Here is a 142,659-nt window from a genome sequence, read left to right on the forward strand (position 1 = left end):
CCTAGCACCGATTCGAAGTGATTCGTTGGCGCCCTTCGCTCCGATGGAAGGCCGCGGGAAACGTCGACTGGTGAAGCATTCGGTATGCGAGCTCCCGTCCACCGATCGAATCGCTCAAACATTCCTGATTCCGTCACTGAGTTCCTCCCTGGGCCTGAACGCGGGATTGTCCAGGGGAGTTCGCATTCAGAATGATTACCCTGATAATCTCTCTTTCAGCGAGATACAGATGAGGATATCTACAATCGCCACATGTCGACGCCTGAACTCCGGGGCTGTCGGATATGGGCTGTGAGTCTGCGGTGCCCCCAAGTCTTGACTTGGATTCGAACCTGGAAGGAGAGAAAGCATATTTCAGAACTGGAATATACACGATCATCATTTTTCCCGACGCGCCCGTTTCCCTCGATATGCTCCCCGTTACGAACATCCATCCTGACAGGAGGTCAATTATGAGGAAAACTATTATAGAAGCAGTTGTTGAAATGCGTTGCTCTCGAAACAACAGCTGGACTAGTTTACGCATGAAGGTCTCGACGGTATCCTCCGACAAGGTAAGTTAGGGGCTTCAAAGACCACCTTTCGTAATCGAATCGTATCTTGACAGAGGATCCGGCTCCGAGTTTCTCAGCCATCGACGAGCAACGATATATTCATCATAAATCTTGCCGAATGCTTAACCTCCGGAGCCAAGGACCGAAATTCTTGTGCAAATTTCACGACCGAGGTTGGGAAGGGTAAGGAAGAATTCACGTATGGAATCCCTGGGACGACGCGTCACCAGCCTCCAGGAGACATCGACGCAAGTCACACGGCACTCGAACCAGCTGCTCGTCTGTCGAAGTTAACAGCCGGTTCGGGTACCTTCTCTGATCATCGTCGTCGTCGCCGCCGCGGATCAACTCGCAGTATCTGTTCCGAGTATCTTCGGCACAGCGGGCCGTCGGAGTGGTAGTCAGTTGGTCGGACGGTCGGTCGGTTGCTTGGTTGGTCGGTCGGTCGGTTGTGGAACGATCGGAACAAAAATAGGGACGGAGCAAGAGTTGTCACTTTCGGAATCGTAAATGTTTTGCCTAAAAGGCACTTTGGTGCAGACTTTCCAAAGCTTGCTCGATTTGGATTTCAAAGCCGCAAGCAGCTCCACTCCGGAGTAGATGAGCGAGATCCGGCTTGCTGGAGGGAAACAAAGAGCGCTCCGAGTGAACCAGATCGAGAGGCGACGGTTTCCGCAGGGAAATACTTCGTTTCATCGATCAACCGCGGTTTCCAGGGGTCATCGACGACGAGTCGAGATCGTCGCTCGAGTCAAGCCCGTCGCTCACCAAGAAGTGGTATCACATCAATCGATCGGTCGGACCCTGAATAAATTAAACAGGGAAACCGCCAATCGATAACTTAGGCTCGTCGAGTCGAAGTGCCGATGACCGAAAGCTCACTTCCAATAAAACCTTTCCGAGTATCTCCCCTAATAACGTCGATCGGACCAGACGACAAGCCCGATCGGGTTGGGATCGGAATAAATTGCCTCGTTGAACATATCAACTGGAATCATTGCGCTACATGAATCTAGCTAATGAATTCCAACAGATGTTTATGTTTCTGGAAGAGACGGCCACAGCCACCGTGGAGGCATATTGCATATCACCAACAGCGAGAAGATGGTCCGAACAACGATCGACGAGAGGACAAGAATTAATAGTAGTCGTCCGAGGCCACTCCGCTCCGTTCGGAAACAATCGAAAGAAGCCGTATGGATCCGGTGGATTGAGCGGATTTCAGATTCCAGATCGATTGGAGTTGTCTGCGCCTCGGCAGAATCTCGGACGCTCCATAAAATTCAAAACCCCGCGGATGGGGATCCGCAGGACATCCGACCAACTCTATTCTCCCGAGCCGATTCGATAATATCGATGCCTATTCTCCCGAGTTAGGTTGTCCGCCCGGTCGTTCGGTCGATGCTCGCTTGGTTAGCCGCTAGGAACGTCCATTCGTTCTCTCGCTTACTCGTTCATCCATCCATCCATCGCACTAAGTCGAGTCGAGTGTTTCATTCCGTGGAAAAGCGAATACATCTATCTCGAGGCGAAACCCAAGAACTCCGTAGGTTTCCTTGGAGCGCTGGGTCACGTCCCGTTAGTCTTAATTCACAATCGATATTCCACGCTATGACGATAGAAAGAGCAGGTCTCTCGTTTCCAAGCAAACATCGCGTCGCTAAGAGCCTCGAGTGTTCCCTAGCCGATATATCCTCCACATATTTCACATGACAAATCAACTTCACCGGAGCTCGCAGCGTTGACTGCCCTCGCCGCTTCCTCAGTCTTGACGTTTCTCCGCCGTCGCCTCTGAAGCTCGATCTCTGTTCCACGAGGAGATTCTCCGCTCAGTCTACGGGAGAAACTTGAGCGGAAGTCAGTTTTTTCTCGCTCTGTCGAGCGTCTCCATACGCACCGTTCGTAGCGGACAAGAACAATTGTTTCCCTCGCTTTTCCGAAAGCACCACCTGACAAGCACAGAGTAGGATAAGTGCGCCGGATGCTCGGAGAGGAAACATTCCGACTCGCTGGCCGCTCCTGAACTCGGCATCATCCGTCGAAGTTGGGAGGAGACTTTCGCTCCCTGGAGACCGAGTTGGAAAATCACGCCAACGACGAACCGAGATGACGATGATAATAATTGAACGAGATGAACGTTTTCACGGAGCCAGAAAGGGAGTCACTCATTCAGTCAGTCGATCGGTTGGACAGATTTTTGACGGCGACGATGACAATCACAGCAATGAGGGATTTCAGCGAAGAAACTCCAGCCGCTTAAACAAATGTTCGTCCAGACGAGCGTACAAACAAACACACACCGTCACTCTCATCGATAGATTGACACGCTCGTAACGACCGACGATGATGGTGAGCCGAAACTTCGTTCCAAGGGCACAGGACTTACGAAAGCGCCGGAAGCCGCCAATGGAACGAGAGGAAGCCGCGACGAGGTCCTTCCAGTCCATCCCGAGGTCATCGACGCAAGCGTCACGACACAAACCTCAGAATCCAGGGGGCTCCGTCGCCTGCCGTCGACATATTCCGTCCTGGGTTCCCCCCGTTCAATTCCGGAGTGGATTTTTCTCTCTTAAGACCGAAACACTTCCGTTGTCAGAGTCAGTCAGGCTCGGGAATCTCCAGTCCTGGACTTCTTTCTCCTCGTCCGAGATCCGCGATCTCGGAGCGTAACTTCGATTCCAAACATCATCACGTCACGGAATTTGAGCTCGAGCGAGTTGAGGATGAGCACCGCATTCCCCGAGTCGGCGGCGGCGAAGGAAAGCAGCATCAATCGATTTCGACCTGAGCACTCCTATGTTCGCTGAACGAGAATGTGAGCAGATGCAAGCTAAGACAGACGGGGATGGAACGGCGAGGATTGCCCGCAGAACGTCGAGAAACAACTCCGCTTAGAAGCAGAAACGGCGGCTCGCCTGAACTCAACGTAGTCAGACAACGTCGTCGTCGCCGCCGACGTAGGAGCGCGGCATTCTTTCCAATTTCTAGTAGGTAGCCGCTTGCCGGCGGACTGGATGGCTGCTTGCTTGGCTGTTTGGCTAGATGGATGGATAGGTTCTTTGGTAGTTCTCTATGTGCCTGCCTGCCCGTCCGCCCGCCTGCCTGCCTGGCCGACTGCTTGACTGCGTGGATGTGCGCCCGCCCGCCCGATCGCCCGCTTGCTTCCATTCCGCTCTCGTCTTCCCGGCATGGAACTACTAGTCGTAGTTGAAGCGGCGGTGGTGATGGCGGCGCTGGTCGTGCTTCCGATGGGAATCGACGTATGAGCAACCTAGGGAACAGGATCTTCTTCATCGACGAACAAAACGAGGGGCTTCCGCGCTTTGGGGATATCCATCTCCGATTAATCTTCATTCCACTCGAGATAGACGACTTATTATCCACGAGCGTCGACCGGTCTTCAACGGTCCGAAAAATTCTCCGCGAAGGACTTCCCGAGGTCAAACTGGAAACTTTTCTTCAGATCCACCGCCGTCGTGGTCGTCTCTGCGGATCGCCATTGCAGCATTCCCAACTGCTCGATATCTTTGATCTAGGCTCACTGATCCTGTCCGATGATCCGTCAGGTGACTCCGATGAGAATTCATCTTTTTTGAAGAAGAATGGCAGATCCGAGCAGGGAGACTCGAGCACCCCGGGAATCGATTCTCTTGAGTGCCGGCGCGGACTGCTCTTCGCTGCAGTCGATCCTAGACCGCATCTCGATTTGAGGTTCCCATGGTTCGACGCTGCGAGCGGCTCTTCGGAAAATTCGGTAGAGAGAGATAGAGCATCGAATTTCCTTCTTCTGCGCATGTTCGAGAAAACGGAGCGTCAAGAAATGATGGCGTGAGAAATCAATTTCGGCGGAACACCATGTATTCTCCGGTCCGCCTCTCTCTCAAAGGCAAACAGTATCGAGAGTGGACATCTCTACCAGGTACCTAGAAGCGTCGCTCCAACATTGGAGACAATTCCCGTGTGCGGGAAACCCCCGGCACAAGGGCGAAAAACGCAGTCGGAATGGCCCTCGACGAGGGATGCGAGCATACATGTTGCTAATGATATTGCAAAATAAGTTCTGAGTAAAAAGTTTGATGACGTACTTTGGCGCTCCCGGGAGACGTATCCGCAAACTTCGTCCGCGTCCGCAGTTGCCGTCCTCCTGTCGCGGAGAAGACGAGACGCTGCCAAGCGTGAGGTCGTCACTTTTTTCCAATAGGTTGCCTGGATGAGCCGCTCGCGTCCTCTTCTTCGAAGGCTCAGTTCCAGTTCCGCTCGTATCTAAGTCCGGATGTTCCACCACGCTTATTCTCGTCCGTTCCGTTGGCGAGAACAGCCGAAAAGGAAAGAAGCATAGAGACCCGAGCTCGTCTTCTTCACGTTGAACTTGAGTCGAGGTGCAGTGTGCGGTTCTCCTTCCTGGATAGAATAGAAGTGCGTTGTACCAGTGTTGTCTCCATGTAGCCTTGGCAACAACTGCCCGCCCCCACTTTCGACCCCGGAACCCCGAGGAGACGAGAAACGGACCGAAGCGCTTGCTTTTCGCGGACACTCCACCGCTGACCAATCCATAGGTCCCTCTTGTACTATTTCTCCTCTCCGTCCGTCGGTGCGTCCGTCGAATGAGACGGTTCTCCAGCCTGAAAGCTCCGCCGAGCTTCGGCCGTGGCTCGATCCGAAGTCATGCGTTTCGGAATCTCGCCGGTGGGATCGTCCGCTTCATCCTTATCCTGCTGATGGGCTTTTGTCAGCTTCTTTACACAGGTCTAATCGAGGATTTCGTGGGCTGTTACTCGTCCGGTGAAGGAAAGAGATATTGATTTCGGCTCAATGGATGCGCGTGCGTATCGATTGGCCACGGCTAAGGGAACACTTGGAAACAGTCATGACAACAGCAGACTAGACAGACATCGCCGCAGCGAGATATTTGGACGTAAGCCTTCGCTCCAGTCTTCGATTGATCCAAGCGAGCACGGATAATTTTTCCCGGGACATGCATGCTCCGTCCTTGTCGGACGGCCACGACCTAGTTCGTTTTTCTTTTCTTCGTTTTGAGGTAGGGGAGAAACAGATGGGAGAAAGGGGAGAGTCCGAGGGAGGAAAAATCGAATATGAGCTGGAAGTTCATCGATCGTCTCGGATCGCCTCCCGGGAGGGCAGTGGTGGTTTCCTAATGGATCGTTCCACTCGGTCGGGGACAGCGCAATCTCGGCGTGTTTACTCAGCTCAGCGGTACCCGAGCTTCGAGTCGACTCCGTGGTCCTCGGAGGATTCTCAGCCGGAACCATAACCTCTGGTCGACAAGTGCCCCAGAAGCCAACGTTGGTAGTCGCTGAAAACTGATGCCAATCAAGTTCGTTCCGCTCGAGCGATCCAGAATCTGCTCCGTTGCCGCTCACCCACTCGATAATTTCGAAGCTCCCATCTTCCACACGGAGACGAGTTACGACGCTGTCAACACGATGTTGGATTAGCACCACTCGTTCGTATCTTGTTTATCGAGATGAGATTATCGTCGGCGGGCGACTTCTCGGCATCCTTCGTGGAGAGTAGGTACATACATTCGGAAATATCATCAGAATGACCGCCGCTGACGAAGCGAGTCGCGTTGGTTTCCCTCCAGGAGACGAAGCGAGTTCATTTGGACTAATGCTCTGAGTGCAAATATTCAGCGGAATCAGATACCCGCAAGCTCGTCATGATGACACAAGGGTTCGGAGCTACGAGTCCCAAACATGTGTCGACCGCGGGCATGGCCAAATGTGAACGAAGATGACATTTCTTTGAGGCGGTGTGGTTTATTCGGGGCGACCGCATTTTCGCCTCCAATGATCAATTGAGAGATCCCTACGCGTATTGGGAACAGACAGAAACGAGACGAAACACGTACAAATACACAAATAGCTCTCGTTTTATGGTCTGCATTTCTCAGCATGGTGGATTTCTACTAACCCTCGAACACCACAACCATCATCCGTCGACACGATCGCCCGAACAATCCAGGCTGGAATATTTTTTCTCGACCGACGAGAAGCCCTCCTCTAGAGTACCCTTGACACGTAACCGCAATGTGATATCCGGTATGGATATAGGATCCCACGGGAATCCTCAAGAGGGAGAACAAATTTAATGCTTCTCCAATTATTCTCCCGATTGAATTATCCTTCGCTCTTCGTTCAACAATCGCGGTACTCAGGTGAGATCGCGGGCGTATCGACCACCATTTGCGATGGATACGGCGAAACTTTCACTAAACATCACACCTGTGACGCTCCCCAATTCATTCATTCGAGGACCACGCAGCCCATCTCAGTCTACGCACGAAGCTATCTTGGGAATAATCCAAACTCACCGATCAGTGAATTCACAGTCAGTGTTCACGGGTGCACAAGGGGGGGGGGGAATGATTCCCTCAAGGAGCTCGACATTCAAGGGATCGACCGCTGGAAATCGACAACTGCAGACTCAGGGTGGTCCTTCTCGGCATTGATTGGGTATTCTCGAGGCTTGCCTGTAATCGAGAAGATCATGTTCAGATTCCATCGCAAAGAGCCCGTTCTGCCTATGAGATTCGCACGCGTAGCTGACTCCAATAGGTTCATCCACATCAAATTCAACAACTTAGGATGACTTCGTAGTGAGGCAAAGGGCATGAAGTTCGAGACCACTTAACAAGTCTGAGGTTTCGACGGTCGATTTTTCACGAAGTTTCCTCGCGTCCTCACACTGCATGGAATCGAAGAGCACTATATCGCACTGGAAGCTAGAGAACTAACACATATCTGGCTAGCAGGCAGAGAATCTGGCATTGAGTCGTGGGCTGAAGCCGAAAATCGATGAATGTCTCCTGATCAATTGCGAGGAAGGAAAAAAGAAATCCAAATCTTTGAGTGAGGGCAGGAACGAAACCAACGGGAAAGATGAATTTCAAGAAGCCGCAGGGTGGAGCCGACGCTCATCATAAGTGGAATAGACCGACTGTTTCCAGCACGTATTCTCCTTATTCTTCTTATTTCAAGAAGGTTTTTTTTTTGTTTTTTGCCGGTCGAGTTTCTCGCTTTTTTTTCGCGCCGACCGCATCGCCCGCTTAAGCCGAATAGCGAGTGCGCTAACTTTCTGCTGAATCTACACCTGGTAAGCGAAGCTGGTGCTTAGGCAGGTGGGCGGGCTTCCGCGGGTTCGGTCGCTAGCTCGCGCAGATGGCCTGGACGAGCGATCTTCTTCGATTCGAACTATCATCTTCTCCGACCAAACTAGTAGCAAATAACTGTCCTTACAAGCGTCTTCGCGAAGCCACTGATCATTGTAGAGAATCCGACGAGCGGACGTTTTTGAATGGCCACTCATCGAACGCCTCCATTCCAACAACGCGAACTTCGCAAACTTTCAAATGCGCAGAAAGTCCGTTGACGCTCTTGGTAAAACTACCGAAGTAAAAAACACAAACACATCCCGGTTATCACAAGCTTGTTTTGGGAAATTTCGCTTATTGGTGTGCTAGTGCTGGTGGTTCAATAATTTCTTCAACGATTCCTTGCGTGGCGGGAGAAAAAATCGGAGATCTTGTGGGCAATCGTCTAGAAGTATTTTTCGTTTGTAAGTTGCATGCCGGCTCGAGACTTGGACAGACAATTTTCTGTTTTTTTGAGGGCGATGGGCAGCTTTTGAGTTTTTCAATTTCTCTCTTCCCCCTACTTCTGGTCGATGTACTCCATTAAGATGGAACGAGATTCCTGTATCAATGGCCCTGATTAGAAATTCTCTCTAGACAATCGATCCGCTATAGAAAATAGAGGGTCTCCTCCTTCCGCATCGCTCGCAGCCCCGTGCCACTTGTTGCCTGTCGGATCGCCGGTTTTCGACTGCAGGAGCTTCCTCGAGAACTGATGATGGCGCCTCTGATGGAACTTCCTTTCCGTAGACTTACGGACCGAGAGGAAAGCTCCGATAGCAATAGCCCAACAGCTTAGTCCTTGGATCAGCGGCTATTATTGAGTGAGTCATCCCAAATTTCTCATGCACCGGGGCTCGGGCTTCGTCCGTTCGAGCTAGAGAATCTCCCGGGATATTCAACAGTGTTTCCGCGAAATCTTTGCCATGCAAATCGACAAGGGTCTCGTGAGTCTCGTGAGCTTACTTGTTATCGGAATCGACATCCAAAGGAAGCCTCGAACCACATACGACAATCATGTCAGTCGAGCAGTCGATGAGGTAGACGAAGGTGGGAGATGGGCAGCGACATCGCGGAAGCGTTCGCACGCCCGACGACATATTCCTGAATTCCTCGACAGTTGCCGTCATCGAGGAAGAGTGGCCAAACCAGGAAAACCCGAGTCTAGCGCTCGCGATGAAAATGTGATGGGAACGGAGTACCTCTTTCTCCAAAGAGAAAGACGCTGGCGGTAAAGGAAGGAAGGAAGGAAGAACGAACAATCGGAAGAAAGAAGGAGGGAAGGAAAAGACGAGGGAGAAAGGAAGGAAGGCAAGCGTTCAGCCTGTCCTGTATCCAACGTTTGCTACAGCCGACACGCAGACGGCGAGGCGGTCAGACGGAGGGACTCACAGACCGACGCGGGTTCCCTGCGACTACCTCTGAGGGCACAGAGGAAAGATCGCGGAGGGGCGCAAGGGGACAAGGCGAGCTTCCGGGGCATAGGGGTGGGGTAGAGGAGGGAAAGAAGAGGACAGGAGAAGAGGATGGACACTGCCAGACGGAGAAGAAAAGACTTGTCGGGAAAAGGAAAAAGTACAGAGAACGAAGAGAAGGAACGAGGCGGAGGGCGGGGGTTCGAGAAGATAACGAAGAAGGGGGAGGAAGGGCGACCGAGGGGCGGGGGCAAAAGAAATAGCAAAGAACGAGGGAGGATGGAGGAAAGGACTGAGGCGAGTTGAAGGGACGAAGTGGGAGGGAGTGAGAAGCACCACATGAAGAGAGGAGAACGACGAGGGAGGGTCAGAGAAGAACGCGGTAGTCTTTTCTCATTTCCTTCTTTCCTTTCTTCCTTGCTTGGTCCGTTCGTTGCCGGACGATGAATGGAGAGTTTGTACCCTACGAGTCTTTCCCAACCTTTCTCTCTGCCGTGCCGAACCTTTTTATGCCAGACCATATACGCGCCTTCCAAGACATACAAGCGCCACTCCCCCTCACTCCTCACCCCGACCCCCTTTTCGTTCTCTCCTCTCTGCCTGCTTTTCCTTTCAGCTGCCTCCCCGCAAACACAACCTCTGTTTGTTCCGCGGGTCGATTCATGTCCGCAACACCGACCGACAGACGGACAGGCCGGCTCGCGTGTCTCCGCTTGTCAGATGGAATTCTCTTCAGCTTGCATCAGCCCTCCATATTCTCTCATCCATCTCCCTCCCCTCTCTCATCATTTTCCTTCCATTCCCCATATTCCCGTGATCCCGTTCTCTTCCATGCTGCCCTTCACCGAGGCTTCCTTCCACTCTCTCCAGCCGTGCCCGCTGTACCCCCATGTAGGCCGTAAGCGGTGAAGTTCCTCCTTCCCCTCATCCCCCGCCCTCTATCCGTTCAGCTGATTCTTCTGCTTTCTCTGCGACGGCCGTTTGGCCGCCGGGCAACCTGGCGCCCGCTCTCCCTCGACTCCTCGAGCAGTCAGTCTGACGCCGACGTCTAGTCGCTTGCCTTTTCTTCGCCTTTCTTTAGTACCAGTCAGCTGCTTCCCCAGCCGAAATATCCCGAAATATATTCTCCCCAGGGCTTCCTTCTGCTCTTCTCTCCTCTGCCTCTGATTCTTGGACTCCAAATACACCTACGAAGATCTACCGAGCCAGCGACGGCGACGTGGAAATTATGTAAGGGACGGGACGGTCGCTCAGAGGAAAGCCGAGCCCCAGAGTCAGCTCGGAAGTCGAAGGAGAGGAAGCGTCGATACTGGAGGAAGTTTCCGCGATGAGCCACCCTGACCCTTCAATACCCTGGTCCTGCTGCTCTTATCACAGCCTTGGCTCGTCTCCCCCTCTCCCGTATTTTCCGGGAACGTGGTACGTCAGATTGTTTTCTGCCTAATCCTGCCCTCGTCTGCCCCGCTCGGCGGCGGAAGCGCAGGCGTGCCATGGAGTCTCTCGTTTCGCCCTACCGGAGGTTGGTCCGAAGCTGCCCGTGAATCTCGAGAAGGCTTTTTTCCAACCCTCCAAATTCGTGGATAGGACAAGTACCATGGGGATCAGAATTATGACGTTTCACTCCCTTTTGATGAAATCGTTTTTTCTCTCCATCCTTTGTCTCGCTCGCCTCTCAGTGCGGCCCGTCTCTTGAATCATTTGAGCTAATGGTGCCGAAGGCAGATAGAGCGGCTCATTGTTCAAAAGAGCATGCAACTGGACTTCCTTCGACAAGTTATTTCTTTGCGCTTTGTTTTCTTCATGCGGTTCTATCATTCTTCCATTCGCACTCACTTGCGTCCAGGTTATTTGAGTCTATAATATGGGGAGGGTGCGAGGGGAAGACGCGTCTGAAATTGATAATCTGGTTCTCGTTGACATCATGACTCGAGCCTCGAAACTTGAACCAGAGAAATCCACACGCCGATTCGTTTCGCGGTGGAAGGAGTCCATCGTGAGGATGACCGTCGAGCATGGATCAAATTATGGGCTCACCATTCAAAACATCGGGAAAATCTAGGAATCATTATTCATAATCTATTGATCCCGTAGGACAAGGATAACCTCATTCCTCGATTCATTACATTTCCTCTTTTCACTCATAATGATCCATGGACCCGCATAATATCTTGGGAAAAAGAACGTGCAGGGACTTCCGCGGAACACATTTCTGAATTTCTAATATTGCGATTTTCTCTATATTCGTTGCGGAGTCTTTGTTTCGTCCGATACGAGAACAGATGTTTTTTTTTCCTTTCATTGTTCCTCCCGAGAAAAGCGGCTGCGATTTCGGACAGAAGAAACTGCCGACCAGAAGAATCATTGGAAGATTTCCCGGTGCTTAATGACAACACAGAACGCTAGCTAGAAGAATGAAAAACAATTTTTCCTCATCCCGACCCTAGTTGTTTTCGAAGAAATAATCATCAGATCGACGGATTGGGACGCGGAATTTTTTTCCTTCCTGCTCTTTTAGAAGAACAATCCTTCCTTTATCCCGCAACGAGGTACGAGACGGCATAATTCCTCCGGGAGGAATGATCGAAGTTCCACCGGAATACCGGAAACTAAGGGGGAGGCTCACGGATTTTCTATGTAGATATTTCCTCAAGTAAGAGTTAGGCACATAAAAGAATATCTTGGTATCCCCAAACCGAGATTTTAAAAGCTACAACGCTCCTTAATCAATCATATTAACAGCGAGAAGAAATAAGTCGACAGCATCGCTCCTCGAAATCATAGCTGCATACGCACTACGCACTCGTGTGGAATAATATCTCTTCCGAGAGACTCCAGGCGATTACTCCAAAGTATAACCAGGAATGGTCTCATACGAAATCATCTCGCACCTGGCTCGCTCAGATCGGAGCGAGAGCCAATTTATGGACCGAGGAGCGATCCGTATCCCTCAGTACTCGATTCGCATAGGAAAGGGCTTCTTTCACCGAAACTATCGAGAGTCAGATTCGTAGCGATAGTCACATAACTCTGAGAGCGTCCTGATCACAGGCCGAACGTCCTTGAGAGACTTCTTTCAGACTCCCTCTGTGGTGAGTGGCAGACTCGCAACGAGGGATGCTAAAGATAATGGGAAGATGTAAGGAGGAAGATGTAAGCCAATGATTGTCTTTTCTTTTCTCTTCTATTCAGTTTTCTGTCCTCGCTCCGGTGATTTTCTGTGCTTGCTTGCTTGCTCGCTCGCGCGCTTGCTCGTCTGCGTGCCCGTCTCCTTTTCTGCCTGCCTGCCCACCTGCCCAACCGACCGCCCGCCTGGCTTCTCCGATTCGCGTCTTTCTCCTTTTCTTGTTGCTGAGCTCTTTCATCTTTCCAGTTGTTCGTCTCCTAGTTCCCTCACTTTCCTCCATGTATTCTTCGCCGTCGACGTTTTCGTCTTCAACTTCTCTGCTGCTTCTCCTTCCTATGGAAGTTATTGTTGTCTTTTCGAATGCCGCCGCAAACAGACGGGCGGGCGGGTGTGCGGATGCGATGCTGCCGCTGCTACCGCATGACAGAAGAAATGTTTCTAAGCACTTTTCTCGGATTCTTCCTTTCATTCTTCCTGTCCCATCTTTCTCTTGCGGACTCCGCCCAACGCTCCGCTCGACCGGAAACTTCAACTGCCGAGGTCCGGTTCAGATTGCCGAGAGGCGACGTTTCCTCCTGGCATTCACTCACTCTTTCAGTTAGTAACTTATTCATTCATTCATCCTTCCATCCATTCATTCAGTGGATCTTGCAGTCAGTCGGATTTCCACTCCGCCAGCCCAGCTCGGTCTCGCGATTAGCCCAGGGGTACGCTCCCCGTGACGATCCGGGTGTTCGAACTCTCGCCAGGACACTGGCCGATCATCGATCTGCGAATCTATGAATCCGTCGCGAGAGGTCTCCCAATACTCGAGACGCCGCGCCGTTTCTCCCTTTCTCGAGGCTCGGTACACTGCACGCGAATCCAAATGTCATGCGAAGGGAGGGACGACGGGCGCCGTGACCAGAGGCTTCCGAGTGCCCAAGGACGCGGTCACATCCTCTCAATCGGTAGACGGAATGAGACTCGAGTTGGTATTCGCTCAGACTGCGCAAATGGCCCGCTCTGTGGCTGCACCCCATCGCAAGAGGGCCGATCTGCTTCTAAGATGCTCCCGAAATAGTTTACGGTAAGCCAGGGATGCCGCTCCGCTCGCCCGCTGCTTTTCGAGCCGGTAAGACAGTCGAGCAAGAAACTGCAAACGAACAACTGGTAACTTGGTTCGCTGTCATATCTGGGATCGCCTCCAGCCGCGTGACTTCTCCACACGTGAGGGGCTTCCGCCGACGAACACCTCATTTAAGATTTCGCCTCCGGAATCGATCTCGATCGTATCAACGCTCCTGCTGATTTCAAGCTACTTCACTCGAGATTATATTTCTGTTGTTATGATCCCTCCGGGACCCGAGGGCCTCCAGATCCCTCGGATCAGAATTTCGATCACTCGTATTCCGAAAATCACGCCCCTCATCCGAGCCTTCGACATGATTCTCGCGCGCTCTCGATGACTCTTCCTCCGCCCTGAGGATCCTCATGTCACCCGGACATTAACCTCGAGCTTCGCAGGACCCGAGCAGCGGCGCAGCTGCGATTTCACCTTGACATTTCTGGCGGTTTCATCGTGGAAGCGGTGATTTTTCAATTTACGATAGGGATCCCGCATTATAGATGCCATCAGAGCTCGAAGTTCAGTGTCTCCGTGAGGGAGCGATGCCCAAGAATGAGGAGCCATGAGCACGCGAAACCGCTGCTCACGCCGTGGGATCACCGCGGATACTAACGCGGAAAAGCGCATCGAACCAGATCAATCTCATCAGTCACTACGCCTGACACATGATAAATATTCCTCTGCTGCCCACCGATTGATATTACTCGATTCGGACATAGTACTCATTCCCAATGAATTATCGAAGTCAGTTCAAAACTTCGAATATCTCAGACGGACGTCTCATTGGGTATATTCCAGGAGATAGGGAACTGGAGCAATAGAATAAAGTTCCTTGCAACAAACGGGAATCTCACCGGCCGACTTACCGGTCTGGGAAGAGTCAAGAAACCAGCCCGTCGGCGTAGAAGCAAATTAAAGGCTATTGTTTCTCACCGCTCCGGCCAAGGCTTAGCTCACTTATTCAAATTCGATTTCCGTAAGCCAGCCGAAAGTGACAGCGTCCAAGGCTATGAGGTTTTAAGAGGGTTTGAGCCAACTTCCCAATAAGTTGAATTCATTTCCTGCGACTAGCTGCGCTGGTGCTCGAGTCGCTACCAGGATCGGCCTCTGGTCAATCTCTCCCTCGAGATCATCGACCACCTGGGTCAGAACGAGAACGCTTCGGGTTCTCCTGCAACCTCTCGGGGAATGGAGATCGCAGCTCTGGGATTTCCATCTCCAGGATCTTCTGGGCGCCCACAGGTCTTCAACCTCCTCCTGGGTGAGGTGAGCTTCGATGTGGGCCGAGGAGAGCTGAACCGACCAGGCTCGATCTAACTCGACGTAACCGCAGCCCAGTTAGGGAGCGGAACGAAACATGCCTGTGGTCATACGTGTGTTGGAGCACTCAGCATCGTGTCGCGATCCATTTGAGGAACAATAATTGGCCCACAAAAACGAACCTAGTGAGCAAAGCAGGACAGAGACAACATAAATTTCGATTGTGCAGCAACGATGCGCGACCGCCGACGATGAGGAATACAGCCGGCAGTCGACGTTCTATGCGTCGCCGCTCTATTCTCCGAGCGTTGGTGGGTGATGCTGCCGTAGGATCGAAGGCATATTGTTAATAAATACTCGCCATGCAACGTTGAACCATAGACAAAAGGCTCTTACTGAAAACCTATTGCGGCTAGAGCTGCCAAGGACTGACAACAACGCGGCCGAAGGTTAGATAGACGAAACGACACCTATGCATAAAACCTAGTGGAAGGTAGTCGAACTCGACGGTGGAACAGGCGGCCGTCGACGTCAGTGAAGACGACGACGACCACCACCACCAAACAAGGATGAATGTCAAACATCGACCCGAGCACGATTGGAAACGGTGAAGCGTTCGGAGCCGCAACCTACATCCGTAGCATCCCTGACGCCTCCCGGATGACAGGTTTCCCTCGCTCGAGAACGCATGGAATCGAAACATTTCCCGTTCCTCATTCGCCGCCCGGTTTCCTCCGTACGGACGGACCCGCTGTCTCTCCGACGAATTATTCTCGCAAGAGCGCCGGGGGTTAGACAGAAAAACCGACGGATCGAGTTTCGTGAACTCCCACGGCTTTCTAGGAAATTTTCGTGCGAATAATTCGCAAAGCAGATGATAGAGCACATAGGGAACTGCATTCGTCCGATGTTTGCGTGGAATGATTAGGTTTCCAGCTGTAAGAAACGCGGAAAAGTACGCTTCCAGACTCGCGCGGATGAGCATAGCTCGTTCGATTCCTAGCACATGTAGATATTGCGAGAAGTTTCCGAACTGACGCCCTGCATCGAATTACGGATCTCGGAATTCCGGCTTTCCCCAGCTAATCTTCCCATCACGGGCGCGAAAATGCGTTTCGGCCCTCGAAACATTCGCCGCACCCTCGGTGGGGGAGAGGTATGCCGACATCTAGACCGAGATCCCCGCGCATGAGATGTCGCTCGGAGAGTCCCGGAGTCAATCACATTCAGACCGCTCGACGGTATTCATAGCCTCGAAGAATTCGTGCCTGATGACGAATAGGGATCCAGAGAGCAGGTCTCGCATCTCTGGAGGCGCGCGGTGGCTCTCCCGAACGGATGGCGAATTCTTGCCAGGCGACTGACGGGTGAATGAACAATCTTTCGAGACGCTGGATCGGAACCATTGACCAACCACTTGTTGCTTCGATCCCTTCGTCCCGCAAAGAGACCTTAGACCGGCCGCTCGTGAGCGTATTCGAGCGTTCCCGAAAGTTTGGTCTGTAGCACCGTGAAGCGGCACGTGATATGTCTCGCGACGGTAAGAAGGAAAGGAAAATTTCAATCTTCCGTGATATTCCGAGATCTCGGCAGAAGTTTCACCCCCCCCCCTTCGCGCCCCCTCCTGACAAGGTCAAAGCGACGAATTCGTCGGACGGAGTCCGTCGAGTTGATCTCCAGTAATTGTGTTTTTTTTCTCCTCTCGCAGCTCGGAACTCTTCTCCTGAAAAGCGCTCGCTGACTCCTATATTAGAGCGAGGCTTTCGACCTTAGTACCTGTTCGCCGATCCTGCGGAATCGTACCGGAGAAAAATTCGTTCCTTCGAAGGAGAAACTGGGGAGCGCTCTTTCTCGCAGGCGCCTATATTTTCGGCCCCAATGAAATCGGATCGAGACAGAGATATCAAGACGAAGTTCATTCAAAAGCGGTTGGAGTCGATTCGGACAGCGGCGTGTATCGATAAGTTGTGAGCGCTATCCCCGGCAAAGACCGACAAGTACCTACGCGGGTGAAAAAAACGTGATCCCATAATTGGAACATCTGAACTAAGGCCTCCTTGATATTGTTCGATTCAGCATTCCTGAACTCTCCCCCTCTTTTCTAGGCCACGAGAGAATCGAGGCCAATGTTCCGCGGCATAGACAGGTGTTGCTGTATATGTTTTGAATCTCCAAGGAGACGATTCTGATTGTTGCATGACACGAACAGCGAGTGCTAGTTGAGCAGATACGAATGTCATGAACCAGCTGCAAAGCTACCGCTGCTCGTGCCAAACGGGAGCAAAGATGTTCACACGTATCCGCCGGACGTAAATTTACTTCTAATTGTGAGGTTTCCACGTGACACGTGACTCATTTTGATTCATGGAATGCTCGCTGGGACGAGATTCTACGACAGAAGGGAGGTTGGATTGAAGCGCTCCCTCGTGTTCCGGGCTACCCAATCAGTCATATTCGCGCAACGAGGTCTTCGATGCGAGCGGATAGATGAAGCTTTGTGTGAATCCACAGTCCATTTCATCCCGTTCAAAATCGGCGCGAGATGAATCGCTGGTGAAGCGTGCCTCATCGACGCGCGTGATAGCGGATCTTAGCGCTCACGCGCGGTGCGAATTCTTTTTCATGCCTATTAAGCGGTTCGGGTCAGGTAGTGGTATCAGCGAAGAGAACATTCCATGCATCGTCGTCGCAAGCAGGAGGACGTTCGCTAGGAGAGGCGTTGAACTCTGCTCCTCTGAGCCTCTGAGCTATTCTAGCTGAGTGAGAGTAATGTGGGTTCATTACTTTGTTTTCCTTTCTGAAGGGAAAAGCCGCAGCCCAAACTGAGATACCCGGCGACAAAAGCGTACACTCTCGGAAAAGACGGTGGACACGCTCGAAACGCTTTCGAGACTCGAAGAAGATCTCGAGGCCACCTATAGATGAGACCTCAGACAGTGGCGCGAAGCTCGCTGTGCTCTCGAATTCTTTTTTCTCGAATCGAGATATCAGAGAATACTCGAGATTCCAAATCACTCCTCAGTCACGAATTTCCGGGGAGCTCGATGTCTTATCCTCAGGACGTCAACCATTCCTCGACGAGACATTCCGATTTTTTCGCATGATTGAAACGTTCCTTCTGAAACGAGTCCGGACTCGGCGCCGCCTCACATTCCTCACTCGTTACCCGATTGGTCACGTGACCGTTATGCGGTCACTTCCGAATCATGCGACCGTACCGGAGGAGTGTCCCGTGACGACTCGCGACTTTTCAGAGGCCGGTATGCACCTGCTCCACACATCATTTCGAGGGTGATTGGTGATGGCTAATCAGGAATGACCTTCCGTCGGTTCTCGGGAACGAAACGCAGAAGAAACGGCGTGTTATCTCTGTCGACTTGTCTCCGAACCTTTTTTGCTCGACTTCCCTCATCGGGTCGCCCCGTGCTAGGTCCGACAAAATAGACAAGGAGGGGAAAGCGTTTTTCTTAGATGTGAGGTACGCGACTCGTGCCGTTTTGGTGATCTTGAAGCGGACTTCTTGGCAGGCAAGCGCTCACGTTCTCTCACACTCTCACTTACACACTGAGTACACTGATGTGATCTCTTTCTTATGGGACATGGAAAGGCCGACCGGTGGCCAGATAGGCACGCCAGTGGCAGCGAGAGCAGAGCGACCAACCAGCCGGACCTTACATATGAACCACCACTACCACCCTGAGACTCGGCCCGGTCGACTGCATGAAGCGTTTTCATGCGAGACCGCTTTTCTCCGTCTTGCCTGTCCTGAATTTACTCATAACGACTTCTAATATACTCTGAGGAACGGCCATTCTCACACTGACGAGCGTTGCCGCATATACGTCCGTCCTTGTTTGTGAGGCTAATTCATTCGAATGTGGAAACAGATGCTAAAGTTTTTTTTTTGCTCTTTCTCCGATGAGGTAGCAGCGGCGGCGCTCCGATTGGCGAATGCAATTATCGTTCGATCCGACAGCAGGTTTTACTTTCGAATGTTTACAGCTGCGAGCTCTTCGCGTTTTACAAGAGACCGGGACCATGGAGACGATTGTCTCAGACGGAATTCATCGGAAGAAATGAATACCAAATAGAAGATCGTTGTTCAGAAATTCAATCTACGCGCTTCCACTTTCCGGATCCATACCTTCGCTAAGTAAGAGAGCGCTCTCTATGCCTCAGAGAGTTTCGAGCTCCGTCCGCTTGACTCGATCAGAGCCGATGATATCAAGAGAGCTGAACTCGCTCGGAAAAAGTATATCCATAATGATATCTACAACGTCAAGCAATGAAGTACTTCGGTTTCTTCCGATTGTCGACCAAGGATCCGGGAGTCTCCACGCGCTTCAAAGATTTCGCGACGAAATTCTTGAGTGTGATGATGAAATGTGTCTGAGGAGTCAATATCTAAAGTCGATGATCATTCCATCGGGAGATGGAAGTAGACGAGGGCGTGAAAACAAATAAGGATTATGGGTGTCCGATGATCAAAGAAAATAGCGCGCGGCCCGACAGCATTATTTGATTGAAACCCGATCAACGGGTTTCGAGTTTCAAAAGGATTTCGTCATCAGCATATAAACGTCAAATGATTCCCAATATGTCAGATGTAACATTATTTGTCATTCTATGAAGAATAATCCTCAATCGCGATCGCGATATCTTCTGACGAGACATCGACTTCTTCTGGGGAGTCGATATAAAGCATAAAGCTTGTGAAAAGTTGTGTTTCAGAACATGTGGCATCCTCTGAGGTGGATGTTTTCAGGTCGTCAAGCATGTTGCAGGGACCATATTTCCTGTCGTCGGTCGGGTCTGTTGGTCCGATGAGCGGTACTCCAAAAAAACAGCGACATCAACAACGTCAAACTGCGTGTGTTACGCAACATGATTATTTGTATGACGGATTCGTCGCGGGCGACCGAAGCGGGGATCGCCTCCCCTCCCTGTGATCCTGCATGCCCTAATGGATGCGAAACTCGACCAATTCAGGAGGACTGTGTCTATTTTCAATGCTTGACGGCTTCAAGTCTCCCTTCGTGAGCCCGTGCGATAGTCGGAGGGAGAATGCTCGGGTACCTACATATATATTTTTCTCTCTCGGGTGGGAATGATGCGATCATAACTTTCCCAACTGACGGGTAGGTGAACTTATTCGTTCCCCGTCAATCAATGAGATCTCTCAATTTTCTCCCGTCACCGAGAAAAATTGAAGCGATGACAAGTTTGGCGAATGGCTCGCGACCTTTGGCGACTATTTTTAGAGAGAAGATTTTTCCTGCTTTCGTCGGAATAAGTTCATCTCGCTCGACAAAATGCACCATTGATCACCCCTGTCGGTAAACTCAAGCAAAGAGATCGGGAAAGTCTAGCTCGAACATCAAGCCGTTCAAAAGAGTTTCAACTTCGTGAGATTTCTTCGCAAATTCTTCGCCGAGCAGAGCGCAGTGTGAGCGGGCAGCAGGCTGGAAGCCTAGTTCACCTGCCCGCCAGTTCGCTCGCTCGTCAAGCCCCTGACCAAACAGGTTGCTTTGGTCGTGCGGCGGCACTAAGATGCATGCATGCAGCATGCAGCACGCGCGATTCTTCTTTCTCCTTCCCAGAGGCCACGACTCGGCGCCGACCTCGAGTCAGAACGAAAATAGCTTTTCTGAAACGCTTCCTCGGAGAGCCAAGAACGGCGAGGCTTCCTCTCGCCAATCATTTCAACTGCATAATTCGGCCGGTCGCTCGTTCGTATGAGTACAGGTGTATCTGCCAACTCGAACACCGAAATATTAAACAATTAGCTTTGGAAAACTTCGTGGCATACCAGCCCGACAGCAGCGCGCGAAGGCGAAGACTGCGCTTTGAGGGAACCATACCAAGGAGAATCTTTGGCGATCGTTCGAGCCAAATTGCGGACAGTGAAATCAGGGGAAATTTTCCGATCTCAGATGTTCGCTGCCGAATTCGGGAACAAACTGTCGAAGACACATGCTCTCAGAGAGCATGTTCCGTCCTCTCGCGAAAGCTTCCTCCACTTCGGCGATACGCGTTTTCGAGCGTTGCGTAGCCAAACGAACAGCAATCGAATCATGTTGAATAATATCGGAGTGAAATTTCATCGAAAACAATTCATGACGCACGCCTCCTTGAAAACGTCCCGGACAAGTTCTGGCCGAGCCACCGATCAGAGCGCGTTGCGCTATCCGAACCGTCTTTAGAGAACGGAGCTTTACGGATGCGTTTCTTCCGACTACTACAACGAGCAGTACCATGTCAGCGGCGGCAATATTCCATTCGAAAGTCCAGGTGTTTCTTGAGCTCGTCTAGCGGCTTTTATTTTTACAGTCGGAGCGGTTTTGAAAAGTTCTTGCTCTTGGCCATCCTGACGTGCACTATCCGACGATCTGCGGAGAGTTTTCAGAAAAACAGTTCTTTGTGGCATAGAGCTTCCGTAGCGATGGTCGTCGAGCTGTTCGTTCGGGCTGCTCCTTTAGGAGCTCGATAGGGAATTTCTGGCTGAATTCAACTCTGTAACTGCGCCGCTCTCGAACTCACTCGATCGTGGCTGATATTTTTCATTCTAGTGTTCTCCCAGTACGATGGAATCAATTATGAAATGCGCGGCGCTATCATGGCGGAATGAATCAGATTCTAATTCGATTGAATTCAAGGTTGATAATCTCAGGTTGGAATGCTTCCGGCACAGTATTCTAAGCGCAATTCGGATTAATATTAACTTCATGGAAGTACCTATATCTGGATTTTCTCCGTCTCGGTTCAGATGGGAACAGACGCGATTCGCTTTAGGATCTAGGAAATCTAACCTAATGGAATTCTCCCATGTTCTCAACAGAGATTTCAGAAAGATGTTCGAGACACCCATCGGGATTCGGAGTCCTAAATGACCTAACTATACTCATCTTGACATAGGTTTTTATCCCTGACTCGGGACATTGAGGTCGAGGCTTTCTATTCAGCTGCAACCTTCGCAAGGAGAAATCCTCCCTTGTCGAAGCTCACGGGGGTTCGCAACTAACAAATACCATTAATTGCGAGTCGTGAGCGCGGCTCGCTGGTTGGGGCTGCGATTGCTCGGAGCATCATACATTGAGGATTAGGAATCGTCCATACTTCTTACAGAAGGGGAACCGCAGATTGAGGGTCATATATGATACATCAGGGACGGGACCGCAACCCTGAGCAGGCTCGGGACTTTGTATATGATTCCCGGAGTAAGTCCCGAAAAATTATCCGTGGGTATCCGCCGGCCTCTCGGCCCAATCGCCCGATCACGAGTGAGCTATCAGCGAATTCCTCGAGATTCAAAAATTTTCCGATCTCTGCAACGCTCCCGAGGTAGCGGCATCGTCTTCGTTAGTGAAGTGTAGTCCATCCACATGGCTGCTTTTAGCTAGACAGATTTCCGAGCTCGATTCGTCCGATTTGATTCTCGCCGTCTTTCGCTTCGTCGTCGTGATTTCTTTCTCGTGAAGAATAATTTTCTATGCTAGAGTCATCGAATCCAAGTCTAATCGCCCACAATGGAGACTGGAATGCGAAACTATTTGCTAATCATTCTAGAGAATAGTTGTTCGGAGTCGTCATCGGCTTCCTTCCCAGCTCACGGGTTCTTTCCTTGTTTCACGAATCTTTCTTGTTTTCTTTCAGCCTCCTCTTCGAAAGCAAACGAACTCTCTCACCGGACACTAACCACGGTCACACTCGCTCGCTCGCTCACCCGCTCAAAGATCGCACATCTCACAATGAAGGGGAAATTCTTTTCGCACAAAATAATTCTCGCGGAATTTTCCTAGCAAGCACCGCCATTCCCATCAAGGACTCACGTTCAGCGATGGCTGCAGTCACTCCACAATCTTCTCTGGTCGTTGCAACGCTCTCGCTTCTCCCCCACAAGAATCCACCGGAGAGACAGCACGAAAAGACACCGGTCCGTCGAATCATTGAAATCCATATTGGCAAGAATCGCTCACTTGCATTATGCAACTTGCAAATGCAAACGAGGCGTCGGTCCTTGCAGATGGCACTTGTTGCTGAGAAGCAGTCCAGTCCGCGGCTTCATCAACAGGCACGGGAGCATTGCATACGATGAGCACGAAATTGAAGCCACAAATCAAGAAGTTCTCACAATCCGATCGGTCGGCGCGAGAGACACCCCTGCTTCGAATAACAGCTGATCGCTCTGAACGTCAGCTGGGTACTGGTCGTTCCACTTGTCAGTGAGTGAAAGAGTGAGTAGTGTCTGTCAGTGTGTGTGTGTGCGTGTGTGTGTGAGTGTACATAGATGGAGGCAGTCGTCGCAAGTACAACAGGTGCTACCCCACGGAACGGCGGGACGATTCCCACCGAGCCGTTCGCGGCCGCCTAGCCGAAAAAGAACACTTGGCCAACCACCTGCGGCTAAAGCGGAGCTCTCACAGAGCAGATTGTGAGGGTCCGCCGGCCACTGTAGTTTTGAGCGGAGAAGCACACAAACGGCAAGCAACACACACGACCGCCCCAGAACAAAACAGAGTCTGCTCGGCCATGATCGTCGCCATCTTGGTTTGGATGGCAAATGTAGGCCGAATCGAGAAAGGGTCGTGGGTAAGGAGGGCAGCAGCAGCAGCTTACCACGGGAGAAGCCGCAGCACCGCCACCGCCCGCTGCTTGCGACTAATGTCTTTCAGTGTCCTTCCATGAGATCGGGCTATTAGCTCCCAATGTGATCGTACAGCGCCGAGGAGAGTTCTTGAGCCAGCAGCCCAGGACCGGGAAAAGGCCGACCAGGGGAAAACCGCGGCAAGACCGCGGAATCGGTTCCCGCGCACCGGCGAGCCGCTATCCGCGCGCGTGGGGCCGCTCAATCCGAGAGTGACACCGACCGGAGACACAATGTAGAAAAAAAATCAAAATTTCAAAGAGAACGTCCCGAGCTCTTTCATGTCCCGAAAATGATTCTGATATATGTATATTCCAATGCCATTTGAGAATACCTGAATAGTTGTTCAGAGGACCGCGTCGCAAACTAATGCATTGGACGGAATGCACCTTGGCAGAGCGGCAGATAAGGCCCCGCTGGATTTATGGTCTTGCTCCTGAAGGGCTGAACACTCGCGGACAGCTTAGCGGTTTCCGGAGCGCCTTTCCTTCTTCGGTTTTCTCTCGTGCTCCTCGGTCGTCGGTAAGAAATACTACATCAAGTGGGAATGAAACGAACTAGCGCTGTCTGGGCTGTCGCCGCCGCCGCCGCCACCGTAACCACCACGACCACCGCTATAGACGGCAGCAGCGTAGTCGGTTGACTGCAGCCACTACGCTGCTGAAAAGGAAACACGGAAAGAGAGCTGGAACTATAGTTTAACGTTAGCCAGGCTCGCTGGCGAGCTAGTCCGTCGGCGGAGCTGCCGTTACAGCTCGAAGATGAAACAGCCACTTCATGGAGCTTCAGCCCAAACTATATCTAGAAAACGACAGCAGCCCCGACAACGCCAACAACAACATTATTTTCCTCCAGCGCGGCGGCAAGAAAGTTTCACTTCAATCCAGTCTACTTTCTAGCCGCTCGCTATGAGGGGGAATGCGCGGGGCCGAAAGTTCGGCAGCTGTCAGATTCCCAAGCCAAGCCGCCGCGGAGGAATGAACGAAAGAGAAGGTATGCGGATAGCCGGTATTCATTGATTAAACATATAGTGGGAGTTGATTCATATCGAAGCGACGCAGCACAGCGAAGAAGCCGGCGGAGCATCATTTTTGGGAAAAATGGCATACGGGAGGAATGGACAACGATGAGATCGTAACACACTACGAGGCTAAAGCCTCGCCCAAGTTGGTCATCGATGACGAGAGTGAGAACTCTTCATTCAACTGTGAGTCATCCTCCCGAGTCCTCTTGACAACAAGGCCGATTGGGTCGTCTGTCTAGACAGAACTTATCCTCGGATTCGAGTGGTATAATTCTCGCTTCCACTCCTCGTGACTTGGTGATTCCATGTACTTACTCCTGAAGGCAACAGAATCCATAGAGTGAAACATCATAGGAAGTAACACGCCGCGGGGAGTTCGGCTAGTTCCGTAAACGATATGGTGAATAGATCTCTGAGCCGACCCATATAAGTGCGACCTAATTGAAACTACGTACGACAGAAAAGTTAGTCAAGCGCTCCTTGGAACACATTCTAATCGTTTCCGACAGATGAGAGTCGGACTATTCGCTTGCTCTCTGAGATTCGAACATATTTTCCCTGATTAGAGTGAGCCTTATTGAGAGATATGTAGTTGCTAGGCAACCGATCGTCAGCGTCTCCCATGGAGCGTCCGCCGATACTAATTCTGTCGGAGTCTCGACGAGGAAACGCCTCATGTGGGCTCGCGCAAGCAGCGGTCCGAGCTAGCCAGGAATCGCGCGCTCAATGTCGCATGGGTGCGGGAAGAATCCTAGATAACGGATTCGTGTGAGTCAGGAACGACCCACGGCTCGGCTCGAATATCGCCTGGGATCCAATGAATTCGCTCCCCCCTGATGGACATTCCCTCAAACGTTGAGCCTCTTTTGCGATCACAAGCCGACCGGAGGAACTTCAACGTCACCCTCTGACATTCAAATCCAAACTTCTTCCGTTCTGCCGATGGTCGGGTTTCAGTCATTGTGGTTCCGCCAATCTGTATTAAGATGCGCTCACGACGTGCACTGGGGAGCTCTTCCGATTCGCGGCTAACCAGCAAAGCGCTCCCAGAAACTCGGCATCACAGATTCTGACAGTGTCGAAATTCTGTCGCTTCGGGGAAGCGGTCCGCAATATCCCGCCTAAGTCTGAATGCTACAGAATCTGTCGCTCAATCATGTAGCGATGAAATCGGATCGCGCAGCTCCTCACGATGACCCTCGGAGAGAGGTGACCCCCGTGAGGACTAACTCATCTTAGAGCCGAGGAGTCTTTCTGGCAAACTACCCTACCGCGCAGAGAATACGGCACACTAGGTTTCCAGCTTCGCACGGGCCCATGGAATTTATCCGTGACGTCCTCGAGAAGGTTCAGATCGGCAAGGATGGAGCAACCTTAATCAAAAGACTTCCGTCACCTGAATTTTCCCCTGAAGGGATTGAAAATTTCAAATGGCTCCGAATGGTTATTCAGAAGGCGGTCGTTAAATTTACACCTCGAGGTGATCCGTCAAGGCCTTGTTAGGAAGCATCGAACGTTCGGCAGATTCACGAAGATAAAGTAGTCGCGTGAAACTTCCTTCGATGTGCTGCTGGCCCAACTGACTGACTTCATCATCTCTTTCTTCTTTTCCAACAACGGCATAGCGGCAACAACAAAAGATTAGAACGTCCGGAAAGAGCGCCACGAGCCGATCAGCTAGTGTAGTCTACCGGCAGCGTCGGCTAAACTATTCTCAGGGTCGCATAACTGACTGAAAGGTTCACGGCGTCGGAGACGAAATGACGCTGAAAACAGGCGGTTTATAACAGCGTTTCGTTCGTGACATTCGACGAGCTGATGACATTTGCCGAACTGGATCCTCTCGGCAATCTAGTTGGTCGATTATCTGCATCATCATCGCCCAGGTACAACCGAAAGGAAACGCGCCTAATATCATGAAACGTCACAAGCCATCGATGTTTCTAATCAAAGGTGAAGAAAATACTTCGACGCAGGAAACTTTTCGGGACAGTGGAATTATTCCCGGCGACGAGCCCTGCCGTGGGCACCGATGCGGATGCTTTCGGTGATTTCCGATAAAACACCCTATATATGGAGCAACTCCCCTGGAGTTTTTTCTTTGATCAATCGCCTAGGTGAGTCGCACAGCGATGCCACGCCTCTTCGGAACTCGTGCTGACGTCTTGATATGCACTCGGCTTCGATCACTAGATGAATGTATTGGACGCAAAGCTTCGGGAGAGCTCATCCAAGAGATCCGGAATTTTCTTTTCCTTCTTCTGACATGCTCCGTCGAGGAAAAAGCATCGGCCTTCGTTGGTCTGCCTTCTCTTCAGTCACATAGATTTTTATTATGGATATGAATCCAATTAGGAGGAAAGCCACCGGGATTCAGATGATTTCTCGTAAAAAAAACACAAACCAATTCCTTCAGCGCTCACGATTTTTCCTGCTGGTTCTAGGTCAGCGGGTTCGAGCTGTAAGAAGCTTTCCTCGGATAGTTAGGATGGATGTTGACGGATGCTCGTGCCTGCGTCTCTAGAGGTTCACAAATTCGCTAAAACCTGTCCGAGCTGGGGCTTCCATCGGAGCGATAAATCCCGTGCCGTGCCTACGGTTTCTCTCCGATATATTCGGGAGAGAGACTCAGAACCCCAGAAGTTCACCGGAGACGTTCTCAGGAGCTCCGGAAAATGGTTCCCCAGAAGAAAGTCAAGGAACAAGTGCCGATCGAACCGAAATGAGAGGCGAGCACCCAGATGAGAACATAAAAGGGAGCAAGCTAAAATCGGATGATTTTCAGATTCGGTCGATCGCATTCGACTGAGGTCCTTGGCTGGGGAATTCATGTGCGGCAGATTCCACAGTGTTCCGTTTCGCTTCTTCGAGCATACCCATATTTTTCAAGAGAGGATTCCCTTAGACACTTTTGGGAAGTCTGACCGGTGGGAATTGAGTCATTTCAATGAAGTCTGGGTAACTTTACTCAGGTGCTTGTTTTTTTGATGATCTCTCAGGGAACATGATTCTCTATTAACGCTGAACAAACTCGGATCGGATTGAGTCCCGCGCTTTTCAATTTTTTGCCCAATTTCAAACTCGGAAGAATCGTGAGAGAACTTTCGGATTAAGATGTCCAAGCTTCGCTTAAGTTGTCGATGAAATTCGGCTCCTGGACAGAGCAGTCATCGCCGGACTATAGCCTGATTCAACTTTTGGTTTTTCAATTGTTTAGGAGCGCAAGAAGATTGGATTCGAATGACCACCTTCTGCAACGCGAATAAGCGATTCTATTTTTCAAGAGTTTTATGTCAAATCACGACAGCGACGCAACGTTTCGTCGACGATTGAATCGCACGATTCTCTCACCTCGCCCGTGATTTCTCGACGACAGCGGATCGTGGAAAAGATTCGAAACTCCAAGCACGTCTGATGATAGCCATATCAGGTCTCGAGGTCTCCAATTCTCCATTTCTCGTTGACCTCCCTTCAACCCAGCCCAAATTTCACTCCTTCTCTTTCGCCGTCGGATCAAAATGTACTCGGTGCTGTCTTGCCGATCTTTGTTCGCTTGCTCGCCATGGAATCCGAGTATTGGAGAACCGATGGTTTTCTCCGCATTCATTCAGCGATCCGCTCGAGCTCCGTCGAGAAACTCGAGTGTCGTCTTCGGGCTAGAACTAACCGGATGGGCACCGGAATCGAGTTCAATGTCGAGGACGGTAACTAGCAGATTGCAAAGGTGAGAGACGATCCTTCACTTGAAGACGATCAGTATTTGCGGTCGATTCGCTGCGGAAAAGCCCCGTGGAGTCGGCGATACCGAAATTCGAGGACCGTCCCGTCCGGAGAGGGATCGGAAACGCAAGATGAGGAGGCTAAAGGCCACCTCGGAATGCTCTCGCTATCCTGAGAATGACGGCACGACGGCTAACATACACCCGATTCGAGACTGAGCTCTGAGCGAAGCGATAGATATCACCCGCGCATCGTAACAGGATCACGTAATTGATAAATGCTCCGAATGCAGCTGGAATTTGTGGAACGCTTCGTCTGGTCTCAACATACCTCTTACTTAGAAGAGCGTCCCGCCCTGAACAGCGTTGCCACGATGTGCCTTTCTTCTTGATGAGAGTGGCATCATGAGGGGAACGAGTCGATTCTCCAATCCACTCGTACGGTGCAGGGAAATGGTCCTTCAGTACTCGTCAAGCTTGCCGGGTAGTGGAGACTTAATCTCCAGCAAAACGAAGAGCACTGACCTTTTAATGAAGGATTCAGATAGTACGACTGGTTTGACTGACCGTCGGAAGCTCAAAAAGATTTAAATCGAGCTTTCTTCTTTCAGATATTTCTCACACGGATACGCCTCGTCCGTCGGCCGGCAATCATGGCATAAGGAAAACGAGTTTGGAAATTCACAGAAATGTGAACCTCTCTCAAGAGCTGTGTTTATCCTAAAAAAGCAAAAGTTCAAGTTTTCCTCGAAGATCTGGTCGCCAACGACGAATATCCCACACAGGAAAGCTTCACTGAATCAGCAAATTAATCCGAGAAATCAGTTACATCAATAGATCTCCTTAGAAAAAAGGTTGTGTGATGGAAATTATATATCCATTTGCTACTCCCGGTGTTTGCTAGAACATACACGAAAACATCATTCGAGACATAACGTCGCGTAGCCCAATAACAGTGAATAATTATGCGAGTTCCGAGGTCCGAGGCGAGTTTGATGAAAAGCGTCTCTCGAACTTAAGCGTAATATGCTCCCGCGCGAGAGGGGCCGATCAACATTGGAAAACAGTGCATTTGGAGTGAAGACGCACGCGTGAGGGAGAGAGGGAGTGTTTATCTGGAACGAATACGTATGAAAGATGCGATCGTTCATCATTAGCGTTTATTGGAACACTATGCGTTCACATGCACCGACTTTGATGCACCCGATCGGAGCTCTAACATATTACCTTTCCGAGGCCTCTGCTTGACCACAAAACGAGATTTGCACGATCAGCAGTGCTGTGGTGCTACGAGGATGCTTTTCGGCCGCTGACTTCCGATGGAGCTCGCGGTCAGTGCTCGTGTCGCTGGTGAATTAGCATCTCTCCGAGAGGGTTTGACTCGCGATGGGCTTCTGCAAGACGATCCTGGACGATTCCTTCAATTAGGGCTACCCGTCATATCAAATAAAAGCGCTTGTTCCGTGAAGGTTCGCCCCAGGTTCCGCTCCCTCACACAGTTGCGAGCTCCGCTCATTCCACCTCGACTTATGCGCGGCCACCGACAGATGTGATCAATGATTATTGATGACAACAGGAATCGAAACGTCCGCAGCAGTAGTGGTGAGCTTCTCCAACGACGGTGAGTTTCTCTAGCGTACTCGGCGGACTTAATCTCCAGCACTTCTCCCCTATCTGGAAACAATGAAATCCTGCCTGGCTGATCCTAGAAACAGTCTCCCGCTTTGAATCGAAGAGAGCGAATCTTAGAGTGCCGTGTTTTTTGTGCTTCCTGAACTCGATGATGTCGTTTCTGTCAAGGGTGAGTTCGCGCCTCTGGGTGGGGCCCGAGATCGTGGAGCGCGAATTCCTTTCTCCCGGCCGTGTGTTGTCCATGGGCCGAGATCGCTCGAGAAGAGATCGGAGCTCCAGGGATCGGCGGAGACCCCTAGGGACTAGACACAATAACCGGGGAAAGCTACAGACGGGAAACCCTACATGCGGAAGCATTGCGCGAAGGACTCGTGGTGCTTTGTGTCTGAGGCCTCCACCGCTCGCTTCCGAGCGAAGCTGAGCAAATAGCTGACCGTGCTCGTGAGGAGTCTCAGGTTGATCCAATCTGGGCTTGCCTCGAAAAGCGACGCGTTCGAAATCTTCTCTGTTCGGTGTGCGTTTCCCGAGCTTGTACTGTTGCTTGCACTCGGTATGACGGCCGCTATCTTACGTGCTTAGTCATCATCGGCAGTCATCCTCGGTCTCAGTGAGCTTGTTCGACTATGCTCCCAGATTACACTGCAGTGGCTAATCCATTTTTGAATATACCAAGCTCTGTCGAGCGGAACGAGCTCGTATTCATCCCCCATCCAACGCAGAAAGATTCAGAAACTCAGGTGGCTCGCTGCGCAAAGCTTCTGCGGGATGACATCTTCAATCTCCCTAATGATAATCGGCATTGAATTTATTTCAGCACGGCTCCGTTCGGAAGTCGAAAAGCAGCTCATCGACGCCATCGTCGACCGCACCCAGTGAGACTTCAATCTCTGCGCCGCGCCCCGCCTACGTAGCAGCGCCGAAGGCGGCAAACCGCCCCTCATCCTCTTCTTCAAGTCCGATAGTTCAACGAAACTTCAACACGGCTCTTTCAGCCGCGGGCTCTGATGAGTTGGTCAAAGTGAATCTTCTCCCCATCTGCTTTCAGAGGAATTCCGAATGCGACGACGGAGGCTCCCCGCAGACCTCAATCGGTGGACGATTGTAACGCTCGATAATTTTAGGTGGTTGTCAGGGATTTCCCCGGCTGGTCTCACGATCAACTCCTATCGATCAGAGGAGTTCCACTCGCAGCAAGATGCTCATCATGTGCTTGTGTGGCAGGAATGCTGATGCGAGCGCCGTGCGGCTGCTCGTACTGCGAGGTCTGCATGAGACGAGTTGAGCCAACCTCAGTGATGAAGTGCCGACCTCACGGTGCCAAGACGACTCGCTCAGAGGTGAAACGGCTAGGATCGATCTATCGTTCTCAATCTAAATCACTCAAGCTTTCCTGGCAATCGACCGCGTCTCTGATATTTCGTATTTTGGGAGCAGTTCGTCGAAGATCCTTACGTCTACACATTCTGCATGGACCTCGGAGCGATGTGCCTTTGGAACACCGACGGATGCAATTTCGAGGGACCGCTGAGCACAATCCAGGTATTGAGACTCCCGTCTCTGAGAAACGCTCTAGCAACATGGGGAACTGAAATCCTTTGGGAGTGGTGTGCCGTACTCGTCGGGAACCTCCGGTCATGATTCCTACGAATCGGAATGACCTCCTTGTTCGAGCCATGATGTGTATTGCTGATGATTCGGACCTTTCTCCTCGTTTCAGGACCATAGCTCGCGCTGCGTGTTCCGGGCGGAGAATTGTACTGATTGTGAAAAACGAGTCTCGTACAGAGCGATGGCCTCGCATCGGAATACAACGTGCGAACAACGGAAGGTACGCTCTCCAACACGAGATATGCTCTAGCACAGGAAGAAGGCTGGCCCGAAGACAGAGTGTGATCTCAGCTCTACTATCGATTTCAGGTCGCCTGCGAGGTTTGCGGGGCTCTGGTCCTGGCTTCAGCTCTAGAGGTCAATCAAGCCTTACTACTAGGAGCCTAAACATCGCTTTTTGACAAATAATTCCTTTTGACACTGTCTTTCGATTAACCCGTTCCCGTCTCGGGATTCTCAACAATCATTTCCGCATTGCAGCGCCACATCAGCGTTTGTCCGGAAGTCGAGATAAATTGTATGATTTGTGGCCGAAGAGACATCAAACGAGGTCAAAGTGAAGCTCATCGGGTGGAGTGTACCTCTTTGGAAAGACCATGCAAAATGAGCGTCGTCGGATGCACTATAAAAGTTAAGATCTTTCCAATGAAGGTCTCGGAGAGGAAGAAGAGACTCGAATATCCTGTATCACGCTCTACAAAAACATTATTTTCTTCAAAGGCTACCAATGCAGAGCTCCGCGAGCACGAGACAATGGATACGCACATTGATCTCTTCTCGAAATTCGCGCAGAATCAGGCGGAGCGCATCCGTGTTCTCGAGGAGGCTCTTCAGAAGAGTTCTCATGCCAACGAGCATAGTGATCTGGCAAAGGTGACTTGCTTCCTCAGTTGAATTGTATCACCAATCACCACCGATATCGTCAAAGTCCCTTCATTCGGATGAGTCGAAGCTTATCTGACTTCTTGATACTTCGGAAATTTCAGACAGTCGAAGTGCTCCGTTCCCAGGTTTTACAGCTTTCTAATCGGCTCATGCTGATTAGTACAGCTCTTGTTGAGGACCCCTTTTACTGGAATCTTTGCCCGTACAAGGCAATTCTAGAGGTGGACAGCGATGGCGCTCAGGTACAGAAGCGATTCGTTTCCCGAAAGGCAACGGCCTATTGCCACAGAGACGAGAAATATTTCTCTTTTCTTCCAGGTACTTTACAGTGATAGCTTCTACACGCCATCCATTCCTGGCTACAAGGTGATCCGATATACTCATGAAACTATTTTTGGTCATCTCTGTGTACTTTGCCGAATTCCCTCTAATCCGTCTCGCTCGGTCGGCAGATGAGGCTTCGCCTACTCGTAGATCACAGAGCGAAACTCCTACACATGACGCCACAGCTGCTACCTGGTCAATTCAACAACATCATTCCCTGGCCATTCCCTGCGCAGGTGAGGTTTTCAGAAAGGCTCCCACGATTCCATAACTCACCTCAGAGACGGAAAGTGATCTGGATGAGCTCTCGCTCCTCTCTCAACCTATCCGCAATGATTCCCTTCTTTCTCGCAGTATTTACTCAGACTCGTCGACCAGAGTGGGCAAGGACAGCACAAAGACCTGGCTGTCACTCTCGGAGCGACAGCGAACCTGGAGAAACCCACTGAATGTGGTCGCGTCTTACGGTCGCCGAACCTTCAGGTGAAATCTCGAGACCACTAGGCTGCCGGCTGTCGCCCTCTCGAAGCTTCGGAAATCGGAGCATTCGTTGAGGGAATAGCTTTTCCGCCTCGTAAAAAAATTCCCCTCCAATATAGATCAAATTTGAGACGCTGGATTCGACACGGTCCGGAGTTCCTCAATTCAGCAAGAACGATTGCATCGTCTTCATGTTCAAAATCAACATCCCTGCGGATTTCGTTGAGCGGATATGAGGAAGGGCGCTTCTGGGGAATGCCATCCCTTCATTTCACTGCACAAATCTCATGAAACGATCAAGGTATAAAGATCTGATCATGTTCATCGTCGTGATAGGATGCATGACGACTATTCATCTCCGAAGAAAACCCATTGGTTCCTGCCCATCCTGGATTGTTCCTATCGATATAATTCGGGGCATATCTCTCCTCCGATAGTCTGGTATCCGACTCTCGGCGCGGGTTCCTAGATCGATGTTTCTCATGAGACTCCACAAACCGCGGCAGAGAGCCAGATTCAGAGGTCAGCCTAAGGGTATCTGTACCGTCCGACTTTGATCGGTCCGGTTATGCCCATTCGCCTATCATTTGTCCGAGGGCCCTCGAAGAGGAACCCGGAGGGAAAAGTCCCCGCATGGATGGCTGGCTTTTCCTTGTCCCACCACGTGAAGTGAACTGGTCGCTAGGATGATATGCTTGGGTCCCTGCATGCTCCGCTAGTATTTATGGAAATATCGATCTGTATCCTGAAGGCGGAGTTGAGCAAGCTCCAGCATGAGAACCACAGGCACAGCTTCAGGAATACTCTCAGTTTCGGAGGTTATTTTGCTTTTCACTCAATGCGTATCCGCATAAATACCGTTCGATCGTTTTTCAATAAAGCTCATGCATATGACTGCGAGGTGAGGTCTCATTTTTATTCCGCGGGCTTCGTACGGAGGAAGTCCCGCTTATATAAGAGCTACGTTCTTTCATCCTGAGAGGGTTCATCGGAGACTAGAAGGTATGTACAGGTCGTGCGCTCCGCGAGAAACTGGAGCGCGCGAGAATTCGGGACGACTAATCTTCACCTTGAATCTGTGAATGCCGCCGGGGACGAATTTTCAGCGGACTGCTCGGCTCGAACTCCTCGGAATCCGAGCACCGCGGAAATCTCTTCCCGTTTTTATTCACACTGTACAAGCAGACACAGCTCTCGATGAGATTCCGAGTTGATCGACGAGATCTGTGAGAAGAGGTGGAGATTTGCCCAAATTATTCTCTGCTTATCGCCCAAACCCGATTTGAAATACTGAGCTGTCTATCAATCCAAAGAATCTATCCATTCGAGGGGAACTCGATGATGCCTAACCTAATGATTGGATAACATCGCTACTCGGCGACACGTTGTACGGTGTTTTTCTAGCTTCTCTCGGTGAGGTAAGCTGATTGAGTTCTTCCGTGGGATCTGTGCGTTTCAGATACGTCTCGAAACGTATTTCCGTATCCCATGATCAGACATGCGGTCGCCGAAAACAACTTGCAGCCGGAGCTCACAAATGAAGTAGTCCTGCACCGATAAGCTCGATAGCAGCACCTCCGTCGACCGTCGTCGGAAACACTCTTTAATGAACTGATATGAACTCGCGAACTATCTGTGACTCAATTATGTTACTGATTGCAGAACATCACAGAGGATTCTTTCTATAGGGACAGGTCCTATCGTAGATCTGAAGTAGACGTCCTCGAGAACCGAGGTCCTGGCGGACCGGAGGATGCCGAGGAGGAGTATCAACCGGTTCGAACGACTTGAAGACTTCGACTCCTGCGCCACCTGGTGCTGCTCCAGAGCTTCGAGACTTTGTTCTTGAACACGTTCAATGTGACTAGGGTCGAAAAGTCCGGGCAGCTCTGTCGACGAAAGAGGCATATCGGTGATCGATTTCTACCGACACTGGAGCAAGGCTGCGAGGATAATCTCATAGACTTACCGGGTCGGAACAGAGCTAGAGCTTTCAAATAGGAGTATTCGGTGTTGTCGACATTCAAGGCCATGAGTTCTTGTAGAGCTCGACGGAGGATGTGAAGATGCTTTCGACTGAACGTGCTCGCTGGCTCATTGAAGATACCTGACCAATGGGAATCAAAACGACTCAGCAAGATCATTGGGAGAGGCCCAAGTACCTACATGCTTGTTGAGAAAAAAGGGGACGAGGCATAGACTCTATTCTTGCCATGATCGTTTTGGGATGGATATTCTGGAGCGCAGTGCGCGTCAGCTAACCTTCTGTGGGCAATGCGAAGCGTGATTGAGCAGCTGTACAGAGAAAAATATCACTCCATGAGTACTCCACGAGAATCATCTGGTCGGCACAGGTCAGCTGCTGGAAAGCCGGGGTGGAACGAATCCACCGCATGCTGCAGAAGAGCAGCTTTGCTGCGGTTTCCTGGGGTATTTGAAATTTCAGCTCGAGAGAATTTACGTTACAATTACGCTTAATTATTTTTTTTATCTGAATACGTTGACCCTCCACGGAGAGTCGACGCATCGACGGTAGGGATACGCGTACTCCTCTCACCTGCGGATTTTCCTCCGGGTTCGGAAGCGAAATGAAGGGATTCGGCGCCAGAGGGAATGCCGTGGAGTGTTTCATATCTGGACTCGATATCTCGATGTCGGAGCGTTCTGTAGCAGGACGCGGGGGTGAAAGGTCCAGCTCGTGCTTGGTCTCAGCGTTGTTCTCGCTCAACATGAGCTTGGACGGTGATCCCGCTTCCCGTGACAGGGTATCGGGAGACCAGAGCGACGAAAGCGGAGTGCTCTCCACGAATTCGGGAGGAGGTCGGTTCAGCAGCTGGTAGGCGGCGTACACGGCGGGCGAAGGTATTGCTAGTTCCGTCGGTGCCGATAATGAGAAAGTTAGTCCGGATATCGAGTCGAGGAGTCTCCTTCTGGGACCGGTCCGCGGCGCTCGCTCGTGCTGAACGGCTGCAAGAAGCAGTCCAATCGGTGAAAATCTCGGAAACCGACTTTGGAGAATCCCCCGAAGTGGCCCTTGATCGAGGAAAAAATGTATGTGTTACGATTCTCGGAACAGCCTCCACGACAAGGGGCGAGTTTCTACTGAGTTGGAGAAGAGCCGGCTGCGAGCGCACCGGAAGCCCTCGAACGGGTCTGAGCTCTGTGTTTGGACAGCCAAAAATTCGCTCTCCACTGCACTCAGAGTTTCTGCTTCCGCTTCCATATGTCAGAAACACTACTTTCAAGAAGAAGGCAAGAGCACCTTTATTTGTCCCGCGAGCTGGAAGAAAAGGCGGCGACCTGATCGCAGACGATCCCGATCGTCGGAGCGAAACCGCAAGGTTTCGCCCGACAGGCTCGCTCCACGGGCGTCGATGTTCCTGTCGGACTTCGTGCCCCCGACTTGGTGCAAGGTCGGAAGATCCGAATACAATTATATTTCGAGACAATGCGAATCGAAGTTTGAATGAGGGACTTCAATTATTCGAGTTTGAGGTCCATCGCAGATCACGAATCGAGAGGAGCACGGTATCACCGGTGTTATCCAGAGCGATTGCGATTTAATTAGGAGGCGTTCAGAAATCTTCCTTACCCTCACGCCGCATGTTGACAGCGAGGCATTTTTTGAGTCGACATGCCTGGCACTGATTTCTTCGAGCCACATCCACGACACACGTTCCTCCCTCCTTGCAGGAGAAGCGTAGGTCGCGACGAACGCTCCGCTTGAAAAATCCACGGCAGCCATCGCAAGAAGCCACCCCATAATGACGACCCGAAGCGCGGTCGCCGCAGACCCTGCATAATGGCTCGCGATCTGAAAATCAAGTTCCATTCAAGCTCGGATTGTTGCTCTCTCATGCAGGATCGCCGAGCTTTTTGTGCGCCTAATTGTGAAAGCCAGAAAGATCCCTTCGAATCTTGCATCTTCAAAGTGGTTTTCTTTGCGCAATCGAATACGGACAGCTTGCCTCCTGGGCGGGAGAGAGGGGGCGTTCATACGGAGGTTTAACACCGATAGCAGCCTGCTCCTCGCCGGCTGAGTGACTGATGGCTTCACTTCGGGCTTACTTGGAAGAGCTATGAAAGTCCCGGAACGGACCCGAATATCGACTGCTAGTTGTGGTCTGTTATCCAGGAATGGTGGGGAGACTCAGAGGGGACAGGTTCAGATTTTCTACTCGTGTTTGCGTCCACCAGGGAAGGCGTATGTAAGAACCGGGGGCCAGGTATGCATAGAATAATGACGCACAATATCTCGTCGGACTGCTGAGAGAAATGCCGCTGAATTCCCGGAGGAGTCAGCGTCACCACCACCGATTTCTTCGCCACGAATGGAATAATTGTCGCAGAAACACGATCCGCACCCGTCCGACAAAATGTTTCTCTCACAATGATATTGATCGTGTGTGTTTGATTCGAGATCAGATATTCTCAGATGTCTCCCTTCTAGAGAGATTCGTACCTCCGATATCTCCTGGCAGAACCGGCGGCGGGTCATGAATTAGGAACCACATGAACGATTTTTTCGATCTGGAGATCTCGAAGTCAGCTTTCTGCTCCTTTGGCTGATTCAATGCTATCTTCTTTTGACGAGATTTCGCGGATGATTTTTCTCTTTTCTTTCATGGACTCAAGATTTCCGATACTACTAGCGCGTCATTGAAGGTTGGGGATTCGCTTGAATTCGGTGTATGAAGGTCGCGGCCCGAATGCCTTAGCGGGCTCCTCGGGGACGAGCTTCCTCCTGTTGCGCGGGAGGGAAATGTCGCCCGACACGAAACAATTATTGTTGCTCAAGAGTAGAATACTCAGGCAAATATTTATATCGGAGATGGTCATTGGTCCCCTGAGTGGGAAGTGACCCCTTGTCACCGAGCACGGAGACTCTGAGACTTGTCAAGGAAAATATGGAATCCCGACAGAATGGATCCCGCGAACCGATTTTCTCTTTTGGGAACCAGCTCCGTGGCACAAATTGAAGCGACGGACCTCGGCGATTTCTGTTTCCTTCACGATTTTATACGGTTTCTGTCCGATACCGAAGAGCAGGCCATGAGGAAGGATGTCTCTCTCCAGTCAAGCGCCATGCACTCGTTCAAATTGAGACGATGTGTTGCCCAATGGCTTCTCAATGAGCAGTCAAGCTCTGATATAGCGCATCAGGGATCCGTATATAGCCTTCCGTCCATATAGCAGCCGAGAAAGAACAAGAGCGTGTTTTTTGCATCCGCGGATCGGGTTTCAAAGAGTCTCCGCATCTTCGCCATTGGAACATATCTTGATGAAGAGGGATATCGAGCACCTCGAGCGCGCAAGGAGCATGCTCCTTGGGAAATCCATCTTTCGACACAATTCCCGCTCCTCGAGAATAAGCCCCTTGTTCGGAAGCACTCCCCCCGGGGAGTGTGCCGGGTCGGTAAGCTATGCTCGCCCTGTCGGAGAGACTCTAGTTTCGAAGAGCGTTCGACTGATCTTATGGTTGTTTCCCTCTGATAATGAGAGCTGAACGTCATTTCAGTTACGTGGAGGGCCATTTCGACTTAGTGAACTCCCTCTATTCTGACTCGTAGCGTCTAATCGGATCTGACCGAAAAATCGATGCTTCCGGCGTCAAGAGTGAGGAATGAAAATCCACTGGGAAATCGAATGACATCTATGCTGATCGAAGAGGGCTTCGGATCGTCCACTGCTCCCAGAATATTGCTGAGTGGAGCGCTGAGTTCCTTAGCTCCGTCAAAGCTTCCCCGATTTGGATGAACTGGACAAATGCATAGCCATTGGCACACCTCGCGATCCAGGCAGAGACTGACTGAGAGATAACCCCGCACCTGGATGACGGCACGGAATTATCCGGGCGCATCCGATTCTCGGAGGGAAATCTACTCTGGTAAACGCCTAATTCTAGTATCCCGGACGCGTCAGAGGGACTTGGAGGCGAGACTTCCGTAAAGTCTTCTCAATTCTCGTATCTCTCCCCCCCAAGCTTCAGGTGATGTACCCGCATGCGAGGCGATGGCAGGGAATGAATATATCTCCGAGCTGAATTGACGGTGGAAATATTTCCGATGCCACAAATGGGTATGAGATAGAGAATCGATTTCGATTGATACAGCGAACAGAGCTTCTGCCTCTTCCAGAGAATGTCGAAGGAAGTCCGGAACACCGACGACGAGAAGTCTCTGCAATCCCCGAGATCGAACTTGGACGGGCAGACCAAACCTCGATTCGGAGACGTGAGTTCCAAGGGTTCCCCCACAAGATTGCCCGCGTTCGTATGATGGAAGTCTTTGAAGGCTCCGATTATTTTCCACCATGGAACTGTTCCATGTGGAACTGTCGATAGGTTCGAAATCTATTCAGATGATCGGCGAAGAAATTGCGGAGGAATGCTGAATTTCGGATCTTCCATCCCGGCTGGGGACCGAGGCTTTCAGGAGACTCCCCGCGGGAAAACTAGAGATGCTTATCTCGAGAAATGCGTCAGCCTCCCCGTAATGGTAAGAACCCTCGCATATCACTCAGAGAGCGGATCAGACCACAAAATATTTCAACGCACTCGGCTTATCTATAACGGTATTGCGTCCTGAAAATCAAAACTCACCCTTATGTAGCTGAGTGACCGGGATGCTTGGGGAAATCCGACTGACTGGCAACATTGCGGGAAACCTCCGCTGACGTGAGCCCACCGAATGAACTCAGACGGTCGCAACTCGGCGAAAAAGTGTTGGAGTCCCTTGTGGTACTGTTAGAAGAGAGAATGAGGTGGCGAATGTTCGCTGGTCGCCGGGAGCACAATGGCCTGGTCGTGCTTCACTCGATCCGGGCCTTCGGAGACCAACTAGGATCAGGAGTCGACGCAAGGCGCCGCATAATGTTCAGGAGTCGCACTTCATAGGCCCATCTTCTAGTAGGCGGGGTTTGGCTTCTCGCGCGGCCGCGATTGGCTCGCTATCGAACCGCCGACCAACCGCTGCGAGTGAACGAACAAACGAACGACGAGTGCCATCGACGATCTGAGCCGACGAGCGACCCGTCGAAGCCCGGTGGGCAGACCGACCGACCGACGAACCGACAGACAGTCGGCCGAACCCACGGTGGGATCCTGCAGATGGTTGAGGCCGGGGTTGAAAGCCAAATGCACAGATCATGTTCTGTGTTCTAATATCCTTTTCTCCTTATCGAGCAGCACTTTGCAAGCTGCGCATATCCTCATGTCCCCTCCCGATTTTGTTGTTTTCTTTCTTTGAACATCGATACCGTCGCGAACGTGCTCCATGCTTTGCCGCGAATTCCCCGATAAAGCGGCTGAATCGGCAACGAGGAAAATGAGGGGAAATATAGCTTTGGGAGGCGGAATGTGGAGAAATCAGTCGACCCCGATTTCCAGAGGCATCTTCGAACGATTTGTCAGGAGGAGACAGCCGCTCGTCCCGTTCCTCAGTCATCCCAGTATTCTATCTCGATTTCAACTAGGCTTTGGCTTACTTGGACGTGTGAGATAGGGGGGAAAACGCATCGCGGAAGTTCTACGGGAAAGCTGGGAGATCCTGACTTAGGATCTGAGTCCTGGGGGATCTCACGTCCAGCGACGCAAATGACCGAGACCTCCTCGGAACTACCGCTGAGGGAAACGGAGGAGTGTCTCATCCGCTGGTGACAGAAACTACGAATCACGTCTCGATGGAGTGCGATCCCCTTTTCGAGCCGGTGGATGAATGGACTTATACCCGGCAAGTCCCTGATCATTTGACCATCCATGCCTTAATAGGGACTCCCGCCAATCACTCCGAATATGTATGAGGCGCATGGTTTATTCTGACCCAGATTGAGGGGTATTTTCCGGAATCGTCGATGAGCCTTCTCTTAATCTAGCCCGGATTCCGGCAGGATCGGATGGCGTTCTCAACCTTGTACGCTGGATGTTCCCGCGAACATTTTGAGAATCCGGAGCGAAGTGAAATTCTTGTGCGATCGTTTTGAAGTATGACATCCTATGTCGTCTCGCCGAAGCGCGATTGACCGTCCAAAGTCACTCGAATGTCTGCTTCCGAACGTTGAGATATTGACGCGCTACAGTTCACCACAATTGTTCCGCGCCTCTATAGCGAGCACGATCGACCGGCAAAAGGCTTCACGCCTCGGAGGGAACCATGTCGTTTCCCATCGGAGGCCAAGAGCCGATTTCACCTGCGGGCGGGAATTGTCAGCCAGAGATGGGGTCGAAGCCGGGGGTCTTCGGGGCTAGAGGAGAGAGTTGAAGTGTCACCCACGATATCGAACCACAAGGAGCGATGGATGCTTCAATGACGTGACGCGGTTCATAAGCAAACATCAACCTCGCAGACCATCAGAACCGCGGCTTCTAAAAAAGGAGATAGACGGAAGACTTGGCTCGCTCCGAGATGAGCGGGTGCAGATAGAGAACCTGGTCCAGAGACGCCCTTGGGAGCACTGTGGGATCGCCTGATATCGCTGGAACCTCAATGGAAGTCTGGTTGGATTTCGGTCCCGGATCGTCTCCTCATTCTATCTGGTCATGTACTTAGGATACCATCGTCGAGATAACGGGGACATGTTGGAACTTTCGAGATCGCACTCTAGAGAACGAGCTTTAGGATGGTGGAGGGCAGATCGAACATCTCTGAATCGGCGATCATCTCTGTATTTGTACAGCTATTCCATCTGCATATTCAAAGCGATAATCTCCGAGATACTTGTGGGAGACACGAAATGGCTCTAGGCTCGATGTGGTTTCGCTAACTCACTCTCCCATTCTCTCGGTCAGCCGCCGTTCGAACGACCAAGCAACCGACCGACTGACTGAGTGGCGCCCGCCGCCCGCATAGCTTTTGGATCGAAGCCCCGCACCTGTGAACGTTATTTGACACACTCCACACCTCGGCCGAGAGCTTCTCTATGACTCTCATTCGATGGCTCGCCGTTCGCGGATCTATTGCTCTCGTCCCCCTCACCGGGAGAAGCATTCAAACAATATGAGCCCTCCCCCGGCTCTCCGGGGTCAGACTTCACAGGCGTCGACCGATCGAACGAACTCCACGAGGAAATATGTATGGTCACGATTGATTGATCGATTGCTTGATAGATAGGTGGTGGTTGTTCCAGTGTCAGTGTCTTTCGCGACGTTCAGGCGCTACCATTTTCGTGATCGCTTGAGCTTCACACAGATGGAAGCGTAGGATAAATTTCAATTTCTGGTGTGCCTTCCCTTTGACAAAAATACTCGCAAGCCCAATGCAGAGAGGTGTTCATCGGCATCACTAAACCCGAGGCGCGCTTTCTTAGGATTTTTTCGTGGCCGTGCCGAGTCGATATGAATTCGGTATGCCGGGGAAGAACGCGCATTTTTAACGAGGGTCTCCAACGAGCAACGCGAACTCCGAGGGAGCGATTCTCAAGGGAAAGAAAATGCATGATTCTCAAACCGACACTCGAAGCTGTTTTGAAACTTTGTCGCTTCTTGTCGTCGAGACCAATTCTCAGTTTTCCGTCCGGCGACACATACAAGCGAATTCGATACCATGATACATACACACTATTTAGGCAGGAAAGACTTAAGTTCTCCCATCGGGGATTCCCGAGGAATCCACATCAGGGAGCGGAGCGAGCTTTCGCGTCTTCAGGTTTTGTCAGCGTCCCCCGAACCAGATCCACAAGACGCTTGCCGTCAAGGGTGCTCGAGATATCTCGCCTTCAGGACCTACAGATTTTCGAGAAGGTATGCATAAAGAGATGGATCGTTTTCCCAATGCTGCGCTCTATTCTCTTCAAATATATCCTGTTGTTGGACAACCCCGGAGACCTATCATCGTGAGAGATACAGTTTAATATCACGGAGGCAATCGGCGAATGTACGCGGAGAGCTACGCCCGCGAGTCTCGATACGACGCTCAAACCAGTCCTCTCGGAGCTTGCGACGTCCGTCTTCCCGAGCCAACCGATGCGATTCGCTCAAGTTAACGCTTCAACTGAAAGAGATGCGGACTCCTCGGAGATGGTTTTTGGATTTTTCCGATTTCCTCTACCAGGGCAACAGACGAAAGTATTTTCCAGTCGACGAAACCGAGGCTCGCGAGAGGGAGAGAGCGACCGACCGACTGTCCGGTCGCTGGCCCAGTTAGTCAGCCAGCAAGCTAGCGTTTAAAGTGCTTAAGGGCTCGGATTTATCCGTGCACTCTGCTTCGAAGAGGTCCTTCAACGCATCTTGGGAGCCAGCCGTCTGCCGAACACAGGTGCGGGCTTTCCCTACACTTAAATCTATTATAGCGTAGCCTCCTTTAGCCTTCTTGGCTCTGCTGAACTCCTCTCCCTGGTCGGAGGAGGGGGAGAAGACACTCGAAAGTGACACTCCTGACAGCTTCCTGAAACAGCGAGAGATAAAGACATATCGAAAGAGACCCCGTGAAACCGAGGGAAAAATGGACCGTGACGAAATGTTCAATGTTCAGGAGCTTATCATGACCGGGATAATGGTGACGAGGCTCCTGAACCCATTGGCTCGAGTTCTTTGTGAGCAATTCATGTCCCCGTCGATCGTCTAACCCGTGAGTGGGCTGGAAAGTTTGTGGGAGCATTCAATGAATTACGAAGGACGATCGTGATCATCACTATCCGAAGATATTCCTAAATCGCAAATAGATCACTGGTCGCAATTCGCTCCCCGATACGACGCGACGCCTAGGACGGAAATGCGTTCCAAGCACTACTCGATCGATCCGGCCCTCATCTCGAAACGTTTGATGGACGAGTGGACTCGCCCCGGAGATCCGGGGCAGCTTCACACTTAACTACGCCAGCGATTTCGAGTCAATACCTCATCAAGACCGCCTCGATCGGTCAGTGCCGGAGTCGTCCTGCCCCGATATCGATGTGAGCGGTGGTGATAGGCAGATGCGTATTATTCGTGCCCCCGCTGGCGCAGGCTCAACTGGACTGGGGTATCCATCTGACTGACTGAGTCGGGGAATCTCCGTGGCGAAGGGCAAAGAAAGGTTCCCTCGAAAGCCTACTCTCGCGTCGGCCTCGTCCCGGGCACCATTACGCTCGAGTAATTCCCGTAAATGAATGAATATTTTGCCCACTCTCGGAGTTTATGCTCTTCCGCTCTCTCTCGGAAGGGACGACAATCAGCTGAATATCCCACTTGAATCCTATTTATTTCAGGCATTCGAAATTCCAATTTTTTTCATCGAGGCGTGGGCTGAGAAACAACAAACTCCGTGACGATTACTTGCCGATTACAACTGCGCCTGTACCTCTTCCCGATGAAATCGCGCTTGTCATTCCGAGTGAGCCCAGGCCGGTTGATCCTCTGGTCAGCATCGAAGTACCTCCTATGCCAACAGGCACGACGCCGCCGCTCGTCATTCCAGTCGTGATACCGGCGCTCGCGGCTGGAACCATCTGGTAACCTGCCACCCTTCTCTGACCAACCGGGGCGGCCATCTGCCCTTGAACCATCCCTCCACTTTGTCTCCTCACAGCCATTCCTCCGCCCGACGGGGGTACCTTCGCGGATTCAGGGCGGAAAATGATCAATCAAGAGACGCGCGTTCTTACTTTCGATCTATTGAAAATACTCCTTGCTCCTGAACTCGAGTCAAGGGAAGAGGTCTTCCCGGAATCCGTACTGTGTAGATGACTCACCTTTTTCTTCACCATGTAGCCGCCGGAACCGCCTCCACCCATCGAGGAACCCGAATTCCACGAGTATCCACCGCTGCCGCCGCCACCGTGTGAACCTCCGCCCGAACCCCAATTATTTTGAATTACCGTTTCGGTGACTATCTCAGTCCAGGTGAAAGTTTGTCCACCATTTCCTTCGTGACTCGAATAACTCCACGAATTATATGATCCTCCGCCATGATCCTCCTGTGATCGCGCCGGAAAAATTACCGCCGCGAAGAGGACTAGAGATCTTAGGGTCCACATGACTTGTGCGTTGATTCGGTCTAAAAAAACTGCGGGCACTCTGTCCGTCTCGATCAGCGTGTCCCCATCTTTCCAGTCACGGAAAGTACAAGGAAGCTTTGGAAGACGGAGCTAAGTGTTGATTCAGGCGATGCAAGTCATGGAGATTCTTTGAGCTCGGATCACATGCGGTGCGGCACGGAAGGATACACATCTCGCTGGACTATGAGCGAAAAACAGAAATTACGCGGTTTTAGGGTCTCGGATTTTTTTTTTTTAGGGTCTCCAAATTTTTAAATTTAGGGTCCCGTTCCCATGTTCGAGACAACTTAAAATGACCCCTCTGGGGATCCGAATAGATCGGAGCTTGCCCGAGGAGCGGAAGCCTCGGAGGCAAGCCGAATCCTTGTATTTCTTACGGGACGATGGGGCACCTGGTTTCGCTTGTCGGAGGCACGTCGCTCTCGGATTCACCGCGAAGCGTCAATCAACGGAAGCATTCAGACGTGTTGGGCGAGTCAGTGACAACATTCTCCGCCTCATCAAGGTGCGTATTGTGGTTCGACCACCCGCATTAGTCGTAATACGATCGTAACTTTCGAAAGGAGTCTCGACATCCAAACGAAAAAAGGAGCGGGACACGAGGAGCGTCTTCCTGTCCTCCTGCTCGCCTGTTGGTCCTGCTGTTCTCCTACTGGCTCGCTCGGCAACAGACTGCGTACAGAGTTAACAAGGGTGTCGGGATCTGGGTGCGAACTCGCGCGCCTGCCCGCCCGCTCGCTTGCTCACTCAAATCAAATAGACACTTGAATGGGGCGTTTTCTCGGAGCAACGCTGCCGTCGCACTGACATATGGCACTGAACTAGTAGCAATCAGCAGCCCATACAATTGTCCACGGAGCGCTGCGGAACGAAGATGAACTCGAAACTTGACACTACACGAGAGGTGTGTAATTCGAGGAGTGTGAGGTGCAGAATCAATCTTGACGAATCCACAACAAAAGTCGACACTCCGTCCCCCCTTGGGTCCCGATGAGCAATGAGATTCGACAAGTGCTTTGCTCGCTTACCAGTTTAGGAAGCGAAATCTCCCTCGGTCTCCCGGAGTACCCTGGATGTATCTTGCAGATGACTTCAGATCACATTTCGTGGTAAAAGTTCACCTGACGGCTTCCGACCCTAGAAACCTCAAATTCACCATGATGTGGACTGGTCTGAACAATTTTGTTTCGCGCCCGCAGAGAGAGCGAGGATTCGCGAAAATTCGATCTGGCCACATTTTTCGCCTAGTGCAACAATATCGGCAAATACCGAATCGGCGTTCTTTGGCGCTAAAAAACTGATCTCGGCCCACGGCATTGTTTACGGGATCCGCGGATTGTCCGTCGAGGAGACCAGAGTTCTCGGTCACTACCGTATAGATATCGCCGATCGGTCTGAGAGCCCACGGTGTTGGATCGTCGATGGTGATGGTGACCACGATAAACAGTTTAGTCCAAATCAATCAAGTTCACGGCCGCCTCCAGTCTGAGCTATCGGCAGAGATGTAACTCAGAACGAATTTACAATAAGTCGGAGAGACCGCGGCTCTTGAGTGACTAGGTCATTCACATTCGTGACAAAACTTTATAAGTCTCTGCGCATTCTGCAGTGAATGAGAAGACAGGACTTTTCGCAGGAAAGAATCTTATGATGTTTCCTTAGAGCCCGATCAATGATTCTGGAAATCCTCGGGAGTTCCAAAATCTCGGTGGGAACTTCTATGTGATCCCGAACTCGCCCACAGAGTAGCGCGATGTAGCCGCGTAGTTGAACACAGCGCTGTGAAAATTGATTTCTCTCAATACTCTTGTATACATTCCCGCTCCATTCCGCCTTGGCTATGCCGCTCGTCTGATCGCACGGTGTGTCCCTTGCGTTTCTAGTTCGAGGCTCAATCGCTCTGCTCCCGCCATCGCTCTTGCCAATATAAAAATGCATGCAATGCTAGGGACCGGATACCGTCCAGGATAGTTTTCATCTGTCTGCTCAAAGGAATATGCCAGCTCTAAGCGTAAGCAACGATAGAGATCACCATGTTGGTACTTGACTCAGAAAAATAAGAACCTGACCTCCCGGAACGGATCGTTGGTGATTGGTGAATCATTGAAAACGCGGGAAATCGCGATTGTCGATGCTGGCTTTCCACCATCGCTTTCCTCGAACAGGACATCTTCCAATGGAGGAGGGCAGGTGGGGTACTGGTCGATGCTCGAGAAAACTCGTCCTACACGGTCCCAATAAATCGAGGAGTCGATAAGGAAGGAATCATGCGGTGACAACAGAGTGGGGGGGCTCTCCACGCTCTTGGGACTGATCGAGCTCGATTGGCCGTGACGATTCTCGGATACGTTGTACATTATACGACACATCACACTTGCCCAATGACCGCTTCGACTCGCTCGACATCCTCGTCCTCGGATTCATGAAGCCCCTGGAGTCGTGATCGAAGCAGAATATCCTGCAGAATCGATCCTCGCGGAGAAGCGGGCGGGGAATCGAACGGTGACCATAGACCACGATATCTCGGTAACGGATGGAGACACGACTTCGCGGCTCGTGTTGCCCAATAGGGCGAGCGATTCTGCGTGGAAAACATGGTTTATGATAGCTTGTCATGCAGGCGGGATCCAAGAGAATCAAGATGCTGCCAAGTGTGTCCCAGAGTACGGCTTGATTCAGGCTTGATCTTCCACGATCCGGATGTAATGTTCCTCCGGCGGGATCTTAACTCGGTGCGGTTCAACGACCATGTCGCCAAAAGATCGGAAAACGACAACCGAGGGGAGGACCGCCTGTCCAGGCTCACGACAAAGATCATCAGCATCATCGTATACGCTCTCCCGTCAACCGATTTCGTTTTCGTGGAAGTTTTCCCCGCCTCCTACCTTAGGGTTCTCGATCGAGAGCGTAACGGACACACAATTATACGCTGTACCGAGAGCAGTGGGCAGCGCGTAGGAGACGCTATACAATCGTACGGCCGTACATGAAGGCTTCCACGTCTGCTAGTGTGTCGGTCATCATCGGCGGTGGGTGCGTTGTTGATATTTTGTCGTGTATGCCGACGACGAGTCGAGACCACACTGTGTCTCTTCTGTCTACGACGAGAGCCTCTGGTACGGCGAACGACAATCAAACCCAGGGGACGTTTTTCTCGCTCTGCTTGTGTTCGGACATTCAGTCCGTTCCTTCGATCACGCGGACCGGAACTTTGTGACGGCTTGTTGTTTCTCCTCTGTGGAATCCGCCGACACTGTTCGTCGAGACATAGTGATTAAGCCGCAGGGAACCTGTTTCAAGGCTCCTCGGAAAGAGGCCAGTCGTCCTAGAGGCTCAGCCTAGGAGCACCTAAAATGCTCCTGAGCTCCCGCTCAAGTGATCACAACGCACAATGAATCGACCAGGTGAGTGAATGGACCACTTTCACCGACGGTTTTCACTCTATTAGGGTTTCCCTTATACGTCCACATTTAGAGCTAGGAACGAGAGTGAGGTTACCGTGCTGTTTGTTGCGGCGACCTAATCGCTCTAACGCGACTACCATTCGACATTCGAAGAGCTTCTCCTTTGAGCCGCCTGCGCCTCTTCCTGAATACTTCCTGCTCTCGAGTGACTCCGGGATCTTCACTCGGAATCTCGCGCTCGAAATCCGAGGCTGAGAAGGCCGTGAGAGGTCTTTGACACCGGCAGCGGAGCAGGAGAGCTCGGTGAAAAGTCAGAGTGGAGAAAGCTTAACCCTTTCGAAAGGAATCGCCCGGCGGCTCTTTTATCTACTACTAGTGAATAATGTCGAGTGGAAGACCTGTTCGAATATCTCCAGGTTAGGTCAACGAACTCGGAGCGGCGTTCCTCCTTTGTGGAATTATCAGCGGGTATCGAGAGCGATCCGACCCGAAACCAGAGCGATCAGTCTCAGTGCGAGGTTCTATGGAACGACCGACGGTGCGCTGGGGGAGGAGCTCGTGTATCTGAGGACGATCCTCGAACGATTCGGAAATGAGACATGACGATGTCGAATCGGCTTGTGACCGGAATCTCTCGCTGCGTTGCGTCAAAAGTCCTGGTCCTGGACATCAACTCCTGACCGCAATTTTCCGACCCGAGCTTTCGGCGAATTCATGGCGTAATGAATTCATGTAATGAGCAAGTCATCGAGGTCAGACGGCAGGTTCGAAAACATCCGACTCCACCGTTTCCGCAGCTCCCTCGGCGACGGCCTCTCGTCATGAGACTCTGATGCAGGAGTCAAGGTCATGTCCGTTTTGAATTTCTTCGCATGGTAGAATCTCCAAGCTGATCGAACTGGGAAAAAGCACGTTCCGGTACCGAAATTCGCGGGAGAAGCAAGGAATCGCGAAGAAAAATCGAATCTGTCGTCGCGTAGTCTCCATCCCCCTGTATCTCTCCACAGAGTGGCTTTTGTTCTTCGCGTCAACATCGATTCGAGTGTCCACACATTATTGACGCTCTTGTCCTTCTCCATCTTTGTGATTAAAGATCACCTACTACGTGTTTATGCCGTATATTCCCTCTCCCGAGCTCCAGTATCTACTTGATCTGTTTACTTCCTATAAAACTCGGGTTTGATATCTCTCGGCTCTCGGCAAGTCTTTGAGAGCTTGTTGATAAACATCCTGCGAGGCATTCCTTTTCCGAGGTTGATCGCAGGGAATTATGCCTTCAGAATCGGTGGACGGAACTCGTGATTATTTTAACGCGTGTTACTGTGGTCTTGTCGGGGAGCCCACGTCCAGATACACTGGTCGTCGAGGGCTCGATCAGCATCTCTGGGGCAATAGCGGAGCTCCCAACTCGAACCCTGACTCTCGCTGGAGACACTGTCGACGGGCATGAATCGAATAATCCTTCGAGCAGGAGGCGCAAATCACGGCGCTGATAGAAAGAGATATGTGGCGAGTGATTAGGAACGACGAAACAAACAATCTGTGCAGCTCGCTTGGCCGATAAGGTGGAAAAATGAGAGTTCTCGAGTTTGATTCGCATTCACCTGATCGAGTTTGAACTCATCCGTGTGGATCGGGATTGAGGGAATCCGCTGCTAACTCAATCGACTTACAGTAGGGGCTCGATTATATCAATTTCCCGGGAAACCTCGATTCTAGCAACGAATATAGCAGCCCCAGAGGCAGAATTTATAGTGGATGATCAAACCTTATTTCAGGAAAGAAGAGGAATGCGGTCCCGAAGTTCTCAATTCCGGACGCGCAACCGCCGCCCACGCAAGATATGTAAGTTTCCGTCGGATCGCCAGCTTACGAAACGTATATCTCACGAACAGTCGAAACGAGAGGCTTTGAGCAAGAGCTCCCCGATTCCGTGAGCGTAATCCTGAATTCGTCTTCACAGAGCACCGGCGAATCTCGAGTCGTCAGCTCTGATTGTCCTCGAAGGCCAGCAATTCACAGTAGGGGCCGATGAGCTTGAAACACTCGAAGAGCTGGGACGAGGGGCCTATGGAATCGTAGAGCGAATGCGGCACAAACCAACTGGGACCTTGATGGCCGTCAAACGGATCACATTCACATTGAATGAAAATGAGAAGCGTACCGCGCTCATGGAATTGAACGTCAGCATGAAAGCCTCGTGTGAATATACAGTACGCTTCTACGGCGCGTTCTTCCGGGAGGGCGACATCTGGATTTGTATGGAGGTCATGGATACTTCATTGGACAAGTTCTACAAGGCCGCTTTTGCACAGTGCGGCGAGATTCCCGAGAACGTTCTGGGACGGATTAGTTTCAGCATCGTGACGGCCTTAGACTACCTTAAAGAAAGACACAACATAATGCACAGGTTAGCGTGATATCCTGCTCGCTTTTCACGATTTACGATACGACCTTGAAACGCCGTCCGAGATCGATGCGACAGGTCTTCATCCCTTCTCTGTTGCAGGGATGTCAAACCATCGAACGTCCTCATTAACGCTCAGGGAGCTGTCAAGCTATGCGATTTCGGGATATCGGGCCACATGGTGGATTCAGTTGCCAAAAGCAATCTCGGCTGCAAACCATACATGCCGGTGAGAAATAGTGCTCGTATTGATTCGTCTCCCGTGCGGTGCCTTCTTTTATGGGCAAGGGTAGAAAAATGATGGACGAAATACATCGCCGGCACTTCTGATATTTTCGAGAGTCTTCGTGATCAATATCGCCCCTTGTCGTTTTTCCAGCCCGAGCGCATCGAAGTTGAAGTGATAGTACCGTACGATGTTCGTTCTGATGTGTGGAGCTTGGGAATAACGATGGTGAGCCGATCTGGATCTATGATAGATGAAGCTAAACTGAGTTGGATAATGTTTTAAGCTAAACTAAATCTGATGATGGAAAAGCCGGATCAAATAACTCAAGTCACAAATAAGTCGAGTCCGCAAACGACGTCCTTCCAGGTCGAGCTCTCGATTGGACGATTCCCGTATCCGACAATAAGGAATGTGTTCGAGCAACTTAAACAGGTTGTGCAGAGCGAACCACCTCGACTCCCTCCGGGGAAGTTCTCAAAGGAATACGAAGTTTTCATCGAGCTCTGGTGAGTTGTCTCATTGGAGTCGCTATTTTCTTTCTTGGAATGTTGTTAATCCGATTCACCTGGGATAATTCCCCTAGAATGCTCCGTGTCCCGATTGAGTTTTGACCCCCTCGCTTCTAGTTTGCAGAAGAACCGCGAGAACCGAGCGAAGTACCGTCAGCTTCTAGACACCGAGTTCCTGAAGAAGAACAAGGACAATGATATTGCAGATTTTGCGAGAACGGTGATCAGTCAAATGGATGTAGAATGAAGACGAGCGTCGGATACGAAGCGCGATTAAGTCATTGTGGTCGGTGCCGGGGGGAAACGCGAGGAATAAGTTGGAGAGATTCCCTAAGCTCAAATCTCGGAATTGGAGAGATTCGTTGCTCGGCTCGGAGGATGCTCCAGAACTCTTCCTGGAACTTTTGTACAAGCCTCTTTTCTTTGTCAAGGTGTCCTACTAGTGCAATGGGGTAGCAACGATTCACCTTGATACAGAGTTTATATTATGAAACGTTTGATAAGAGAAATGACGCGAAAGAAATTAATCAATCTCGTGGATGGAGTGTCAATTGAGAAGACCATGCGTGTGAGAAGCCTTCACGTGGTCTTGTGAAGACCATGCCGCCAATCGAATCATCGAGTGTTGGAAATAGGACAAATAGCTTATACGAGACAGTTCTGTTTGGAGAGTCAATATACAATACCTGTTTACGGAAAACTTCCGCTAAAGTTACCTGATGAGGTGCAGTCCTCGACATGGAAAACAATGGTACCCTATACATACATATATACAAACATGGCAAATATATACGGAGTTTCATGCATACGTGTGGTCTTATATCTGCATCCGATCTCGACGCTCCGATATGCGAAGAAGTCGATGATAAAGTTGAAGGACTCCTGTATGAAAAAGTGATCTTAATCGATCAGGGACAAGTTGAGGGATTTCTCCAAGGGGAGAGGTCTTCGTGGGTTTTCTTCGGAGAGCGAAAGGGGTTCGTCGGTCCTTATGCGGCGCTCAATGATGGGACTTCCGAAGACGATGATAAAAACATTGAACAGGCCTGTCCGGCCTTCCCCTGGGTCTGTCGCCGTCGGTGATGACAACAATTCGCACGTCACCCGACATAGACGAAGGAGGAGGCCGACCCGGCTTGCGAGGACGTGCACGGAAGGTTGGACCTGGGTTCAGCGAGCCCTTCGACCATGTGGCGAATAACTCGTCCCCAGGATTCCCCGATGGGACAGGTCTCAGCCTGAGACGGGTGAGGTCCCGAAGTCAAAGGATTTCGTGGTCTCCCGTGGGCTGGTGATGCTTGTCAGTACATTTTGTTTCGGGGAAGGTCAAATGAACCCCACTTTCGCCTTTCTCGAAACTGTAAATCCGACTGCAGCGACCCGGCTTTCATAAGTCTTGCGAGCGGAACGGCATGCGCCCATCTATAGCCGTCATTCCTGACACACGTTCATCTTCCGGAACGAATGAATGCCCTTTCGCATTTGGTACGGGATTCCATAAGTCGAAGCTGCCTTCTTCTACGTAGAGTAGTTCCCCGTCCGTTCTCCTTGAATTTGTTTAGCGGGTTTTGAGAAATGTAAGGCTTTTCCTCCTTCCGATGCTGCCTGGAAAGGTAGTGATTCCTCTTCGGAACGGCTATATCCAGCTCAGAGGGCGAACATCAATTCAATCAGTGGAAGCCTGGGTCGTTAGTCAGTTCGCGTTTATCGCAGTCGATCTGTGTTAGTCTGCAGATCACGCCATTCTCGGTGTCACGGCCGAGACTTTCTGTCCTGTCCTCGATCCTGTCACGGGCCGTCTGGAACTCAAACGATCAGATGAGACAGACCCGGTCTCATTATTTCGCTGATATATTTGAGTGTTGCATGCATGATGTTGAGATGTCCCTCGCTGTCCGGTGTACATTGCCGGCTCCATTGAACCATGGAGGCGAGCACCACGACCCCTCCCTCTCTCCATGGCGACTCCGGAGCGACAATCTGGACGTGGTCCTCGCATGCGTGATCGGCGGGCGTACATGCATTGATCCCGCATTGCCCGTTCATCTACCCATGCGTATAGCGTATACCGCCCCGGTCAAATTCTGAATCGATCATTCAAACGTGTCTGGACTCGAGTTCTCCGAGTCTTCGTGGAAATATGTCAACTCCGCATGACCCGACTTATCTTCTTCTCCGCGGCGTAGTGACTCAGTTCTGTTTTACATTCCATGCTGCCAGCGACAATTCTCCGGTCTATTGACGTGCTGTGTCCTCACCGTCGCGCTCCACTTCGTCGAAGCAAGGGCGGAATATCTGGCACTCTCCATCGTCGAGCAGTGTCTTTGAGTCTCGCTCTCGCGGCTCTGCAGGGGAAAGAATCTCTGGCAGAATTTTCTCTGAAGGACTGGCTTTTAGTCTCTCCAGACCCGTTTAGTCCCTGGGGTTGACGGAAGATTCCGCGGCTTAAGCTCTTTGCCCTGTGAGACGCTTTGACTCTGAGAAGCAGGGTGAGCGCTGGGAGGTGCGAATCCACCGCGATATCACGGTCAGGCGGAGGGGGCAGGGCATCGAACGTGTTTCTCGGGGGCTGCTACGCACCGGCCTGAAGCCTTTTCGGTACAAATTCACGATCCTCTTCTAGTCTCGGAATCATCGCGGCACCCGCCAACAGGTCTCGGAATTTCTGCTCTTCGAAGTGCTCGAGGGACAGCAAGGGTGGTATCACGATAGCACAGAGGAGGATACGCCCCTGATTCTAGGTTGGGATCTGGTATCAGGAATCTGTGTAGTCCTCGTACAGCTGAATATAGCTGAATCATTGGTGGAGCCGTCTGAATCTGAGAGATCGACGCCTGGCTATCGGGAGGGCTTCCAAGCAGGCCACATGGGACATTTCATCATTAGCCGGTTGTTTCCGCTGATCCAAAAAGAATCGGAGTAATCAAGAGCTTCGGAAAGCGATTGCGGGCTTGCAACCTTCGGTCGACTCGCTCTCGCTATATGTAGATCCGAGCTTCCGTGACCACTGCATGACGAATTGTGTCGACTTTTGAGAGGGCTCAGAAGGGGAGGACTGCGCCATTGGTGGTACTATTTCTGAATCCGTCGGATTCTTCCATGATAATCACCTCGGATGCGCGGTGATGAGTTCCTCCGCTGCGAACAGCCTCCGCAAAGTAAGTAGGCGAGTATTCAAGTAACTGCTCCTTACCAAATGTTTATTCACACATACTCATGTCATTTCTACGTGTGGGTAGAATCCTAGAGAAACTTATACATGGGTATAAAAAAATATTTTCCTTGAATCGTGTCGTCTCTGCCCTCTCGTTCCTCGTTCCTCTCCGTGATTCCGAGAACGGAATACTGCTGTGGTGCAGCATCGGCGTGATTACTCGTCGTATAAACGCAAGAAGAATGCTGGCACATATATTCATGGACAAGCGCAAAGCCTGCCATACCCAAGAAATTGACTGAACGATGACGGGCGGTGAGGAAAAAGAGGGAGCATTAGTCGCCCGGGCGAACACCGGGGTTTCGAGCAATGCGATGGCATGGGGGCAGGTTCGAGGAGGGTAGGGAATATGCGAGAAGAGGGGAGGCGGCATTCGCCGATCGTTGCCGGGGTGATTCCACAGACTTTTCATGTGGGGAACGTCGACGTTTGGAGGAGGCTGACTGAAAGCAGAGGTTTTCAGTCGACGGCTTCTCTTCATTTTCTCGAATGCCTCCGAGCTAACCCACGGTTCACCTTAGCGAGAAGCGATGGCAGAGACTAATATAGATTGAGCAACGAGGGGAGCGGATAGAGCTAGTTTCTTTCGACGACGCCAGTAGGAGGGAATCTAGCTACGGAGATGCTGGTGGGCTCAAAAGCGAGAGCGGACATAGCCGAAACCTCTGTTAGGAAAACCCTTATCCCTCCTGGAATTTTCCCGTGGCCGCATGTGCTATACACCCGCTCGACAATGTTCTGCCATCCCGTCGCAGGCAAACGCTCCACGGAATCGACGAATGGACCCATTCACCATTTCTTCCCCTTCATGAGCAGTGTCGTTGAGACCAGACGTTTGACCTTGCTGCGTAGAAAAGATAGACAGTTTTCCCAAGAGAATCATCAATCGAGCGTGGACCTGGTGAGCTATTTCCCTGGCTAGACTGCGGTGAATTACGCTACCTCGCACTTACAGGGAGCTCTACGCTCACTTCAAATCAACGTATCGATCGCTTGGGATCCGGGATTCGAAATTGCAGCTATCATCTAGCCACGCATCATGAATTCGCCCGCCGCCCATCCGCAGGAACGAGTTCTGGAAGTTGATGGGCGATGATAGGAGTCTAATGAGAGCGCCGATGACAGAGTTCTTTGCTCCGTGACCGCTTCCAATGACGTCTGTGAGCCTGGGGATAAAGTTGCACAAGACGAAGCAACTCTAGTGCATTCCGACATTCGAGAGCGGAGCAACGCAAGAATGATCGGACTGGAGTTTCACAGGGAGTCTTTATCGACAGGGGAGGCTGAAGACCCCTATAGCTCAATGAACAAGGACTCTCTCTTCAGTTTCACTTCCCGACTATATTTGGCGCATGCCGAAATCGGATTCCCGCTTGTCCCCTCCAATCTCGAGTGAAGAACAAAGTGGAGTTGCTTCGCTCGTCCGTCGGGCATGCTGGCGAGATGTTGGCATTTTTTCCGCTTGCTTTCGTCTTCGGCTTGTATTTCCCAGAAGTGATGCTCGCTCACGAAGATTGCATCCTACCGTGCGGAGAGATAAAGTCTCTGGTGTCGAAGATGCGGGCTGACCTGGACAAACATGGTCTCGCGGAGACGAAGAAGCGACACGGAGTTTGGTTTGCTGACGAATTCACCTCCAAATTCCAACCCGGAGGGAAGATGGATCTCGAACCAGATCATGACAAAGAAATCAAACAGCTTATGAAAGTTCTCGTCAAACGGGTGGCTTTGACTCACGCGAAGCTGCTCAGCCACGACCATAGCAAGCATTCGTTGCACAATCACACGATTCCATTGATGAAGTATGTTGCTGCGATCGGTCCCGACCCTGAAAGTCTCTTGGAGGACATGGAGATTCCTGAGCCAGGGAGATTATTGGGAAATAAATAATTTGTTCCTTCTTGAGACGTGCCTCCTTATTTGAGAAACCAATCACGCTCCTCAAGCGGTCGCTTTCTCACCGATTCCTGAGTCTCCGAGCGCTCCGAGCAAAACTGATAGGCCGATTCACGGGGCTGGTCCCTCACGTCTCATGTGCAAAACAAGGGGTAAGAATTAAAGCTTGGGATAATCCAATCCTAGGCCCTCGCGCAGGCATGCATCGGATCGAGAGGCTCCACTTTCGTAAACAGCGCTGTGATCGCGATAGAGCTGCTACTACGCATCATGCACTCACCGGATCGAGTCGCGCACTCGCTCCGCTGCTCAACTGAAATGAGAGGAAGTCGGAATATCTCACGGACAGCTGAAGTCCGTGGCCGTGTCAGACTGCGAACGGGGCGTAGAAATGCGGAAGATCGAAGCGAATGGGAGCCCGTTCAAGTCATCGATTTCCCAGGTGGAAGGGCCGTGGAGGCCGAGAACCCTGGAAGCATTCACCCTGAAAGCGGACAAGGACTCCGAGGAGCAAGAACGGCACTCGGTACTTCGGGAAGCGTTGACCTCATATCCTCCGAGTCCACATCGAAACGTAGCGTCGTTCTGAACCTCTTTCTTTCATCTGGCTCGGATCATTGAGCCGCCCCAACGAGGTCGTTCGAGGAGGGAACACGATGACGGACTCGATGTCTTCGCGGGAGGATGAAACATCGCCCCGGGAGATCTCTCTCAGCTTATGGCTCCACGAGTCGGAGGGCCGGAGTAAGGTTCTGAATATAAGACTGGTGACTGGAACTCTACATCGATCTCGAAGGTCGAAAAATTCCTTGTCTTCAGATTCTAGACTCCAAACAGTAGATAGACCTACACTTACCCCTAATTTATTTTCGAAAACCCATTGAGAGCGGGGCTCATGCGCTCTGGCCTTCTTGGCGAAAGGAGCGTGATTCCAAACAGAGCCGCGAATAGGTGCTACGGGTTTAAAGGCTATAGCTTCCCCCGAACGGGAGACAAGGTGCTTCTGCCTTCCATCGTTGATTCTAGAGGAGTTCCCAGGGTTGTGGGTACGCATTCATATATACATGTTCATCTCACTGCTCCCAGATCCTATCATTACTCCGGAGTCTTGATTGTTTTCGTTCTTCTTCCCCTTGAAGGCAATAGACCCCACCTTGTAGTTAGTGAATTCGAGACCGGAGTCCCTCATAATTTTTTCTGGCACAGCGACAGTCCGTCTCCAACGATCGCTGACAGTCAGGGTGAATGGTGCCGCATGGTCTCGAGGCCCTCCCTGTGGGATGATCAAGAGCCTCTTGGCTTTCCCGTTAAAACTCGATCCTCGCTCCCTCATTTTCCTATCCCCTTCATTTTTCCAACACATCCCGGGAATCAGCTCTCACTCCATGATCGTAGTTCAACGTCTCGGTGGCCTGACTGAGAAGAGAGTCGGATAGGAGACGTGAACTTATCGGCTCGGATGGTTTCTCCTTCGCCAGGCTTCCTGCGGACGGAAAAGTCTCCGCGTGCCCTCTCAATACTCGCGTGCCTGGAACCCTTCGAGAGAAATTGCTGATACTTCCGCAACTCGACTGCTTCCGGACCTCAATCGAGGGCGAATGTGTCGATCCAGCTTGGATGAAAACACTGTTGCGAATCTCTTCCGCACGAGATCAGATAAGAAACTTCCTCTCAGATGTCACATCCTTCTCTCACCGATCTCATATCATCCTCCCTTTGCCGACCTTCACAGGTCCTGTGCATCGGCACGAGGGCCACTCTTGTTTCGCCTTTCAGATTTACTGATCCGAGGGAGACCTGATGTTTTCACTCCCGTCCATTCTTTCTCTCTGCGCTCCCGCCTGCCCCGACCTGGAAATCCTCGCCTATAAGAGGTGGACACTGTGCACCGCGGCTGAGCTTAGACGTATCGCCTCCGGCGAAGCCGTGTTTCGGAGATCGAATCCCGACTTTATTTTGGTGCCAAGTTGAGGACAACTCAGGCAAGGATTCGCCGCGCGAGTTTCGTGTATCCGCTCTCCCCTCTGCGCTCTTCTTTCCGGTCAGCAGCGCTCCGAAGCAACTCCGATCCCCGTTCCCGGAAAGCAGCTCAATCCCCCGAAAACTCCACCTCACATGACTCCTAGCGGCTCCATCCTGCTCGACGTCCAGGATGCATCTCGGCCGGTAGGGCGGATTGCTGTGGATCTTTGGAAGGCTCAATGATATAAAGAAGTAGAGGTCAGAGTTTGAAAACACAGAGCGTTGTTTATTTAATAATGTATAGATATATTTTTGTATATTTGTCTCCGTCTTACAATCTTTTTTTTCGGCTTTTATCATTATCTCCTCCATTGTCTCCATAACGAAATATTACAATTCCGTTCCTGTAGTTGTTGATGTTTTTGATGTCATTTTTATTCATATTTGTTGTTGATGATGTTAACTCAGAGATATTTGGTCCACGGGCGCGCCCTCTGGCGCTCATTTCATTTCACATTATTATTATCATTTATCATTATCATCGTCACCTACAACGGGCAGTCCGCAGAGCTTTCGAACATGTGGGCCGGAATGATCGGATCGAGTTTGGGTCCGAGAAGGAGGAGAAACTTGCCGGTAGCCTCTTCTTTCTCGCTCGTCGATCACTCTGACCTTGAACAACGAACGAGCTTGCAGTTCGAAGATCAGAATTCATCGTCTGGTCCATTACAATAGTCATTAAAGTAATCATGATCGTCATCCTTGTCGCTTCCGTGAAAATCGGAGCGATCCTGACGAGAGCTTTTGGTTGGTGTTCCTTTTCGTCGTCCTCAACTACGTCAAACCTACGATCATTTCACTGACGGTCACCATTTTCCAAACTACGGGCTATTCTTGCTGGGTTCCTGGGGCGAATCTGTGATTCACCCGCGTATACTTATCCACGCGCACAGGCACGCACGGACGCGCATCCTTGCAGTCACACACGCATCGGTCCCGTTCACAAGTTAGGATAAATGAATAATCCCTCTCGCTAGCGAATTCGTTTCCAAGAAATCTTTACCAAAGTCGGATTCATGGAAAGAAGCTCTAGATACGGGATTGGAGAAAGAATATATTCGGGTAGACTTCCAATACCCCGCCGTGATATGAGCAGAATCGAGATCCGCGATTCCCCCGCTGCGGAGAACTCGCGAAGAGCTTGGGAGGAGCCAACCCCCTATGAGAGAGTTCTGATAAAAGAAGAGGTAATTCAAAGTTTTTCATTGAATGACGTTGCGTTGGTTTAGATCTCATGACCGGTCACCTGCTGATCTCGCCCGTGCGCTCAGAGTGTCAGAGTTTCAAGTCCGCCCTAGAGCCTTTCTTGAACCATTGAACCAGTTAACGTTGGTCGCGTTTCTATTACTCCCGTATTCTATTTCTCGCATCATTCCAGAGTTATCGGTCGCTTGCCTGATTTCTCCTTAACTCCATCATCATGATGATCATCGTTTTTTCGGTTGTATGTCGTCTGTGTGCGCTATAAGAAATCTCTGCCGCCGTTAACGTTGACGCCTTCAGCACCTTAAATTTCGCGCGGATTTGTTCTAGCGGATTGAAGTCGCGAATGATTTTTTTTTCGTTCCCTTGATCTGCGTTCCTCTCGTCGGAGTTTGAACTTTTTATCGTGCTCTAATGTCGTTTATGTCTCGAGGACACATTTCGACGAGAATGGATGTCGGCCCAAGCCGGCGGCGATGTCACGCCGCCCGTCGCCGTCTCATTTTTCGAGCAGGCATCATACAAGCTCTACGAGGCCTCGTGCTCGTTCTACCGCCGAATGAAATTCTTAGAATGTCGCCGTGATGAAGTCGTTGGCTGCTTTAAACCAGTGGTGCTGCTGCCGTTGTTCTTGGTGAAGACGTTCTATCTAACGAGTTCAGAGATCCCGCTGCAGTTTTCGCTTTGTACATACGTTACTACAACATGTCCGTCGGTCCTTCCAAGTATCGTTCGATCAATCGATCAATCAACGGCTCAATGGATCGCTCCATCGGTCGATCAATCGCTCGACGTTTTTCTACCGTATATGTCAATCTACAAAAATCGCCGTAGCTCGATTGCACGTCGAGTGCCAGCGTGCCGACGGGCTGACGTTCCTGCAAGGTCAATCAGTGGATGGCTAAGCACATACACACCGCACGTTGACCGTGAACCACGTAAAGAAGGCCGCTTTTCGAGCTCCGGCGTTCAAACAATGTCTCCATCAGGATTGCAATGACAGCATGATGGGACCGGGAAGGACAAAGAGAAGACAAACTCCGTCATGTTCGAAGTGCATCGCCACGAGTTCTCATGGTCTGAGCTAAGATCGTGCACAAGGATTACCTCTTGGATGGTCGTGCTGTTAGCCTCCGACTTCGCCCGAATGAGGGCACAGGGCTGATAGAAATCGGAGGGAAGAGAATTGGGCTCCCGGGCTGACTTACAGTCGAATACAGAGGAAATCGGAATGTATCATATCAGCGTTTCAGATCCGTTTTTACGCACGGGGCATACGAAGAACACGCCGATGGAATGTTGAGAAGCCTGTCCTGGAGTTCTCGGGACTTAAGTGCACTCAGTATATGTTATACTCAACAGCTCCGAGAGCCCGTAATCAGTGAATATTATTTGAGCACGGGAAGTCAGACGGTTTCTACTTGATTTCCTAATTTCACGTTTTCTTCTCGTTCCTCGGTTCTCGTCACGCTGCTCATTGCTCTGAGTCAATACTGACTTGCCGATCTGCTTACTGGTCCTTAATATATTTCCATATGATTATATCTGAAACGGGCAGCGCTGGGTCTGAAACGACCCCGCTCAACGACGTCTTCTTTGTGTAAAGCAAACGTTGGTTTCAATCATTAGTCGCCGGCGATCACGAATACCGGCCGGATTGATATGATACAATAAATAATTGTGTTTTTTAAATACTGGTTATCGTAATAAATAATCGTATCAATCGTAATAATCGGAATGATGAATGGAAAAAGGAACAGACTCTCTGATACGAGGGTTGCTGCTAGAATCATCATCATCAGGATGAAGGTAAAATGATATCAAATACTGTCGTCGATAATGTCGCTGGTGTAGATCGGTCGGGAGATCTGTTTCAAGCTGATGAGTCACCGATTATTTATCAAAGAGAGTTGACGGAGCAGTTGACAAACACAGTCATATCTCCGACGTTATCTCCGGCCATTTTCGACCACTATGCTCCGGCTAATAATCCCGTGGTTTAAAATCATATCACAGAGTCGGCGATATTCTGAACGGGCCATAGATTCTTGCATCAAAGGCTTGCATCAAAGGTCGCCCAAACGACATGGGTAACCGCGCCAGCTGCGGACGAACACGCCACCGGTACTGCGGGCCTCAACCCGAGAGATCTTCGACTCGCACTGTAGCTATCATCATCGTCATCGAAACTCGAGCTCTTCAGTCTACGTCGTTACAAATTCATTTACCCTTTTCGCTGCCAACCAGAGGATATGTACGTGAGTTCGCCACCAATGATCGCAAAGGGTTTTCAGGCTTGCGGGCCGCTCGGGAGGCGCGGGACGCTCTCTAATCAAGGGCTGTTTGGTCCACAGATATCAACATGTAGATCGGCCATCACCGAACCTTTGAAAGTGAAGTCCGAGAATTATTGCGTCGAATAACTCCCATTCATGGTAATGAACGTGGTCTCGCCCATCATCAGTAATTGTAGGTTCGCTGATAATGCCACATAGGTACAGTGATATTATTCAGAGGAATATGGTCAATGATGATGAGATCCCAACTCGTATTAATTTATCTACAGGTGACAGCGAGCGAAAATCGGGAAATCAATGCGGAGACCTCTTCAATAGAGATTTAAAGTCCCGGCTCTCAGAGGCTGCGGTAGTCCAGACTTTCATCTTTCCAAGTCGCGCTTGTGATCCATTGAAGCGGGTTCTTTCGGAGGAGTGAAAACTCGCTGTCCGAATCGTATTCCAGAGAGGTTTTGGTAGAGTGCGGCAGAAAGGAACGCACAAATTGTACACGGCCTCCCGGCCGAAGAGGTCTTCCCCGAAATTAATGAGTTTCAAAGTTCTTTCTCTAGGTTATTGCCAACAAGAATGATTTAGGTATCGATGAGACATGTCGATGAATTTCCGTCCATACAACCAGCCGCGGTTTTCTCCCTAGAGATGCTATCACCGCTACTAATGCAACGCAACCTGCATGGGCACCGAGCATTGGTTGAATGTACATACATATTTATATATATGATGACAGAATGTGTGTTTCGTAAATGTTCGTATGCATGTATATGTCCATGTATGCATGTCAACTGTACGACACACTGTCCAGATCATCTCGTTCGATGAGCCGTTCATATAAGGTATACTGTATAATCACGTCGACGCGTTGCATCACGCGACGCAGCTCGGCGCCCGCAGGCGTTGTGGGTTCTCATCCGTGAATTGGTCAGTAGCTTGAGAGTAGGTCATTACGATTTAGACGATCGATAAATGAATAGTTAGCTTGAAAGGTCGACATCCGTCAGGTCGTTTTGATGAGGAGCATCCGCTCGCGGGATTCGGGGAAATAATCCACCCCCACCCAGTCAGTCAGACAGCGCCTTCGGGAGGTCCGCGTCGATGCTATCTGTTCGCATTTGATAATGCTCCGGAGGAAAGTCCGAGCGAGCGTATGATGCTGCTCCCACAGGTGCATCGGATGTCGATTCAGTAAAACGACGCTTATGCTTCATAGAAATGGAACACAACAGCAAATTCAACTTCTGTCGTCGTTCGCATCCATTGGTCCAAAACTCGCGACGGCGGCGCGGTGGTGATGCTCGACGAGTCGACGCGGAATCCATTCGACGAATGACCGCGGAACAACGAGCTTGCCGACTCGAAATCGAGCAAACCGACCGCTTGCCACTCTTTCCTAATCGTCCGCCCATTCGCTCACTCGCCTGCCTTACTGTCAGAGATTTAACGCGATTTATATGTTGCTAGCGTTTGGAGGCTCGCGTCTTGACTCTTGAACCACTGAGAGTAAGGCTCAGATATATCGCGCTTGATTGTATCAAATACTGATTGATTGATTGATTGATTGTTTGTTTGATTGGTCTCCCTCTTGTTCAACACCACAATAGAGCTAAGATAATAATGGTCTTCGCCGCAACGCAGGATTTACATTCACAGCTCCGATGACGAGTAGCCTTCTTGTTAGGCTGATTACGAATCGCCGGCAATCACCCGGCGGCCTCTCACCCTTCGAGACGCGATTGACACCTTCCAACTGCGTCTCGACTCGGTTCGAAAGAATGCTCTGATATTTTTTCGCTCAGTATCGATGTCTACCCCAGACCGTCTCTGCCACCGAAATGCTCAAGTCCGATAATGCTCGAGGTGCCTACAATTCACCAAGGATTCCATCTGACTCTAACCACTGGGTTCGGAAATTCATTGAATTCGGAATAAGAGACATCGTCTCCGAAGAAAAAGCAGCGAGAAGCCCAGGGACGGCTAAACGTCGCGAGTATAGGTACGATCGATTCTTAACTCGTTAGCTCGAAGCTGATACGAAAGAGAAGCGAGGAATTCGAATCCAACGGGCTGAGTTTCCCAGAGTCCTAGAGAGTTGCTCTAAAGAAGAATTTGATTGAGAGAGGAGAATGAGGACTACTCAGCGTACTTTCAGGAGCCAGATGAATTCTTCAGTGAAAAGCTCGGAGCCAGTGAATTCAGTTGGGTACTTGGCCCGTCAAACAGGGCACGTTGTACTGGACAAACACGCTCACGCGGTTCGTAGAAGTAGCAGCTAGCGGCTATAGGTCGCAGATACAACGTTCGTTTGTGCAGGCGATTACCTAACGAATCTATTCGGGACATCGTCTTGTTGCACACCGGACAGCGAAGTTATGTTCGGCGAGAGAGAGGTTACACCAGGGTTGGATCCTGCGGCTGCCTGCTTGAAAAAATAGCTCTTAGTTTAACTGCCCGGACCACAAGGAGAATCCATAGCGATCGAGGAGAATCACTCTCGCGGACCCTCCCAGTGGACGGAACCCTCTGGCGATCTGTCGAACGGTAGCTCGCCCTGCGAGACTATCCGCGGGATCGAAGGGTTTATCTACACACCTGAGCCTGGAGGCAAGCGAATCGCACAAGCTGAGCCTGATAGTTTTCCATAGCGGCAGCGGCTAGTAGTGCAGCCTGTTGTTGACTGGATGCTGTGGAGACAAAACACTTACGTTAGCCAGCGGAAGCATTTATCGGTCCATTGTTTCCGAATAGTCCGCACGCGCCGACCGATTAACTCGTAGCAAAACCCTCACACTCCGGGGTAGACTCGACAAGTCGTGTGATTATGGAAATGAAGGGATCCGATTGACCGAGCTCGGTTTGAGCCGCAGTTGCAAGCTTAGCGGAAAGAATATTGTCCCGAGTGAATGTGTTTCTGTCCTTGTAAGGATGCGGGGAACTTTCCGAACAGAGGCTCGCCGATCACTTGAGTTCCCTGCTGTATTTCCAAATTCGGCCTCATTGAACCATCTTCCGCGACGAACGTCCTTTCCTTGCGCCCTCTCATCCGACTCGGATCTCTCCTCGCCAGCTTAGCCTAAGATTGGACTTTGCATTCGTCATTTGACAGAGGACGGTCTTCGAGACTTCGATGGATGACGGCCGAATACACTCTATCTTATCAGCCCAGCTTCGGTCGCCGACAGATCCAGAGCGGCGGTTCACAGGGAGTTTCGGGAGTCGCAGCCCAGAAGCGTACTCCGATCCTACGATCCTACGATTTACAGGATTAGCGCTCGAGGAGTCGCGCGGAAGAAGCGGGTGGTGAACGGATGTGTTCCCGACCCTTGATGAAAACGGTACGGAGGACAATTTTCTCGGGACTTCGCCAGCGGAGCTCCGATAACGTGTCGAAATACGAGAGCTTTTGACGAAGCAAGACAGACTCTTGTTCTCTGGCTCCTCCAGCATCAGGATGGCTCGTCCCGGTGGTGCTCCGTGTGAGCCTTTCAACTACAGCATAGACCCTCGTATAGGAAAATAGATCGGAACCACCGCGTTCTGACCGAGAAACTCAGGGACAATACGATTGAAGAGATGCAGTCGACCTCAGTTACGAATCAAGCCTCGGAAAGCAGTAGTTCGTGACACGGGAGCGCTGTTGGCGGGAAATACCAACGCACGACTCATCATTGCACGGCTCGGAAATCATCGCCACCATCGTGAGCGACGGTCTGAACAGGATCCATCGAGCGTAGAGTGAATGGGAGTACTGCTCACCAGAGTTGATCTTGCTCGAATCGGGCTGTCCTGGCCAGAAGTTGTTACCGGGATTGGCGGACATGGAGCTGAGATTAGTCGCGGTGCTCGTAGCCTGAGCCTGTGAAACAGAAGCAGTCGGCTGAGTACTCGCCTGGGCCGTGCTAGCCGGGTAGTAGAAATGGTGCGGCTGAAACAAGACAATATAGCATGTTGGCGGCCAGCAATACGTGCGGAGGTGAAAGCTTTCCATGGTCAGAATTCGCATCATTCACATTCTCTCCAAGTCTCTCTCTCTCTCGGTCCTAGAGCTCCCGACGACAGGCTGCTCTGGGGCATGTCGAGGGTTTCTCCCCAAAGTCATTTAAAGGATTGGTCCTATACTTCGAGGCTAGGAATCGTTTCCGAAACGATCAGGAACATCGAATTCTTTCTTTATGAATCTCCGAGTGACCGAGCTGAAGTGACCACGAGAGAAACGGACAGACGGGAAGGATCGAAGCTTGTCCCCTTCGCTTGGAACAATAAAGCAGCTCTGAGAAGGTATGCGGATGCGAAAATTTCTCAGCCATGCCGACACACGTATGGGAAGCTAGGTGGTTCCTAATAAAAACGTGCGGCCGTCACTTGGGAGGCGATTGGGAAGATCTTGACAGAATTTACAGCGAGTCCTTCCGTTTCCCGATGAGATTTTCGAGCTCCCAGATATCCCCGAGACCCGGGGACACACGGTACAGGAAGATCATGGGAGCGAGAAAAACGGACTCGCTTGCCGGGAGATCTACGTTGTTTCTTCATGAACCGTCAAGAATCCCTCTTTTCGACCGAGCAAGGAGACTTGTTCCGAGAGCGTTGAAATAACTCAAGATGACAGACGAAAGCGAGTGAAGGAAGGAACGGAATCATGATATCCGAGAGCCTTGTAGCCTTCATGTACTCACCGGCAGCTGGGCATGAAGAGCCGGATGCATAAGAGCCGCGGAGTGCAGGCCCGAAGTGATCGGGACCTCAGCGTACGATAACGGGTGTGGCCACTCAGATGGTAACAGTGCAGCTCCAATTTCTGAAAAGCGCTTCGTAAGGAAAGCTGCGAATGATTGTAGCGGTGCAAAGGATTCAATGTGGTTTCTTCTTTGAGGGGGTTTTTGATGGGGAATCGCACAAAAAATCTAAAGTATTTTCCCTTGCGTGCGAGACAACAACGACATGAGCATCGACAACAACAACAATAGCATGAACATCTTCATAATCATTAACAATAGCAACAACAAAACCCACCGGTGACGGGTGGTAGGAAAAAAAGAAAAACAGGTGCTAGGAGTTTTTGTGCAGGTGCCCGGTCAGCTGGTTCTCCAACGGCTCTGCGCTCTCGCAGTTGGAGACTTGCGGATTTTTTGTGTGAACTTTCTCGAGTGTTTGTGCGACGGATTATAATCTCTTCTCCATCATCCTCGTGGTATTCGAGTGATAATTATTTCTCCAATGACATCCTTGACCGGGTCTGAATCTGGGTTCAGCACACGGAAATGCTGAAATCCTATAAGTGATCCGACCAGCTGACCGCCACGTCTTGGAGGGAAGCAGCCACTCGTGTGTCTAAACGACGGTGTCATAAAAAAAAAGGAATATCCACCACGCTCAAAAGTTGGAGTATTTTTTCGTGGGATATCAAGTAGAATCTACGAAGTTGAATTCGGGCCTCAGTTCGGATTCCGTGGATCCGTCTATCAAGGTCCCTCTTCTAAGCGAAAGTTTTCTAGCTCTCCGAATTTACGCGCGATTAAGTTCGACTCTTCCTATAGAAGTCTCAAGCGTGAACACGAATTTTCTTCTTCATCCTTCGCTGAGGCCATAGTATTAGAATGACTAATAAACTAATGTAAGCCAGTCTTGAGGGGGAATGTCATTTGTTCGAAGCGGCTGATGGGTGCCTTGGGGTGTAGTGCGTAAGGAGACCACTGCAATTAGTGACGGACACGCACGTATCCAGCACGTATCTAGAAGGCTTGTGGTAGAGAATTCACCGCGACTGAAATCTCGGAAAGCTCAGACCCGTATCCCGAACATCGACACCAGTAACAGCAAGACGTCTAGGATTTAGACGCCATTCAGAGGAAAATGAGAGTGGGGATCGATCCCGAAGAAATTCAGCCGAGCCGACGACACGGAATAATAATTTCTGTTTCTTTCGGCCAGCTCTTTCTCCCGATTTTCGCGACAGGCTTGTCCCGCGTCGATAGCTACGGGAGGCGAAAACACCGACAGACAGAAGAACAAGAATCTGAGCTCATTCCGAACTCTAGATCACTGATGCTGTTCTACATACTAGCCGGAGATGTTGAACGTTAGGTAGATATACGTAGGTGTCAACGTAGACGGCTCTATACTATGTGGTGGGGCCTGCGTGAATGGAAGACATCGAAAGCGTTCAGCCGCGTATGACGCCTGGACGGGAACCTGCTTCGGAATTCCGTTGGAAGCAGACATTCGTGAGTAGGTACAGGAGGGTGAGTAGAGAGGAAGGATCAGCGCTTCGCCAACATCGTTCCGATCCGCCACGCGCCTGGTGAGCTTGACGATATTCCTCATCGGCCGCCGTCGATGACTGTTCCGAAGATGAGCAGAAATTGCGTAATTTCATCGGCACGAGAAGCAAGACGGAGTTCAAGCTCAGAGGCTTCCGCCGCGACCAGCAGCTTGCGGAGGAGCATTGTCGCAGTCGCAGGAGAGGAAAGCCGTCGCAGCCGCGCTCAAAGAACGATCTGCAGACACTATTCTGAAGAGAACCGCGGACGTAGTCGTCGCCCGAAGACTCGATTCCGGAGTCCTGATCGGACACTTCGTGCGCCTGCGACGTCGTGAACTATCCGGGGCTTCAATTTCGTCTCGCCGAGTACCAAGTGGAGGTGCGGAGTGGAATGTGCTTCGGTGAAGGGTGAATGGATTTGGAAATCGTGTGATAGGTACTCGCGGACGTTTCATCGGTATGCTCCGCTCGTCACAGATCCAGAGGTTTTGCGGGAAGATCGGTTGATCCTCTCTCAGAACTGGTCGACTTCGGGCTGGCTGGCTGATTGGCTGGATGCTTAGTAGGTGGAGAGCCGACTGTGGCCGGTCAATTTGGGAACCGGTCAGGGTCGGGGCCGATTGGAGCGGAAAGTGTTGATAACAAGGCCAAAAGAAAATTGTGGGGATCGGAGTGGTGCGAGAAGTCTGAATGATAAGATGGAAAACAAGTTCATATTGGGATATATTCAAGAAGATTGTGCAGGGTGGTGTCGAAGATCGAGTCGGATGGAGCTACCTGAATCGGTGCGTTCCGAGTATGGGCATGAAAATCGGACAGAAAGGAAATTCTAATCAAGGAGAATAAAAATAGATTTTAAGGTGCCGGGGTTGTGAGCCGGGGTGAGCCGTGTTCGGGGTGCCAGAGATATCGGCTTGCGTTTTCAGCGAGAACGGTCCGGTCGAAGGGGAGACCTTGCGAAAAATTCGTGCCCAGTGGGTTTCAGCGTGAAGTGTCGAAGATGTGGTACACCGGCTTGGAGATCCTGACATCATCAAGATCATCACGGAGGCCAACGAAGAAAATCTCAGCGCATCGCCATATTTTAGTAATGAATTCCATCATCGAGGGTAAAGTACCTTGGCCGTGATAGGACTTCCGTGGTCTTCGGCATTGTTTCGGCAACGTGTCTCGTTACCAAGCTCTTAGTGGGTCGGTCGTGCGGTCGGTTGGTCGACCGACGTCCCAGTCACTCATCCGGGCTTCGAGCTTGAGGTCTCTGGATCGTCGGTGTCATTCATAACTTCTGAGATGGCGTGTTGATCGTGGAGTTGGCAACGTTGACGACGACAGCGATAGACTATTTTGTTCTTCACGAAATTGACTCTCTCAATCGGAATTCAAGCTTCTCGATTTGGAAATATTGAAATCGGACGCCGTTGTACGTGAAGGACCCTTTGACTTAGTAACCTACGTAGTCGAGTCCGAGTTCTCTTCGGTAGTTTCACTGTATGCCAGGCCCCCAATTCACATTATGGGCCACGGTCGGATTCCGATCGGAGAACAACTGTGCGGTCAATGCCGAGGAGTCGCGAGGGAGCCATGACTTCCCGGCACCCTTATCCGAGTGAGCGTATCCCCGTTTCGATTTTTTTTCTAGAGTCTCAATTCTGTAGAGAGTAGAGATATCCGCGCTCATCGCGCCAAAGTGAAAGACCCAGATCAGAACGGGAGCTTGAACAACATCAGGAGCTCAGAGTACAACTTGTTGACCGCGAAATGTATTTTCCTTTCTATTTAGCCGGATGGCGGATGGGACCTTCGTTCAGATTGGAACTCTTGATCGGGAAAAATCCGCAGCCGGAGCCGGGAATCGCAAGAATCGGGAGTATTTAAGCAGTTGAAAGACATCGCCATTCACGAGCCAGGCGCTTCCTTGCTTAGATGTGGCATTCCGCCATTAAAGCTACATCACATCATTGGTCAGAAGTCAGTCATTGTATAAATCTGCTTCAAGCTGCTTCACTCCGAGTTCATGTCAACAAAAATCTGAGCGGATCGGTTCGCCCTGGAGACAGGAAGCTTGATCGTTTGAGAGAAAAGACCCGTCATTTCGTTGACTATCGTCCCACTCCGAAAGCGATCGCCGTATCTCCGTTGGACCCGCGCTTCTCAAATCATTTCAGGTCCTGTCTGTGACTTGAAGTACGCCCAGTATAATCAGAGTACTTTGAGTCAACAGAGCGTCATCATTTTGTACGATTCCGCTCGATTTCGTCGCTTCGCGATTCGCGATGCGAGCATGAACCATCGGAAAATGCTATACTACCGGGATACGTTAAGAAAACTACATAGTACCTGGGCACAACCCAATGAGAATTTCTGCGATATGTCTACGATATTTTTGAGATCTGACCCTCTTTCGTTCGCGTCCGTTGTGTATCCTACTCCGCGCAGAGACGGGAAACCGAAAACCCATGAGAGGGTCTCGGAGTACCGCGCATGACTAGAGCATTAAAAGATATCGATTTTATGATTGACTTAGGAGTCATCAAGCTTTGTTCTATCGGAAGAAAACGAGTATCTATCCCTGACGTCACACCGTCAATTGCAGGGGTAATCAGCGGCTGAGTAGAGTATGGTACAATTCCGAGGATCGGATCGATCCTCCTAGATCCGTGGTCACTTCGCGTTTCTTCGTATCGGGTATATATTTTTTTCCACGATCATCGTTATTGCTTTCAATATGCATGAGATTTCTTCGGGTTTCGTCCGTCCCCCTCCTCTTCAAACGAGAGGTATCGGGGATTTTTCTATATGTATAACTGGATTTACAGGCACGGGGAAAATCAACTCCATGAGATCCATGATTCCTCGTGCATCACAGAGGTTCAGACTGACAACCAATTGCGCACTCGCATCATACGTAGTTGAATAGCGCGAGGGAATACGTATGAGCGACGTCGGCGTCGACAGAACCAGGGAAAGCGATCCTGGGAAGATGATAGGGGGAGGCATCGTGTGCGAATCTTAGGCCTCTTGACGACGATCGAGTCAGCCAGGTACGATGGAGTACGGGAGTCAATTGGAAACGTGGTCGACCTCAACTGTTTCCTCATAGCATAGGATAGTACAGAGGAACACTGTAAACTGAAGAATTCATGAATGGCTCGAAGTACTCACGGCCTGTGAGAGGGTGCAGTAGAGTCGCTGGATGAGCGGCTCCGGCCGAAACTTGTTGCAGGCCTACAGCGCCCTGGTTGCTTTGTTTGGGTTTCGACACTTTTGTGTTTGATTTTGCGAATTCAAGACGAATAGTCTGCGGCAGGTCGGGATCGAAGCGCACGCCTTGCTGCGGGACGGCATGAAAAGAGTCGTGTTAGTTCTGCAGCGGCTGTACGTCTGCTCTTCTCCATCGATGAACGAACCATTCGAGAGCGCGGAATCGAAGACAGGTACGCAAGAGAGGAAGCGCAAAGTCACAAGCAGTCGGTCATCGGAGAGCCGACACCGAATCGAAACCGTCAGATAGGGGAAGAGAGGATACGATCGCCTCAAGCTCAGCTCGAGCCAATTGTAATCGCAACATACAATTCTCGTGGCTCGATTCATTGCATTCGACTGAAGCTACGGAAATGGGAGCTCTGCGACGTATGAGTTCATGTAGAAAGTTTTGCGGTTCTACTATCAGATCAACGATTTCCGGGAGAGATGGACCAGCTCAGGTGCTGGACACTATCGAAGAACGTTCTTCCGTCGCTGGAGCGCCCGAACCAGAGATTGCATTGGGATTACTTGTCCTTCGACCGCCGATCGTAGATTCTCATGTGGCGTTCAATTTAGGGTCTTTCGAGTAGATCCTGATTATTCTACGTGAGCCGATGCTCTGAGAGGATTAAGCGTCGCGTGTCGGAATTCCGGTTTCCGAAATTCAATTTACCTGCAGTTCTTGTTTAGCAGCTTCGGCACCAGCCCTGGTCGAAAATGTAACGAATCCAACAGGCTGTAAGAGAGAAGGAGTTTAGCGTGCGGAATAGATCAATTCAATAAAATGAGAGTCCGAAAATATCTGGACTCAAATCTCCCTCGGCGGGTTTCGAGATGTCCATGATCGCGCTCATTGAGGGGTGAGACGGATGCTCCAGAGAGAGTCTCTGGGGAATTTATGGCTTCCGGAAGGGTGGGGTCTCCCCATTAAAATCGGGATCCGCGGGGTCGGATCTCCCCGATACTAACCGAAGAGGTTTTTCCGTTTTTAGAGGTGACTTTCAAGAGAGATCCCTCGTATCCTTTGTACGCTCGGAATAAGAGGTATAGTTCACGCGGTTTCGCATCCATCGGGAGTCCAGATACGAACAGGGTACGGACCTGGAAGGAAGAAAGAGGCTCCGAATGCTAGAGAAAATGACGCTGATTCTCGAAAATCATTCCCTTTGAAGTCGAGCCTAAAACCTTTAGTTAGGTAGCGCATCCCACCCCACTGTAGCCTGAGAACTCGTGATCACTTCGGCCAAACTCGGCGGATCACCCGTTGAATACAAAATACCTAATCGCTGGTGTCCCTCTCATCTCCGTGCCTGATCATGATCAACAGAAAACGCTACAGGCGGGGTCCGCAATTTGGAGCGATGCCGGTGTAAACAACATAAATATGGACTCTCTCCCAATGCATTATGTACGATACAAGTGCGACCACGACGATACAAGTCGACGACCAAAGTTCGGTCTACTGCTTTGCGTCCTTCCACCCTCAGTCTTGCGTTGCTGCGAGGCTTTCTGACGCCGCGAGATCACTTTCAACACATCCGTAGTAAGACCGGCTCGAGAATTAATTCAACGAGTCACTGCATCGTCCCGTCCCGAGAGCCTAGAAATCAATTCCCTCTACACACCGCGTCTGATTTTCGGATCGTGAAATGTCGGGAGAGAGCCTGACAGCCTATGGTCCTCGAAATTATCCCGGAACCAAACTGCTGACTTCGAATTTGAGATAGTTGGATCTCTTCCCTTTCGGACACTCGAACGCTATAAAACCCTGATCCCGGAGTGATTTTCAGTCATGTACCAGCTTTTAGTCGTAGGTGTGGCTCGGAGGAGTGTTCGTGACCAAAGATGACACGCTATTGTACCGCTGTCTCGAACGACCTGACTCCTATTTTCATTCGACCACCGCTGCCGCCACGATGTGTATCAAGATTTCATTACGGAGCTTTTCCTCTCGTCCTATGCATGTTTTCCTCTCCGAATGAGCGGATCCTAGACCTCCGGATTGAATTCATATCGAATCCGAGCCACGATGATCCACTGACTGGTTTCATTGAATGCGTTCACGAGTAGTTGTTGAACACCCACGTCGGTGAGCGGACAACAGCCAGGGGGAAACATCTGCGCGGATTCCGAAGCGGCAGGGAGACCGGTCGAGCAGACGCTGGCCGTCCGCTCAACTCGTCATATGATACAATAGTTGGCCGATAAGTATCTATGAACCGTTGTGAGGCAATCGTTATGTAAAAGCTAGTTGTTGAGTTTTAGCTATGCACTGCGGCCGGGCCGAGCGGCCGTCAGGCTTCGCTCGTTCCAGCTGCAGTCAATGTACGACAACTGAGTCTCGATGGGACCGCCCCATCGGAATACGGTCTGGGAGCGGAATGGGTGAGTGTGCTGCCGGCTAGAGTATGTCTGCTAGGAATCATCTCTTCGTCAACGAATTTTTTCCCCACCGATCATTGTCACTCGACCGTCCGCGCAACGCCTCATTCATCCTGATGCTTCCCAATATTCGCGGGTACAGCTCATTCCGAGGAATAATATAAATCAGAAGAGTCACGCTCGGTGGGCACAGGGGTCTCTTAGACTGCACGAGCATGTAATCAATTCCGGAGGGAGACCCAAGCAGAAATTGTGCGATTCGATGAACAGAAACGACGGGAGTTTTCCACGACCGCTTTCGCTTGATTGGAATTCGTCTCTGTGTTGTTTCAGACGCTTGCCAAGGTCTCTCTGTATCCGAAGTGGAGTCCGTCGTCTGCTGCTCGCCGCCAACCCAGGTACCCTCCGCCCCTCCAATCAGACCCTGGTCTGCTACCCCGTAATTCGGGCTCTGCTGGCGTCCCCCTCGACAACGCTCCTGTCTGCCCGCCTGCAGCCTTCTTTTGTTTAACTACGGGGCTGTGGGTTGGCGGGTTGGTTGACTGGCTGGCTAGGTGGCTGGCTGGCTGGCTGGTTGGTTGGTTAGTTAGTTAGTTAACTCTCCGTGCCATTCTTAGCCATCTTTTGAGCTCAAAGACGGAGATGCTGTGCATTCGTTACGTTTGGCTGAATGGCTCTCTCTTCTTTCATTCATGGACAATCCTACAACGAGCCCGGCGGCAAGGGTCCGACAAGGTGCGCTGACATATCTATCTAACGTAGCAACCAGCTAGCCGATCCATTCGCCTGCTAAGCTGGCATATACGTAAAATGAAAGCCAGGTAAACGGCCCCGTAGAACGTAAGCTAGTCAGCCACGAACGGCAGCCAGGGAGCAAGCGTGGGTCATTTAGTGTCTGCTATGTCGTGCTCGATCGATCTGGCGTTGCCATACCAACTGTACGAGAATCCTAGGGCGCCATGGAGACCACGACGTGGGTCGATAAGAGCGAGCGACAGACCGACACTCAGACGACCGAACTGACGAACCAGCGCTCGGCCAACCCTCCGGTCAGCTTGCCGGTCCTGCGGCCAGAGTCGCTTATCCATCCAGCCAGCCAGCCAGCCAGCCGGCCAAGTCACTCACTCACGCACGCACGTTCACACGCATTCGGAGCGACTTTACGATGGAGGGTAATATCGTCTTGGAGATCGTTCTCATCGTCTAATCGATTCCCTACCGTCAGGACAACACCGTCTGCTGCCGGAAAAGCTGTTTCGAAATCCAATGTTTTCAATCGTTGGACCCCGAGCGTGTGGAGATCCGAATGCTCGTACTCAAGTCCTCTCAAATGGGATTTTTCCATCCATGGAGCCTTCTTGCGCGTCCAGGGAATTCCCCTCGAGCTCCACCAACCTCCCCAATAAGGGGAATTCTCTGTTCGATTAAGCTGGGGTGTGCGATATCCTTCCTTACGATACTTGCTCCCTTCATTCCATAGGTCCTCGCGATTCTCCCTGGATTATGACTCGCGAGGGAGGAGCGCTCTTCTACACGCGGGTCCCGAGTCGACTTGGATCCGGAGCGTCGACACAAGTAGTGTCCCATAGAATGAATTACTTGACTGATGTCATTACCGCACTTAAAACTATTCGTTTCTGTTTGTTCGTTCGCAAAGCCCAGGTGATCGATCGCTGGATCGATCCTGCCGATGCCGAACACGCGGCGGCCGTCGCCTCATGGGACCATTGATGACTTGATCGATTCCAAACTGCGAACCATTCAAACTAGCGAGTCATGGATGCTTTTTATACTGCCACGAAGTAGAAAAAGTAAGCGCACGCGAGGAAAAACCCGACCCTCAGCAGAGACTACATCATGCACCGGGCTGGCGAGTCGACGCATCGATTCGAGAATTCGAATGTCAAAATGATCGGAGGATTCACTCTGTAGAACATCATTCAGAGTCAGCTTGTTGATTTCTTCTCCGCTTCATACACGCTTGGTTGTCGACCGGTTGCTAAGAGGAACTCCTGGTAACAGAGAGACCGTCTGTTGATGGAAGGAGCGGAGTTGGCCGTGGGGGTAGGAAGAGGGGGACGCGGATCGAACATTTCGATTCACTGGTGGCTCGGAGAGCTCCACGAGCAGCGAAAAAGGCACATTTCGAGAACGTCAATAATACTTCTATGGCAACAGGCAACGAATCGGCATAACAAACAACAGAGAAACGATTCTGAATAATGGCAATGGATCACATTCGACATTTTATGCATCGCCATCGCGCCTCCTCACGCTTGAGGTTTTGCTTCGGTCGGTTTCGAAATCTCGATTCGAGTAACTCGTCATCAACGTTTCCGTCTCTTCCCACTCTCCATAGGATCTCCTCGACTCGTTGGGGGTTCGAAATCCTAACCGATCGCTGTTCGGACAGCACGCGGGCCTCCGCAGCTCTGAGCGCCTTTTGGGGTTCTTTTTTTCCGCGCTTTAATCAATAAATTAGTAAGCTTCCCTCCCCGAGGATTTTCCGGTTCTGATTCTTCATCGCCAGTCAGTCGGAGATCGTCGATGCAATCTTCCGATTTAATCTATCCCCAAACAGACCAGAGCTCTTGATTAGCACTCAATTTCCTCATACTTGGGCTCCCCTAGCCCCGAGTCTCTAACTTTGCTCTACGCACCTCCTCTGGCGGCAGCACCAAGTCAGTCAATTTTCTCCAGTTTTCTGCTGGCCGAAAAAACCTCCGATTCGCTACGGAAGCTCAGACTGAATATTCGGACGGGCGGCCGCGAAACCAACAAAATAAAAGAAGAGTCAAAGCAGGAAAAAAACAGAGAAGAGCAAGAAAACATTCCGGTGATCATTGACTCATCATCATCGCCATCATGATGACGACGATGAAGACGGCAACGCGAGAAAGAGAAGAAGGTAGGACCCGAAAAAGTAAGTACTGGCTCCGTAGTGCCTGTTTTCTATGCGAACAAACTCGCTTCCTCTCAAACGTCGCGCCATACAGCAGAATAGGGAGGCGATCGCTAGCCTGACTCGCTGCCTGCCTGCCTGACTGCCGCAGATCGTCTTTCGATCGGCGGCCCGGCAGACGTGCGTTCAGCACCGCATTCAAGTCTTCCCAACGAGTGAAGTCGAGTCAAGACGTTCCGCTCAGAGACGAGTCTAAGATCGTGTCAAGTCACGGCGAAGACCTCTCGCTACGACAATAGGGTTGAATGCCGCTACGAATAAGAACTCCTCAGGAGACCGAAGTGAGCAACGCGGTCGAAGCATGGAATCGACGCCGAATAATGCGTTGCGTCATTCAGATCGAGTGATAAGCGTTTCTCGTGAGACTTTTCTGAAGCAATCGATCTTATCTACATATCAGCCGTAGGTCTCCGAATTTTCGCGAGTTGGAGGAAGCGCACTCGATATGTAAAACTGGATGATCCGAGGCGATGGATATTCTGCTCGAGAGACGGCTTGATCAGAGCATTTACTTCCAAGTAGGGGATCTAACGGATTCCCTCGTCGTAATTCTCGGAGTCATTTCGTTGAGTCGGCCAAGTTCTGCGGTCTCGTGATACGGAAAAGTTCCCTCCTATAATGGTCGTCAAACGATTAAGCGATTACTTCAAACCGTATCGGGGAACGCCTCAACCTTCACCACGCGTCTAGAAGGCGGATGCAAGACGAGCAAGGAACGAGGGTCGCACCACTGAAGGGCGTGGAAACGCAATGAAGACAGCGGAGTCAGCAACAACCGATTCTTTCGACGCGCTCGGCGACATCGTCACGAGGATGACGTCACGCAGTTTTGATCCTCGATGTGGGTCCGTGCGGCTCGGAGCTCATACTGTGGCTTCGCCCGCCGCCCATATCGACTTCTCCGGCAGAATCCCTTAGTGAGCGCCTCCATCTCAGATTCTCTCCGAGTTTACCAAAACACGACCGCATCGCGATGAAAGAACAGTTATCGCGATTCTGTGGAGCGTAATCATTGGAATCGGTCGGATCGGTCGGATCGGCGAGCCGGAGTCGGTGAACTCTTTGGCGTTCTGAATGACACTCGACGGAGCAAGAATTGTCACTTGTTCAGCGCGAACAAACAAGAGGACTCGTGAGTCTCCTTGACACCACCGCCACCTCCGCTCTTCATCCGTGCAGCGAGGCAGGACTCCAGACAGGTAGAAGGACACGACACTTAATTAGATCGGCTTCGAGTTGTTCGTCCCAGTGGGGCTTATGATTTCTCCGGGACTGCGGAGTCGATTTGCGCCCGATAGAGTCCAGCGAAACACATCGGATCCCAATCCATGATGATCCGTCGTTCATCGCTGAACGGACTTGATTTTAGGCTACAGCGCCACAAGAACAAGATCGGGGAGAATGACTGATTGGGAGAACATGTTGAAAGTGAAGACCGAAGACCTCCGTTGTACGAAAACGTTGAACAGCGAAGGGCATCTGCCTGCAGCAGTCATGAGGCCCCGGAAACGGCACTGCTGTTCCACTGTTCCGCGACTGGACCCGACCGGACCGGACGTGTACCCCGACCGTCGGAGCCAACGAAGAGCGACCAAGCAACGGCCGCAGCCGACGTCGCGGCTGTCGTTGCCGCCTCCCAGAAAAGCCTCAGTCCATCAGACTTCAGACAGACGAGCAAAGTTTGCTCACACACACAGAATCGACACTGACTGAGGGGTGCCTCACTTGAATTCAAGGGTAGGAGCCGTCATTCCACACACAATCATTCGGATACTCGAATTGCTCACTCAATGTCGTTTTCTCTCCTAGTCCCGTCGTAACCGCCATCGGAGAGCGACGTTTTTACGCGAACACACGTGACACTCACGTCGCTCCTTCATCGGGAGGGGGCTGCGTGTCCCGGGCGTTTATTCATTCGATCAGGCGATAACTCGATCCCATCTAGTCAACTACTCGAAAAGTGAATCACTTCAAAGTGCCGAATTGTCTGAACGTCTCAACGGAATATGTACCGGCCAAGGAGAAAGCGGATTACCGGGATATCACCGAACTGAGAGACATGACCTCGAGTCCCGCATATGAGGGACCTTTCGTTCTCCATAGGTCCCCACGGAAAAGTCCCCCATCTGATGAGTCCCTTCAGGGACCCTTGCTCCAAGGTTCGAGGTGATCGTCAAATGAATACGAGCTGCTTGCAGGGGCGGGGATTTTCTTGGCTTCAGAGTTCGAGCGGCGGAGTGGCCCACAACGCTCGATGATTGAAAAGTCAACGCTCGGCTGAATGTTGTTGGCGAACGAGTTTACCGCTGATTAATGGCTCGTTCGATTGACAAGCGGAACCTGCGGTAGGGCCTGCAGCCCAGCGAGTCCCGAAGGCCCTGGTCGCGATTTCCTCGCCTCTTCCGACGGCCTTTAGCCATGGCAACTGGAGACGCGACGGGAGGATCACAACACGAGCCAGCCCTAGCGGATGAATGGATGAATGAATGAGGGGACGATGGTTGTCACTCGGTCGGTCGGTCGCTCGTCGAGGTCCATCAAGAGCAATATGTTAACTCCTCACTTGTTCGACAGAAGTTCGGCCGCTGATGTTCCGAGGCCCAGAACCTCGCTCATTATTCAATGCTCTTCGGGTTACGTTCGAGCGCTATCGGGAGAATAAGTCCGTCGCGAATCTGCACGCGAATCTGTCGTCTTGTGCGTGTGTGATTTTTTTGTTATGCTGACGACCCTCCCGATTGTTCCTCGTCCCGATGAAAAATGAGTTCTATCCGTAATTCACCAGGTTCTTTCCGAAGGGCCCGACGGGGTTATGAAAAATATCGCGTATCCAGAAGGCTTTCTTCGACAGAACCCGTGGCGTACGAGGCGAGACTCAAACTTTATGAAATTCACTGGAGTCGACGGATCTCCCCAGGATTCTCGGATCCGACGGAATAGTACTTGGCGAGCGAATTCGTTTACACGGACCCCATGAGAGGTAGGAATCGGCACCGAGACGGCGACGTAGAGGACCGCCAGAGAACAAAACTGATCATTATGATTATAATTCCCTATATGTCGCCTAAGTACTACGATCAAATTATCCTCTTGATCCATATTAAACACGCTGGCTGTTTGTTCTCGTGAGTCGGGAGCACTGCGCCAAATATGCCTGGGCTGATGTGTTTGAACGTGAGAGCGGGACCGCACTCGGCTTCCGTGGGAAGTGTGGCGATCAGCTGCTCCGACTCGGGAAATTCATGACGGACTGCCAGCCAGCTAGTCGGAAACGCATCGTTCACGGATCCCTATGCCTGTGGCTTCGTCTGTCCCATGATATATGAATCCTCAGGAGTCGACTGGGAGCCACCCATCTTCATGCTAACGGAAACGCCAAGTTCCGTGCCTGTACTCGGCTCGGGTTGTTCGACGGATGCCAGAGAATCGTCGAGACGGACGAAAATACTGGCGGACGGACGGACGATCGAGCGAGCGACCAAGCGAAACCGACATGAATGACTCGATGGACTCGATGGACTCGATGGACTCGATAGATACATAGAACACGACTGGAAATCGAGTCACTGGACGAGTGTTTTAACAAGCAGCGGACCGCGAGACTCAACTCGTTACGAGGCGGACACCGCCCATTGCGATCAGCTCAACCTCCGTCGAAACCTCCCAAGACGTGGAGCAGGGTCCAGCTAATAATTCTCCCTTCCCTCCTTGGATCAGAGACCCGCCGTCTAGGCCGAAGCGCTCGCTCTCTCTCTCTAAGTCTCTGCCTCCTTTCCATGTCTTACCAGCACGTGGATTTCCTGCATCGCCTTCCTGCTTGCTCAGCTTTAGGTCGCTCTCCGTTCATATGTAGGCCCCCTCCCAGATCCATCAGCCGACCGCTCTCATTCACGCGGTGAGGTTTTAATTTCTCATTTAAAATCCGGAGTTTGCTTTGCTCTTCTGAGGGACTCGGTCGCTCGAGTTGGTAACACTCTTTCTTTCCCTCTTCCTTCTCCTCCCTCGATACTCTCCTCCGCCGTGGGTTGATGGGGGAAGGGGCATCAATAGAGGCGAGGAGGGGGAGAGGGGGTAGTTTACACAAACGGCAGCAAGGAAAAACTTGACAAGAAGAAACCCGGCACGTCCAAAGGAACACGAGCGATGCGGCACCGCTCGTTCGGTGAAATTCAGCGCGGATTCGAGCACCGACACGCCGTCCCTCGCAAAACATTTACACCGAGCCGATCTCTCTCAGAAACTTGGTCGATCGTCCAGCTGACCATGCGGTCAAGCGGCCGACACACGGAGTCCGAGTTTGGCCGGTAGTCCCGCGTCTCCTCGCATCGACAGTTTCTTGGAAGAGTGAAACAATTGTCAGGTGGACAACAACAAATCGATGAATGAATAAACGGCTGGATGGGTGGATTGTCAACCCTCCGAGCGTCCGACTGACTTGCCGGCCGCTTGGACCGATGGGTGGCGAGTGAATGGCGGCGTAGACCTGAGCGGCGTGGGGATGGATGCGAAACTCCACCCTGCGCACGCCTTACTCCCTCTGGCGTATTGCTGCCGCCGCGGCACGAAAGGTTCTCGGTCGTGGCTGGTCTCGATTCTCTCTTTGCTCTTCGAGTCCCGATCGTCCAGAGGAAGGCAAGGGAGAAGAAAAGGATATGCCGACGGGATCTTCAACGACCCGCACCCCGTTACCTCCGCGTGCTCAAGTTGGATTCTCGCAAGGTCTGGCCTGCTTTCTCTCAGCGGTAGCTCGCTCGTTTGCTGAGCCTGTCGTAACGGCGACCGACAGGCAGAGGCCCTGAATAAGAAGTCGGCGGACTAAACGCCGAAGCAGGCCGAGTTACTGAGTGGCCGTCGAGCGAACGGGCTTTGCGAACGGGAGGGCAGTCGAGCACGCCGATCGACCAAGGGAGCGGCCGCCGGGCTGGGCGACAGGAATAGATTCACGCTCTCGACGCGCTCGAAATATCCACACCCCACACAACGACAAGCAGCACGAGAGGATACCTGCCTTCCTCCCTCTCTGCGCTCCCGGTCCAACCCGACCCAAGCTATCCTGGATCACCTGATTCCCAGGTTCTCGCTAAGGACTGCCGATGAACCCACGGCCAGGCTGACGGCTAAATATACCCGAACCCAAATTAGAAGTTTGCTGTATACGCAGCTGCACCACCAGCTTTGTTCGAGCTCTGGGAAAATCCACCGACGAATATATGTTTCGGCAGTGTCGTGGCATGAGCTTTTGAGGAGAACACTGAGGACAATCTTTGTGGAACTGGCTCTCATGACAAAATCCACAACCGGAGTCCATGCGATTGATGTTCGGATACTCGGAATCTAAGAAATCAGCGATCGAGAACGAGAGGAATCGGAGTGTTCAGAGGAATGACGATACACTCTTCCTTTGGGTTTGCGGACCTCGGGCTCTCTCGCCGGGATGAGATCTCTGAAAAACCGTCTCTCTTCCCTCACCCTCCGATCGAACTCTGCAAATGGCAATCAATGCCGTCGGGATGGCCGTCGTATCCAGATACGTAACTGTGATATGCGCTGATAAACCGTACTGTGATAAATGAGTATACCGATCAAGCAATTTATCGCGCGTATCGATTCGCATCTCAAGACAGATGGTCGCCGCTCTCGATTTCCAGAATGGGACCTATCCCTAGCTCCCTCGACGAGCTTCTCCGAACGATCAAAGGGCGCGTATCAGCGCGTGGTGCGTGGCGAACTCCCGAGTGGAGAAGTCCTCGTTCGGAGTCCCACAGGCACAGGTAGAGTGAGCTGAGTCTGCCAGCCCGTTTTGAGCTGCGGTGAGTTCCCGACTATTGAAGGTCTACGACAGGTGCCGAGGAGCACATCCACATCGGAGAGTGAAGGAAAAGAAAAAAAACAGCAGCTCTTGCGGGGCCCACGCTGGTTCGGGGACACGGCACGCTAAATTTCGAGCGGGTGAGTATCGTCGGAGCCGAAATCCCTGAATGGTCATTTCAGTGAAGAATAAATCCGCGTCCGAGGTCCACGCCGAGCAGCTGCAGAAGAGCGAACCGACTGGTGTATATTTGTCGAAATTCTCGTGCCGGTTCTCGAAGTACCGCTCGAAGCAGCTCGAAACGTCAGCATATCGCGGACGAGAGCCGGAATCAGACTCGACGGCCATTCAGAGACCGGAGCTCACCCGTAACATTCCCGACCTGAGTAGGCCGGCCAAAGCTAACAGCTGGAGTGACCGCAACAGGCAAGAGCGACGGCGGGAGCAACGGCGCATATGTAATTACAATGAAGTCCATTTGTCGACTAGGTTCGCTGACAACAACGACCGTGATGACGACCTCGCCCTGCATTAGACTTATTTCGGATGGCTATGCAGCTACACTCACGCAGAAAAGAAACGCTACACGACAACCGACGGCAGCGAGAACAACAACACCAACAGCAGCAGTGGGGGATCCTGATGAGAGCCACGGATAAAAATAATAGGTCCCGGCGTAGAAATTATTGTTGAAGGCGGATCTTGCATTAGCTGCTGGGTCGAGTGGGCTCTTGGCCACTGGGTCAGCAAGGGTTTGTCCACGGCACTGAGAATCGCAATGGACCTACAACCTGAATTATTCGCGATGCTTTTTCGCCTCCTGCACGCTCGCTCCCAGACAGGCGAGCGTGGGGATGGGTTGTCGGTGGGCTCCAGGTCCCGTTCGCTCAGTCTTAGCTGAGGCTGTCGTGTTGGTGTGTTCGAGTTGCTTGACCCGCTCGAAGATATATTTGGCCGACAGGGGGTGGAGGGGGGTGGGGGGGGGGCGGAAAGGCTGATGGGGATCGGGGCTCGTTGGAGCCGAGGAATATCGGGCCGACTAGGCAGCTAATCGACTGCGTGTTCGCAACTCCAGAACATCTTGCACTGTTGCTGGTCTCAGCGCGCCCGGCGGCCGGCGTGGGCTCGATCGTGCTAAACGCAGCGGGCTTAATATCTGAGTGCGAGCTAAATGAGGAACTCATCGAGCTCACTGCGGGAGCGCCGACGTTGTTGCGACGGTTCCGTTTTGAGCGCACCGCGTTCGACGGGCCCCGGCTCGTTCCCGACTCGTCGAGCTCTGTTTGTTCGAACAGCTCTACGCAGAAGCAGCCGAAAGGGGGGAGGTGGTAGCGATGGCGGTAGCAGCCGAGTTAGGCAATCGTTACGCGCAGAGCTCCCACGAGCACCACCGACTCGAGCAGGAGCGTTCTCCGGTTTTATTTTCCCGTCTTTTCCCCGTCCGAGTCCTTTCCTCCGTCCCGTTCGCTCGCTCGCGCCGTCGTAGCTCGAATATGAGAAGGCCTTCTTTGCCCACAGGCAAATTATGTGTAGGGCAGGTGTGTCTGAGTGCCGCTAAGACAGCCAACTCGAGTACTCAGGAGTTAGCGGCCGACCAACTCTTGTCTCGCAAGTAGAGACACAAGGCGACGATCTCGCCGCTGGCCAACAGTCGATCAGGTAACTCTTTAAAAACATACTCGGCTGCAGGTGCTCAGGCTGATTCCGCTGCTGCTGCTTTGGCGGCTAGCGCTGTACCTGGGACACGGAATTTCACTACAGCGACAAGAGCTGCACTTCATCACTTCGAGCGCGGATAGAGCTCCTGGAGGAATGAGGATTTCGCCCCTCACGGGGCGAAGGTGTACGGTGGAAAAACCAATGTTTATCACTCCGATTCCACGCGAAACAGTCCGGGTTGTGTTTTTTTTTCGTGCGGCAAACGCGTATTACACTCGGCACGCAAAGCCCGAGCTCCATTCAGCTGTTCCACTTATAAGCGTTAATAAACTCGAAGCATCACGCGCTCGATCCTGCACCGCAGCACAGGAAGCGATCTCAATGCCTTGCGTTGCGCCCTCCCCGACCCGGTACCCATCGCATGCATGAGCTCAAAAAGGTGTCCTCGAGCTAGATCCGGTTTCATTCGGAGAGGGCAAGCACTTATTCCTCGGAGACTGAACTGTCAGCTGCGTCCACAATTCCTGGAGCATCCGAGAATGCGTCAATGAACTCGCACATGATCAAGGCCATGACGCTCCGAGCTGGATGGGAGCGAGGCTTTGTCGCCCGTCTCCTCGCCGCCCTCGAGCATTTCAGCTGGGAGCTACGTGGCTTCGTACAGCCTCCAAGGCTGATAGGTTAGGAAATGCTGATCGTATAATATTCTCTTCCCATCCCAGCGACATCGGCAGACAAACGGTCCGCGTCGGTAGGCTAGCAGCTCCGCGCTGATCCGACCGATCGAACCCGTGGTCAGCGCGGGTAGAGACCTTCGTGGGCTCGCCCCTCGGCTCGCTTCCTCTGCGGCGAATTCTCCAAGCTAATCGCCCGATTTCCAGCTGCATACGCCCCCATCCCGCTATTATAAAAAAACGAAGAGAGCCCGGAAAGGAGCGGGCGAGCTCCGGCAACCCATATCTCCAGCATTGAGTGCGAGGGGCGCTCGGTCCCAGGGGCGTACGCAGAGGGGGGGCTAAGGGGGCTATAGCCCCCTCCCATATGGTTTCTTCGTAATGCTGTAGTATAGGACAGAATCGCCATATTGGATTTCAGCCCCATGCGGAGACCCGATCTAGCCCCCCCCCAAGAAAAATCCTGCGTACGCCACTGCTCGGTCCTCGTGCGGGAGGCTGACTCGGTATGAGCATGGTAGCAGAAGATCCCGAAGATACGGAAAAGCCTACGATCTTGTGAAACTGTAGCCGAGGCTCAAACGACCGCCTGGATACCAATTTTGATAGATATTTCGAAATCATGTCATGTCCAATCGGGTCCATGACCTGTTTCCAATCACTGAAGAGTTGCTGTCGAGCTAACGCTGGGATGAGCAAATGTCAGCGCAGGACTCGATGACCAAGGACTCCACTGGAATGCCCCGCTGCTGCCCGGGGTCCGCGCATATACTCCCAATCATGACTATCGAGAATCTTGGATTTGAGAGAACGTATCTCACTCAGAGAATCGCAGCGTAGGCACACTGACGCGCCCTCCATGGGGCTTTGACTACGGTTGATGAACGCTCTCAGATCTGTGAACTCACCTCTTCTTCAGTGTTGACTGAGTCCATGCTCTGACTAAGAGTCATTGGACTTTCGTTAGTTCCGTTAGCAGACATGTCCGGCACTTTGTAGTTGTTGTCGATAAGATGAATTGTTTCTCAAACTGTCGAATTAATTCCTTGTTGTTGAAGCTTCGGAACTATCAGAAGCCGGAACTGCAGCTAAAGTGGTCGTTTCTTCTTTGAAACGTCTTCCCGTGACCGAATCTCGTCGCGCTCGAAGTTTCGGTCGACTCCGGGGCCTCAAGGGTGCCGCTCCGACGATGAAGATGATGAACTGATGATTCCGTTGCGGATGATAGGGATGACCGCGGTGGAGAACGAGTTGAACTTGACGTTGCTCTTTTGATAGTTGCGAGAATGCTACTTTATGAAAATGATGATGACGATGGTGGTGGTGGTGGTGGTTGACGGTGATAGAGTCTAGATCTAGCGAACAAAAACTCGACACGCAGGGTCAAACACTTCGCGGGATTCTAACAACTGGCAACAACTGCGAAGGGTCGAGCCGCTGGAAAGAAGAGAGGAAAAAACAAATCGTTAGAAAAGGTTTCCAGAGTTCCCGTCGCATACATTCGACTCATTCCACGATTCTTCCTGTCTGTTCGCTTCCTCAATCCCATGGAGCTCCTCTGAGAAGTCTGGCCAAAGTCACTAAAGGTTTTCTTCGCTTTCTTTCTTTTTCCGACGAAACTTCACGGAATTCGCAAACCTCGGACCGATACCCGTTCTGAAGTCCGAATCTGATTCTCTCGTGGGATCGAAACACCGATATAACTTTTTTCAAGAATATCAGCCTAATTCGACACTCGTGATTTGTGAAAGAAAACACGCCAACAGGAACCGGTCGCTCAAAGCCGAAAAGCGTTCCGTCACCACCGTCACGGTAGCATTGCAGATTTTGGGAGCGTTTGTCGGAGCTGTTGGCGGCCGCCGTCGCTGTCGATATTGTCGTGGTCGTTGTAGTCGGTAATGAGATCCAAAACATCTGGCGGCTGACTGAGAGCACATGGTAGCCGAGCAGGCAAATCTACGAGGCCCAGTCAATCCATGGCCGGCATGTACATCGGCGGCGCTTCCGTAACTTCAGCCCGAGTGTACGAACAGCTCCAGCAGCCGCATCTGCCTCCGTCGGTGAAGCTGTGTGAGCGTACGGCTGTAAAGCGAGCGATCGCGCCAAAGAAGCTCCGCGTCTGAGGCAAAGTAGACGCTCGCCGTCGTTTGGAAACTCTGCCTTCTTCCAGGTGACCATTTCAGAAACCGTCCGAAACTGCGTTCAACTGTGCGGAGCCTGTTCAGCATCGGACCTTCGAGGGGGAGAATCCGACGCATGTGCCATAAAGCAATTTTTCCGGTCGGGACGTCCGATCATAGGTTTCGAAGAACCGGGAGGAAACGCAGACAAACCCATGAACTCGAAAGAACACCCACGAGGGAATACGCGGCAGTCTCGTAGGAGCTCGGGAAGAGAATGAAGTCGAACAGGATAGCAAGCGCCCCGTCGACGTGTCTTACGTGACCCAGTCAATCCGACCACGAAACCGAATCAAGTCTCCTACAATCACTTGCTCGCTGCTTCCCGGACGCCTCCGAACGTCCATCGGAGCAAATAAAACGGAGTCAAGCACTCGGCCGGGGCTCCCAAGTTGCGCGAGCCGACTCAGTCGATTTTGGAAGTTTCCAAAGATTTTCCAACGCTAAACTGCGCGTAATGGATGGCCCAAATTGAGCTTCAGCAGAGCGAGGCAATTATGTTGTGGAGCACACAGCGAGTAGCCCGCAACCTAACGCATGGGGCAATTAATCAACCGATGCCAACAAACCACTGCAAACACTATCCGCGCGGGAGAGCGGCTCGCGAGGTCTCGTCATGATTAACTTTGCCATTTCAATCCGATGAAGCGAAAGTGAAGCTCGTGCTTCCTCCGAATTTTCCCGAACGAACTCGAGTCCAGCCGAGCCCGGAAAGGATACTATCCGTCAGTGTGCCAAAAGTGGCCCAGAAGCTCTTCTCTCTCCCCGACTCTCGGACCGCGAGCTCAGCTCGCGTGGAAATTCCGGGGGTCCCCTGCGCTTGATATTCCAATATCGATCCCGTTCTTTCGCATACTACTGGGCAGCTGTATTTTCTCGTTTACCCCGGCGGGGTCTCGACATCGCCACCCCTAAGTTTTAGCTTTCCGCGGGAAACGGAAAGCAGTCGAGAACGGCGCCCGTCCTGCCGGCAGGTGCAGAGGTGCTTCTTTCGCGCGAAAGGCTGATCAGCGGCTGACCATTGTGGAGAAATTTCCGTGGAAGATGAAGTCATGTTTTCTTCCCGACCGAAGCTGGGTTCTGTTTCAATAGTCCTCTGTCCCGATCAGCTGGGAACCGAACGGATGACTTGCTCGCCGAATGACTGACTGGCTGGCTGGCAGGCGGACTACTCCACCCAGTTACAGTACCGACTCGCCGAGCGCTCATTCTACCGACTCGAGCGACCAGCGGAGCGACCGACATCACAAGACCCGACATATGCAGAGCACCTCTGGTGGCTGCTCTCGTGAAAAAAAAACCATCGTATCACACAAATCGAGCGATTCGCACTTATTCCGTTGGATATCCTCTCCGAGGGAGAACTTCCCGGAGGAAGCGCGATTCGGTCCCTCGTCGGGAGGGATCTGCGGGAGAACAGCGTTGCGGACATCGACCGCAACCATGAGTTGAAAAATTGGCGTCATGAATCAAGATCGAAAATGTTTGCCCAGAGTGGGTTCCCTCGGGTTTTTAGAACATGTTCAGGCGTCACGAATAGATGATCCGAGTGCCGGACAAGCTGCATGCCGGAAGCTCCGGAATTCCCCTCACATCAGGATCAGGAGAAGTCCGTTCTCCACGCTCCGGGCATTGCAATAACTAGATATTGGTTTCTCTCTTGCAGGGAAAAGAAACATAAGGATCGCTCCATGTGATATTCCTTCCGCAATAGGATCTCTCCGATGCTTCATCTCCGATCCACTTTGACCTGCTCGAGCGATTAGCCGCTTCCCGCTTTCCTCCGAACCTTCACCTGTTTTTTCCTCCTGGCTACGTACGCAATGTACCTTGAGCTGATCCCGCTGGAGTCCCGCTCCAAGAGGGATGAGGCTCGCGGTCGTTCAAAGTTTTGTGGCGGAGTAAATCTCCACCGGGTTTCTATCCGGCTGGACAACCCGAACTCGCGTGGAGCGCTCCCGACCCAAGACCCTGAAATCTTGTTCGCGTCGAACTCTTTCGATATTCGCTACGGAACGGTCTTAGATCGACACATAACCTATCGGCCCGAATGAGCGTGAACTTGGGAACAAGCACCTAAAATCGAACCGCGGGGGCTGTCTTCGCATTCCCCGAAGAATTTTCTTCCCATTTTCGAAAGACAAGAGGCGGAGCACTCTGCGTCCATCTCCACGGGCTTATTCCGTCCCGGAGAGGCATATTCGTTTTCCATATTGTCGCTCTCCGATTCGAGTTACTTCAGCTCTCTCTTTTTCTGGTGCCCGCGCCGGTGCCGACGCCTTCCGCAATGAAGTTCGCAACGCTCAGAGTAGCAGCGTGACTTTGCCGTGCTCGAAGAAAGCATCTTTCTATTGAGTTCTCGGATTTCTCGAATTTCAGTCATGTCTGGCTTGTGCACTACGGGTGCATCACGGAGATGTTTCGGTTTCGGGAGAGTAGGGCCCGAATCAGATACTCTGAATCGTTCGAATAGTCACCAGAGGCTCACTCGTATCAGAATACGAGAAATCGATCTGACCGAATTTGGGGACTCGGGAATCAGGAATGGCGCGCACAGCTGTGCGCGCAGTGGAGCTGGAGCTTGGGTAGTGCTTTTCCTGAGTCGCCGAAGACGCTTCGAGCTGCGTTATCGCGCGGACCGATGATCAGGAGCAATCTGATCAACGGTGATAGACTCATCCCCGTATTGAAGTTACGCGACCGAAAGACGTCGCTTCTGGACTTTCCATTCCCTGCGTGGCACGGCGCGTTGTCGTGGCTGTAAGGGCTGCGAGCAGGCCGTCGTCGACGTGTATCTCGCGACGAGTACAAAACCTCGTGCGAGTTATGAGAAGCGACCTGGACAATCTATTCCGGCGCGGGGTACGCAACGGATACACCGATAAAAGCAATAAGGTGACGTGCTGGTGTATACGTCGAGAGCATCTACAGCCAACACGTCATCGTATCTCGTTCGCCCAACATTCTTGACGGAGTCAGGAGTCACAGCTGATGGTGAGCTCACGACATCATTGTTATCGTTTCGATATTGATAGGTGTGCTTCCTCCACTCCAAGCATCGTCCCCGTTTTCTGAAGAGAAGTTACGGCTTGACGTCTCAAGTCGTCTGCTCGACATTAAAACTGCAGGGCTTTCGAGGGCACTTCAGGACCTGCGGGTTGAAGGCTGCTCGGGAGCTTCGTCAACAACGCATCCGGCCGCGGCGCGCGACCGAAGAATATCATCCTTGCCGAGTTTGGCGGGAGAAGGAGGAAGGAGCGGGTGACGGATTCTACCGCGAGGAATGACGACGAGAGAGGTCTGTCGTCAACGTCAACGTCGTTTTTCGTCGCCGAGCTCGATACGGCAGCTTTCCTGCCCGTTCTGCGGCCAAGCGCATGGGACAAGCAGCAGAGAATAGCAAAGAAGGGTCCACGTCGAAGAACAAAAGGAATCTGAGCTCTCAACGTCTTATTATACCGACCTCCTCTGAATTGAAAAAACACTTCGCCTCGTCGCTCAGACTGGACGTGAGGACACCGCGAATCGTCGCGGGAATCCCCGCACATCTCGCCGAAACGCTTTGTTTTCGTCTAATTTTTTGTCGAATATATTTCTCGACTTTTTTTTATTCTCGGGACAGCGGCCCGGGTCTTCCGCGGGATGTCCATTTCCGTCAAGATTCGGCATCACTTCATGAATTTATTATTTAGCATACGAGACGGCGGTTTCCACAAAGGGAGGACCTAGGAGGACTCCCCGATTCTGGGAGGGGTCCCGGATCCCAGGAGGGAATGGAACACGCGGACGAGCTCTCCGGTGTCCACACAGGTTCAACTCAGAGCAAACCTTCTGTTTTTGTGCATTTATTCTCGAGCTTCCGGGACGGGTATATGTAGGTATGCAAGGAACGAGATTCACAAAAGTCACGGGGAGACTTAATCGTGTAACCACGGTGTCGACTCCAGCACGTGCTGCCACGTCATGAAAAATCCGCGGACTGCGGAATCACGGGCAGAGATATGAAGTCAAACAATCAGAATCTAATGGTAAGGTCTGTCCGAACGGAATGACTTTGACCCCGAGGTCCGAGTCCACGGGACGTAGACTCAGATGTTCCCAATTGGAACACCTACGTACCGCTTCGACGAGAGTTGTGGGCGGAGTGGCAGCAGAGCTTGATAAGATATGCTTCGATTGCTGACCATGTCATCGTAAAGCTATTCAAGCGAGCCGCGGAGACTCTCGCTCTGATTTTAGAAATCGCAGAACGGTCAGAGATCCTCGGGACACCCTGGTCGCTCGTGTTCGGGCGTTGGTCTCCCGTTTGCCGAGCGGGACCTTATTGACTGCGGGAGTGATGTTTCGGAAATCGGTTCACGAAACTTCAGGAACCGATCCTTTCTGATCACCGCGAGCCGAAGCCACGGGGCCACAGCCTGCTCGGGGGTCCGAGCGAAGTCATGAATCGGGTCGTACTTCCACTACTACCATTAGTGTAACTCGCAGGGTCATTATCACTTTCAATATGAGGTTCACGTCCAGGGTAGTCGCTCCCCGAGCTCCGGTCACGTCAAAGTCGTGCAGCGTTCCGTACCGCCATAAAACCTCTCGTGGCGGGTCCACTTATATTCGTGGAAATATTCGTCCTTCTATTTTCTGGGGAGCGATCGGGCGAGCCCAGCTGAATGGTCACACAATGTTACGTTAATTGACAATAGGTCCGATATACCCTCCCATTGATCATCTTCTCCGTCTCCTCGGATGGCACTCTCGGAGACTGATCAGAGAGGATCGGAAAAGCCCTTCGTGATGATGACAATCGAGCGGACTTGCCCAAACAAGGACATTAATCAGAGGATTGGCCCGACAGCAACGGAGTGTGCCTCGTTTTCATGCGAACGCACCACCGCGAGAAGTCCGGACGCCAGTGGAATGGAATAGCGCGGGGTTCGCGAGAAGGGTGGAAAGGCTGAGCAAGGATTTCTCCAAAGACCTCCGGTACTTTCAGATCTTTTCTGACCTCCAAGCCTAGCCGGAAGCATGCAGGGGGCCAGACTGGACATCAGTAGGGATCCAGGAACGTCGTAAGTCTACGGGGCCGGAGGCTTCCTGCCTGATATGGGTGCCGTGCTGCTAGGTTTTTGTAGTGACTCACGGTTGCAAGTGTTGGCGCGTCCGGTTTTTCTAGGTGCAGATGTTTCGCTTGCAAAATTTAATCCAGAGTGGTTCTCGATGTGTCGCTTACCGCGCTGTTTGAGCGCGATAGATACGTTTCGCTCTTCCACTAAACTCCTCAAGACGTATCAGGGGAGATTCCGGAGCAACGGGGATATTTTTCGCTCTTTTTCATTCACCGTTTCGCTCGGTTACTGTGTGAAGTGCTCAACATGCGTCGTGTCATGGGATCGCGCGCACTTCTCGTGAAATACTCGCCGGCCCCTGGCCGATCACAACCTGGCCATCTACCTGGGAAAGGGAACTACCAGGAAAGGGTCGCGCACCTCAGCGCACCTCAACGTACCTCGGCTCACCGCCACAGCTCTTCTCTACCAGCTGGCTATCCGACTAGCCGGCTCTGCTCCCCCATGGGCCCTGTGTACTTACTCTCCTTCGTATACAGGCGCGCTACGCACCCGTCAGGCGGACGGACGGACAAACCGACCTGACCGACCGACCGACCGCCCGCCCGCTGGCTCGTTTGCCCACTTGTTCGTTCGGTCGCGATGTCGACTAAGGTCGTCGCGCGAGTTCCATCAGCACTCTGCTTCCGCAGATTAAATACAAGCCCGCTTGCTGTTTCGCTCGCGTGTGTAACGTTCTCGAGCACCACCTCCGAGCGCGGAGCTCGACCACTTGAGCAGCCCTCGAGCGAAGCGAAGTAGCGACTAATATCTCGGGCTGACACTTCTGGAGGGCATTGACTTGAGCATAAGCAACACATTGTATCGTAGGTCAGCGTGACCCTAAGGCAACACGCTCCCTCTGTGAATGTGGGAGGGGGGCGCCGGGTTGGAAGTTTGAACTCTCCGTGGCTGTGGGGGATCGTTCTCGAGATCATTATCGGGGACTTCCTTAGACGAGGCCCCCTTGTTCTCCACCAGTCGGCTGACGCTTGCTCCGATTCACGAGTAATCTAAGCGGAACTTCCAGTCGGACAATGTCGGTCCCGGAGCTGTGGCACGTTCCAGCGGAGGTTCCGGGGGAATACACGGCTGCGCCGGGGAAGCGAGCCCAATGAAATAAGATTCTCCGTTTGCTTATGAAAACGAACGACGACAATTTTCTCGATTCCGGCCGACAGCTGCCGAAATTCACCCCGTCGGCGACGATATCCGCATTGGCGAGAAACCTTCTGCGTCCGCTTTTCTGTTCTACTACAGCCGTCGATCGACTCCCCGGGCTCCTCGGAGCGCGCGCCGCGGCGTCGTGAACCACCGACCAGCATGGCAATACTCAGCTGAAAACGATGACGTGTGTGTGTTGGTTTCCACTTCCGTGGTTTGCCTACGTTTCCCGTTCCGCGGACCCTCTCCGTCAACCTAATTCATCCGTCTATTTCTGGAGGACCTACGTCAACACCCCCGAGTGATATTATCGTCGTTGCCGGGAGCGGAGGAGAGCTCAATTGGTCGCCGGGAGGAGGAAAAAACATGGAAGTGTTGGCCCACCGCATAATCCATCGGTCGAATCAATTGACGGGCTCTCGCCGCCGGAATTGAGTGCCTGACTAATGCCCGACCAGTTGCGTGGAGTTCATTCTTCTCGAAGTCTGCGAAGCGCAACGCTTCGGGTTTGATTATTTTCACGGAGAGCCCGACGACTTCACGGTCGCAGCACATCCGGAGGGTGACCCTAATCGATGGCCCGATGCTCATGGACAATGTTCCGCATGAGAGCTCCGTTTCTCCTCGAGCACCTTGTCCCTATTCCGCTAGGCATTCGCGTTTCTCGCTTCGCAAATACTTCGGTCGCGGTAGTGTTGCGGTTGTCCTCGCTCGTTGTCGTGGACGAAGCCGGGACGAATTCCCCGCCCGCGAGCGGCTTTCCGTCCATGGGACAAGACAGCGGGGCATGTGGTGAGTGAGTGTTAGCGAACAGATGCCAGACGCGGAAACGGCGTCCGATGCCTTTTTGTTGCTCCGCTAGATTTGCATTGCCAGCAGATTATCCACTGTGTCTTTCTTGCATACTCGAGGCGGGCGTTCGCGCACACAGTCAGCCGGCCCGGGTCTCATCACGAACGAGCGTATGAGCCCGTACGAGCAGATCCAGGTGCGCTCTCGCAGCTCAGTCTCCGTTCCTGTATCTTCCCTCGCGATACATTGGTCCGGCTTGGCAGCAAACGGCAAAAAGAAAGACCGAGGGACACACCACCAGCTCGCTTGCGAGTCGGTGAACGGCACGTCTCAATGCTTTTTGCATTGCCTCGGAGCGGTTTGTGGCGGGTCGTTCGCTCGTCCGTCTGCCTGTCCGTCCGTTCAAGCGACCGACCGTTTGAGCCGCAGGTAAGTGAGTAAGCAACGTGCGGCCGTCGCACCAGCGGCGAAGGAACGTAAGAAAGAACATGTGCGCTTTTATCAAAAGCCGCCTCAGGACGACGGCAGATGCTCAATCGAACTCCCATAAACTTCGGACCAGGTACGCCCCCGGTCAGACGGAAAAACGCCGATTCAAAAAGGAATTTTCCACGCCGACCGGCTCTGCGGAGCGAGATTGAGGATGAGGACGGGGAAAAATGAATTTCACGAGGCCGACGAGAGAGGGGGCGAGACTGGGATGGATAGAGGAGAGGGAGTGCGCGCTTTACGTCGAGAAGGACAACAGAAAGAGCGCGTCGGGAACAGAAAATACCGGGACGCAAGACGTATGAAGGTTGTGAAAGACAAAAGGGAGGAGGAAGGACTCGAAAACAGGGTTAACCTTCGAACCAAGAGAAAGACTAGGCAAGACGAAGTCGACGTTCGAGAGAGATCAGAGAGAGTCGTAGAAGAGAACAAGTAGATCACTGCGGGGCGAGATTGCAGGAACAGGCGGTAGGTACCGGAGAGGTACAAGACGGAGAAGCGTTGAGGACGAAAAGGCCTGAGACGGGAGGACACAGGGTGTGCGAGCCGACGTAGCCCGCGGCGTAGCTTTCTTCGTGGGGGAACGGTCCTTTTTTCACAGCGTGTACCAAGCAGGCGGAAAAGCCCGTCCGTTCGAAGGTGGGGTAAGCCTGAGTCCACAATAGGGAATAGGTGAAAAAGGACGAGCTGGGATTCGCTCCCGACGGCTGAAAGCATCGAGGGAAATTTTCCTCTTCCAGTCTTTCCGTTGGGTATGTCTGTCGTGCAAGACCCGCTGAAGCAATAGACGAGCGATGCAAAATATGGTCAATACATGGCCCTTGAGCTTCGTGGGGGCCATGTAGCATATTTTAATTTTGTAATTCTCTTCAAAAACGACCGCTCGAATCAGAGCTCCCACCTCGGGCCTGAGGGGCGAAACGGTCTCGCGAAGATAGGAAACAAACACAATCAATGTTGTCCGCTCCTTCCGAACAGCATCAGGCACGCGGATTTTCGGGGGGAAATCCAGCCGTAACGCTTCGCGCCAGGTTCACTTTCTCGGTCAGACTCAAAGCCGCATCTCAAATGATCTGTCCCAGGAGGCTCCAACGTTCGCGGGTCGATCAGTGGAGTGACTTCTTGCTCTTGGCGCCCTTGACGGCTTTCCACCAGCTGAGTGGAGCTCCGTTCGCGCTAGTCAATCAGCGGAGACGGAATCCGACGGTGAAAAGGACAAGATTTAGGGGAGACGAATTCTCCTCCAGGAGGGAACAGAAACGCCGAGTCAGCGTGAACTTCACCCTCCAGGCGAATACTTATCTGCATCGGGATCTCGACCGGATCATTCCGTATTCGTCAAGGAGAGGGAGCTTCAGCCGACTTCGAGGAGGCGCTTCATTGAATTCTCTGGGAATTCGACGGAAAAATCCGGCCACAAATAGAGAGACTGACTGACCGAGTTGTGGAGATATACGGAAAGTGAAGAATCCGGACGAATCTCGACAGTCAGAAGCTCTCAGAAGAGCGAGACGGGCGAGCCCGGGTCGCTGTCACCGAGGCAGGCTCCTTCCGTGAGCCTTACAAGACAGAATTCAGCTCTGCGTTTATAATCTCCCGAGACCATAACCCATCGGGGCGACCGAGCGCTGACGGCTTACGCTGCACCAGGTGAGCGTGTCATGCGACTTGCTCGCAGCAGCAGCAGCCCTTGTTGCTTTATTGAGTGCGCTAAGAGATGGCCGCGTCCTGGAAGATCTGTCTCGGTGTTTACCCAGGACTGGCCACCCAGATGGCGAACGGGGAATGGTGGCGACCCTGAGAACCTTCTGATGGAATTTTCCCGAGTCCAGCGCTTCTGCCCGTGTCCATCTGCCAGGAGTTGTCAAAGCATGGGCGTCGTCGTGGGAGCAGTCCAACTGCGCGCCCTTGAGTACAATAATCGAAAATTCGCACTCAATTAATTGCGGCAGTCCTAACCGAAACGTCGATCCATGAGACTCCCGACCATCCTCGCTGACAGGGCATTCGCTCAGTTGCGCCCCCGGACCGCAGACTCGTTGCCACAGGCGTCTATCGACGACGCGAACTTCACCAACGAGCCGTGCACTGGGCGATGCGCTCGCTGACTCCGCTCCGTATGCAGGAGCAGCGCCGCAGACTAGCAACTGTACGACATCGGACGGCCAGCGAGCAGACGGACCCAGAGACGGTCGTTTGCATGGCATGATGCAGTCGTTTCTTCCTTTCCCGTTTCCTTCCTTCCTTCTTCCTTCCTCATTCTGTTGGTTGGGAGCAATCTTTTCTCATTTTTCCCCGAATGGATGCATTCCTTCCTCCCGACGAGGAGTTGTTCCGCAGGCTCCTGCTGGTCTTGACCGGATTGCAGCGACGACGACGACGACTAGAGCTTGTTAGAGAATGTTGCGGGTGAACGTAAGGCCGACGTTGTTGGTCGCTCGCTCAGTGTGCTCGGCCGCTGTGGCCCGCAACAGAAGCAGCGGAATCCGCCAGTGAGAAGCTCCATTTTTTCGCTATGAATTATTTAGCTAGCGACCATCCAGTCGGTCGAGAGACCGGAGAGTCCCGACGGACGGGCGGGCGGGCGGCCTTCGAAATAGAAAAGACGCAACAACTGCCTATAACAACAGCAGCACCTGTGCCGACGCTTCCGACGATCGACGATCCCGCCGAACATTAAAGTTCCATTCCGCACTGCACATCGGAATCCCACCTCCTTCCGATTGCCCTCATGCTCCCCTATACCCCACCGCAGCCCCGCCCACAGTGATTCGCAGGGGAAACCCCCAGCGAATGAAGATATCTAAAATTTGGAATCGCCCCATTCGACGCCACCTTGCAGTTTCAATAAATTGCATCCCGGGTCGGCTGTGATAACAGCTGCAGGCCGGAAGGGACAGCTGACAAATCACCGAATGGCAAGCAGACGACAAGCTACCCTCCTCTGGCTCAGGCTCGTTGGAAACCCCTGAACAAGGAGCAAAATCAACAAGCATCCGTTGGACATGCGTTCGCGTACCCAAGAGACTGGCCACCATCAATATAAGCACAGAGATCCTGCAAGATCGCGGAGCTTGTTGCGTGTTGACGGGCGGTGCATGTTGTGGTTGGTAGACGCTTGGTCAACAACACCAGCCGCAACTGCAGCAGCAACTCGAATAGAAGCCGACGTAACAGACACGGAATACACCCACTCACATGTGGGAAAACCCGTGTATACACCTCAGCAACGACCGATGTTACAACACGGAGGGAGGGAGGGAGAACCTCGGCTGGGAGCATCGAGGCGTGACCGAGAAGATAAGTGAGCGCATTCTGATGAGCGCCTTTTAATTGAAAATCCATTCTGAGGCGCTCGAGAGAAGTCTTTCTCCGTAGGGTGCCTTTCGATATCAAAACGGAATCCCTTCCGCTGGGATTGATTCGCGCGGATCATTGTTGTTGGTCGAGTTTTTCATCTCTAAGAAACATCGCGGGCTTCGTCGCGCGTTACGATCACAGATCATGATGACTGGCCTGAATTCGACTGGACGAATCGTCTTGATCTCGAGGCGACGCGTGGACACTGCGACAACAGGGCCACAGTCCAGGAACGCGCTCGTTTCCCTATTTGCGTGCACCACGGGACCGTGTCACAGCAGCGTCTCGGAGACAAATAGGTATTTCTGTCGTTGCCGTGGAAGCGGCATTTGGAGGGAGCCTACGCAACGAACCGCGGAAAAAAAAACGAAATAATAACAAAAATAAAACTCCCGTTTGCCCCCTCCCCTCCCGAGCTCCGGAGTTCGGCCTCTCGCTGTCCAGCCGGCGTGGTGGAAAAAAAATGGCGAGGGGACAATCGTTCCAAGGGAACTCTTGTGTCACGATGCGGCATGAGCCGCGGGCCAAGAGTACCTACAAGAATATCAGGGAATGGGCGCTTCTTCGTCCGCGAGCACGCCAGACGCAAAAACGAGACGAAGTTTGGGGCCAGGCCCAGGGAACCGATCCGGTTGAGGCCCCCCGCTCCCCGGCCCCGTCTATCCCTCGAAGCCCTGACGCTGTCGCCGTCACGTTCATTAAGGGACTGTGTGGGAGCAGCACTGCACTCGAGATAAAGATGATCGCGTATTTTCCGTACGGACCAATGAGCAACGCAAGGAACACGGAACCAAGTGCTGGGAAGTACCTAGGCCCTGCCCTCCCACCTACCTGCACGGAGTGCATTTGCCGGCGGGAAAGCGCGCCAACTCCCGCCAAGGAAACGGGCCGTCTGGCGGTTACGGCGAGGAAAAACTTTCCCCAAAAACTTTATAATCGGGTTTTCGAGTCTGATGGTGGCTGGATAATACTAGTTGGTAGTCTGTTATTGCGCTCGAATCTCTATGAGGTTCTCCGGCGACCTAGGCCGCTCACTGTTTCCGCAGCAATTCCATCCATCGATCTACATACTTGCCTCCTTAACTTGCATTTTTCACCGGAGAGCTTCTCGCACTTGAGCGGACGCAAGGGTCGCGCACTTGGATCAGCGTTCGAGTTCCGCGTAAGTCGCGCAAAGTGGGAAGTAGCAATTGCGCAACGAAGCCTCGCTTTAAAAGACGGTGCCGACAGCGCGCAGAGGAAAATGATACCGCACTGATCGACCTTGTTCGGAGTTCGATGAAAGCGCGAGTCTTGGATCGCTGAACCGAGATGTCTGCAGTTATTACGCTCTGCGAGGTGACGAGAATCAGCTCTAGCACCTGTCCGAATTCTGACCAATGCCAGCTAAACATCTCTGTCCGGATCGGTGAATTTTCCCCGATTTGACGGCCGAGCAGACGATCGAACACAGGCCGGCCTCAATTTCTCTCGAGATAATGCGAAGGATTGCCGCTACGGTTCTCGAGATCCTCCCGCTGGAAAGCTCGGCGGTCTCTTACGAAGAAGACACAACGTCGGTGGATCGAAGCATTCCTTACTCGAGCCATTCCATTGAACAGATATTTCGGCACGCAAACATCTCGTTGCGTTTCCCGGAACGTTTCATCAGTGGAGCGGCCGATAATTCGTCTGTTTCCATCGGAAAGGAACCAACTCTGAACGATCGCAAGAGTGAGCGGACCATTCGGAGGGGGAGGAGGAGGACGAAATTGACGAAAACCCACGAAAACACGAACGTACCGGTTTGGGCTCATTCGTTCGCGTACGGCAGAGCCGTCCGGCCTTGATCTGCCGAACTCGATGGGAGAGAGCCCCGCACGCGAGGCAGAGCGGGCTCAGTCGATGCATATGCCTGATTTCACAGATGAGTACTTGACTCGAGTAGGATTTTCATTTCTTAGTTACACGGTCGAAAGTATCCCGTAGGAGCGCACTGACGATGTTCGAATCCGAAGCCGTTCTCAGGTGGCCGACGAGGAGGAGTCATAGTCATCGCGGAATGAAATTACGATGGAGATAGGAGCACAAGGACGAGTTCGGCGAGAGAGACTGCGGAAACCGATTCCGCGGGGAGATAGGGGGAATCCCGCGCGGAGTGAAGCCTAGGTAAATTACCGTCGGCCACCTCCGCCGTCGTCACCACTGCCGGGCGCCTGGGTTTTATCTGGAAGAGAGTTTGTCTCCGCGCTACCTCCGCTCCTTCGCCGAACATACATACATCTTTCCCTCTTTTGTTCACTCCAGACTCGACTACAGTTCCTCCGAACGAACTCGTATCCCGCCACCTGCAACCCCGCGGTATCATATTTCTCTGTTTCCCGGACGCGAACGGCTCGGCATCGCCTGGAAGCGAGAATGTCGCTTGTGCGTGGAATCACAGTCAACAACGAGTCCCTCTTTACTTCGAAAGCGTGGAAAACGAACCGAAAAAAATACCCGGAAGAAAAATCCTCATTTCCGTTTGCTCGATCGCTCCTTCTTTCTTTCGTGTGTTTGTTTGCCTTTTTGCCCGGCAGCTCGTTGTCGGAGCACTCCCCAGCTGGGGAGTTTCGGGTACACGGACTGGCAGGCAGGCAGGCAGGCGGGCGGCGGGCGGGTGGTCATAGAGGGAAGCTCACTCAGGATCGAAAGGCCCCGCGTTAAGATGACTGAGAAAGTGGCTGACTGAGTGACTCTGCTGGAGAAGTCACACACAGAAAATAGAGACGAAACTGTAGCGGCTGAAGCTTCTCAGAGCAAAACCAGCTGAAGACAATTGGAGGCCCTATCCATGGGACAGGTGCTGGCTGGCTGGTTTACTGGATGCCTGGTTGAATGCCTGACTGGTTCGTTTGGATGATGATGCGGCACTCACCGGCAATCCGTCCGTGATACCTGCGGATGTGTTCCACCGTACCAACCACGAACACCGTCCGGGCTGATCCTGCTGCCCGGGCTGCGTAGGATCCTGACACGCCGTATACTGACGCCTACGAACGCCGTGTACGCGCACTTCACCTTCCGTAATCATGGCCGTTGTTCCCCATCCAGAAAACTTTTTTCCTCGTGTACAAATAGACGTATCGGCGGCACGAATTGCCGTAGATGAGTGCCGAATACGAAGACGAGGGATGCGATCCGCAGTACAAATAATAATGCTTCCGACCAGACTCAGGAGAAGGAACGTAGAAACGACGCTTTGACCTCCCGCCGAAGCCTGCGATTAGAGTTGATCGCGCCAGGACGCGACGCCCTCAACCCATTCTGGGGGACCTATCAGATTCGCTCCGTTGTCAGTTTTGGGAATCTCCCGGCTCGAATAATGCCAAACGATTCCATGGGCTGGTATAATCAATCTCAGCGTCATATATTGAATCCATATAGGACAGAGGTCGTTTTCCTTGAGTCGCTCCGAGAGTCTCCAAAACTCCATTTCCGTTGAGGTTCGTGAACCACCGTGCCTGATGCCGATGGAAAGTCTCGTCAAATCAAGGTCTATTAGTTCCCGGGCGTGTCAATTTCGTACCGATGTTGCGGAGTCCGAGGAAGCGAATCTGGAGCGTCAAGGGCGACGCGTTTCGCCCTCCGATCGTGGGCAAGTCATCTGTCTAGTTACGCGAGTGTCTCCTAGACGCGACAAGCTGATTGGGCCTGAAGGTTCGAATCTTCCTTCCGAAAAAGGAATCGACGGCTTCCGAGCTCGATGGATTCTGTGGTATCCGACATGGGAGTGAGGTCGGTGGAAATGGTCCGGACGGCCGGCGCTTGTGGAGGTAACTGACTTGAAGCAATGAGGCGAAACTTGAAATATTGGCCGGTTCGAGGAGAAGCGAGCAAGGAGAACATTTTCTTCTAGACTTGAAGAGCAACATTCGACAAAGCGAGGTTTCAGTGCGCCGAATTTTAGGGAGTGGCCTCCTTGTCCGTTTCCACCGGTATTACGCGAGATTTCTCACCGTTATTTAATTTTTACTCGGAATCATCGATAGAGCGAGCGGGGCTACAAGTGAAATACGAGCCTCCAGAGCGGAGGTGGCAGCTTGCCACAGCGTTGCAGCTATCGGGCTCAAGTTCCCTATGGACGCGCCGCCGACGTTGTCGCCGCCGCCATCGCCGCCGTCGGAGCTGACCATCAACAACGCTCGGACGCGTTGACCACGCCTCACGGCTGAGCGGCTGGACGGGGCGCAGCCCTGACGAAAGTATCTCAAAACGACGCCACCGAATTCACGTCATAAGTCAAAGATCGCAAAGCGTCGCGCTCGACTCGCACGTCGTTGCCGCCCCGGTTGAGCGTGCTCGAGTGCTCGACGAGTTATTCCCTCGACCGAGAAAGGAAAAAGAAAATGCGGCACCACGGAAAAGCTCCTAAGAGCTCCGAGTAGAGAGTGCGCCCCTGTATATTTGAACCGGGTCGGCGCGCCAACTCGATTTGAATTTCATTGGCTACGCTGCTGAAGAAGTTTCTTGCGAACGTTCGCGAACGCCGGTCCGGACGCCAAGAGACCTCACCGTAACTTTCTGCACACGCAAACACAAGCGGCAACACTCACAGTGGTGGCACTCCCGACCGATCGGCTTCGGCGGACACAACAGAAGTTTTACCTAGTTTCGTCGCTGCCGCAGTTCATGGAGATCAAGCCCACCGGACGTGGCCAACGTACACCGCTTGACACTCACCTCTAACGTTGTTGAGACACTGCATAGAAAACTTTGACAGACAAAGATACCGTACTTAGGAGGGTGGTTTCATAAAGGTGTGGATCACTAGGAAGGCACCTGGTTACCTGTGTAAGGAGGCCCCGGCGATGGTGGCCGGGTTTCCATCGGCGACCCTCTCTCGGGCCCCGGAGGAGAAGGGACCCTATGCGCCACCAGCTCGCGGATCGCCCATGACGTCATGGCGAAGCGCTCTTTTCGTTATCGTCTCGGTGGCGCTGTGCTTTATTGGATGTTGAATTTAGTTCTGAAATGGGTCGATTTCGAGATCGTCGAGACGAGTGTTCTCGGAACGCAACGTGCGATCGATTCAGCGCTCAATTAGCTCAGCCGCGATCGTATGCTGCACGGCATCGACGTTCGACAGTGGCCGAAACGTTGTCAGAGGCAAGATGGCGAAGCGATCCGAAGGCGGGACTTTGATGTGCTTGGAGCCACCGTGCTCTTAGCTCACCTGGACCACCTGAGCAACGTTTCTGAACAGTTGAGGGTGAAATCCCTTTCTCTCACTCACTCAGAAGAAGACGGACAGTCTCGGAAACGCGCGATCGCTGACTCATCAACTTCAGTCGAGCGTCGACCGAAAGGCTGTTCGTTCAGACGGACTAGCGACTGGACAAAGAATTCTTTCCCCACGGGACAAGATGTTCTCTATTCTATGGGGAGAACGAGGAGTTGATCCTCGATATCGAAGTGCATTTGGGGGGGGGGAGGGGGTCGGCCCCCATTGGGGATTGGATATTTCGGAGGGTTTCGAAAAGTCGTACGCCGCGCCGTGATGATTTCAACTGACTGAGTGAGCCAGTTCGAGTCGTTCCGGCACCGTCAGCTCCTTTTGATGGCGGCGTCTACCGCGTGCAGCTCCATCGCTCACTTCAATTACGAGTCTCAAGGACAACGAGCAGAAATTGCTCCATGACACGATAGACTCGCCGGAAAGTTGACCGTCGAATCCGATTTTTCGCAACGACCCGACTCTAGGCATGATCGGGCAATAGAAACGCCCCATTCGTCGAAAATTCTCATTCTGCTCGAAACGGAGCGAGTACGAAATTCAACGATGATTTAGTTCTCGTTGTTTCAGTCTATGACAAGCTCTCAGTGATCTCGTTGCGGTGGGCAACTTGGAGTTCTGATTCAGCGACAGCAATGGTCTTGAGGGCTGCAGAAGGCTGGAACTCTGCGGATGGCTACTGGGATTCTCGTTATGAAGTTGTGACGCTCATCGTAATCCGCGAAATTTTTCCTCATCTCCCCCTTTTTAGGAATCGTCTTCGGGGAGAAGATTCTTCCCCCACCTCACAATCGATTGCTCTTTCCGGATTCCTTCTGATTAGGTGTTTGCGGGATCCACTGTTTTCGTGGTCTGCCGCTGATTGAAATTTCCCTAGTGTTGCGCTCCGGAATTAGTTCCTTCAGTGTTCTGAAGCTTCTCGTTGCTGAGCTACCCGCCCGTGCGGAAGCTTGCTAATAATCGCGTTGGACGTCCCCCCCAGTTTACGTCACTGTTCTCTCGGGGAGAGAGACCGAAACGGGACGACGACACGAGTTTGGGGGACTTATATGAACGGATTGAACGAGCACAAAGGCCCGAACCAGACTTCAGAACACTCGTATGCTATCTCGCTCCAGCAATACCAGCCCGAGGGAGGAGCTTGATTTTTCCATTCCCATTCAGGAATCGACGATATGGTCAGAGCAAATCCCGCTCTTCGCAGGTCTTCACTGTTACGCGTTCTCGGTTCGAGTCGGGAACAGTTTTTGATGTGCCATAAGCCAATCCATTATTCATCGGCTGACGCTGTAATACATGGTGGTCGCCAGGAATAACCGCAACGTTAAGGGTCGTCCGTGGTGATGATTGAGGACACCACAAAGTCGAGAGACATCGTTGTGAGAGTATCCCGTTCACGCTCGGCTTGCCCTCATCGAAGACACCAGAGACATCGAGTCATTCAGCTCGATACGAGAGCGAATCGGACAATCCAACGACATTCCGGCTTTGATCACGGTCGTGATTTCGAATATATTCGGACCGAATGCGTAAGGTCCCGACCTAGGGTATCCAATATTGAAAATCTCCAGGGCTTCTCCATACCTGTCTCTCCGGCTTCCCCCCTAAATACGGGCGATTCATGAGGATACTCGGCAAGTCGCGCCGATGGAACGCTCAAGAGGGATATCGAGTTCAGTGTCACGCTATCGGGTGGGAACATGGGCTGTCAAAGAGCGCTCCGACGCGACTACACGTGTTGTATGACATTCGGAAGAGCTGAAACAGCTGTTGCTATAACCAACTCCTTGCGTCTGCCCTAGCGTCAGCCTGCTCTAGCAGCCCCCCTTGCGGGGCTTCCCAGGGAAACCGCCCCCGCGGTGCCTGCCGGTCAATGTTGCGGGGGAAACCATGCTCGGAATCTGGTCCTGGATGACCAATACGCTTTCTGAAATCTAATTTTTGAGGGAGCTGACGCTCCGAAGTCGGCTGTGCGGAGGAACGTAAGGATCATAGGCGTAGCAGCGAACATCCCGAACCGCAGCGGGATTCGGAATCGAAAGGTTTCTCGGGCTTTCGATCGAGAGTTCCAGCTCCGAGATGGATTCGCTCAGGGTTTGTTTCTCCACAACGAGAAACTCTCTCGACGGCTAGTCGAATGGCCACGTTAGCTGCTTGCTCGCGTGGTCGGTCTTCAGCCGTGGGGTGTGTCACTTCCAATTTAGCTCACAACTTAACTTGTTCGGAGCGGCACCAGAGAGTTTTTCCTCAGCCGACGCCGACGTGAGTCTCGGTTCCATCTCACCCGTCAGCCAGCTTCCAATTCTGATCCTTGAACTCCCAAATTTTCCGCCTGACTCTGATCCAACATTTTCTAAGAAATCAATGAGTCCGCAATCCTCCCCATTCCATGCTTGAGCGCACCACGATATGCGGCTTGCGAGATCATTCTCCTTCTCAGTCGATCCGTCGGTGGAAACCTGTCTGTCTGAAAGGGCTCGACGAAAATCATAAGGGTAATAAGTCATTCGACAAAAATGAGCAAAGCTCTTTAGAAGAAGAACGGAGCGCATTTCCGATTTTGTCAAAGTACGGGCAAGCATCCGCGGGTTCCCCTCCTGCGAAGCTGGTACTGTTGACCCAAGCTCGCCGTTATCACGTAGACATTGACCGAATAATAGTCGTGGAACGGGAGAATAGAATAAAATGCATCGCTCGCTCCGTTCGTCTATGGCGGTCCACAGCGGCGGCATCGAAATTTGATGATTTGAAGTCAACGTTTACCTCGTCGCCGCTCCGACAACTCGCCACAAAGGCGGACGAGTGACGACAGTCACTAAAAATATTTTGTCATTCACTCGTAGAATAGACGCGAGGGAAAATGTCATCGGGAAAGCGGAGTTGTCATCACGAAAAAAAATGATTTCGAAGTCGAGAGCTCGTCCCCGCTTGATTACCAACAAGTTTCGGAAGATTTGTCCAGGATTTCCCACCGAATCGATTTTTCCCCGTCTCCAAGTAACTCCCCGTGCTTCGGAAGGTAATTTATTTTTCTTGTTTTTTTTTCTTTTTTCCGAGGGGTCTCTTCAACACCGTGGTCCGGCAGTGTCCTCCTGCGAATCAACCGTCTGCTAAGCCACCTAATGGGATCTTCGGCAGGCTTTCAAGGAAACTTCTCCTTTGTCTCGACCGAGTCGCTTGTTACCTTCCCGTTCGAGTGCGCTCATCCGCCTTCCCTGAGTCTTTTTTTGAAGCGACGAAGTCCCGACATTCCGCACGAGGCGAGCGATGGCTCTAATGGGCTGGCAGAGCTGTCGCAACGAGGCGGTAGCTGTCGTCCGCGAACGATGCCGCGTTGATGGTTCTACAGCCGAAAGAGTGAGTCGCCGAGTATTGTTACAAGATGGCCTTGTGCCTAGTCGGACTCGCTATCGATCAAATACAGAATCGCTCGCCGCCGAAATTATTTGCGCGAGAATAGACCACCGGAAGGGCCTGAATCCACTCAACACTCGGCTGAGCAGCGAGCTAAGTCGCAGAGCGAGTGCCTCGCCGACGCATTCGCTCGTTTGCAGGTGCAGCAAACAACCGCAGTCTTCCGCCGCGATCGAACTGGGAAACGACAGGAGGGCCTACCATTGGAGGAAATTAATGACGCGCACATTTGTTTCAACAAGAGCACGAAACTCTCGGGCATCCATCCCTGGTCGACGCGAAAGCCAACGGAACTTGCCCTATGCTCAGGATTGGAGAAAGACTCCAACACAGACAAACGTCAGGAATCTTGGAGGGTTCGTGGTCGGGCGCTGCCTCAGTCAGTGTTTTAGGGGGACGAGCAGCGAGCGAACCCTATCCGTTGTCGAGCTGGATCAACGATACGCACCCCCTCCCCTTCTGCCTTCAATCCGGGCTCCCAGCAATCTGAGCAGAGCTCGCGCAGGCATGCCTCTATCTGCCAGACCTCGCGTATCATGCTTCCGTATCGGCAGGAAATATACAGACGGACTATCTACGGTGACAAGCGCCGCAAGATAGCGCAGAGCAGGTTCTTCGCAGTTCAACGCGAGTCTCCCGGGGAACTCAACGAGCCCTCTTCTCTCGAGCTGTAATCCACGCTCGCTTCTCCCGATGAATAAGGAACGGGGATGCCCATTCCCCGAGGTGAAAATTCCCGAGGTCGGGAAAGGAAATCTTTTCAGACAGTGGCCTTCGGTCCGTTCAAGACGGGAGAACCACGAGGCGAACTTTATGGAAGAGGAAAGCCCCAACGACAGCGAAGATACAAGGGAGCCAGTGGAACGACTGGTGAACTTCCACCGGCTCGCGACGGGGTTGAATAAACAACGAATTCCCGTGCGGAGCGTGCATCGGCGTCGTCTTATAATGACATTAGTTTCGAGTACGTAACGGCACGCAGAGTCGTGGGAGTGTGCTGCCTCCCGTCGGCTCTCTCCTTCATACACAGCTCCAGTATTTCGAAAGCCCTAATTGGTGAATTTTGCTTCTTTGAAGTTGAAGTCAGATTCTTAGCCTCGCGAAAAAACACACTGCGACATGCACAATTATCTGCCTCTCTCACAGTGAATGATTCCCCGGTGTTCATCAGATGTGTTGCCTCCGTTTTCTCTGCCCCCATTTTGATACGACATCGTTCAATCACCTATGACGGAGCTCGACTCTTCATACGGAGAATACATCTGGCAGAACTTACACCTAGATTCATTTTTCCAGGCTCCGACCGAGAAAACGCGATATTTTATGCAGAGACCCACACTGACCGGCAGACGTCTTCGAAAGCCTTGGAAATATTTGGTCGCTGCGTAGCGGGGCGAGCTCCACGGCGCACCGCGGATTGACCGATGAGGAATTCGTTCCTCGCGGGAAACGGCGAATCATGGCTTACGGCATCTCTCTTTCCGAAGATGTTTGAGCTGGGAATGCCTTCGAAGGTCACCACGAGCCATGCGAGTTCGCCAATCAGGATGAGTTTCCGGAACTGAGGTATTTCTCCTTCGAGTATTGCCAGCTCCCAAGGGTTAAAGAAAATGGAACTAGACCGCCGAAAAAATGCTCCACCCTTCCGTGGACTCCAGGACTTGACTTCTGAGCGATTTATCTCATCGGACCAGTGCGTCATATGCATCAAACCAGATGCATCAAACCAGATCATCCCAATTCCGACTCGCCACGAACATCATGCTAGCACCCGATTGCACGAATGGATTCTGTTGGTATCGAGCTCGATTCCGTTTCTCCGCTCATTCCAGAGGTCGTCTCGCGCGACACAGAGTCCGATTGATGTTCGGTCTTTGAACTCTGATCGAAACTCGGAATCTCGAGTGCTTTGACTTCAAAATTGAAGTGTCCTCCGTCCTTCCACCTTCTCCACAAACACTCGAGACCAAGCCCGGAACTCCGGCACTCGACTCCTCCTCTCGGGGGATCAATATAATGAAATATTGTTCATAGGTTCCCGAATCGAACCATGGTCAATATTATACCGCTCACTCGATCCATGGAAAGGAACCTCCGAAGGTCGTGAGGTCAGCTCTCCGTTCAATCGATTACTCAATCTGGTCGCAGGCTTGAGAGAAATCCCTCAAGTTCGGCTCTAAGTCGACTCTGGGCGACAGGTGTACGAGATAGATCCTACGGCGGCGTAGACAACTCTCGATTCCTAACCCTGCATGCGAGTGACAGTTCCAGGACCGATGACAAATGTTCCCAAACTTGGCAACGCGACGGCGCTGGCACAGAGGTCGCTGCACCATTATCAGCGCACGCATCAGATCTACCATTCGAGTCTGTCAGCATTTGCTAGGATATAGTCCAAGCGATCTCCGGACGAGGTGAGGACAACGCGACGTCTCGCGGCTGTAAGTCGCCGCGGGCCACTCATTGAAGTTGTGTTCTGAGTGAGATGAACAATCGACGGGGTTCGAGACGAAAATTCGTTGTGATTTGACGGGAGTCATGAGAGGACTTTCTTTCATCCGTGGTGTACATATGTACATACATCCTTCGCTCAGGCTGCATGTTCCCGGCCCCTTGAGGCATGAGGAGTTATTTTTCCCTCCTTCGCTCGCCGCAACTTTGGGATCGAAGCATGCGCTTCATCACGAAACTGTAAACACACCTCCTGACAACTTGCGAGGGCAACGAAGGGGCATACATTGAAGACATCGTAGGAAACTCGACACGCCCTGGTATGACTTAGGATCGGCTCCAATTTATTTTCGTCAAACAGGGCTCACGGAGAGGCAACATCCATGACAACGACACGAGCGAATTTTCTCTCCGACCCTGCCTGCTTCGTATGGACGGGTTCGAAGCTTTGAGCCCGAATCGAGATTTTCGCAACGGACAAAGACTAACCGGCTCAAGGGGAATAAGGGATGCGTCGCGCCGGAAATATATTCGTCGGAAGAATGGCTCTTCGTCCGTGGCATTCCCTTTAATTTGATACCTAAGCCGCGTGCGACACTATTGTTTCCGACACGTGCGAGCATTTCCGCAAAGATAGAAGTGAGGTCATCCGCCAAGGTGCCGGAGATCGTAGCCACGTGGGATGAAATCTGAGGAAACGATGGTGCGCCGTTGTACAACGGAACGAGGCAGGACGTTGTCCTGCTGCATCCTCGATACCTAGCTTGGCTATAACCAGAATACCCACCAGCTTCACTGCAATCGAATTACAAGCCAGCTCCACTGGAATCGCCGTTCCCTGCGGCCCCAAAGGAAGCACAGCATCCACCGGCTCCGGTGGAGGTAGGCTCAAGCAGCTCGCGAGGAATCACGAGCCGAAGCAAGCGCGACGAAGTCGAAATCATCGGCGGCTCTGAGGGAATTCCCAGGAATTGCCCGGCCCTCGGGGATAAGCTATACCTGTGGGCTCGTCCTACCTGTTGAGACCCGCGATCCCGAGAAACTCCAGGGGCATCCGAAGCTCTACCACTATAAATGCCGCTCTAGGAAACCGAGATCTTGAAGAGGCCCTGGGTTCCGGAGCAAAACCCGCCATGATGCTTTAAGCGCCGGAAAGAGTCCGTGCTGTACTAGAGCCGACTCATCTGGAAGATTCTTATCGGAAAGCAATAGATGTGAGTACATGAAGCCGTCGCTGCTTGCGTGGAGGGGGAGAGTATCCCCGGCTCTGGACATCGAGAGCGAGGGCATCTTTACAACGCTTGTTCCCCATCGGAGTTGCCTACGCCGCGCTGCGTGGTCCCGGTCAATGAAAAGACGTCGATAAAAACTTTGAGCGGATTCGTTATCTCTCGCCTGCGATCGGAACCCATTCGTTTCTGACGGATTCCAGGAAATTCGAGAAACGCATCACGGGACGGTACTCAATTGCTATCAAACGCATGAGAGTCGCGGAAAATACTCGTCTGCACCAGGGACGGCGACGCTGATCGCACGCCCTTGTGCGCGCGGGAGAGCTCGCCAATCATTTCATGAGCGAGGAATATTTAATCGATACTTCAATTTCTCGTGGTCCATGGCCGGAGAGAAGAATCTTCGTCTGTCTGAGCTCGGAGAGTTTGTGTCATGACTCAGCGCCGCGATTTCGGATTCCTCTGATTCAGTGGGGGCGGGATAAGCATTAGAATTCTAACTGTTCTCAGTCCCTCTTCAGGAGCAGCGAGAGAAGTTGGGGGTCCCTGGTGACCGATTAGCTCAACGACTCGGGAAACATCGCGGACGATGTCCGCGCAAGTTCGGTCCTGTCGAGGAATCGGACCCAACGATCACGAATCTCGTCAGTTATGACGAGAATTAATGGGACCTGCTCTGCAGATGTGACTGTGAAGGACGGACGGTATCTATCCGTGGCGCACAGATATGAACGCAGTCGTAGCGGCGTAAAATTAAGGTCGCGGACGGTAGGGCTTGATAGACGATGGAAACCCGATCCGATTGGGTTTTTTGGGGGCAATCTTTGCTCGTCGAGAACCTGCGCCCTGGAACATGTGGACGAGCAGGTGATCGAGATAATTATCGAGAGTTTTTTACCGGCTGGCTCCTGCCCAGTCGGGATTGTACGATTGGTAGCGCTCCTATCTGAGCGGACATCTCGATTCTAGTTGAACGGCTCAGACTTGTTCCATGGGTTCGCGTTCATGCTGCATAATACTCCGTGAGCAGGAAGGACCTTAAAGAGCGACGGAGCGGTCACTCTTGACCGTTCAGCAAATGAGATGCGAGCACGTAAAATTTGGGCGTTCGAAGAAACTCCAGTCATTCGATATCGATCGTTGTCCCCCGAATGAGGCATCGGCTCCCGTCACACTGACTGGAGCGTCGGAGACGAATCGGAACGTACCGCTGGAGTCCCCGAATCTATCGCTGCCAATGGGAGACGTAATTGAGCTATCCCCTGTTTGTCTTACCAACTCAATATCGTCTCCAACGACCTCCCGGCCTCAATGACGCTCCTCAAGAGTGAGGAGCCGAAACTATTGAATCTGCGGTGCGTCGAAATGCGAGCTCCGGAGCACCTAGCATCGTACTCCGCTCGACGGCCTGCTTTCGGCTTTTGCGCCTCCCCGAGGAGGTACAAAAGGATGAGGTGCAGAACCTTCAAGATTCCGAATCCCCGCGGAGGGACCGAAAAGATTGGGGTGCATCATTCGAGCCAGGACCTTGCCCGAAATCACAAACGAGAAATCTCTGAAAATCGCGGAAAAATTACGCATACACGCGCTCAAACTCACTGGATCGATTCACAGCAGGAAAGGCCATAGGCTCGCGAATTTGGACTCGACGGAGTCTTGTATCGAGTCTCGACTCATGATAAGAAACTTGCCTCGATAAGTCGTTGCGCGGCCGTCGTCGCACGTCGACTCTCAATCTGGATGATTACCTACTGGCATCGTGGTGTAGTCGAGATTAATCCCCTCCGGGAGACGTGTTCGGATTCTGGTTACATAATTTAGTATCCAAGAGGAGCTGTCACCAAGCGGAGGCTGAACGACGCTCCCGGACAGTAATTTTTAACGTCACTGGCTCCTGAACGGTTTCGCAGTGATCACCGACGGGATAGGGCGCATGCGGTTATAGTGGCTCGTACGCCTCGGATCGGCAGGATTCATCGAATTGCATTCCAGGAGCTGAGCCGGGAATGACAAGGAAGCAATACCGTTTTCCAATGCATCGTGACCTCAAGTGCTAAGGGCGGAGTTTTGACAATCGATGATTCACATTGCGATTGGTGAGATATATGGGAGATATAAAGTCGGATAGCTGTATCAGGATGGATTTCGATGCGCTCGGTCGGATATCGAATCGTTATATCGATGTATGAATTCGAATGAGAGCATCCGGGGCGTCCGATAGTATGACTTTTGGATGCAGCCCCGTCGAGACGTGATCCCTTTGCATGTCGTGATTCACAACTAGGGAGCGATCTCAATTCGCTGCTGTTCTTCTTTACCCTTGTGAAGACTCATTCGGTCTCTATGAAGCTTCGAAACTCGGGACGGCAATAGGGTTTCCACAAGGAGTTACACGGGTTAAATGAGGATTGGGGGAGGGTCTACGAGAAAAGAAGGTCGGGAACCACTGATGCACGGATTACATACCTACCTCGAAGCGAGAGGACGGTCTAGAGCGATTCGCTATTGCTTCAAATGCCAGTCGGCCTAGTGCACGCAGAGAATAGTCCGGAAGTGGTTCCACATCAGCTCGAATCATGTAAATAACATGCAAATTTTTGTTCCCTGGCATCCTGACTCACCCGGGCTCCCCGGATTCCCTACCGAGAGCTATTTTCCCCGCGTCATGAGACCCCGACGATTTCCGCCGCAGGAGATTGACTTTTCAACGCGATTCCTCCAGCCGAGTCCGGGAGCCGCGCGCTGGTTGAATTTAATAATCACGGACGATTCAGGATTTCCGTCGTTCCCCCGCTCGCATTGGAATTTCGAGCTAGTACGAACGGAGCGACGAGTTTCCAGAAGTGACATAGCGGGAAGGGATTAACATCCGTGACTATCGGGATTATGAGCCGCAAAGCAGGGCAACTCAATGCCATCGGGCGCACCATACACTAAAAGGCGTCAAGAGGGGAGAAAGAACTATTCATACAGGCATATTCTCCCATTTCGCCGCCGATTATAGCGAAATTTGTCATACCGCTAAGCGAAAGTGATCCAGGCACCCATCGACACGATACGTTCGATGGACCGCACGCGAATCATCGGCTAGGGATTCTCAATCGGATGCTGCCGATCGGTCTGGGAAGATCCGGCCTCCATGTTCGACTAAGTGTATCGTCTCATGCTGATATCAAGCATCACAGAGCTCGGATAATGATTCACTGGTATTATTCCTCAGGGGGAGCGTGAGCCTTGATCTTCCAATCTCGCAAAACGTGAGCGTCCGTTCTAGGCACAAGATTCGTGGTAATAGGTCCATCGCTTTGAGTTTCCTCTGAGTTTTTCGATCCCTTCCTTAAGAGAATACATTTCCTTCGGATTCTCAACTCGATGCGACATAGGTTTCGACGATTTTCTCGACTCAAATCGGTGCTCCCAGAGATCGTAATTCGGCCTCGATAAGCGCCGCCGCTGGCTGGGGGATCAGCTTTCATGACGGAGGGATTAAGTACATTGTCTCGCGAGATAATTAGGACCCAGTAGTTCGGAAATATCTCCGATACCCGCCTACCTCCGTCCGCTGGAATGCGATGATCGAAAAAATTAAGCTAAACTCTGTCAGTCAACTGGATTTCCCTTCAGCTCAGGCAATTCATCAACACAAAAGAATCGAATATACGTTATGTATCACGCTATGTAAGAGCTTTACTCAGTCTCGTCGATTTTCTCTGCCTATGGGAGGAAGGGAAGGGGCTTGAATGCCCAGAGGGTGATAATTCCAAAAAGGACCTGATGAGAACAATGGGATCTCAATCATCGATCCGAAAATTATCTATGGGTTCGATCTTTATTTTCACAGAGGTCGTGATCATGCATTCCCAATATTTTGTCAGGCCTTGATGAGTCGTATCCAAAAGTACTCCCCTCGGTCATCTTTCCGAACAAAGCGCCGACTTCTATGTTTTTCAATCTTCTCCCCAAGAGACTTGTTTAGAAGAGATGTTGGTGATAGGGACATGCTCCTGTCAATCCGGCTGTCAGAGGTTCATTAGAGAGGAGCTCGTTTCAGAGAGAGTGATCCACAGTTTCAATGATTCCGTGGACGGATTTCCGAAGAAATCCTGCCGCGTTTAATAAGTAGCCTGAAGGCCGGAGAGGCCGATATACGAAGAGAGAATGGCGGAAAACTGAAAACAGCTGAAGCTGAATATGATCGGTCATCACTGTCGATCCGAAATCAGGCCCTGAATCCCGCATTTTTCTCGGCCTTCAGACGACTCTGAAGCTTATAATCTCATGGAAAATACGAGTGAAGCTAGCATTCGGCCCGTATGACTAGGTAGATAGTCAGCTCATCTTTGGGGCGTACTCGTCGAGCCCGGTCGGATCGGAGGCCATCGGCGTCGGAGTAAATAAACGACGCTGATGCATTGACGTAATGCGGGCGTCGATTCGAATCGTGACAGATATCGTAGGAGCGGAACTCATTTTTGAGACAGCTGGTTCCACGATTGAGGAATCGCTCTGCGGCAAAAGAGGAAGAGTTGTAAATGCAGAAGCCCCGATCCTTGCTTAGTGAGTCCGACGTACCTTCTCTAGATTAGGAGATGCTAGCGTCTCTGTCATCGATAGTGACGAGTACCTGCTCTGACGAAAGCAACTCCCAGCAAGTGGATTTTGAGAATAGAAGACATGGCAAAAGTAGCAGCAAACCGCCGAATCCCCGTCTACATGCCCGTGGATCCCGCTCAAAGAACGGCCCGTATTGCGAATGTTCACTTCAAGAAACGTTTCCACGTCGACACGATTGATCTGCCAAATTAATCGATTGACCACTCAAAGAACAGCTTCGTTTAGATGCAAATCCCTCGAAACGTGGCTTCTAGCCCCCAGTCAGATCGAGTTTTTCTCGAGATGGTAGAATATCGATCTACGCGCTAGTACAATGCTTCGGACGGGATGGACTCCCACAGTGAGGTCTCTCTTAGTGACTTTCCTGAGTTTTCCAAGGTACGGATTCGGCTCCTCATCCAGACCCCCGGGAGATCGGCTCCCGGCTCCAGACAACTTAGAGACAGCCTGCGATACACTCAATGGCGGAAGATGTCGCTGATGCGCGCCCCGCCTCTCACTCCCTGGATCCACTACTGGTGTCGACATCCTCGCCACAGAATCCCAGGCTGACCTATATATGTAGCGCCTCGGCATGAGAGACAGGTAGAAAATTTTCACCATGATCAAGATAAGGTAGGTTGTTCCGACTATCGCGAGGGGGGCTATGCCCCACGGTTGCTGACGATGCAGACGTGCTTTCGTCTCGACGAGGAGTCGATTCCGGAAAATCTATCATATCTCGTATTAGTTCTCCTCGCGTGTCCAACAGGGAATACGCACGAGGAGCATTGCCCGATCGGCTCGCACATATTCTGCGTGAAGTCTAGCCGAGGTCGAAGGGTCCTCCACAATAGATAGCCCTTGGATCCGCCTTTAATTGCGAACACAGTTCCTGAATTCGCATTCGATTACCTGAATCCTTCATGGCCGATTTGGTAGTCGGAGATTTCGAATACTCATGTGACCAGGAGAGACTCAGACTGCGACGCCGTCATTTGTCATGTGTCGTGGCATTTTGCCGCATACCGCGAGAATTAATTTGCGACCTGCGAATACCAATCCGGAGCGGAACTTCAAGTTGAGAGATCATGAAACGCATCCGACAGCTCCGCGCGGCAGGCAACCCACTCCACTCCTGGCGTCTAACGCGGGAACTTCGCGAACCTGCTAGGCTGGCCCTCTTTCTGAATCGGAATGGGACGGACGGCTCATTGGGCTCAATCAGCATGTCAGCAGCCGTGAGGTCCGAACTATCACATCCCAGTTCCAGATTGTCCCTAAACAGGGTGCTAGCTCGTCCACAGCTCTGAATGCCGCCCGAACGCTTTTCGAAATTAGGGTGCGTCCCCATACATCAAGACGACGGGGACTCTCTCACCACCGGCAACTGAGCTGGAGAATTTCAGCTGTCAGAGAACAATTGCGGGATATGTTTTCAAAATAAGTGTGGAAATTACGCATCTCAGCCTGGTAATATAAATTCTCATGTGAATCTCAGGATCGAGGGATTGGAGGTCTCATCCGAGGAAGGTCTCATCCGGGTCCGGAATAACAGATTGGCAGTCTCTGTATCGTCAATCATCAGAATCAGAATGTTTTCTATTTCAGAAGAGGATCCAGAACAGGGAGAAGAGAAGCGCGAACGAGTCCTCTAGTCAATCATGCCTCTGATGAGTTCACACGGCGCCTCTGCCGCCCTTGCCGCCTCTTTGAGCGTGCTGCTCTTCGCAACGCTCCAAATGTTCAAGTCGTCGATAGTCGAGTCACGGCCGATGACGATCATGGGTAAGAATATTGGGAACTCATGCGGAATGAAGTCAGATATTATGTGATACATACGTCCCATGGCTCGATACAATCTTCACTGCAGGTGGACTCGCGAGTTCATGGCTCTTCGTTCTGCTGTTGACGACGGTATCCAATGCGGAGATGTCTCTCTTCGGAAGTTCTTTTCAATGCAAGATATTCCCTGAAGTCGCGTTCTGCTTCATCGTGGCGGTGATGCTGGCCGCACAGGTGAGGACTCCGGACCAATCAGACGAGCGGAGCTGTCTCGTGAGCCGCTATCCTGGAAACTTCTCAGATGGGGCCGTATTAGAAAGTCTTCTGCCCGAAGGCAAATGGCATGGTGCTCAGAGACATCAGACATCATCTGCTACGACTGAACCTCTCTCTTCTCCCCACAGGTCCATGGGGTCTGCGCAACAACTTGCGCTCCTTTCTCCCTCCTGGCGCTCTATTATCTCACAAACATCTCGGCGAAGACCTATCCAGGCAACCTCGTGGGCGACGGCCGAGAAAAAGCAACTCGGCATGCGAAGAAGAAGAATGCGGACAAGGCTCCCTAATGTCTGACCCGGAGCTCGCAGATTACCAATGAAGCTCAGCTCCGCTCTCGGGATCGAAGATCGGATCTTCTGATCCTACAGCACACGGTGTCTACGAGCACCCACCTCGGGAGTCGAACGTCACGCTCGCGTAAGGGAGGGATCTCCATCGACGTTTCCTCATTGATGTCCACGCGGGCGACAATGATCACTTTACTAGGTGTTTGTAAATACATATTCGTTTGTCGAATCAAAACTGAAAGCCCTGAAGTTTTCGAAGCTCAGGCGCACGATCTCAGACTCTCGGGAGGAATGGAATAAATATTTGAACGCAACAATCTCGCTCCCGAACTTAAGAGAAAAAATCGTGGCTCGTGACGGGGTGCGATTTTTTTTTTCAAGTCAGTCAACGATTGGATGAGCTGAATCTGTGCCATATTTGTAGTTTCCCGCTAGTTCTACCGAGAACCCGCCCTGGCTCACCGATCCACTTGGACTGATTCGATCCGGGAATTGAGAGCCTCCAAAATCCAAAATATCAGTGGAGTGTCACATTTTTCAGAACAGTCCGAGCTCGATCTAGACATAAGTATTCGAGCGAACAGAAGATTGAAAACGACGAAAGCACAGGAGACCAAGCTTCAAATCAAGTCATACAGAGACCATGTCGCAATTACCCCCTCCATCGGATCGACCCATGTATTATTTTGTGGTAAAACCAGATGCGGACCTTCAAATACTCGCAGTCTATCTCGAGAGGCACGCCGTGGATGGTTTGCGCTGTGATTGGTTCGTGGTCGCAAAGATCAAAGACAGGCCACTTTATGATTTGTATCCGAAAGGAGCCAAAGACACGTACGAAGGATTTCTGGCTCTGAATCGCCCCGCCAAACCCGAAGGGCACATATGGCTCTTTATTTTCAGCCATCTCTTCTGCAGCTTCTTCCTGCGTTACGTGACTAGTTCTCACCATTTCGAGCATGACAAGATACCGCCGCGAGATTATGAAATGAGGTGGTTAACAGGGATGGAAGGTATCCAGAAGAAGGAATAAAAATTCATATCAGCCAGCTCTGATACTCTGGAGGGAAGGAGATCACATATTTTCGTCAATCTATCCGGCAGCATATCCGCGGGGCGCGCTCCCCTGTCGCCGACTGTTCTAATACTTCTTACGTTCCTACTTGAGGGCTTGAGGGGTTGGGGGGAAATTGAGGGGAATGTTTTCGAAAGCGTCCGGAGCCAGCCCGATGGATAGTCCCCATGTCCTTCGCCTGATCACTCGCGATACACCTCTCCTGAGGAGCATGAGATCTTGACCGTTGATGGACACTCTCTGAGATTCGCGCGGTCCGCATCAGGAGCTCATCAGACCGTTTCATCTAGGGCGAGCCACCTCATTATCGAGTTCTGCCTCGGTCACCGGTATTGAATTATTTGTGTCGATTGAAACTTCCGCGATATTAGTTGGCTTGAAACGACGAAAGCAGCGTAGCACGGTGGGGAGAAATCAGTATCCAGAGAGGGTCCTCAGAACTCAGAATCCATCACCATGCGGCGAATTTGGCCAAATCTCCCGCAACACACTCATTACTTCGTGATGAAGCCAGAAGCCTCATTGTCTGAGGTATCGGATTTTCTCCTCAGACAGAATGTGAACAACATGCACTGTAATTGTTATGTCATCGGATCGCTGGGCGAGCGAGCGCTGTACCGACGGTATCAAGTCAGTGAGGGGGACAGATATGAGGGATTCCTGGTCTTGAATCGTCGAGGCGAGCTCGAGGAAGATTTCTGGCTCTTCACCTTCGGAAAACATTTCTGTTCGTGCCTCGTCCGCTTCGTTCCGGGCTCAGCCGAGTGGGGAGGATTCATTCAGGCCTCACGGGTAGTGAAGGAGTGGTCAGTGGGGGATTTCGCTGAGTGAGAAGACTTCTAAGATGGGGAGCAGACGCTGGACCGGGATGCTGTACTTCACCGATCGTGGCGTTGACACAGAGAGAGAATTATTTAGGTAGTCGCATCGCACCCTTCACATGAGTTTCCATGAATTGGTCGTTATCTGATTTGATGATGCACTCGAGCTGTAACCCTATCCCTCGTTCTCATTCCTTGCTCCAATCTTCGATCATCGAGAGCATTGCTTTCATTAAATAATTAAGCGTCCATCACCGCGGATCAAGGCACCGCGTAGTCCTCCTCGCAGCACAGGGCTCTTCCCGTCGTAATGAATTCAGGCACGAACTTCTCTGAAAGAAATCCGCCTTATCCCCCGAAGTAAAGGAGCTCCGGAACAGGAAACTTGTCTTTTCCGATCCATTCCATGATTTATCTTTTCTCGACTAATCGGGAATAATCTTTCCCGTTTCTGGAAAATTTTTTCCTCCAAGTTTCTCATTGTTGACCCCCCCCCTCCTTCCCGAAACCAAGGGGAATCTGTCTCAGACGCTCCAGGACACTCTAAAATCATATCCTGAGCTATGCTGCATCCGGATGTGAGTTTTCGTCGAGTGCAGACCACGATGGGGAGCCTGTCGTCGCTCTTCCCCTCATGACTTCAAATTCGCTCTGAACCACTTGGAGCGTTCTCGTCTGTCCCCGACAACTCCCCGATCCTCCCCAGGGCCCCATATTTGCGTTGCTAAGGAGAGTCGCATCTCAAAGTTGGTGAAGTCTCCCATGATGCAGCAAGAGCCGTCGAACCCGCTCTCGGAGCTTCTTCCCTGAGTGCTGTCATGCGCTGTCAATGCTTCCGCCGCCGCCGCCGCCGCCGCAGTGGCAGCAAAATGAAGAGCGGATTCGAACGACGGGTTCGCCTGGAGCCACAGAGGAGAGGGCCAAAGGGTGGGATGACCGTCTCGGCTCGGAAGCTCTCGAATCCCAACTGCGTAATCCCTCCACCATTGATCCGACCGCGAATCCTCACGACGCACGGCAGCGCCGGATCACATGAACGTCACTCGCAGATAGCAGACGGTCGGGAACGCCGATGGTAACCATTAAAGATATGAAGGACGGCTGTCGATACGAAGAGCAATCGAGCAGGGGAGGAATCGAATGAACAGCTGGCTGCAGCTGGACGGGAGATCATCGTTACGGAGAGGGGAGTTTCCCGCAGAATCAGACCGGGCATCCTGGCGTTGTTCCGAGCCGCGCATACATCGATGGCCCTTTCCACCGATTATTTCTACAACAAGGAACGGACAGCAGGCGTGACTTGGAGGAAAACTCCTCGGTTCATTCCGCGCCGGTCCTCCTGACAACAGGAGGAGAACGAGGGCGGTGGTGGCTTCGTCTGTCCGTCTGTTTGTCTTTCGCTCTCTTGCCGGCAAGACAAGCGAGCTTCATAGCCAGCAGGCGACAAGGAGGCAGCCGCCGCCGCCGACTGGATATACGGACAGAGAGCCGAGCGACGGTCGAGCACCCAGGCTACTACTGCGGCGTCTTCTGGCGGACTTGTCGCCGTTCAAGGAGGCGATCCACCCGGCGACGGAGGCCGCCGCCTGCCCGCCCGCCTGTGCCAACCACCAGGGAAGACGGTCAGGGGGAGCGCGGCGCTGGTGCCCGCGACGACCGCCTGCTCCGTTGGTTGAAGCCGCCGCCGCCGCCGCCGATGCTTGGATGCTGCTGCCATGGCAGCGTGGTATCCGCCAGCCTGAGCTCCTTCGCTCTCTGACTGACGACGGGCGACTGGTTGGTTGCTTGCTTGGGTGGCTGGCGGTTCTTGTGGCGGCAGCGGCGGCGGGCGCGGGACGGCGAGGGAAGCCCCGCGCCATCTTGGATTGAACAGCGGCCACTGTAGCAGCAAGCGGAGGAAAAGAGAGCGAGCGAACGAGCGAGCGAGCTCGAGTCGTGATTGAGCAGATTGAGTTGTGTGCAGCTTTTGTCGTGTGCAAGTGTATTACGTTCGCTCGGCTAGTTGTGTGCGCGTATCTCGCAACCACGGGCTCAATGTGAGCGTGACGTGAGCCGGACAACACCGCTCGGAACGTCCAGCATATCGCATCGTCGTTGGGAACAGCGCCGACGACTTCTACGTCTACTGGTGACTACCACCGACGAATTCTCCGCTCGTGGGGGAAACCTGCGGGAGGAACAACTCCCTCGACCCGTCTCCGCAACGAGCCGAACAGCGTCGGCTTCCTGCATACGGAACAAACATTTACGTACATACACACACACGTTCGTTCGGTGGGTCGGTCGGGTGGTCGGTCGCTCGCTCGTTCACTACAACACACCGAAAATATTGATACTCCTCCGGTTCTGGCCAAACGGAGCGAAATATCCATTCAACGCCGTGCGCTCCATCTCGACGTCGTTCCCGCGAAATTCTCACGCGGCAGCAGCGGAGACGACGGCGACGTTGAGTAACCTGCTGACAAGTAGATGGACGACCCATTCCTTGTTTTGTGTTCAGCTCTCGAAGCGGAGTTCTGAACCCACTGAGCATGGCGTCCAGTCGCTAGGCCGCCTCCGAAATCGAAAGGTACGTGAACTCGGTCGGTGATCTGATCCGCTGCCTGGTTTCCGATAGGACGACTGCTCGGACAACCGGTTGGTTTCCGAGCCTCCGGATCTTGTTCGAGCGTCTAGTCCTCGTCTCGTTGTTGGCTCGGTGCTCCTTTCGAACGGGGAATTCGCGGCTTTTCTCGATGTCCACCCGCGTTTCTTTGGATACCCTGGATTCGGTGTGTAGGACTCGTTTCTCCGGAGTAGGTAAATCGACCAGGGTCGGGTCCGACTCCTGGACCGTCGAGTATTCCGGATCGGATAGCTCACGGAACCGTAGGCTAGGATTCTCCAGCGTTCGTATAGCCGCTCCAGGACGCGGGCTATTCGATTACGTTTCCGCGTTAAGCGCGCAGCTGGACTCGCGATGCTTGCGATCGGGGTAAACACCGCGCGATCCTCGTGCGCTTTCTCCGTGAAGGTGGCGTAATCCGTCCGGGGGAGTTTCGCGAGCTTTCGCAATCACTTCCGATGTAGAGTCGGAATCCGGTAGGGTCCCGGGACTAACGTTGAGTGAAATTTTCCAGTGTGGTTATCGAGCGAGGCGATAGGTTGTATCGTTTCCGCATCCGGATCGAACGATGACTGCGCCTCCTCCACCTCAGCAGTACCCACCGCATACTGGGCAGGGCCAGCAGTACTACGGCTCGGAGCAGCAAGTGGCCTCGGCGATGGTGAGCGAAGACTCCGACGGTTTCGAGAGCTCCGAAATAGACCGAGATAATCCTCGACATATTTCTGACTAGTTCGCGTCGCTAAATTTTCTCCTCTTCGTTCGCAGCCCCCTCCGGCGGGACAGATGGCATCTGGCGGGCCGCCCCAATCCGGCTATTTCTACCAGGGTGGTTATCAACAGCCGCCCCAACAGAGCTACGATATGTATCGGGGCCAGACTCAGTATCAGCAGGGACCTGCTGGTCCTCCTGGCCAATATCCGAGGATGCAGGGTCAGTGGCCCCCGGGTGGAACCCCTCAGTACCCTCCAGGTGGCGGCGTGCCGCAGAACGGAGCTTATGGACCGACAGGGCATCAGCAGGGTTATGGGCCGACCCAAGGACAAGGCTATCCTGGCTTCTATCAGCAGGGATATCCACAGGCTCCGCCGCAAGGACACTACCAAGGACCTCCGGGTTATCAGGGTGAGTAGGGAATCGGTAGTTCTCCGGAGTCGGCTGATAGCACTTCACGCACGACCACGGCAAGCGGAATCACTCTGAGCCCCGGCTGAGCCGTCGAGCAACAGCAGCACCACCATTTGAATGTTCGAGCAACACTCGATCGGTTTCTCGCATTGTCCTTACACACGCTTGCACATTCCCCTTCCGCTTCAGGTTCCACAGGGGCAGTAGGTTATCCGGGACAGCCCCCTCCAGGATCGGGATATCCACCGCCACCACAGGGTGCCGGGGCGACCTCGCCTGGACCGTCCCAGAACAAAACCCCACTGCAATCGCTGCAAAAGATGCTTCCCTCGGCCTCGACTCCAGGGCCGCCCCCGGCCCCGTGGCCTCCGAATCAAACGTCGGGCACGGGACAGTTCCCAGCGCACGGTACGGGGCTTGTTATTTGCATCCGCAGAAGCCGGCGTGAACGACGCTCCTCCGCGTCATTCGACCATTGTCCTCACCATCTCTCACCCGCATGAGACAAGAAGCACCCTAGATATTCCTCGCGGACGAGTCGCACGTCACATGTTGGGTTCTAGGGAGTCCTATCGATTTTTCCCTCCACCATCCGCTTACTTACTAGGGAGTCGATTCGCCTTGGCCGTTCCACGGGCCTTGCTCGCCATCATTTCATTCGTGTAGTATCGATTACTCTGTTCGATATCGGCTGCCTTGTATTCTCCTCTTGTTTTCCCCGCCGAGGACAGCGACATGGAGATCTCTCCGATTTTTTCTACAAGATGTGAAAACGAGTGGAATCTTCTCTTCCAGGAGGATACCAGGCCTATCCGCAGCGTGGTTCCTACTATGCTGGGCCGGCGCAATTCGAGACTTACCAGAACCAGCAACAAGCAGGTCCCGGTCAGAATCTCGTTCAGCATCATCCCCAGCAACAGCCCCAACAGCAACAACCGCAGCAACAAGCACAGCAACAACAACAACCCCTGCAGCCGATGGCCCAAGCTTATCCGAGCCAGGGCGGCAGTCAAGCGAACCAACCACCGGCGAGTCCATCGCTCGCCGGGGGCAGTAGCGGCGGTCAGAACGGATCGTACGCACGGAGTGTAACTCCGAGTTCGCTGCCACCTCTACCGGCCAGTCCTGCGTCATCGTGTAGCAGTACGCAGCAGGGACCGAGTTCTCACATGGCTCCGGGCTCGATTCCGGATCAGCGCGCGAGTGCAACGAACGGGTCGATTCCGTCGAACGCCGTAGACCAAAGGAGGGGATCAGTGGATAGCGAGACAGGCAGCTACTACAGCACAGGCAGCGCGACACCCGGTCCTCTTCACGGCGCGGCGGCGGCCCCGACCCTGAACACGCAAACTTCTCAGTCCGCGCAGAGTCTCCAGACCTCCACTCCGACCTCGTCCACGGGCTCCACAACGACGGCGACCACCACGACTACGACGACCACTACCACCACCGCTACCAGCGGTACCAACGCCAGCGGTGGCGGCGCAAGTACCGTCAGCGGTAATGGAGGCTCGAGCACCGATTCTTCATCGAAAAGTCAATCGAAACTGCCCGATATCGTGCCCGCCGAGAGTTTCAACCCGGGGAGTCAGAGCAGCGGGGGTCAGGGGGGCTCGCGGCCACCGTCTACCGCCGGGAGCATAGGACCCCCACAATCGGATGTTTCATCGTTATCAGCAAGTCCGGGTCCGTCGATTGAGCAAGCCAAAGCGGTTTGTCCTTCTCCGGGAGTACCCGGAGCCCACCCCGGGGCTCATCCTGCGATGCCCCCTCAAAACGCTGCAGGAATGCCACCGCATCAAATGCATCCGGGCCACTTCACCCATCCGCACGGTCCCCAGGGTCCTCATTTGCCCCCGCCATCCCCACAACACCCGTACCCCCCACCGACGGCGACGGGTGCCCCTGCGCCGGCCGCTAGTCCCGCATCTGGCTCGCCGACCATGAGTCCTGAATTCCCGCAGCAGAAAAAACGGGGAAGACCGTACGGGTCGAAGAACAAAAAACCTCGAACGCCCGGTGGATCAGCCGAGAAAGCCGCGAACCCGACGACACCTTCGGGAAGCGGCGGGAGGGGGAAGCGCGCCATGCAACAGCAACTGCAGATGCAGCAACAGATGTCACAGCATATGCAACAGCAGCAAGTGCCGCATCCTCAAATGGGCCCGCAACCGTCGCCCGTTCGGGGTGGACCCCAGTACCCGGCGGGACCCATGCCCCCCATGCCTTACGGTCAATACCCTCAACCGGGCCCCATGCCTCCGATGGGAGGCATGCCTGGGGCGTACGGAGCCGGGGGTCCAATGAACCAGGCCGGTCACATGGCATCCCACGGTCACATGCCCCATCCGGCGATGGGCATGCCGCCCCATCCGGGAATGGCAATGAGACCTCAGGGACCGATGCCTCCCGGTAACAACGGTCCTCCAATGAGCGGACAGCGACACGGGCCCGGTATGGGACCGATGAACGCGTCCATGTATCCACCACCTCCGGTCAAAGGACCCCCAGGACAACCGGGCTATCACCCGCCTTTCACGCATCCGGGCGGTATGCCTCCAATGCGACCGGGTCACCCGCAATCTATGGACCCACAACACGCCAAACTCGGTCAGCATCACGGTCAGTATAGATTCCAGTGTCGATACGTGGATTTGCTTGCACTGACTCTGACATAGGTAGATAGCTTCCGGATTCCGGACCCAGTCCGAGCCGTTTGAGCATGAGGCGAAATCTGGGAGAGGGTGGGGGAGGGGGGCAGCTCTCCGACGCATCCATGAAGCAGGCTGTGATTTGAGTGGGGTTTGCGTTTCTCCGCGCGTCGACATAGCCATTAGCCACGTACGCCAGTTGAAGGATCGACTTCAGTAAACTGTCCGCAGTCCACCGTTCGGAAGGTTCCTGCTCTGGATTATTTGAGTACCCCGATCCGATCATTGAAAACGCCGTACAGATTTGAGTAAAAAGCCGGTGAGGTACCTACTCACGATTGCTGTCCGTCGGTTGGGGCACCATGCGATACGGCACGCGGAAATTAAAAACAACGAAATCGGCCTGAGGTACTTCCGTTGGCGGAGGGGCAGCTCAACGGCTTCCCTGCACTGTCTTGCGTAGGACAGACTCGGATGACAGTTCCCTTGAGATCTTTCTGAACGGCACGGAGGAAGTCACCGCTTTCAAATACATCGCGCTCACCCTCTAAAAGTGCTATCGAATTCCACTCGCCGCCATTACGTCCCGCTCGGCGGACTCGACATAAGTCTTTCCAACTTCCACGGAGCAATCTGTGCTGGGCTGTCGCGAGGCGCTCGCCAACAGGGTTGCACCTCTCTCTAATTGATCTCTGTGATCGGGATTACAGGAATCGCTGGACATCCAATGCCAGCTCAGTGTGGTCCGAACTCGAATGGCGGGCTTAGGGACATGAAGCCGACGCCTCCTTTGGAAACATGTCCCGTTCCGGCGATAAGCCACGCTCCTCCGCCGCCGGAGGGAGTGAAAATCACCAAGGTTCTCAACAACCACTTGCCAAGCGTGTTGCAGAAGAAAGGATCCGCACCTTCAGGGCCATTCTCAGGACCGTTTTTACGTGTCAGACAAAGAGACCGTCGACCCAGTGACGTTCGGATTGTTAACGGGAAAAACGCACAGGAAAGGACTGAAGAGAACGGAGCCAGTAAACTCAAACAAGTGAGCCAATGCATAGTTTCGATCAGATTCGTCGATGATCTAATTAATCCGCGATGTCCTCAGTCGCCTTTTTTAACCTTTTTTTTAATAATCTTATGCCCATTCAATTCGCAGGTGGCGAGTGGAGCCGGTGCCGACGTTAATAAGAAAGCCGGCACGGCGATTCATCTGTCAACTCTGAGCCCCGGCTACGACATCATGACTAGAGACCCATCTTGGTTATGTGCGCTGTGTCTTAGCGCTTCTCACGAACACGGTCTCGGAGATCTGTTCGGACCATACTACTGGGAACGTCCGGGTACCCCACCTCTCTATATTCTGGAGGCAATGCGAAAACTCGCTGTCCAAGTAAGGCGCCCGCGACGGTTTTTCGAGTCGCTTTAATTTTTCCCCCGAAAAAAAAATCCGAGAAAAAATCCGAGAAAATCCGAGTCGGTGCTGATTGGATGCCTCTTGCAGGTCAACGCACAAAAGCCGGTGCTGGTAGATGCCAGCGACGAAGATGAGCCTACAACAGCCAAGAGGAAGAAGGGTGGAGCCAAACGGAAGAAACCCAGTGTCTCACAGTCCGAGCCGAATCTCACGAAAGACCAAGAGGAGAAACTGCTCGAAAGCCTGAAAGCCGAGTATTGGATCCACGAGGACTGCGCTTGTTACAGTCCCGGCGTGTACCTCGACTCTCGGGGGAACCTCCGTGGTCTCGAAGACGCGATCAGAGAAGCTGCAAAACACACTTGTACGGTCTGCAACCTTGCGGGTGCTACCATACCTTGCGTGGCGCGCCACTGTACGACCGTGCTGCACATGCACTGTGCTCACAAGAGCAAGGCTACCATCGATGAGTCGAACTTCAGTTTGTTTTGCGGTCGTCACAAAACACCGAGTAAACAGGTGAGCTCATTACCGGAGCGAACGCGATCCGAGTTCGCGGAAGAAAAAGCAATCGCTGAGTCCGAGGCCTCGCCATTGGCGATCTTCACCGCTGGAGCTCCCTTCCTCGTCTAACTATCCTCTGATCTATTCCAGCAATCTAAAAAATGAAGAATGCGATTCATCAACCGCTCAGCGAAATGCAGCAGCTACTTAACAGGGTCTAAAGCTCAACCTCGAGGCCTCCGCCGGCCGAGACGGAATCGCTAACAACTTCTCTGTACATACAAAACTCGACGCGACTGGCTGCGCTCGCGTTCGATCGAATGTATATCCCCCCCCCCCCTCTGGATTCCCAAACCAGCTCGGTGTCAGCGCTCCGACAGGACAGCAAGCGAGCAAGCAATCGAGCGGGCGAACCCTCCCGGAAACTATGGCAAACTTAAACAAAGGTCTCAGGTAGCTACGTAACAGGACAAGAAAAACTTACTCAACGAGCTCAAATAGCAGTGCCCAATCCCGCCCGGCTCAACGAGACAAAACTCGGAAACCACCGGTATCGTCGATTCGTTCCATTTTCCTTGGATGTTGTGTCAATCTACATAACGCTAAGCTGGATCCGCAGTCGGCTCGGAAACGTCACTCAGACGAGGACACTGAGTGCTCATTGGGACACGTCGCTGAGGATCCGAACATCTGCCCTTCCCAATTTCGTGATTGGTAGCGTTCCATTCATCATTCCGGACCCGAAGCGGGGCACTCAACAGCATTACACCGGCAAAACCAAGTCGTGTACTTTAACGAAAACTTGCTGGAAGAGGACGCAAGCGTGGTCGTCTACGATCAGCGAGAGGACGCCTGGTAGAGGATCGCGACGTGGCAATTCCTTAATGTTTTATTTTTCGACTGACTGAATTAATAATTAATCGCGCCAGAGGCGAGCCAGTGCGAAGGCGTTGAAGAATAAGTAACGTCCGGACTCTGATGTCTTAAGAGTGATCTCAAAAAATCTCAGTTATTCCCCCATCTTCCCCGCGCCATTTCTCGCTGGTAGTTCTTGTGGTTGTGAATCGTGCGAACCTGAGCTCTGCGAGATGATTCTTCTCATGATTCCCGAATTTGAATACACCCCCAATTACATTCATTTAACTTGAAAAGAAAGCCGGTTATTCCCACGGAAGTCGACAGAGGAGTCTTATCGATATTAATTCCCCGTGCACAATTGCTCCATGAATCCGAGCCAACGTCCACTCTGCTTCACGTGGAGTCGAGACGGGTGGTTTGCGCTCTTATTTTATATTCTCCGCCGCGTGTCCGCCGATCATCTCAAGACTCGAGGGGAGCTCTTGATCCCATTGGCAACATTTCCTGGTTCAATCCAGGCTTATCATGCAGACAGTGGATTGCTTGGGCTGCAAACAATTCGTCTCGAGTTTTTTCATCCGTTTCCGTTGCCAACAGCATTCCAGTCAGTGATTCCCACCAACTCATATACAGCAATCATTATCTGTGTGTGTATTGATTGAAGCAAGCCATGCGTCGACTTGACGGACTGGGGCTGTTTTTACGGTAAGCGCCAAGGCACCCGACCCGGTAGTGGTCATGGACCGGTCCCCCCCCCCTCTCTCCCCCAGTGGTAGAACTTGCGTGTTCGGAAGTGATGTGCGCGATCCTATATCATCATCGACGTCAGGACCATGAGTCGAAGCCGTCGATCGACAGACCGACGATATCGGATGGGACTCGGTCCAAGGGGAGTCAAGGTTTGCGGATTTAGCAAGACACGCAAGCTCTCCGAGGTTGGGAGAATTCGACAGTGACCGCCCAGGCACTCGTCGCCGCGGTTATTTCTCCCCAAGCTCATTCAGCAGTGTCCAGCGAATGGGGAGTATTACCCTCGGGACTCGCCTTGGACGCTCGTGTCGGTAATTCCGCAGAAAACGCGAGACCGTCTCCATGCATCAGTTCGGGCTGGTGAGCAGAACCTCGACGATTTTGTAATATATATCGTACATAGATCGCGTAATCCGACGAAAGTGAAAACGAACGGCTCGAGGGAACTGATTATGATTATTCTTACTGAATACGGTACCGATGCTCACGATTCGGGTTTCGACAACTGTTTCATGGTGGGTGCAAAATACTGTATCGTCCAATTAGGGACTCGCAAGTCCGAGTCGGTGTTCACTCGGACTTTCTCCGACCGAGAGCACACAGCGCAAAGTGGCCAATCCATTTACTGAAAAACCGATTGTAACGACGAAGAAAGCAATGCTATCCATAGAGCCTAGATTTCCAAGGTATTATCAAACGATGGACAAACAAATCTCTCCAACAACAACTGCAAGCCGACGACCGAGCAACTAACTCTAAACAACTCTCTTAGCAAGTCTTCATCACGGTCCTCGAATCCTTGAACCCCTTGCAAACAAAAGCGGGAGTATGCAATCACTGCGCGAGTTGTGGGTTGTTGTGGTATCAACCTGTGGTGGATCAACCGGCTAGGCACGGCGTTTTATCTGCGCCCCAGAGAAAATTGTAGAAACGGATGGCGAGTCGGTGTCAAGCGCCGAGTAGTATGACTGACTAAGGGTGTGAAAACCTCGAGACGCACACCGCACCTAACCGGTCACGGTTCCCACCTCGACTCTTCGGAGCTCCGTACTCCGCGATTCCGAGAAATTATTTTCGAAGGCTCCTCCATGGGAAATAGACGCGTTGTCCCGATGCTGTAGCCGGTGCGAGGAGGCATTCGGGAGAACTTGTTCTCATCCTGTAGTACAACAAATTTTACCCCCGAACATTAAGTATGTGATTCCTTTGAATGTCGTGTATCGAGCAACTCATTCGACTTGCATGCGACCTAATATTCAAGAAACGATGGAGGCCACCGGTGTAATAATATATACGCTAAACCTATGAAAAAAGCAAACAGAAATCTCAAATGATCAACAAACTAAGAGAACCCTAGCGAGCGATTGCGGATGAGCAGATCATGTAAGGTGAAAGGAAAAAGTTGCAACTTAAGTAGCTGAGTATATCGAGGGCAGAGGATATTTGAACGCATGGACGCGAGAGAGATGATCTTATCAAAGCAGGCATGTAACATAAATGAATCGACATAGTCTTAATTGACGCCATTGTGGTGCTGAGCGCCGAATGTAAAATCATTGAGAATGAAGATATCTGAACAGAGGAACCGTCAATAAAAATTCTTTCTCATACGGAGAAATGAGACAGAACACCAAAACGACGACTCATGCTTTTGGGATGACACGGGGTCGTGTCGATGAATCGACTCTCAGGCGATCATCGGAGAGGATGCCGCAACTGTATACGTTTCGAATACCGGAGTTAGCGATCATTATTTGAACATTTTCGAGTCCGATGTCGAGAAAGTTATCTTTTATTTACAGACTTGCTCACGTGTCCAGGCTGCGTCGAGCGATTCCGCCCTCATAAATTGCATCATATCCATGTATCGTACAAAATAACGGTAGAATAGGAGCGGTCTCGATGGACTTTTTTTATGCTGCTCCGGACGTCAGACGAAGGGATCTCATCACGGTTCGTACGTTTATGAGGGAGAGCCTACACTTTCGTTGAAATGCGGCACGTCGAAGACGGCGTGAATTACACCTCGGAGAAGTCATAAAACTCCTCGTCATCACTGCGTATGCCACCGTCCGCTGGAAGGCTCCTTGTGACGTTCCCTCGACGTTTCCCATTGGATCCCTGGAACGATAGAACTTGTGAGCTGAAGCGCTCTATGAGCTCGAGTTTCTCCGAGGAGTCTTCCATCGATCGAATGTCAGCCCGCGAGGCATTGCAGGACGTCACGGGCAATGCTTTGGAGGTAGGCTTTGCAAAAAAACGCAAATCTCATGATATTGCGGGAAAACCGCCATCGCGGTCAATAATCGCGGTTGCGAAGCCCAGTTGGAGGACGAGATCGGAGAGTGGTAGGAAAAAATAGGTACATACCTCGGACTCCAATTGAGAGAGCCGTTCTCTGGTGTCACTTAGGTCGCCTTGCAGTTCTCGAACCGATTTCTGAACTCGCAGCAGAACCGAATCGATGCTAGCTATCCTGTATAGACATACAGACACGGAGATCGCACACAGAGCCGTGGACGCGACTCCGATGTAACGCCAGACGTTCCGGGCATCGAGTTGAGCGCTCATACTGAAATCGAATCCAAACTACAATGAGTATGGTGAGTGTATCTCCGCTCGATCTCTCTGATCGAGGCTGTCGAGGGGCGTTCTCTGATCATAGTCGGCGGATCGATCCGGGTCCGACTGATATCGTTCTCGCGTCACGAAACTATAGCGCTTCGACTACTTCAGCCACAACCGGAACTTCCTCTCTTTCACATGAGGCGATGCCTAGACTGGAATTTCATCGAGACACGACGAATGCGTTTCGCCTGCTCTCTCGAACGGGTCAGGCTCACGATCTTCTGATCAAAATTACCTATAGAGTTTTCGGCAGTTTCTTGGATTCCAAAATCTCTTCGGCGGAGCTTCGTCCTAGAATTCAGTGCCCATCACCGATAATTTCACCGATCTGTTCCACAACATCTGTTCGAACGTAGGCAACGAGAGCAGGTCTTTGCCGCAGGTAGCAATCCTAATGAGGATCCTTCTAGCGGCGGATCTGGACATTCGCCTCGTCTAGGAGCAGCCTGTCGAGACGAGAATTTTTCCTCATAAAGCGGAGCCATGGCCGCTGCCTAGCGAGCGAATCAAAACAGATGCCAGTAGCCTCAATTTATGAACGGATAGAAAACCGCTCCACGACACCGCCGCAACGCGAGGAACGATGCACTCAAGCTGTCGGAGCGACAGGACTAGGAGATTGTATTCTACGTATGTCTTGACTAATGTTAGCCGTAATTCACAATGAAAGCCTTACCTGTCGTACGGAGACACCGGACAACGTTTCCAGCGTCTGGTGTCTAGCGTGGCCCAGAAGCGCTCCTCTCACCAAAAATTCTCTCCTACGTCGGCAACAACTACTGCGAGCAACGACGTCGAAATGTCTTCCTCCTTCGGTATCGGCGTCGAACAGACGTAGCTAGGAACACGCAACTTCACGCGCACGTTCGCAACGACGACGACACAAGGATGATAGTAATTATTGAGAATTCCAAAATATCCTAGCCTGCTAGCGGATCCTCGCTCGTTTGTTTGGCAGTGGCTCGTGTCTCGTCATTAGCTCTTCAAAACATCCCTTCTCTACAGCGCTCGCCTCCGAGAGCGTCTCGAGAGATGGTTCTTCAGCAGAAGATTTCGAAGAGGGCTACGGAGAGCTTCGAAAGTTTCTCGAAGCAAACATGGCTCCCGCGCGCCCTCTGTCGTCAACCGAGCGTCGACTTCGGGAGCGCGAAATCGATGTTCATGAGCACGACGCTCGTTGATCGTACATTGTTGGGGTCGTCTTCGCTCGGGAATGATATAGCGATTGGGCGTCCTTTCCGAGAGATCTTCCACCAGGTGTTGATTCACTAAAAAATCCGAATCATACGGGCGGCTTGATCCCGATCGGATACTCTGGTCCACAAAACCCAATTTGAACATACAGAAACCCATGCGACGACGACGACGCTTTCTGCGCCGATGCTATATAAGTGCAAACGGGACGGGATTCCCTTGGATGGAGCAGCGCAGCTATACGATAGACGACCGCCGAGTCATAAGCTTGAAGCTGACACAATCAAAGAACAACGACCAGCTCTACGTTTCACCGTGTCCGCGGACGGACCCGACCCTCGTGAGCTGAGAACATTTTTTCATCCTTGTCCTCATTGTGAGCGGACTTCCCGATACATCGGATCATGCAGAAGCTGCGAAGCGAGCCTCGAAGGAAGTGGACATGATGGCTATAATTATTGCTCATTCATTCTCCTAGGTTCATTCATTTTCTTGAGTTCTTATTATCCTAATTATCCGGGGACGATTCTCATGAGAATTTAGCGACGTCCTGGACTCCTCAATCGATCAGCATCCAATGGAACGGTCTCTATGCGGACGGCAAAAGCGAGTTTAGCATGATCCTTGAGGAAGCATATCCACATACACATACATACATGATCTGAGCCAGTTCGATGCCGGAACGATGCACTCGAATTGTCGGGACGGAGGAGAAAAGAGAGGTTCGAAAGTCCAGAAAAATCGTCTGTCAACCCCTGGTCAGCGAAGCGACCAGACTCCCTCGATAAATCATCCACTGAGTGAGCGCCTCGGTCACTCACTGGGTTCCGTTCAACACAGCTCCCGATTGCGGATATCGCGATAAAAATTGTTTTGTTGAAGAGCTTTTGTTAACCAGCGGTCCCTTTCGACATTTTCTATTGAGCGCGAATGGCCGAGGTTACGAATTGCATACAAGCCGATCGAGCATCGAGCGGTCACTGTGGCGAGGTTGGACTTCTGCGGAGAGCTTTGTGTACGCGCTGTCCCAGATTTAAACCTTGATAAGGTGAGGGGAGCAGTCTTCGAACGCGCCGGCACTTATGAGTTTATGACATCGAGCAGACCGGTATTATGGAGAGCCCGAATCTATGTCAAAGACGTTCAGTCGAGCGTCACGGCTCGTGGCGGAAGCCGAAAGCCTTGTACCGGTTGCATATGGCATATGGAACGGCTTTAGGCCTCGATTCCTGCAGCTGACCAGACCTATGCACGAATAGATTACGAGAATAAGAAACGTCGAGAACGACGGAAGGTCCCCGGCCGGAAGCTTGACAACGCACTCATCGAATCGGACGCCCTGCTTCACAGATCGATTGTAAAGATATGGTGTCAAGGACGACTCGTCTCGAATCAGGAATTAAAACGAAGAAAACTCGAGGCTTCCTGAAGCGCCTGGAACGGACCGTGGATGACTTATGCCAGCCGGTCTATGTATGTTCGGCTACGTGTAAGGATTGAGTGGGCAGTTAGTAATGAAGACATTTGGAATCGTGTGGCGGTTATCCGGCCGCTGCCGCGGTGGCTGCCGTTCCGTGGTCGGACCTTTGTACCTCCGCTCCGTTTCGGCGGCCGGCAACGGTGTCCGGATTTTGTGCGAATGACGGGACCAGCCCGCGTTACCGGCTGAAGCAGAGACGCCAACCTATATAGAAGTATGACCCACTGACATGGCTGCTTACAACGGCAGCTGCTCCCTCTGGTGGTGGGTCTGCTTCGCTGCCGACTTGAACGTAACTGAACGTCAACGGTCAGCCCGCGACGGTAGCTTCGAACGTCGAGAAGGGATTCCGTCTGGGCCTCTAGTCGATCGAACGGTGGTCGCTCGAGAGCTCTGTGCGCTATCGTTCGCTTGCTCGCTCACTGTTGCTCTGACCTCGGTGCCGCGCTCCACTGTTGCCATCTCTATTGTATCATCCGTCCCGATAGCCCTCCCCTCTCTATCGCTATCATCCTCGGTTCTTCAACTTCATTCATCGATCTCCCATTGTGAGGTGAACTCGGATTAAGAACTCTTCGGAAAATCAACTTGCTCTCTTCTGGTGGTTTGTGCGCTCGCTCTCGTCGTCTTACCCGAGAAAATTCCGTCACCCGTTTCTGTTCTCCCTGCGCTGACGAAATCGGACCCGTCGTCGCCTCCCACAAAGAAGTTCCCGCAGAGATCATCATCGAGCACAAATGTACTTGATAGGACTTGCCGTGGTGAGTTGATCTGGAAACGATAGCTGTTGTGAAATGTTCGAATTGTAGGATGCTGACGGAATGGGGTCAGTTCAGGATCAAGAATAGACCTGATCTGGCTCAGAAGGATCGATGAGAATCGTCTCACCGAGCTAGTCCGGGGAAAATATCATGGGACAGAATCTGGATTCCTCGGAAGAATTTCCGGGCTTTCAAGAAAAATTCACGGACCAATTGCGTGGGATCACGGGAGCTGGCCACCAATCAGGATGGGGGTTCAGAGCGCGTTCTCGGAGTTTGTATTCCAGTTGAGTAGATAGGAGACTATACAAGGCGCTTGAGCGAGGCGCGCCGTACTCCATGATGTTGATTGAGGGTCGCCGAGGATGGATCCTGGATCCGAACGACCCGGTTCCGGTCCTGGTTTTTGAGGATTTGCAAAAGCAAACACCGCGCTGAACTATGCGACCTCTCCGAGAAATTAGAAATTCGCAGTACGGATAAGAGTTTTCGTGAAAATCTCCACGAACAGCGACAGAGCTCGGGTCCAACTCGAGGCACGATTAGTCCTCAGGACTTCCGCAGCCATCGGTGGGGAGATTAGAGTGTGTCATAAGCATTGGGAGCTTGCAGAGAGCTCTTGCATGCCCGCGAAGGATCCCAGGAACTTCCAACTGGATCAAGCAGATTGCGAGCGTCAGTCGGGGACCATCATGAGTCGGCGTCGCCGTCGCAACGTTGCCGTTCTTCAGCCACGGAGCGGCTTAAACCTTTTGTGACGACGACGGAGTCAGAATCTTCATTCCGGTACACAAGCGTCCGACACGTTTTGACAGGCAAAGCGAGGTGTGCTTCGAGAAAAAAAAACGAGAAGGGCTGACCTGAATGATGAATCTTCTTCTGAAGCGGAATCATCTCATCTCTAGACCAGTACGCAACCAATGGCTGTCCGTCCGGCGGTCCGCCGTGAGACTAGTTGGCTGTTAGCTCGTTCGCTTGCTTTGCTGCTCTATGATCACAAGAGCGATAAAAGCATGAACACCGCCACGATCTATGATATGTATGATTATAGGGGTAGCGTCTCGATGAGACTTCAAGAGCCGAAATCGAGTACGTTCGGTCTACTTCATTGAATCGGCTAATCATACGGCCGCGATCAAGCGGATCTCATCTCTCTTTTCCTCCCGAGCTTCTATTCGACTCGATCGGGCTCGTCACCGGACGCGGAGTTGAGATTCGGTTTCTTATGATATTTCGGAATGCGCCATCGTGTCCCGATTTTCAGAGGTCCAGAGACGGGTTCACGACGTTTTACTGCATTTTTTGTGCGCTCACTGCTCCAGACGTGGTCGCAAACCGCTTTCTGGACCGCAGATCAACCGTCCGGCTAAAAAAGGCGCTAGCATTGGTGAACGAGCGGTTATCACGTATTACGTCGCGTACTCATGGGTCCTCTGACGTACAGAATGATTACGCAGCCAGATTACGAGAAAGACGAATGAAGGCCCGTGAGTAACGTGATAGTACGACATCAGAGGACAGCGAACAATCTCGGCGGGAACGTCGTTTTTCTGATCCGCGGGAAGTTGGGCAAGTTCGCTTATCGCGGCGTTCAGATGAAGATGAATGCCTATCTTCTGATGGAAGTGAACTGATCGCTTTCGGTAGGGTTCACGAAGATTGTTGACTGTAGGAGAGAAACGAACTGCGGAGGCCGCCTCAGGTCAAGTGCAAGAGTGAAGGCCTCCCGAACGAAAATTCGCATTTCCGCAACGCTGAACCTGCAAGAGTGCTCCATGTACCACGTCACTGCCGTAGCTGACATTAATCCATGTCATATCCGGGAAGCACACTGAGCTCCACGGATCTAGCGCGATTAAGGCCCGGAGTCCATACGGAGGCGGTGCCGGCGCGGCAGCCGTGGTCACATGCCCAGTTCCACTCTCGGGCGTAGTTCGATAGCGGATCATTGTCAATGAGGCTCACGAACAGCTCGAGATCTCTGAAAACACGATCGCGGTCGATCTGAAAGGACGGTCCGAGGGACGCCTATCCTTGTGAGGAGAAGGTGCGTCTGGTGTCCGATTCCGGTGTCACCTGGGATATTCCCCCAATAAGAAAGCGATTGATGTGCAGGAATGATTCGACGAGGAACTGCCCTCGGATGCGGTGTGTTCCGGGAGAACGACCCACCGGAGACACTGAACGAGCCCGAGCACGGCTTCTCCGATTCCGGGCGAATTTTTCTCACTTCTCCGATCACCAGTCTCTCCGATTCGAGTCGAGCTCCGACAGTAGGTATTTGATACGACCACTGAACACTCATCGTTCCTCGATCATACTGAACACGTTATAAATCGAAAGCTCCTCGAACGGACGAGAGCAGAGACTCATGCGAGGACTCGAAGAGTTCAGTCCATTGACCCCATGCGATCTGATCTCTACTCTCCGATACGTATGATGATTGTCGAAACTACATGGGCGACATCCGCACGTACCGGGGCCGAGTATTCGACTGTCGCGCCATCCATTCAACAACGAGACAACATTAATAACGAAGACAAAGAGCGCACCCGATTTGACCGGCTTAAATGGGTGGCCCACATTTATACGGGGTCAGTCCACAGCTTTGATCCTTGCCATTCGTCGGAATAGTGTTCGGCACCGAGCGCCCGCCAGTCAGCTAGCCGGCAAGCCAACGAATCAACCAGGCAGCCTAGCTAGCCAGTAGGAAGACCGCCCTCCCGATTGCTTCACGGCAATCTTGGCGCTGCCCGTTCAGATACCTATCGATTGTGTTTTGCTCGGTCACATCTCAAAGTTCTGCGCGCTGCTTTCGGTTTTTGTTGTTCTTTCAGAACAAGAGCGTTCGAAGCACGCTTTGTTAGCTCGCTGACCGATCACCGCGCTGGCGTACCGTGAGAGTTATTCGCGCTCTCCTTACAGTTGAGACCGCGGAAGACCTGTAAATAATTGGCGTTCGCATCCTTAAGAAACCCCGACTCGTTGGGCGCAGGTCTACTTTCCAAAGAAGCTTCTTGTAGTATTAAGGCTGACCCGGCGCTCTCAGACACCCGATCGATCGCTCGCCCGAGAGAGATGTCTCGCAATCTTCCGATCGGATCACCCGATTTGTCCTCGGATCGAATGCGAGTATGCCTTGCTCACCCCGATTGTGAGAATTCGAGTCACTGGAGCTCGCGAGCTACTCCCTCACCCTATCGTTCCGGAGCTCAGGAGGGCTTCCACTTTGCCTCGGAAGAAACGAAAACGCCCTGCCGACCTGATCGGGAGAAGCCCTCTGGTCGTGGAGCAGGTCGCAGATACATACCTAGAATCCCATTATCTTAATCAGACGGATCTTTCCCCAATCGGATAGCTCAACGTCATACCACCGCGATGGGCTGCGGGCTGCATACACAAAATCCGCCGTCGGAACAAAAGATCCATCTAGAGCTCTGCGGCATACCTATATGGTGATTCATAAATCCTAGGGATACATGCATAAATACGCGCAATCGGATAATGAGCGCATGACCGTCGATGGCCCTCGCGACGAGCGGAGTGGTCAGACGACGACGACAGCGCTTCCGCGATCCCGATTCCGGGAGGGAATAACGGGTATCCAGCCGCGTAAAGCCAAACTTCTAGTCATATGCGTATCATATGGGAACAACGGCGCGCCGCCGGCGCAACTGCGCATCCCTGTTTTGAGCCACTGACGAGTAGGTGAAAAGGATGTTCCAGAGCAAATGGAGCAAATCTTTCTGCCGGCAAACATCAAGACCAGTAGATCGGGAGCCGTTACAGCAACAAGCCAAGCAGTTCCTCATGAGTTCCCTCAAGGAAGCTTGAAGAAGAGGAGCTTTGACTCGGTCATGCCACCAATCGATCACCGAACGATTTATCATCTCCGTTTCAGAATCGACCCACGTCCTCCTGTCGTCGGGCGGTTTTTCAATTAATTCGTGCGAATACTGCGCAAGCCGAGATAGCTGCTGTCAATCATCACTTCTCGGTATTTCCGAATCCATCGATGACAAGGCAACGAATGATTAGCACGATGACAAGTGAATCTGGGGCAAAAAAATCCTCCCGCTCGTCCGTTGGCTCGCCGACGAATAGACCTAGAAATGAATGGGGACTAGCATCTATTCCGGAAACCAGCGAAGCTCTGTCATCAACGACAAAGAGAGCTTTTTGAAAATAGGGAAACAACGTTTTCGGAGATCCGGGAAGATCAGCCGACTCTTTTCAGAGCCATCAACCCACAGTATCGGGGGAATGAGAATCGAGCTCGGCTATGATCACCGGAAGCTTGTCGGTAGATCCGAATGGCATGAGACCGCGACCGCGAGCCAGTCAAGCATACGATCGGTAGGTCGGTACGTTCCGTCGAGAGCGCCCAGATCACGCATTGTCGATCATTAGCCGTAGATGCCATCAGAGGCAATCCGCGCTGCACCGCAATGCGACGACGGGACGTGTCGACGTCTACGTGACTTTTTGCTGAGCGACCTTCGTGGACTTCCGCTCCCATGTGAAGATGGAAACAGCAGTTTCTCGCGCGGGCTGCTCCGCTCGCCGCTCCTCCCGTTGTTCTCATCGTATCGTACGAGATTTCCGCGCTTGGTGTCCGCATGGAAGCCATCGATGAAGTCGGCAACACCGTAGGATGGAGCCGTTTCCTCCCAGGTCGACAGCAGCAGCAGCAGAGCAGTCCGATTGACCTCGCGAGCTGGCTCGCTGGCTGTCTTTCTCGGTCGGACGGTCGCCTGCAGTGGGGAAGACGGAGGAACAGTTAGACAAAGTGCCCCTTCTTCTCCATGACGTCGTGGTCGTCGCGGTGCCGAACTGAAGCTAGTTGGACTCCCTTATTCACTCGTTGTGATGGCCCGTCTTCTCGCCGCTGTTCGTATATTTTTTTCTCTTGATCCTCCTCGTCTCCTATTCTCTGGATCTGGCAAGCGACATTCAGCCTTGAAAAGGGAAAGCGAGCTGCCACGAGCGGTCAGGTCAGCGGGCCACCACACCACACGAGTTCCGCCCGAGAGAGGGCGTCAGATTGAAGCAGCAGCAACAGCAGCCCTGTTGCCGCTGCTGCCGCCAAACGTGGAAAGACGCACAACGCTAGATGGCGCCCCGCGCAAGCGGAAGAGCATGCCGCAAAACACTCTGTCGTCGAACGAAGCCCAAGGATCCATTTACCATCTGTGGATGTAAAGTCGAACGCACGCACGCGGGACGACGTCAGCTGATTGCTCGTGGAGTGAGGTCTATCCAGTACATCTGTGCTCCACCTGCTCGTCTGATTCGAGTCGGACTTCACCAAACTCTTCCTCTACGGTGCTATTGTGCTCAGTGACTCAATGTCCGGACTCGATCGGATCAGTCGTAACAAATGATCAGTGAATTTCCGGGTGGAGTCGTAAAAAAGTTCTGGAGACAGTCCACTGAAAATAGTTCCATAGGAAGTATCCCCGAGGAATTTCCGGACTTCGCGCTCCGACTGCCATGGTCGTTTTGCTGACAGCGCTGCTCAAACGGAACACGGTGAGAATATTAGCTCCCTGTCGAGAACTCGCGAGTCCAATTCTTATGAGAGCCGATAAAAGCTTAACTGCGATCCGGTAAATACACCTGGTCGATGTGGAGAAGCGAGGATTGCCGCCGATAGGGTTATGGAGTTCATTTATGGGCTTCCGGGCTCCATGCTTCTGACTTAACATCGTCCGACTCGTCGGCTTAGGCTCGCAAAGAGCCGTTCGTCGAAATAATTCGCTTGGATAATTGGATTGACCACAATTGTTGCAACCGCCGAACCGCGCTGAATTCTCGCGGCTCGAAGAATCAATCGCCGGCGCTGTCGAGATCGTTGCGACACCCTCTGAAGCGCCAGTCGATTCCGGAACTCATATTCATCGGGTTCATATCTATCAAGTTCATGTGCTTTAGGTGTTCATCGTGCATTGGGAGGTCGGGATCCGAGTACGTTCCTTTGTTTGCGGCGCAATATCTGTCACCATGATCTTCGTGCGGAGGAACTCCTTCAAATCGCCGATCTTGAGATTCGACGATTGATTGCGAGTGGACGGATCAATTACTTGGTCAAACACACTCCCCGGTAATAATGTAGGTCATCTCAAGACTGTCGGGGTCTTATGCTGAGTCACCATGATCAATAGATTGATTCGAGGAGTCGAGGAGCATTCACATGCATTCTCAGAACGAGAAACAGCATGCTTTCGTTCTCCGAGACCCTACAGACATTCTTGGAGGGTTTCCTAATGAGTTATTGGGACACTTCCGCTTCTGTTTTCTGTGATCCGCTCCGTTGCCGAAAGCGGGTGGATTGCGCGACTTTTACGACATGTACGTATACTCGATTCAATCGCATGCGATCAGCGGCAGAACGACCGATAATATCTTGAAGAGCCGCGATTTGGTCACTCGTCCAGCTGGTCGAGGTCGAAACATGGAGGGAGGAGAATCAAAAACTTTATACCACTAATAAAGATCGCGGACTGTTGCTCAATTTCGGCCGGCGCGAAGGACCCAAGGAGGAAATGACCTCGTCAAGTTTACGGCGATCTTTCGGAAAGCGCTTCGATTTTCCTCGAAAAGGCGAGCTTGACAAAAGTATCGTGGGCACAGCATTGCGCCTGCATGTAAAATCGTGGATTATGACTCGTCATTCGCGGTTTTCACCTTGTCGTGTACTTAGGCGCACTGCCAAGGCATCTCCGCTGATTGGTTTTTCTCTAACCAGGAAAAAACATTGGAGCATTTTCTGCTGCTCGTTTCGCTAACATTGATGGTGATCGATGTTTTCTGCTCCTTCACGTAAAATTTGATGGGTGGGGAGCCGAAAAGAAGAAGTTGAGACAGCGATGATTACAATTATCTGGGGGACTCGACCTCGAGTCGTGTTCAGCCTCTTCCAAGCATTGGGGTGAGCTCGTTCCCAAAGGCGGCTGCTCCGTGGCGGCGGGCGGCTATTGAATCGAAACGCCTAGGCCGTGCGATTCGACCCAGTTCGACGTTTCCCCTTTCGTGTCGTCAGAGGCACCCCACATTTTCTGATGCTGCTCCAGTTGGCCAGCAAAGCAAGTTCCGTATTTCTTGTGCGCGGGCGAGCAGCCGGACGCGAAGAAAGCACATCCGCTCTGGGATTGACCTCGTTCTGAGCTGGCGTTCTGTTTTTAGTCGACAGCAGGAGCGACTACGACCACGGAGCTATTGCCGCGCAAAAGCATCATCATCCTGGTTGTGTTCCACGATAAACATTTGAAGAGGGGGACCCCGGGGGAAAGAGTGAAGCGTCACCACTTGAGCACCGCTTCCTCCCCTCCGAGCTGGAAG

At 52.2% G+C, this 142,659-nt stretch overlaps 5 protein-coding genes and 1 long non-coding RNA gene across 6 annotated transcripts; 3 read left to right on the top strand and 3 right to left on the bottom strand.

Moving 5' to 3' along the window:
* The first annotated feature begins 524 nt into the window (after nt 1-524).
* Nucleotides 525-33,166, top strand: LOC100903517 (TNF receptor-associated factor 4). The gene is given in 13 exon segments (XM_029112090.1): nt 525-554; nt 30,448-30,651; nt 30,755-30,970; nt 31,068-31,172; nt 31,351-31,461; nt 31,551-31,598; nt 31,722-31,871; nt 31,962-32,114; nt 32,228-32,368; nt 32,445-32,543; nt 32,546-32,686; nt 32,805-32,933; nt 33,050-33,166. Coding segments are annotated over 13 exon segments (1,644 nt in total).
* Nucleotides 33,167-34,574: 1,408 nt separating this feature from the next.
* On the bottom strand, nt 34,575-39,586 carry LOC100903661 (photoreceptor-specific nuclear receptor-like). Its single transcript, XM_029112091.1, has 6 exons — nt 39,532-39,586; nt 36,523-36,744; nt 35,488-35,897; nt 35,190-35,355; nt 34,900-35,037; nt 34,575-34,819 (listed from the first exon to the last, which is right to left on the bottom strand). Exons 1-6 carry the CDS (start codon nt 39,584-39,586, stop codon nt 34,575-34,577), a joined length of 1,236 nt encoding a protein of 411 aa, XP_028967924.1.
* An 8,371-nt stretch (nt 39,587-47,957) lies between these two features.
* LOC100908803 (dual specificity mitogen-activated protein kinase kinase 6) lies at nt 47,958-52,253 on the top strand. Its single transcript, XM_003745468.2, has 7 exons — nt 47,958-48,304; nt 50,083-50,149; nt 50,268-50,714; nt 50,814-50,940; nt 51,091-51,165; nt 51,307-51,446; nt 51,567-52,253. The coding sequence occupies exons 1-7, from the start codon at nt 48,292-48,294 to the stop codon at nt 51,694-51,696; spliced, it is 999 nt and encodes a 332-aa protein (XP_003745516.1). The 5' UTR covers nt 47,958-48,291; the 3' UTR covers nt 51,697-52,253.
* Nucleotides 52,254-64,392: 12,139 nt separating this feature from the next.
* On the bottom strand, nt 64,393-86,052 carry LOC100903800 (protein couch potato). Its single transcript, XM_018640370.2, has 9 exons — nt 85,978-86,052; nt 72,553-72,684; nt 72,257-72,319; nt 71,500-71,668; nt 70,733-70,735; nt 66,752-66,873; nt 65,832-66,000; nt 64,668-64,759; nt 64,393-64,494 (listed from the first exon to the last, which is right to left on the bottom strand). The coding sequence occupies exons 1-9, from the start codon at nt 86,050-86,052 to the stop codon at nt 64,393-64,395; spliced, it is 927 nt and encodes a 308-aa protein (XP_018495886.2).
* A 30,427-nt stretch (nt 86,053-116,479) lies between these two features.
* Nucleotides 116,480-117,762, top strand: LOC100901642 (protein KRTCAP2 homolog). The gene is made up of 4 exons (XM_003745504.2): nt 116,480-116,573; nt 116,715-116,888; nt 116,974-117,119; nt 117,290-117,762. The coding sequence occupies exons 2-4, from the start codon at nt 116,765-116,767 to the stop codon at nt 117,449-117,451; spliced, it is 432 nt and encodes a 143-aa protein (XP_003745552.1). The 5' UTR covers nt 116,480-116,573; nt 116,715-116,764; the 3' UTR covers nt 117,452-117,762.
* A 13,272-nt stretch (nt 117,763-131,034) lies between these two features.
* On the bottom strand, nt 131,035-132,898 carry LOC100903618 (uncharacterized). The gene is made up of 3 exons (XR_001951211.1): nt 132,560-132,898; nt 131,626-131,827; nt 131,035-131,376 (listed from the first exon to the last, which is right to left on the bottom strand). It is a non-coding gene; the product is annotated as an uncharacterized LOC100903618 (long non-coding RNA).
* Between the last annotated feature and the right edge of the window lie 9,761 nt (nt 132,899-142,659).

The sequence above is a fragment of the Galendromus occidentalis genome, unplaced genomic scaffold (genome assembly GCF_000255335.2).
Source record: "Galendromus occidentalis unplaced genomic scaffold, Mocc_1.1 scf7180000077484, whole genome shotgun sequence".
In the NCBI taxonomy this organism is placed as follows: Eukaryota; Metazoa; Arthropoda; class Arachnida; order Mesostigmata; family Phytoseiidae; genus Galendromus; species Galendromus occidentalis.

Excerpts from the sequence above, each read along its gene's own strand:
- LOC100903661 (XM_029112091.1), bottom strand. The coding sequence starts at position 39,586 with ATGTTGCCAGTCAGTCGGATTTCCCCAAGCATCCCGGTCACTCAGCTA. Across the intron at positions 36,745-39,531 it reads GGTCACTCAGCTACATAAGG|ATCGCGAGCCATTATGCAGG; the intron begins GTGAGTTTTGAT and ends CTTGATTTTCAG. Across the intron at positions 35,038-35,189 it reads CGCATTGCCCACAGAAGGTT|GTATCTTCAATGAGCCAGCG; the intron begins AGCTGACGCGCA and ends CCCATTGGTCAG.
- LOC100908803 (XM_003745468.2), top strand. Across the intron at positions 50,715-50,813 it reads AGACACAACATAATGCACAG|GGATGTCAAACCATCGAACG; the intron begins GTTAGCGTGATA and ends TCTCTGTTGCAG. Across the intron at positions 51,447-51,566 it reads GAAGTTTTCATCGAGCTCTG|TTTGCAGAAGAACCGCGAGA; the intron begins GTGAGTTGTCTC and ends CCTCGCTTCTAG.
- LOC100903800 (XM_018640370.2), bottom strand. The coding sequence starts at position 86,052 with ATGTCTGCTAACGGAACTAACGAAAGTCCAATGACTCTTAGTCAGAGC. Across the intron at positions 72,685-85,977 it reads CAGTCAACACTGAAGAAGAG|GTCCGTACCCTGTTCGTATC; the intron begins GTGAGTTCACAG and ends TCTTCCTTCCAG. Across the intron at positions 66,001-66,751 it reads CTCTTCATGCCCAGCTGCCG|CCGCACCATTTCTACTACCC; the intron begins GTGAGTACATGA and ends GTCTTGTTTCAG.
- LOC100901642 (XM_003745504.2), top strand. The coding sequence starts at position 116,765 with ATGCCTCTGATGAGTTCACACGGCGCCTCTGCCGCCCTTGCCGCCTCT. Across the intron at positions 116,889-116,973 it reads ACGGCCGATGACGATCATGG|GTGGACTCGCGAGTTCATGG; the intron begins GTAAGAATATTG and ends TCTTCACTGCAG. Across the intron at positions 117,120-117,289 it reads CGGTGATGCTGGCCGCACAG|GTCCATGGGGTCTGCGCAAC; the intron begins GTGAGGACTCCG and ends TTCTCCCCACAG.